Source organism: Mus caroli, unplaced genomic scaffold (assembly GCF_978045245.1).
Source record: "Mus caroli unplaced genomic scaffold, Mus_caroli_1 scaffold_3, whole genome shotgun sequence".
In the NCBI taxonomy this organism is placed as follows: domain Eukaryota; kingdom Metazoa; phylum Chordata; class Mammalia; order Rodentia; family Muridae; genus Mus; species Mus caroli.
Genome location: NW_028227258.1, coordinates 103627090 through 103771268, shown reverse-complemented (window position 1 = coordinate 103771268; position 144179 = coordinate 103627090). Strand labels below are relative to the sequence as shown.

The 144179-nt window shown below is 43.3% G+C and overlaps 3 protein-coding genes, 1 long non-coding RNA gene and 2 pseudogenes across 7 annotated transcripts; 3 read left to right on the top strand and 3 right to left on the bottom strand.

Moving 5' to 3' along the window:
- Nucleotides 1-4985: 4985 nt before the first annotated feature.
- On the top strand, nt 4986-20640 carry Selenot (selenoprotein T). The gene is made up of 6 exons (XM_021158684.3): nt 4986-5222; nt 14259-14369; nt 14790-14916; nt 17541-17628; nt 19271-19424; nt 19807-20640. The coding sequence occupies exons 1-5, from the start codon at nt 5086-5088 to the stop codon at nt 19393-19395; spliced, it is 588 nt and encodes a 195-aa protein (XP_021014343.1). The 5' UTR covers nt 4986-5085; the 3' UTR covers nt 19396-19424; nt 19807-20640.
- Nucleotides 20641-43767: 23127 nt separating this feature from the next.
- Nucleotides 43768-70392, bottom strand: Erich6 (glutamate rich 6). Its single transcript, XM_085835878.1, has 14 exons — nt 69735-70392; nt 69159-69216; nt 63516-63610; nt 62648-62713; nt 62269-62324; nt 62061-62177; nt 59408-59518; nt 57803-57960; nt 57163-57236; nt 55247-55383; nt 51680-51765; nt 48696-48851; nt 46218-46440; nt 43768-44053 (listed from the first exon to the last, which is right to left on the bottom strand). The coding sequence occupies exons 1-14, from the start codon at nt 70255-70257 to the stop codon at nt 43790-43792; spliced, it is 2124 nt and encodes a 707-aa protein (XP_085692004.1). The 5' UTR covers nt 70258-70392; the 3' UTR covers nt 43768-43789.
- On the top strand, nt 69770-116143 carry LOC147005633 (uncharacterized). 3 transcript variants are annotated; one of them, XR_015046739.1, is made up of 8 exons: nt 103944-104072; nt 104511-104712; nt 107490-107685; nt 110586-110763; nt 112130-112286; nt 113146-113239; nt 113967-114207; nt 115867-116143. It is a non-coding gene; the product is annotated as an uncharacterized LOC147005633 (long non-coding RNA). The 3 variants fall into 3 exon arrangements; XR_015046740.1 differs by having other exon boundaries at nt 103957-104064; XR_015046741.1 differs by lacking the exons at nt 103944-104072; nt 104511-104712 and adding an exon at nt 69770-69890.
- LOC110291815 (spermine synthase-like) lies at nt 75836-86425 on the top strand (annotated as a pseudogene). Its single transcript, XR_015046738.1, has 4 exons — nt 75836-76839; nt 78173-78268; nt 83010-83080; nt 85055-86425. The product of XR_015046738.1 is annotated as a spermine synthase-like (transcript).
- Nucleotides 92533-99410, bottom strand: LOC147005634 (armadillo repeat-containing protein 10 pseudogene; annotated as a pseudogene).
- Siah2 (siah E3 ubiquitin protein ligase 2) lies at nt 109100-125772 on the bottom strand. The gene is made up of 2 exons (XM_021158922.3): nt 124748-125772; nt 109100-109734 (listed from the first exon to the last, which is right to left on the bottom strand). The coding sequence occupies exons 1-2, from the start codon at nt 125165-125167 to the stop codon at nt 109177-109179; spliced, it is 978 nt and encodes a 325-aa protein (XP_021014581.1). The 5' UTR covers nt 125168-125772; the 3' UTR covers nt 109100-109176.
- Nucleotides 125773-144179: the final 18407 nt, after the last annotated feature.

The window sequence follows — 144179 nt, the reverse complement described above, 5'->3', positions numbered from 1 at the left end:
GTGTGTCGCTATGCTGAATTCCACACCCCTAAGCCCCTTACCCCATAAAAAACCCTAGCTTTTGAGCCTCGTGGCCAACATCCATTATCTCCTGTGTGGGATGCATGTCGGTCCAGAGCTCCGTAATTTAACATCCTCATGTAATTACATCAAGAGATGGTCCTTCGTGATTTTTTGGGTGCACGCCGAATCGGAAATTGGGTGGGGGTTTCCCCACTAGGTTCTTTCAATTGCAATATTCAGTATCTGCTGTGGTAGGTTTGCTGGGTTCGAGTGGAAACTTATTATCCTGACTGTTGTTGATTATGTTTTTACATTGGTGTCTGGGCATCTGGGATTGGGAAAATTGTAATTTCTAGGTGATATTTGGTCTTATCTTTGTTGGATGGGTATTTTTGTTCCCTCTTTCCTCTTTCAACTCTGGTTCTTGGGCGACTGTGGTGGCTCATGTTGTCTGTAGAAAAATCTTCTGGTGTCTTTATGGGTATGAGCACTGGGGGTTCCAAAGAACCTCAGACTTAGGAATGGGGATGTGCTGGGATGATGGAAGGTCTTCACACCAGTGAGTTAATCAGAATGTTTCCTGCATCATTTGCTTAGTTTCTCATGAGAGTGGAGCGTGGAGTGAGAACAGGTCATAGCAGAAGTCGGCTACAGAGCTGGGATGAAGTTTGGGCTTGGAAGAATGGAGGGAGAGGTGAAAATCTGCAGTTAGTTTGATTTTCTGCCGGAGCTGGGTGCTGGGACAAACAAGGAGTTAAGGGAAGGATGTGTGGAAGAGAAGATAGATGTGATCTACTGGAGATGAGTGCTCAAGAGAAAGGGAGTCTGCAGCAGATGTTCTGCTGCAGAACTGAAAATGAGACTGGGGCAGACTTAAGGGAGCAGAGGGTATGTGAAGATCTGCAATTAGCCTACCTACTTCCGTGCCCATCCTACATATTTTAAAGTTTCTTTTGTAGACATATTCACTGTTTGGAGAATCCTTGACATACTTGAAGTTTTTGGTTTTTTGTTTTGTTTTAACCTTGCAGGCTTTTTTGGGCTTATAAATGGTTATAAATACAGTTTCAACTTACGTTATTTTGGAGTTCGTTTCTTACAGGTATCTAACTTTTTTTGTTTTTAATATTTTACAGAATTTCATATCCTGTTACTATTCTTTGTTTACCCTGGAACCCTTCAGCAGCCCTGTGGTGCATGTGAGGCCCTGTCTTTTCTGCTTTGCGTACACATAATTCCTTCTTCTTTCAGTATTACGTTTATCACTGTCTCCCCTCCCCCCCCATTGTCCAGCTATTTCAATAAATGTAATGAGATGTTAGATGCACAGAATGGTTGGTTCCACACATCTGTGAGTGGGCATGTTGGAAGCAACATCTCTTATTACTTGGCGAGTTCATTTGCACAGAAGAGCATGTAAATTCAAGTTGGTGGAAAACCTTTATGTTGGATGTGTTGTGGGCTCAACGTATTGTCTCAGTATTTGTTGTTGAAACTCAGTCTCTAATGGAATAATAGTATTTGGAGATGGGAAGTTTGGGGGTAATTAGTACTGAATGAATCAGGGATCTCTTTATGGCATTGGGATTCTGACCTGAAACAGTAGAAAGCATACATACCAACATATATTCACATATATTCACATACATTTTTTTAAAGAACCAAACCCTTAATTGAACTTTTTTTTTCCCCTTGCTAAAGAAAAATGGTATTCATAAGTCCCAGAGATGTTTCATAAAAAGTCTGTGATAGGGGTGGGGAAGTATGTATGCTCTGTTCTTTTGTTCAATTTGATACGACACTCAAACTGCTGCAAAAACAATATTAGGTAGGCATGGTGGCCCAGGCATTTTAATCCTACCACTCAGGAGGCAGAGACAGGCAGATCTCTGTTAGTTTGAGACTAGCTTGGTCTACATAGAGGGTCCCAGGATAGCCAGGGCTACATAGAGAGACACTGTCTCAAACAAGCAAGCAAGCAAACAAACAAACAAACAAAACGTAATGTTTAAGCATCAGTGCCAAAATGAGAAAATGGAGGACGGCTTTGCTGATAAATTGCTTGTCACACAAGCATGAGGATCTGCATTTGGACCACCAGCATCTACATAAAAAGCTGAGCTCTCAGTCTCAGGCTGTTCAGGTTTATGCTGGTGAGATGGCTCAGAGGGTCAGACTTGCTGTCCAGAAGTCATTTGGTGGAAGGAGAGAACCAATCCCAATAGGTTTGTTGTCTGACCTCCACACTTGCCCACTGCACATAAATAAACACACACACACACACACACACACACACACACACACACACACACACACCATAAATAGGTTGTATTGGGAATGTTAAAAAAAAAAATCCATGCTATCACCAGCAAGGCACGGGCCTGTTCTCATCTTGTGGAGACTCTCTAGCTCTGGAAATCTCTCCACCCAGCTTGCTAAGTTCCCATTGGCAGGTCATTGCCATGCCAGCCCCACACTTCCAAATTCCCGTGGCTGGCTGGGGGCACCTCACCACTGTACTTTTTCTTTCTGGAACCCAGTTGAGTAACCGAGTGAAGGAAAACACCACACAAACTTAGTTCAAAATCAGCAGGTAACTCAATCACTGGGCGCAACAACTAGCATCCTAATCTTGTAAGCCATATTTAATATGAATCCTCCAGTGGCAAATCCACCAGGATTTGCCATCTAAACCTGGAGGGGAAGGGCACTTGTTAGCTACTTATTGTCCTCCACACTGTCCCTATCCAAAAAGCCCATCTCTCTTTCTCACCTCCCCTCTTCCTGTCCCTGACCTGGAAGTTCTGCATACTCCTCACCCAGTGATTGGTCCCCAGAAATCTTTATTCATAAGGGGAAGGTTCTGCCACAATAGGTATAAAAAATTTAAAGCCAGGCTTAGTGGATATGCCTATAACCATGCATTTAGGAGAAAGAGACAGGTGAATCTCTGTGAATTCAAGGCCAATATGGTTCAGACACCTTGTTCCAGGACACCCAGAGCTCTAATAAAAAAAATAAATAAATAAAAAACAAAAACAAAAAACCCCAGAAAAATAAAACAAAACAAAAAAGCTGGATATGGTTAATTTTATTTTTATTGGAGATTTATTTATCTTAATTTTATGTGTATATGTGTTTTTGCTTGCAGGTATGTCTGTGCCTGAAGAGGAAGTCAGATCCCCTGGAACAGACAATTGTTAGCCACCCTGGGGTGCTGGGAACGGAACCCAGGTCCTCTTCACCACTGAGCACTCGCTCCAGCCCTGGTGTGATTATCTTAGATAACACCAGCTATGGAAAAAGAAAGGCAGATGAATCCTAGAGCTCAAGGACTATTTAGCATAGTTCCTTGTCCAACGTTTCTTCTCATTAATTTTACAATGCACATGTAATCTCAGAACTGGGAATCGAAGTCAAAAAGACCAGCAGTTCAAGGCTATGCTACCTAGATAGCCTGAAAGCAGCCTGGGTTGTACCAGATCTCAACCAGAAAGAAAAAAAAAAAAAAAAAAGGCTGGACACTGAAGCACACACCTATATATCTCATCACTTATTTGGAAGGCAGAAGCAGGACTGTCTCAAGTTTGGGGACAGCCTGGGCTACATAGAGAGATCCAGGACAACTTGTATCTCATACTAAGAATCTGTCTGAAAAAAGATTAAACCATCCAAGCCCAAATCAATAAAATCAAAGAAAAACTAGGGGCAAAGGAGATTCCTGGGGGTGCCTTTGTATCCCCTACCCCATTCTTATTTTAAATAGTTGAGAATATATTTGTGATAATTCAAAATCCATTGTTGGGGGTAGGGAGTGAGATATAGAAAAAAATAAGTAGGAAGATACAAACATTGCCAGTTTTCTTTTTTTTCTTTTTTTTGGTTTTTCGAGTCAGGGTTTCTCTGTGTAGCCCTGGCTGTCCTGAAACTCACTCTGTAGACCAGGCTGGCCTTGAACTCAGAAATCCACCTGCCTCTGCCTCCCAAATGCTGGGATTAAAGGCATGTGCCACCACGCCCGCATTGCCAGCTTTCAAGATGGCCACACTCAAAATGCTAGCCTGTTCGCTGCTGGAGGTTTGGACACAGAAACAGATGAAAGGCATAGGCTACTGTGCTTCGTCAAGATAATGTTCACAATTTTATTAATACTCAGTATCTTATATCCATCAAATTCTTTCCTATAGGATATGCACAATCTGTCAAGTAACACTTTAGGAATGTTCCTTTCTGAGCATTTGTCAGAAAAAGTAACATTCCTAAAGTGTCACTTGGCACAGTACGATTTTATCTAAGGTGTGCTCCTCCAAAGGCCCATGAAGGCCTCCAGAAATGGTCCTAATTTGCAAACACCTTGGATTCCAGGATCGACAAGACTAAGCAGTAAACATCTCTTATCATAAGGAACTGGAATACTTTAGGACTAACCGCCACCATCACCCCAAAATGAGACCAATTACCTATGATCGAGCTGCAATCTGGAGCAGGTATAAACATTTTGCGGGAAACATAAAAAATTGTTTTAATTATTCTTTTAGAAGAGATAAATATTTTAAGAGTAAAGGAATGCCATTAAATACACTTGGGTATTCCCTTGGATGTAAAAGAGCTAGGGAATGTAGCTCAGTAGTGCAGTCCATGTCTAGCATGTATAAATAATGATCAGCTGATATAATGATGATGCTGATTTGGAGGCAGGAGAATCAGGTATTCAAGTCTATAACTGACTTCAGTCTGGGTTATATGAGAATCTCTTTAAAAACAAAAAAAAGGGATGTAGAAATCATACCTGCGAAGAGCAACAATTACGGGCCCCTTTTATATCTCACCAACAAAAATTTGCCCTTTCTCCTTGCTACCCTGTCAGGATGTATGCACACATCCAAGATGGTGGTGGATCAAGTGGAGAAACAGGGTCAGCTCTCCTTCCCAGAATGGGCGCAGGCTTTGGCTGCGCATGCGCATTCCGGCTTCCCTCGCCGACCTTGGCGGAGCGCGCCTGCGCAGTGGGGAGCAGTTCGTGGCTAGGTTCTGGGCTGCAGTCTGGGTCTGAAGGCGGCCGGAGCGGCTGTCTCAATTACGATGAGGCTCCTGCTGCTTCTGCTGGTGGCGGCGTCGGCGGTGGTCCGCAGCGAGGCCTCTGCCAACCTGGGCGGCGTGCCCAGCAAGAGATTAAAGATGCAGTACGCCACGGGGCCGCTGCTCAAGTTCCAGATTTGGTGAGTACGCGCGGCCACCCCCCGCCGCCCTGCCGGGGGTGTGCGCTACCTGAGGTCCCGGCTTCGCGGCCTAGCTGCCTGCTCCTTGGCCGGCTGGAGAGCGCGGCGTCGGCGCCTTCCGTACGGGCGGCCCGGGGTCGGGGCGCTTCGGCGGGCCTCCGCTTCCCTTCCGGGCGCGGCCCCCGGCCCTCGGCTCTCTCTGGAGTGCTGTCGTGGGGCGGCTGGCCTTTCCGAGGCGGCCGCCTGCGAGGCGAGGGCGGCGCGGCTCCGCGGCTCGGCGTCGCTGAGCGCCGGTGACCCGGCCGGGACGCGAGGTGGAACCAGCCGCTCCTAGAAACCGCAGCTCCGCTCGGTCTCCGCGGCACCCGCACGCCTTCCCGGCAGCTTTCCCCGTTTAAAGATCGTGTTCATTCATAGAAAAAGGAACGGAGCCCGTCAGTTTTCGACGTCGGTTAGTTGGACTTTGTTGCTGATTTGTTGAACATTAAAAGCAGGACAGGGATCCATTTTTACTAAGGCAGCAGGGGGTTGAGGAACTCAGCTTTGAAAAGCTCCGATTAAAAAAAAAAAAAAAAGGCCGGAGAAAGTGAAACCTCAAAAGATGTTTTCTCAGGATGGGGTGTCAGATTAATAATTCTTTTCAGAATCTGGATACTTTTCAGTATTGTTATTGGGGAGAATTCCTTTAACGCCGACTTTTTAAAACGTGTATCAGTCTTGTTTAGATATTTACTTAATCATTTTGCTTAATCACTGAAGACGAAGCAAAAATTTAAAGTAAAAAAAAAATTTGTGGCATTTAAACCAGAGAATCAGAAAATAAGACGGGGAGATGTTAATTTTGGAGTGAGAATTAGTGACTTCTTTTTGGTTACAAGCAAGTCACTGGGACCTTTACTACTCAATGGCTGATATTTATTACATCACAGATAGCTTCTGTTCCACTGACCAACACCCACAGCTCCTCATACTTTTTTTTTAAAAGAAGGTGGTAGCTGTTTTACCAGCTGACTACATATAGTTAATGTGTTGGTTAGGATTTAACTAGGTTTAAAAAGACTCTTTTTTTTTTTTTCTTCTATCATGTGAGGGATTGAACTCAGGTCGTATTTCCAAATCTACTGCACCTACTGCGATGCAGTATTTGGACTTTTGTTATAGTTTTACCATGTGCATTTTCCTTAAGGTGACAGCTGAAATCTCAGTGGAGTCTGAAGGATCAAATATTCAAGATTATCTCTGACTACCTAAGTCAAGGCTAACTGGAGCTACCCACGCCCGGTTTAGTTCTTTGTACTTTAGGGACAGATTTGTTTAAAATGTCAAACGTTTGTTTTATCATCATCCCAAGCCCTTTGATGTTTTAGAATATATATACACCAGATATAGCTTTATTATAATACCATACCAAGTTGTTAAATTTAGCTTGTTGTTACTCCCTAGAGATTAATGTTCATAGAAAAGTGAATATTAGGCTTCTGGTTTTGACCTGAAAGTTTGGGAAGGATGAAGAAACTAATATAGTTGAACATAAACACATGAGAAAAGCCGGGCGTGACGGCGCATGCCTTTAATCCCAGCACTCAGGAGGCAGAGGCAGGCGGATTTCTGAGTTCGAGGCCAGCCTGGTCTACAAAGTGAGTTCTAGGACAGCCAGGACTATACAGGGAAACCCTGTCTCGAAAAACTAAAAAAAAAAAAAAAAAACCCAAACAAACAAAAAAAACACATGAGAAAAAACAAATTTGAAATTTCAGTGCCGTAAAACTCAGGGTTTTTTGTTTGTTTTTAATCAGCTTAACAATTCTGAAGTTCAGTTCAGTGAGTCTTGTGTTTTATATTTATTGTAATACGTTTTCTCAGGTAATATTTGCCATAGCTCAGTATACCTACCTTTTGGTGTGTTACCACTTTTGTCGTTGCTAATAGAACAAAATAGCAACACAATGCATAATGGAATTGAGTGTGAAAGAGATGCAGCTTATGACCAAGTTCTGTGTTCTCGGTCCTTCCCAACAACTGTTCATTCAGTATCTGTTGTGTCAGTGGCTGTCTTAGCTAGGGTTTTACTGCTGTGAGCAGACACCATGACCAAGGCAACTCCTCCTCCCCTCCCCCCCTCCCCCCCAGACAGGGTTTCTCTGTATAGCCCTGGCTGTCCTGGAACTCATGTAGACCAGGCTGGCCTTGAACTCAGAAATCTGCCTGCCTCTGCCTCCCAAGTGCTGGGATTAAAGGCCTGCACCAACACCACCCGGCCCCAAAGCAACTCTTATAAGAACAACATTTAATTAGGGCTGGCTTACAAGTTCAGAGAGGTTCAGTCCATTATCATCAAGGCGGGAAAATGGCAGCATCCAGGCAGGTATGGTGCAGGAGGAGCTGAGAGTTTATCTTCATCTGAAGGCTGCTAGCAAAATACTTCTGAGCAGCATGGATGAGGGTCTTAAAGCCCACACCCACAGAGACACACCTTCTGATAGTACCACTCCCTGGACCAAGCGTATACTAAGGAACACAGTAGCTAAAGATTTCACAGTGCAATTCTCTTGGTGTTATTGATTTCATACTGAGTATTTTGATGTTTAAATACTGAATGTTAAAAAGGAAATTCACTGATCATACCTTGGCTTGAATTCCTGTCTCACTTTCCTTCCTCTGGCTTATATGGGTTAGTAGTGTGTTCTGGGAGCTGCCCATAGGCACAATGGGTCTTTATTTTCTCTAAGAACACATGATTTAACAATCTACTCAGATACGCATTTGCTACAGTTTAAAGAGGTTACTATTACTCTTTACAGTTAATACTCCCTTGAGCATTAGACAATTGAATTACTGAGAATAGCAGATTATATGAAGTTAACCCTTCAGAACATTAAAATATGCTGAATTTTTAAATTAGCAATTTAATTATGGCTATAATTCTAGGATAGCTAGCTCCTGCTTGCAATTTTTTGAACTAACTGAAGTTGGCATTAGGAAAATAGATTTTGGGCTAGAGAACTGGCTCAGCGCTTGAGCACTGACTGCTCTTCAAGAGGCCCTGAGTTCAAATCCCAGCAACCACATGGTGACTTACAACCATCTGTAATGGGATCTGATGCTCTCTTATGGTGTGTCTAAAGACAGCTACAGAGTACTCATATACATAAAAATAAATAAATAAATCTTTAAAAAAATAGATTTTTATTTAAATGCATGCTGTCTCAGCCTTTGCTTTCATAGTAGGACAGAAAGAAATTGAGCATGTGCTGAGGGCCTTGAAATGCGCAGCAGTTGGGAGCCCAAGTCCCCAGCCTCCATGTCAGGCAGTTTACAGCCTCCAGGAACTCCACCTCCAGTGATGCTGATGGCTCTGACTTCCACGGCAGATATATATATACACATACACACACACACATATATCACACTCCCTCCTTCTCTATAAATACACATAATTTAAAAATCTTTTTAAAGACTAAAATTGATTTATATAAATCCAAAACTTTTTGATACTGATCAAGACTGAAGTGGAGACATTGTGGATCATATTGGTTAATTGACACTTGGTATTTATATACTTTAATATTTCTGAGCCTACTCTAATATTTGTGTTGCACAGAATTAAATTCTGTGCTCTTGAGTTTTTTTATAGGCAAAACCAAAGTAGCACATAAAATTGCAATTCTGTTAAGAGATATAAGGGAAAGTTTTAATGATTGGAGAGTCCCAGTCTGGGATCAAGGTTTCTTTGAAGAAATGGACTTGGGTCTGAGGAGGAGGGGAGGTAGGGAGGTGGGGGAGGGGAGCTTGTCATTTATCTTCAGGTCTTCAGGAGCCCCTTCTTGTTTATGAGACCAGGACTCAAACTTGAGACCAGGCACACACCATCATTCCTGTCTTTATTGTTGTTAGTGTGAGGGATTGAACTCAGGTCCTTTTGCTTGCTTGGCAGTCATTTTCAAAACTGAGTCATTTTTGCCCTTGAACAGAGATCTAATAATGAGATTTGTTTCCATAGGGCTTTGTAGGCCTTATTGTAGGAAAATATATTTTGCATGAGAAGCCCAGAGCTATATTGGCTTTAAAGTAGGAGTAGAATAGACCTTTGAGTTTTCAGTTAGCATCAGAAAAGCCATCTGGTTTTATTGTAGAAAAGGTATTCCAGAGACAAGAATGAAAGGGAATATATTTATAAGGGAAGGGGCTTTTTAGAGTTGTCCAACTGAAAGGTGATAAAACTTGAAACAAAACATGGTAGTGGATATACAAAGAGGTTAGAGGGATTTTGCAGCTTGAAGTGTTGAATTATAGCTGGCCTTCTGAATCTGTGAGATCCACATCTGTGGATTTAGTCAACCTCTCATTGAAAATATCTTCAAGGTGGCAGCTGATTGATGGTGGGGATGGCAGGGGGTGGTGGTATTGCACTGTAGTATTAGCATTCTCCAAACAGTAGAATACACAGCTAACTATTCCATTGTGTTGAGTATGAAACACAATGTTGAGTATTCGTGTGTACAGGAAGGTAGGTAGGGTGTGCAAGTACTGTGCCATTTTGTATTAGATCTAGGCAAGCACCTGCCACCGAATTCCCCTGGGGACTTCAAAGACTCCCTGATCCTTCCCCTAATCCTTTGCTGGAGTGTAGATGCTGGTTCCAGTCTGGTAGGCTATTACCTTGGCTGGCCTCTGCTCAACTCAGAAGTGCTTCTATGTGGGACATGCTGTGTTCTTGGCCTCTCAGCCTCCAGATTTCACTGGAATGTACCAGCACTATTTTTCCTTTGCCCCTCCATACTCTGATGCACCTGTACTGCTTAAATCTCACCAGTGGTTGGTTTTTGTTTTTTTGGTTTTTCGAGACAGGGTCTCTCTGTGTAGCCCTGGCTGTCCTGGAACTCACTTTGTAGACCAGGCTGGCCTCGAATTCAGAAATCTGCCTGCCTCTGCTGGGATTAACATCTGAGGCTGCAGATAGGGCTCTGGTTAAGAGCTCTGATTACTCTTCCAGGGTTCAGTTCTCAGCAACCACATGGTGGCTCCTAGCCATCTATAATGGCATCTGATGTCCTCTTGCATACAGACAGAACACTCATACATAAATAAATAAATCTTTACGAAACAACCCTCTTTTGGGATATAGAATCCTAGGGATGGGGCGCTTTGCAGAGGTGAGTATAGCTATCCAAGTCTCTCTTAAGCCTTAGCTCTGTGAGGTCTCAAGGAGTTTTCCAGAAGCAAACTTCAGGTACTTTTTCTTAATTTTGGTCTTTCTGTTTGTCTCACAGTTTTTTCTTCCAGATCTTCTATTAGTCACAGTCATTGTTAGTGTTGAGTGTTCTCCATTGATGTGAATTTCTGTGGTTTTAGACTTTGAATTAGAATTTGATAGAGGCTATGTACTAGAGACTGTTTTAAACATTTTTAGGCTAGCTGTGATGGCACATCCATCCATCCCAGTGTATAGGCAAGTGTGAAGACAGCCTAGGCAACTTACTGTGCCACCCTGATCCAAAGGGAGAAAGACTGGGGGACTGTTTTGACTAGTGTTTCCCAGCACAGCAGTAGTTTAATGTTGTAGGTAATCTTGACTGGTAGAGGAACATGAGAAGCGGGGAGTATCCGAGGTTAGACTCCAGTAGTGGTTGTTGTAAGGATGAAAACAAAGTCTGGTGCTTTGCCAGTGTTCTGTGGCCTGGTACCACAGTGTTTGCTTTCAGATGTCACAGAACTTCTGTTAAACTTATTAGCATCTGCTGCTCACAGGCAGGCTCTGCCTTGTGTGTAGGTCTCTTTCTCTTTGACCAGTTCATGCGGAAGGTGGTTGTATATTCTGTGTGGAGTTACCTTCATGTTGTGACTTTACAGCTCAGATCAGCCTTAATGTTCAGTACGGGAGTCCATGTTTATGATTGCCAATTTTGCTGATAAAGAGACAAGGGTAGAGATGATTTTAAAAGGATAGAAGCCAGACAGTTTATGTTCTGAGAAAAGAGTGGTAGGAAGTTACACATAACCGTGAAATTATAGCTATATTTTCACTTCAACACGTGTTTGATTTATGGGCTGCTTCATGGGCTTGCTTGTGTGTTACTTATAATTGTTCTCCAGAGACTGCTGTGTATTTGTCTCTCTCAAATTAGATGGGAAACTCCTTCAGGAGGCTAAGAACTGTACTCATTTAAAGTACTGTTATTTTTCTAGTAATAGGGATAATGATTTCGTACATACTCTGTGTCACTGTTACATGGTTATCTTCAAAATGCAGAGAGAGTTGGCTAGTACAGGTATTATAATTAGCCCAGAGTGAATGCTATGTCAAAGGAAGTTGATGGACTTGCACTGTTGATAGTTGGAGAGCATATTTCCTGCCTTCATTCATCAGCCCACACATGGGGCTACGATCATGTGTGGAGGTCAGAAGAACAGCCTTAGAGAGTTGGTTATCCTTCATCATGGGTTGGAGGGATTGAACACAGATCATCAGGCTTTTGTGAGAATTACTTTTTACCTGTTGAGCCATCTCAGTGGCCCATAACATTTTTTATGTACATCTGTCCTTCCATTGGAAAATCCTTGGCTTCATTGACCTTTGAGTAAATTGGACAGTGGAATTAGATATGTTTGTTAATGGGCTGGCATAACTTGGTCTCCAATCATGCTCTGCCGTGTATTAGTCTGATGACCACCTTTATTGAGTCTGCTCAAGTCTAAAGCAGGGGAGGCAAAACCTCACAGGGTTGCTTTGTTCTAGGGCCTGCTTCTTTGATCAGGGTTGTGGGAAGGCAAAAGAGAATAAGACTTGAAAGTGGTTGCTGTACTTGTGTCCATCTTCTTGTCTTGTCTGTAGTTAAAAGGCCATTTTTACAGTCTGTATTTACCCCAGTGTGCTTTTTAGCTTAATTAAAAAAAATTTTAATTACAGTGCGTGCGTGCCTGCGTGTGCCTGCACATGCACACACATTTCAAATGTTTGCTCTTGCACAGGCACCTGTGTCACGTGGCTCAGGCTTGGCGGCAAGCACCTCTTCCTGCTGAATCATCTTGACCAGATTGATTTCTGATCCAGTTCAGGCCCTGAATTTATTACCCCTTGGAAAGAATCTAATTCAAAAGTCATGTATTTACAAAACAATGAGTTCATGGGAGCTAATGTAATAATTGGTATCAGCAAGACTGCTAACACTCAAAGCAAGCATGTGACGTCAGTGTGATATCAGGGACATACAGGGGTGCTGTGCTAGGGACTCCTGAGCTCTGTGACAACTGAGGGGAGGTTCCATGCTGGCAGTTCTTAAGTTGGTTCAGATTAGACTTTAACCAACCTGTTGGGAGACTTCGAGTGAACCAAATGCAATAACCAGAACACTTAGTTGGCTTAGGGTTGGGGTGCGGTATGGACCAGCATGACTTTTTATGGGCAACGTTTTTGTATTTGCGTGTGACATAGTTGACTTAGGGACAGGTTAAGCAGATCAAAGGTTTCTTACTTGAAAAACAGATGAGATGTGACAAGAAATGGAGCATTTGTTGGCTGTAGTAGAGTGTTTTAGGAAGAGTGTAAATTTAGGGTTAGAAGATTTCATTGGAGAGTAAGCAGACTTGAAAAGTTTCTCTGACATTTTACAGTTTATTTCTGTAGACTAAATACTTCTATCTGAAAAACATGTTAAAACTGACTGTCAAATTCACAGTCCTTTAAATGAATTGAACCTATGTCAGTGCTCATGTTATCAGTATGCAGTAGGCTCTGGGAGCACCGATGAACAGTAATAGATAGTAATAGATGCGCCTAGGCTTCAGAGACAGTATATTTGGGGAGAATTCATGCATACTATGGAACTGGAAACCTATGGAAACTTAGGAAGTTAGAAAGTTTAGATTTAGGAAGTCTAGAAACGTCTCTTGACCATGCTATCCCAAAGACCACATGTTTTTCCAACTCTACAGTTTAGTTGTCTGACTGGGTACCAACTATTTTACTTCTCTCTCTTCTACTATATCGCTAATTGTAGCCAGATACCTACTTACACTAAACTCAAACCTGTTACAAGTCCCTACCTCTCAATGCCTCCAAATTAAAGGGGAAAACTTGGGCAGGCTAAGGGTGTAGCTCCGTGGAGTACTTCCCTATCACAAGGAAGGCTCTAGGCTTGCCCCTAGCACCTAAGGAAGAAAAAAGGAAGGAGAGGAAGGGAGGGAGGGAGGGGTTGGGGAAGGGAAGAGTAGCTAGGGAGGGCGCAAAATCTCAAGCCTTTATAGTTTATAGGAAAAAAATCTGATTTCTCCTTACCATTTTCTTCTGTCCCCTCTGTTCCCATTTTCATAGCCCACATGGCAGAGGGTTAGGTCCTACTTATAGGAGATCCATCCGTGCTCATGTTCCAGAAATGCACGTCTACCAGATGATAGCTTGCAGTTTCTCTAGAAATGAATGTGGATTTTTTTAAAAGTTACTCTCTATTAAGTAATATTTAATACCAGAATCTTTGGAGGATGTACAGTAAAAAGCTTTCAATGGGATCGAGAAGAGAAAAATATATACATTCTATTAGGGAAATACAGACGTAAATCAGAAACCTGTCAGAGAGGCCTCAGATTTTTGGATTCCCTAATTGGTCACTCACAGGTCCTTTTTGTTTGAGTCACTTTTTGAACTCCTTGGATGCATAGCCAGGGCTTTATGTAAGCATTTCTAAACTGTTTCTGCCACTTGTATTTGAGTCAGTATTTTCTGTAGTATTTATTGAGGATCAGTTGATGTGAGGGCTTAATCTGCAGGCATATGTAAATTGGTGTTTGTTGTTGCCTAACACAAAGCTAGAAGTGTACTGTTATAACTGGCTGATTTGTTGGGGCATAAACATACAAAGTTTATAAAATGGGGGGGTTGGGAGGGAGGAGGAAACAAAACCTGCCCTGTATCTGTTGTTCAGTCATTAATTTTAAAGGATTTTGAGAAAACATTTTAATCTGATAATAATTCGTGGACTTTACTTGTCTAAGTCTAGATACATTAAGACTACTGAATGGAAACATTTTATTTCTTGGCAGTGTGTCCTGAGGGTACAGGCGGGTGTTTGAGGAGTACATGCGGGTTATTAGCCAGCGGTATCCAGACATCCGCATTGAAGGCGAGAATTATCTCCCTCAACCAATTTACAGGTGAGTGAGTTTCAGAAATGTGAATATGATCTTTCAACTTGGAAGTTTGATGCTTACATAATGCTTACATGAAATAGGTTTAGTCACCCTTGCTGGGTCTTGTAATTTCTTATTTGCTTATAATAATATACAGAGAATACTACTTTGTAAATAACACATGGGATGAAAACTTTTAAAGATATATTTCTTTATGTAATTTATGTTGGGAAATTAGGCTAAGATTGAACCCAAGTTGTTATCTGAGCATGCATCTTACCACTGAACCATACCCCAAGCCTCCCACATTTCCCAGGATACTTGTATTTAATATAATTAGTAACTTAGATTTTATATGCAGAAAATGTCTTTTCATAAACTTTATTAAATTTCAAAATAGATAAGTTGTAATTTCTGATTAATTTGTTTCTTTTCTTTTGATAGACACATAGCATCTTTCCTGTCAGTCTTCAAACTAGTATTAATAGGCTTAATAATTGTTGGCAAAGATCCTTTTGCTTTTTTCGGCATGCAAGCTCCTAGCATCTGGCAGTGGGGCCAAGAAAATAAGGTATGTGGCTTTGGTGGCTGTGGGCCTTTAAGGTTGTAGTGACTGACTGTGTGTGTGTGTTGGGGGGAGGGCGAGTGCTTGGGAGAGTGAGTGTGTGTGAGGTTGTGTGTGTGTTTGTTGTGATTATTTTGTCACTGTTAGTGGTTGACCTGCCACATGTTCTTGCATTTTTCTGTCTCTGGGGAAGCCCTTAACTGCCTTTGGCTTCAGTTTGCATAGTGAATGCTGAATACCTTGTAAGGCATTCATCATCATAACCCTTTGGTTTCTCAGGTAAAACCTAGGCATACACCTGTTTGTTACTGGATTTTGATTATAACTTATATCAAACCATATCTAGCAGAGCATTTCCATGTAATGCAGCCTTTTGTACCAAGTGATGTATATTAATGGGTATGTGCTCCCATTCATTTGTTATTGAAACTCTTAGGATTTATCCTTTGACTTCTCTGTTTGTGGAGGGCTATTTGACAAATTATTGCAAAGAATATGAATATAGCTGAGAATCGTGTGCTATTTTTTTCATCTGTAGAATTTTGCAGCATTCCCCCCCCCTTTTGTTTTTTGTTTTGTTTTGTTTTGTTTTTGAGACAGGGTTTCTCTATGTAGCCCTACATGGGGACAGTTAGCATTCAATAGAGAAACAAGCTGTAAAACCTCAGCAGCAACTGGTTGGAGGACTGTCGTTTAAGCTGGTATGGAGGTCAGACCCATGATTGCTCAGCAGCCATATTTATGGTAGGGAGGGAAGCTTTAGAGAAAGAGTAAGAAAGCCCAAAATGTTGATGGAAAGTCCAAAGTGTTAAGGAGGTCGTGCTTAGGGTAGAGAAAGGAGAAAAAGGAGGAGTTATGCCTTTCTCAGTGTTGGCTTTTCTTAGTTATTCAGACATGGACAGGCTACCTGCATGGCTACAGCCTGTAATCTTCTGCCTATTAGTCTTCTTATCTTTTTACTTAAAATCTTTTTCCCCTGAGTCACTTGCCATCGTTGGAAATGGGGCTAATTTTATAGCTGCTTCCCTTATAAAGCAAGGTTCTCTGGGGAGTGCTCTAGCTTTGCCCTTTAGTTCAAGTCTCAATATCTTTAACAGATTCCTATATGGTTCTTGAGGATAAGCATTGTTTTTTGTTTTATTTTTTCTATGTTAACTTTTTAAATTATTTTTATTAGATATTTTCTTCATTTACAATTCAAATGGTATCCCAAAAGTCCCTTATACCCTCCCCCTGCCCTGCTTTTCAACCCACTCACTCCCTCTTCCTGGCCCTGGTGTTCCCCCTGTATTGGGGCATATAATCTTTGCAAGACCAAGGGCCTCTCCTCCCAATGATGGCCAATTAGGCCATCTTCTGCTACATATGCAGCTAGAGACATGAGCTCTGGGGGTACTGGTTAGTTCATATTATTACTGTTCCTCCTATAGGGTTACAGACCCCTTTAGCTCCTTGGGTACTTTCTCTAGCTCCTCCATTGGGAGCCATGTGTTCCATCCAATAGATGACTGTGAGCATCCACTTTGTATTTGCCAGGCACTGGCATAGCCTCACAAGAGTCAGCTATATTCAGGGTCCTGTCGGCAAAATCTTGCTGGCGTGTGCAATTGTGTCTGAGTTTGGTGGTTGATTGTGGTATGGATCCCCGGATCGGGCAGGAGGACAAGCATTGTTAACATAAGCATCCTTAGGTGTCTCTAGGAGAAGTGTATTTCTATCCCATTGTTAGCCACATGTGGGTTTGCAGCTGAGTGCTTACTAGTATTCTTGCTGTGCTTATTGCATTGGCTTCCTGGTTGGCCATGGAAGAGCCAAGAGAGTTAAAGATAGAGATTTTATGACAATGTCTTCTGTGTTCCTATAAAAAGCTGTGGCATCAACTACCACCTGGCTCAAAAAGAATAGGCAGGCAGGCTCTTTCTCTTACAGACCTTTCCTTTTACATCTTCCCCATATCTAACTTTTAGTCCAGTGAGTTCACTTAGTTAAAAGCACAGTGCCTCTGCTCTCTTTGAAAAGGGTAATTTTTGACTTTGAAAGGCGAATGAATGTGCTTCTGTATGCTGGGGCACTCTAAACCTACAGATGGTTTTAAAATAATTTTTTTTTTTTTTTTTTTTTTGGTTTTTCGAGACAGGGTTTCTCTGTATAGCCCTGGCTGTCCTGGAACTCACTCTGTAGACCAGGCTGGCCTCGAACTCAGAAATCCACCTGCCTCTGCCTCCCAAGTGCTGGGATTAAAGGCGTGCGCCACCACGCCCGGCTTTAAAATAATTTTTAAAACACCGTGAGTAGGTTGTATGTAATAGACAGAGTTGTTGGAGATTGCATCAGTACTCTCTTGTGCATGTGGACATTTTACATGTAAAATTGGTAAAGCAAACTATTAAGTTGGCATTTTTTACTTCAGTTATTGAGGAGATGTTTTGGAAAATGTTTATATAATGTGAATGCTGTGTGTTTGTTCTTTCACATGTAAAGAGCTGTGAATTTTTCTTGATGTGTAGATGATATCTAAATCTGAGATAGCTTTTTATATGGACATCTAAAGTATATTAAAATAAAGTACTATTAAGGTTGAAACTGAATATCAAAACAAACGAATTTGTATTGTGCTGTTTGACTCGTAGGTTTATGCATGTATGATGGTTTTCTTCCTGAGCAACATGATTGAGAACCAGTGTATGTCAACAGGTGCATTTGAGATAACTTTAAATGGTAAGTTCTGAGGAGTGTGCATTGGGGATGAGTTTTACAAGCTTAACAACAGTAGGCTTTTTATTTTTCATGAGAAAATTCTTTGATATTCATATAAAAGAGTTTATATGATTGAAATTGAAGAATCTTTACTTCCAGTTGAGGTTTTAGGATTCCTGGATTAGTTGGCTTTCAAGTGCTAACTCTGGCTAATAGTCTCTATTCCATGGGTTTAAAGTAAAAGCTGTTTGATTCTTGAATGCTCAGCATTAGTATACTCTACACCTGTTTTGACTGCTTTACCTGGGACTCTTAAACAACCGACTTCAAAATAAGCTCTTAGCTACATTTGCTTCCCCTGTGTGCTTCGGTTCTCCTCTGGGGTTTTTGTTCATTTAATTGTTTCATCATTTGTCTATCTACTTTTGCAGGAACTTATGATAGCCCTCCATTCCACAGTTAAGATGTTCTAAATTCTTTGTCCTAAATTGCTTAGATCTACTTCTGCTATCTTCACTCACTGTGCCCCCTCCCCAGTCCATGTTACATGGCCTCACATGGTCTCTGAAAAGTAGATTGAATAGACCTTTAACCACAACTTGTACCTTTTTTTTTGTTGTTTGTTTTTTGAAACAGGGTTTCTCTGTGTCTTGGAACTTGCTTTGTGGACCAGGCTAGTTTTGAACTCACAGAGATCCACCTGCCTCTGCTTTCTGAGTGCTGGAATTAAGGGCATGCATGCACTACCAAGCCTGACCATTTTTAAAGGGATGAAATTAATACTTGAATTTTAAACTTCTTATGTTTATAACAAAACACTGGAGTTTCGTCAAGGAGAATTTCACAGAAATGTGTTCTCTGGCTATGTAATGAATGAGCCAGGCTGAGGAAAACTCAGGATCCTCCTAGCACTTGTTCTGAGTGCCATCATTGCGGCCACAGTGGCCTTTGTAATGAAGCTTCCCTTGTTAAACTTGAGTGTCTAAACACCTTCCTTAAGCAGGTTCTTCTTCAGGATAATGCCAGTGTATTCAGTGTGAGCAAAGGTCCTGCAAAATCTAATTTGAGGCCATGATCTTGTGTTTCATATCCTGCTGCCTGTCTACTAGTTTTATTTGAACACAGCTATACCCAATTTTAAAATGTGTTCCCATCGCTGCTTGCAGGTTGCTGTGCAAGTTGAATGTTACAGACACTATTCCTTAGGCAAAATGTTTCCTTCTTGGTTGGTTGCAGGTTTTTTTTTTTTTACCCTAATCTAAATTTCTATGCCTCTTCTTCAGTCTCTTGTAAAACTCCCTTGTTCATCCTGTTCAGGCCTGTGCTCTTTCCACTTCCAAACCTTTGCTCTACCTTAGTGACTTATCTTTTTCTTTATTGATCTAGTTTAACTGATGTTCTTTTCTGACCAGTCAGCAAGAGAGGCTGGTATTTATGCTCCTGTAGTGGATGGAGCACTCGGGTTTTAATCCCAAGTATAGTTTTGTGGTGACTTGTAATGCCCTTGGATTTTTTTTGCTGCAGTGAAAACCCCCTAAGCAGTACACTGTTGTATTGCTAATTGTGCATGAAACTCAATATTTGTGGGGTTGATGTCTATTGTGGAAGCATCTTTAATGTGTTTTGGGGGTGGGCTTGGGGGTTTGGTTGTTTATTTTTGTAGATGTGCCAGTGTGGTCTAAGCTGGAATCTGGACATCTTCCATCCATGCAACAACTTGTTCAAATTCTTGACAATGAAATGAAACTCAATGTGCATATGGATTCAATCCCACATCATCGATCATAGCCCTACCTATCAGCACCGAAAACTCTTTTGTAAGTAGTTTAACAATGTAGTAGCTATTTATTGATTCCTGTTAATCTTACCATAAATGCTAGGATATGCCATAGACTAGTTTAATTTCCTATTTAAAATGAAACAGATAAATATGTCTTTCAAGCTCTGACTTCCTAGTAGTCAGAATTAATGTGTTTTTATTACAGTTTGTAGATACATAGCTTCTTCGCACTTTCAAATAATTAGTTCCTAAGCATGTGTACCATTTTTAACCTAGTTAAGGTTTATGAGCAAATGTGTAACTGTAAAGAGGGTCGGTTAGCTTGTCTTAGTAGTGACATTCTCTATTCCGTTCTCATCAGTGGGTTTGAATAAGAGTGACTACTGAAATACGGTATTCTTGTTTTCTATCTGTTTCAGACACTAAGGGATTTTGCAAGAGCAGCGTGACTGACATTATGAAGGCCTGTACTGAAGACAGCAAGCTGTTAGTACAGACCAGATGTTTCTTGGCAGGCTCGTTGTACCTCTTGGAAAACCTCAGTGCAAGACAGTTTTCCATGCTGGCACATGCTGAATTCTGCACATACATGTAGTGCAGTGGTCCTGTGTAGCTTCCCCGAGCCCACTGTTCATAGTTTCTTCTTGACATAGCATTACTACTTGTAATTCTTTTCTTGGTCATGTGTGAGAAAGCACAGCATTCAGTTATAACTTGAGTTTTTTTCAACATGTGTGTTAAGTCGGTTGTGTTTTTATATGAATTTTCATTTTCTTTTTAAATAGTTGAACATCAGTTTTCTTGGGGCAACACCTGAAGTTCCCAAATAATTTTTAAGAGTTTCTCGGATAGCTCTAATTGGCCATGTTTAATACATAGTTTTGAAAACATTGCAGATTGTGAACAGTAAATTATACAGGATTATGGAGAGGCAATCCAATATCCAGAATACTCTATTCTCTGTGTGTGTGTGTGTGTGTGTGTGTGTGTGTGTGAGTGAGGGGGGGGATTATCAAGAACAGCAAAACCAACTACTTTAAAAATCCTATTGTGTAGTTCAAATGTCTTGCCTTGACCAATCTAATGAATTAATTAATGGGCCCTTTATACTAAACTCATTTAAACTGAGCAGATGTTAAGGTAAATGAAAGTTTACTGCTCAGTGCCTCTGTTAGCATTATTTTTAACAACCATCTGCCTAAGTTTTTTGTTTTTGACTTACAGATAATCTCATAAAGAACATACTTTAGATTCACACACAAGTAATGAGCTAATTTACTGTTTTTAGAACGGTTGAAACTCACCTCACTAAAGAAAAATTCAGCGAAACCTCTTTACAAAGTATGTATTATGTAAACAGAGATCATTTGTCTAGTGATTGAATTATCTTAACATCATATATCAGAATTTTATTGTATTTGAAAGACAAAATTAAAAATATTTTTAATGTTTTCATATTGTTCCAGAGTTCTAAAGAGAAATTCAGAGTTGATAAAGACAATAAGAATGATTTCGCAGAAATAGAGCATAATTTTGAATAGCAGTTACATAGCAGCTGTGGCAACAGAAAGGGATTAAGTGGAAGAGCCAAATGTAACCCTGGACTTGTGAGTGGAAGTTATGAGCTGAGGGAAGGAAATGCAATGGGTGACTTGATGTTGATGCCACCTGACTCTTAGATGTTGAGAGCAGCTTGACTACTGGACATACACTGAGTACATTCGGGCAATGCCTCTTACAGCCTAAAGTGGAATCTACTGTGATCTTCAGATAGCAGGAAGATAGTCTAGTGATAGAATGTTACCCTTTTGACTAGGATCGTAGCACTGCTAGCCTAGGTTCTTGGTACTAGACATTGTAATTTAAATGGAAAGTTCCATATATATGTATATATTGACTAGATCTTAAAACCTTGCTAATATGGTTGTCTACCACTTCAGACTTGCAAAGTTTAACATTGGAGGGGCCTTTCTTCAAGTAATAGGCATTCCATTTGTGATGCAGTTAGCTTAATGGCACATAGACATTCATAATTTGAGCCATGGATGTTCATGTGTACTTGACAGGTCAAACTATGAAGGACAATGTCAAATCCAACTTTCTCCGTGTATGCCTTAGGTTGAATTTGTTTCCAAGTTAATAGCTTTTACTGGCTTAGACATTCACACTCATCTCTGTTTTATTTTATGCTTAGTCATATTTAAATCCAGAATTTAATAGTCTACTAGACAGATAAATGAGATGCATGAATATAAAAATATATAAGGGAAAGGAGATGGTAAACTATTTATAACTTTATTATATTACTAACATTTCAAAGTTTATTAGTTGCTTATAAATTGTATAGTTACAAAATGTCTGTGCTCCATTAATCAGAAGATCGCAACGTATCAGCAGGCTGGCTAATTTTACTGGAGTTTTCAACACAGTTGCTATTGTGGAAGGTTTTTTGCATTAATTAAAAAGTTGGTAAAACCTGGCTTTTACCTCAGCGTGTCAGATGTAGAGAACACGTGCTTTCAGTGTATGAGTGGCATTGGCTGTGCACTGGCATTCGTGATAGCTGCTCAGCCTGAACAGCTGTGAAATGGGGTGAGCTCCAGTCATGGTTCATTCTTACTTCAGAGGTTTAGTAGTTTGGAAGTTTGATTGACTGGCACATTCTATCATTGTCATAACTTAAATAATTCAGTTAAAATTTTTTAAAACATGATTTGATATTTAGGGCTTTTCTTTTTTAAAAAATGAGAAGCAAGTAAAGAATTGTAAAGATTTGGGACTTATTTGTGGCATTGTGAAAATAAATAAGCCAATGTGAAAGGAACCTTGCTTTGTGAAAATAATTCTGTCCTAGTGTATTTTATGTAGCAGATGTGTTGAGGGGATTCTGTGTTGTGAAGGCTGTCATCCAGGGCATGGTGTTTGCTTTCTCGGGCATCTTAAGCCAGCCAGTTTATTTAACCCCTAGTTCTGACTCTAAATCTTACCTGTTTTAGAACTTAAAGTTGTTTTCCTGCACTTTATAATTTGCAGGTACAATACTGAGCCATTGACAGTGTTGTGATTTATTCTTGTCTGGAATATAAAAGAATAACATACGTTGTCCCATCTTAAGTTTTCCTGAGAAATTTATGTATTAACACACCCAATTCTAAAGAGAAAACGACCACTTTTCTTGTCTTGACCAGCAAGTAATTAATTTTAGAAGAAAATAAAGATCACTTGGTTTTTAATTAAGCCAATACTTAACTTTCCCAGAAATGGGAAATTCCCTGTCTCTTCCACCTCTTTGAGAAAAGTGGAAATCAGTAAATATTTACTTAACAGAATGAACAACCACATCCAGCTTTGAAACTATCTCAGAGAAAAACACAAATAGTTTCAGATGTAGAATGAAAACTGAAAACCTTGCCTTCTGTACCAAAGCTAGCAGTGGTGGATTCTGCTTTGCTTTTGTTAACCGCGGTGCCTGCGTGTCTTCCCCATACTGCCCTTTCAGTTTCTGCATACACATTACCAGGACAGATGCCAGCTGCTTATCCCTGGAGATTCTGAAACTGAGCCCAATAATTTGCATTTCTTGGTAAGATTCAAGATAACGTTGATTATCTGTCCAAGCTACTCTGAGCAGCATGGTACTCCAAGGTCATAATTCAGCCCAGAAGAAAAACTGGAAAATTTGCTTCTTTTTGTTTTTTTCTTTACCAGAAACCCTTAAGGCATTTGGTAAAATAGTCAAATAAACAATGACTGGAGAGTGATGTTTCTTAAAAGGGTTGCCCCAGTTGATATTTTGTGACTGCAGCATATCCTTTCCTATGGAAATAATATTTGAAACTAATTTTTTTTTTTTTTTTTTTTTTTTTTTGGTTTTTCGAGACAGGGTTTCTCTGAGCCCTGGCTGTCCTGGAACTCACTTTGTAGACCAGGCTGGCCTCGAACTCGGAAATCCGCCTGCCTCTGCCTCCCGAGTGCTGGGATCAAAGGCGTGCGCCACCACGCCCGGCTTGAAACTAATTTTTGAAAGAATATTAAAATTAAAATTAGAAACACTAATATTTGAAAGATTAAAAATAGAAATCTTTTTTGATGGATTCATTTTAAAACTGTATAAACTGTCAACATGACTGCTCCATGGTATAGTCAAGGGGAAGGTTTTTATTGTAGATACAAAAAAGAGAGCAGCGAGAGGCATCTGGAATAGTCTAGAACAGAAAGTGGTAAGTAGACTGAACATAGATAGCCAGGGCTATCTTCCATAGTGGGGAGAATATCAAGGGATAGAGAATAGAGAAAACATGGTGAGAAAAGCAGAGTGGGGTGGGGGAGGGGAGAGCACAGTGAGAAGCACAGGGTATTAGAATGAGTAGTTAGGGGAGCTGGAGAGAGTTTAGGGTGAGAAGGAGGTGAGGAAGGTAGCTCAAACTTCATGCTTTGATATACTGGGTGCTGGGAGGCAGTGGATTTGGATTTGGATTTGGCGGAGCTTTGGGGGGAAGGGGTGGGGTGGGGTAAGCAACTTGGTCTTGTGAGAGTTTAAGTTGCTTAATATACATTGACCTGTCCTCTGTCCTGGCTCTTAAGTTACTCTGAGGCCAGAAGCCAATGACTTCAGGTAAGTTAACACCCTATTGTTAAACAGTGGGGGTATGGGCTGGATCCATGGCTCAGCAGTTAAGAGCACTGACTGCTCTTCCAGAGGTCCTGAGTTCAATTCCCAGCAACCATGTGTTGGCTCGCAATCATTTGTAATGAATCTGATGTCCTCTTCAGGTGTGTCTGAAGGCAGCTACAGTGTACTCATATACTTTAAATAAATTTTTTTAAAAATAGTTTGAAAAAAAATCCACAGATTAAGTAAAGGATTAATTGCAAGTTCTCCTTGCTGACCAGGCAAGAGGGAGGTTTGGAGCAATTAACTTCTATTGAACCAGGAGAAGAGAGTCAAACTCGCATAAAGAAAAACTTTTGTGCCGGGCGTGGTGGCGCACGCCTTTGATCCCAGCACTCGGGAGGCAGAGGCAGGCGGATTTCTGAGTTCGAGGCCAGCCTGGTCTACAAAGTGAGTTCCAGGACAGCCAGGGCTATACAGAGAAACCCTGTCTCGAAAAAAAAAAAAACCAAAAAAAAGAAAAAGAAAAACTTTTGCACAAGCAAATATTGCATAAACATGTACATTCATACACACATACTCATACACCCTCATACATTCCTGTTGGGCCTGTCCACTTGTCTCATCAACTTATATACTTACACACACCTATGCTTAACATGTGTATATATTTTTTTGGTGGATGGAGCAAAAGCCTTCATGAGGAGTTATTGAGCAAGTGCCAATGCAAACAGAACTCTCTCATTCTGGATGAAAAATAAGCTTTAACCTTTATTGCATAGAGAAAAAAAAAGCATCTACTTTTCTATTGAGTATGAAACCACCTTGTCCTTATCAGTGAGAAGAAACCTTCTGTTAAAGAGAAATCCTGTCTCATGGTAAGAAGCAACCTGCGTGCTCTTCTCTGCTTGTATTCTCTCTGTTCTGTGTTCTATCCTGCCCCACGTCTCTCTCCTCAGTCAGCTCTTTTTTTTTTTTTTTTTTTTTTTGCTCTGTTCTGTCTCTGCTTCTGTTTTGCTTCTACTCTCCTCTTCAATTTTCCTGCCTCCTTAATTCTGCTCTCTTTGTCTTTCCTCCTCTGCTCAGCTCCTCATCTCTGATGCCTCTATCCTTACTGTCTTAGGAGAATAGATCACATGGTATTCCAAGCATCCACTTTCTTTTTTAAAAGTTCACAAGAAGTTCAAACAAGTTCAAATCATAAATTGAATAAGGAGTTCTAACATGTTTACATGTGTTTCTGTTAACACTAGTTAACTAGACATTGTCTGTCACTTGCTACACAGGTTGGCTCATTGAGAGTCTAAAACTAAGTTAGCACTTAAGTTTTATATAGATAAACTCAGTCAATATTTCACCTTCTGTCCTTGACACTTAAAAAATCTGTTCATTCCCAGTTGATGGCCTTTAGTTAATGGTTTTACTGTCTAAAGGAATGTATTCTAAATTGTGAATCTGCTTTCTATTTAGTGTAGTTAGCCCATGACACATAAAGACTTGAAGAATCCTAATTGCAGTATTCATACTACAGAGGATCCTAATAGCAGACCTTTTTATAAAGGGCTTAATAATTACTAGTATAAATTTAGGAATTCTTAAAGAACATTAGGAATTTAATCTATTTGTTTATAAATCATTATTGTAAGGCATTACATCTGCATTGATCTGCAGAAAATCTGCCCAATAGGGTGGGCTAATGCCCAGGGATTGTTAATATTAGTTTAATAATGACAGGGAAGGAATACCAACAGGAAGAATCAATCCTGAGGGGCTAGAGAGATGGCTCAGTGGTTAAGAGCACTGACTGCACTTCCAGAGGTCCAGAGTTCAATTCCCAGCAACCACATGGTGGTAGCCTTAGCCTTTCCTAGATGGCTCCTGACAGGTGCTACAGGTCGCAATATGTTTCTTCTGCCAAAGGTAAGGGATTTTTTGGTTGAGGGGAGCTAGCTGCTGCTGCTGCTTTTGGTTTTTGGAGACAGGGTTTCTCTGTGTAGCCTTGGCTTGTCACTTTGTAGACCTGGAACTCACTTTGTAGACCAGGCTGGCCTCGAACGCAGAACTCCTCCTGCCTCTGCCTCCCGAGTGCTGGGATTAGAGGTGTGCACCACCATGCCCGGCTAGGGGAACTAGCTTCTGGAGGTCCCGAGGAATGCTAGCTTTTATCTTCCTGCCAGACATTCTGTTGTCCAGGGTCAGCTCATTCCCGGCCATCGGGATTGTCTATGGAGTTTGGGGAGTCAGGGGCTCCTTTGTACCCAGTAAAAAGGAAATGCTCATTGGTTATAACTGAACCGGTTTGAATTGCTAGATTTTCTTAGAAAAAGCAGGTAGCAGCATGCCTACATTGTGTGATATAGTGATGGCTGACCTTGGTTTTTATATTAAAAATCCTAAAATTCTCACAGTTCTGAGTACAGACGAATGCACACATTTGCTTTCATGTATGTAATTATACATAATAGAACTCTGAATTGCTTGGGAACCCTAATATGAACTATTTTATATTCATCAGAAAGAAAAGGAGTCATATTTCATGTAACTAAACAGTCTTGTAGGACTGACTCAGGGACTCAGCTGGGACTGTCGGAACTCCTTGCTGTGCTGGCCCTGGCCTCCCCATGAACCCCTCAGGCCTGCAGAGTAGATAAGGAGTGCATAGCAGGCCCCTGTGTGGTGTCTTATTTTTGTTGGGTGAGATTGAACCTAGCTCCCTGTATACTGAGCACATATACCAATCAAACTATACCTTTTGCTCCCTATATTTTCTGTTTATTACTGGATATATAGTCCTCTTATCTATCTACTGATCTATCCATCTATGTTGTTGGGTTTTTTTGTGTGTGTGTGTGAAATAGGGCTGTATTTTATATTCAGTGGCAGACCTAGAACTCCGAGAGATCTGCCTGGGTCTGCCTTCCAAGTACTAAACTTGTGTGCCACTAAGCCTAGCCTGTCCTCATTTGACTCTGCCTCCACCTAGCCACATTCTTAGATGGTGTTACGTTTCTTTAATAAAGTCTATGGCTTTCTAGTTATGAGCTGCTCAAGTCAAACACCAGTTTAATCCAGTCGAGGACTACAAAGCACTCGATGGGAGTCAGCAGTTGAGTGCTTGGTTGAGAAAGGATTGGAGCTTTAAGGACTGAGTTGCTACAGACACTGCCTTGGGCCGTTATCTGGTGGACTCTATCTTAGCAACTCCTAAGAGAGAATAGAAAACAATGACAGGTTCTTTGTTTATCATTCTCAAGCTGCTAAGAGCAAGACCTCAGGAAATTGTGCTAGCTTTCAAGGTCTACACAGTATTAGCAAGTGCTGCTCAATTTTATCTTTAGTAGCTCGTAAAATCTAGAGCTAAGAGATTGTTTTAAAGATAACTAAATTGCAAGCTGGGGAGATGGATGACTCATCTGACCTAGGTTCATTTCCCAGGGCCCACATGATGATTCACAGCCATCTGTAACTCCAGTGCCCAGGCATCCAAAGATCTCATAAACTCAAAGTGGTACTCTGACAGGTGTACTGACAACACACACATAACATCTTATGAATATCTGTATATAAACAATATTATGTGACCCCAGCTATTCTAATTCTAGCCTGAACCCACTAGTCCTCATGCCAGACATTAACAGAGACCTAATCTTAAACTTGCCCCACACTTAGCCCTAACCCTAGCCTTAACAACCCAAACCCAGTCTCTAGCACCAACCCCTTAACCCTGACTGTAATCCCAACTCTAGCCCTAACCCTAACTGTAGTAGATTGAGCCCTAAGTTTTGGGCTAGTCTTAACTCTAATTCTAACCATAGGAATAAAGTTAACCCTGACCTAGCCTGTAACCCTGGCCATAACGTTAATAGTAGTAGTTAATAGTGCAGGAATAACCCTATTCCTGCACTAACAGGAACACCACTGTAGTTACGCTCTCACTCTAATATATATATATATATATATATTTTTTTTTTTTTTTTGGTTTTTCGAGACAGGGTTTCTCTGTAGCCCTGGCTGTCCTGGAACTCACTCTGTAGACCAGGCTGGCCTCGAACTCAGAAATCCGCCTGCCTCTGCCTCCCGAGTGCTGGCATTAAAGGCGAGCGCCACCACGCCCGGTTTCTTTTCTTTTCTTTTCTTTTCTTTTCTTTTCTTTTCTTTTCTTTTCTTTTCTTTTCTTTTCTTTTCTTTTCTTTTCTTTTCTTTTCTTTCTTTCTTTTTCTTTTCTTCTTCTTCTTCTTCTTCTTCTTCTTCTTCTTCTTCTTCTTCTTCTTCTTCTTCTTCTTCTTCTTTTTTTTTTTTTTTTCGAGACAGGGTTTTTCTGTGTAGCCCTGGCTGTCCTGGAACTCACACTGTAGACCAGGCTGGCCTCAAACTCAGAAATCCACCTGCCTCTGCCTCCCAAGTGCTGGGATGAAAGGCGGGCGCCACTACTGCCTAGCTAACTTTTCTATTGTAACCCTGATCCACTAGCCCTGGTCTTTACTGTCACCTTAACCTAACTCATGTCCAAACCCCATCTGAATTTTAATATCACATCTAGACCTAGTCCCAACCCTAAAAAACAACTCTAATCCTTTCTCTAGTACTAATCCAAATTCTGTCTGATAGAACCCTATCCTAGGCTATAGTCCCTGATTGATACATAATTTACATCAAAAAGTGTTGTGTCCGGCCAGCAGCTCACTTGTCTGGGTTCTAGCCTGGAAAGGCATTTTGGAAATCTGGAAGAGAAGAGGGGCTAGGCTGAGATAAGGACGGAATCAAGACAAGGCTCTGCTCAAGGTTCAATTTAATGTCGGCAAACACGCTTTATAAAGAGGAGGGGAGGCCCATCTCTAGGCATGTAAAGTTCTTTTGAAGTAGACAGATCAACCTTTTAGTAGGAACTCTCTAACTCTGGTGCTAACTGGAAAATCTTGGAAGAGAACCGTTTTGGCCTCAGGCAGGTAGTGGCACATCAAAGGAACAGCACAGCAGGTGGCTCCGCTTAAGCGGCCCGAGGATGGTCACAGCCAGCCTTGCTAGGCTGAAAGGAGGTAACAAAAAAAGGAATCTACCCAACAGCACAGCAGGTGGCTCCGCTTAAGCGGCCCGAGGATGGTCACAGCCAGCCTTGCTAGGCTGAAAGGAGGTAACAAAAAAAGGAATCTACCCAGTGAAAACATAAATCTTAGTCAGAAAAAATTTAGTTACTCTGTGTTCCTGTGATAAATACTGTGGAAGGCAACTTAAAGGTTTATTTTTGGGCCACAGTTCTGAAGTCTAGTCTGTCATAGTGGGGAAGTCATGGCAGCACCTAGGAAGCCAAGAGTCATGATGCTGTTGCTCATCTCTCTCTCCATGTATCCAGTCCAGGACCCCAGATCATGGAAAGGTGACACCTACAATTAATCTGCATCTTCCCCTTTTCAGTTAATTTAGTCTGGACCAGTGTTCTCAACCCTCCAATGCTGGAACCCTGTAGTATACACTTCCTCATATTGTAGTCACCCCAACTATAACATCATTTCCCTTGCCACTTCATAACTACAATTTTGCTACTGTTATGAATTCTAATATAAATATCTGATATGAAGGATATCTGCTATGGGACGGACCCCTGTGAAAGTGTTGTTTGTCCCACAAAGGGGACATGGCCAAGAGGGTAACTGTTAATCTAGACAATCCTTCATGTGCATGCCTAAGCCTTGTGTCCTAGGTAATTGTAAATCCTGTCAAGTTGACAATATTAATTAACATAACTCCACCTCTTATCAATTCAACATCCTAATATATTTTTAAGCTCCCTCTTTCCCTTTTCCCTTTTCTAGGAGTCACCCATCCATTATTTTGACCAAGCTAGCCTTGAACTCAGAGATCTTGTCTCTGCCTCCAGAGTGCTGGTATTAAAGGTGTGTGTCACCATTGCTCTGGAAAATCCTTTTTTTTTAATTAAAAAAATATGCAATATATTCTGATCACATTTTTTCCCTCCCCTGACTCCCCCTAGATCTTCCCTGCCTCCCCAACTCCATGCCTTTTCTTTCTTACTTTAGAAAACAGCTCCCCACTCCACACCGCAGTTGGGCTGCACAGTGCAGCTGCCTCTGGAAGCAAGTGTGTGGGTGAGCTGGCCCTACACCCCCCGCCCCCATCAATGGCAGCTTTGGGTAGGCTAGCTGGGCCAGTGTTGGAGAGCTCACCCTGGTAGTGTAGTTGATGAGATCCAGTGGGCTGACCAGCTCAGCTACCACCCAGGCCCATATCCTTGGCTTTGAGTTGGCCCACCCCATCTACACCATCTGTGAACTGTTGGAGCATGTGAAAGGGCAGGTCCTGCTGATCCAATGCTGCAGGGATCTCCATGACACAGGAGAACAATAGGATAACTGGGAGGAGTCCCAGTGAGGATCCAATATTGATGGTGTCTCAGAAGCCAGAGCCCTGGAGCTAGACCATTTGTAAGTGAAGATGTGTGGACACACTGTGGGACACATTGTGACACACTGCAGCTTCTACAAGGAGGTGTTTTATATACTTTGTTTATTTTTGTTGTCTTTTATTTTCTTTTGCGGTAGGGGCAAGGGGGAAGGTTGCCAGGGCAGAGGTTAGATATGAGGAGATGGGGGGATGAGTGAGACTGGGGTGCATGATGGGAAATTCACAAAGAATTTTAAAAGTTGAAAAAAAAAAAAAACCAAACAGGCACCTCCCTGGAAAAACAAAAAACACTACCACCACCACCACCAACAACAACACAACCTCCTTAGAAGAAACACACGCAGGCACCCCACTATATTGGAAGCCATAATATCTAAGCAAAATGCCAGTAAGGTGAAAAATGCTTAAAGCAATATGAGACAAAAAGCAATCAAGTGCCAGCTGCAGAAACCTCGGTTACAAGTGAGAGCAAATGTCCACTGCCCCCTCTCAGTTCCGGGACCCCATCTGGCTTGAACCCATGCAGCCTGGTGTGAGGTGCCACAGTCTTTGTGCCACAGTCTGTCGTGTGCTTTGTTCCTGTTGTGTCCAGAGGGCGCTGCTCCCTTCTGCCTCTTTCACATCTTCCCTGAACTCTGAGGAGAGAGGTTTGATGAAGACATTCCCTTTAGGACTGAATTTTCCAGAATCTCTCAATCTCTGCATATTGTTCAGTTGTGGGTCTGTAAGTACCTATCAGAAGAGGAAGCCTCTCTGATGACGACTGAGTAAAGCATTATCTACGGGTGTAACAACAACACTAGGAGTCATTGCTACATTCATCTGGCAGAACAATAGTAGTTGGTTTTCCCCCAAGCCCATGGTCTATCCAGTCTCAGGCTCACCCCCTGAGCAGTGTATGCATGAGTTCCAACTCATGGAATGGGTCTTCAATCCAATCAGAGAGTAGTTGGTGACTTCCACAACTTGTGTGCCACTATTGCACCCACATATTTTTGCAGGCAGGCCACTGTTGTAGATTGCACAGTTGGTAGCCAGTTGATGGCTAAGTTTCTCTTCTGGTGGCATGCAGAGTGCATTTCAGTTCCATGAGACTCGTCATTGGGGGTGAAGGCTCTAGGTAGACACCAGCTTGACTTCTCTGTATTCAGTGAGGCTAAGTGTCGTCTTCAGCAATAGGGTCTTTCTATCAGTTTATGCAGAGTAACTGATAGCCTTGGCTTACTCAGCCTTAGACGTTTGGGGTGGGGACGGGGAGTGGGGGATGGGGTGTTACTTGGGGAGGGGGATGAGTGTGGGTGTGGGGTGGGGTGTTACGTAGAGCTCTTTTGGCTAACAACTCTGTTAGATGTAAAAGCTGCCATTCCTTACTTTGGGGAAAGAGTCTTTCCAGATGAGACCAGTAGTCAACCTGCAGCATGAATTTAGTCATGCGCTCCCCCCTAAATGACCATTTGCCTTTTCATCCTCTGGCACCTCTTTTAGCCATTCACAATTCCTTTTTTGTATAGTTACATTGATTTTTTTTTTAAAATCCCATCCTTAAATGGGCCCTGATAATAGTTTATGCCTGTAATCTCAAGACTCAGGAATTTGAGGCAGCCTGAGCTACATAGAGACTCTGTCCCAACCTGTTTTACCCTCCAGATTCTAGCATGCTTAGGTAAATGTGAACTAAAACACGTTTAAAAACAATAACAACAAACAAAAGGTCGTTTGTGCTGGCCTTAATCATTCGACCTTTCTGTCTGGTCTCCAAAGTACAAGGACTATGGCAAGCATGCACATCTGGCTGAGATGAAATGTTTGACAACGCTTCTTTATTGGTCCCCCCCCCCCCCCCGCAGAGTAGAGTAGGAGTCTCTCTCTCTGTGTTTCTCTCTCGTTCTTTGTGTGTGTGTGTATGTGTACTTTGCTACTTTGTGAGTTCTTTTACTTATCCTTTATCCCCTCCCTTTTTACCCCCTAACACTAGATAAGAGAGAAACAAGGATAGAGGGGAGAGGAGAGAGAGACAGAGAAACAGATATATATATATATATATATATATATATATATATATAATCACCCTGAATCTATCACCCTGAATCTAATTTTTGTCCTTTTGCTTTTTCTTTGATTACAGCTATTAACAAACTGCAACCAACTTCCCAAAATGACCAACAAGCACTCATCTGCCTCTCGGGGCCCTCACATTTATGTACCCTCTGAAAGGTTCCCAGAATTCCAAACATCACATAATCACAGAAATTATCTGTAGCTGGCAAAAGCTTACTTCATTGTAGCACAAAGCAAATTATGGCCAGGTGCTTCAGATACTCCAAAGCAGCCCCGATACCCCTATACCTGAGGTCATAATGAAAGCACATTCTTAAAATATTTCTGTTTTTAAAAGAATTCTCAAAAATGTCACTCTGTGTGTGTGTGTGTGTGTGTGTGTGTGTGTGTGTGTGTGTGTGTGTATGCGTCTCCCCCCACCCTGCCCTCTTCAGTCCTGTTTGTTTGTGTGGAGATTTTGTGAGTGTCACCCTCGGTAGATTCAAGTGTCTTTGATAGGATGAAGTGCCCTTTGAGTATATGCCCAGGAGTAGTATAGTTGTGTGTCTTGAGTTTATTGATTACCAATTTTCTAAGATACCACCAAATTGATTTCCAAAGTGGCTGTACAAGTTTGGGCTCTAGTCGGGCGTGGTGCTACACACCTTTAATCCCAGCACTCGGGAGGCAGAGGCAGGCGGATTTCTGGGTTCGAGGCCAGCCTGGTCTACAAAGTGAGTTCCAGGATAGCCAGGGCTATACAGAGAAACCCTGTCTCGAAAAAACAAAAACAAACAACCAAACAAAACAAAAGTTTGCCCTCTCACCAGCAATGGAGGAGTGTCCCCTTGCTCCACATCCTCGCTTGCTCTTATGGGTAAGGATGCTGACTGTTTCTTTCAGTGCTTCTCAGCCATTTGAGATTCCTCTCGAGAATTCTCTGTTTAAATCTGTACTCCATTTTTAATTGGGTTATTTTGTTGATGTCTAGAAACATGTCTTCTTTCCACATATGTGTTTCTACTCCATAGAGTGATTCACTCCGGAGTATACCAGGGATAGAACCCTCCAGGGTTCCACATAAGGGGCACTTGGTTTTTTGTTTTTTAATTTCAGCTTTTGAAATTCTCATACAATGTATTTTCATCAAACTCTTTCCCTTCCCTCACCTCTTCCCAGGCTCTGCTCCCACTACTTACCCAACTTCATGTTTTGTCTCTTATAAGAAACAATACAAAACAAACAAACTTGTTATAATGGCAGAAGGGCACAACACACACACACACACACACACACACACACACCATGGCGTTTAATTTTTATTGGTCAGCTACTTTGGAGCATGAGGTCTGCTCTGGTGTGTCATACCACTGAAGTGATTTTCCCCTCTCACAGCTCTTACCGATTACTATAATCTTCTTGGTTAAGAGTGGGACTTCGTGACTACTCCTCCTTTTCTGTGCTGGGATTTTGAACTGAGTGAGATTGTGCAGATCTTGTGCATGCTGTCTCCGTCTCTGTAAGTTCTTATGTGCATCAGTCCTGTTCTGTCTGGAAAATGTGCTTCCATCACCTCTGGCTGCTAGGATCTTTCTGCCTTCCCTCATGCAGAGATTCCTGAGCCTTGAGAGACAAGGTGTGATAATAACATCCCAGTTGGGACTGTGCTGCAAAGTCTCTCACTATTTATTTGTCTCGTTGTGGGTCTCTGTGCTCATTAGCACCTACGGCAAGAAGCAGCTTCTCTTAGGTAGACTGGCTGATCCGACCAGCTATAGGCACACTAGTACGTCATTAGAGTCATCCTATCGTTTGCTCATTTAGCAGAACAGCAGGGTCTTTGCTTCATTAACAGTGTCCGGTATGGGTTCCATCCCACGGAGAAGCCTTTAAATTCAAATTTTAAAAGTGGTTTCCTAACTACCACAACAGTTGTACCATTATTGCAGCAGGATATATTTTTTTTTTTTTTAGATATTTTCTTTATTTACGTTTCAAATGCTATCCCGAAAGTTCCCTATACCCTCCCCTTTGCCCTGCTCCCCTACCCACCCACTGCCCCATTTCTTGGCCCTGGCGTTCCCCTGTACTGGGGCATATAAAGTTTGCATGACCAAGGGGTGCAGCAGGATATCTTGCAGACAGATGACTGTTGCGGCTCACGGGATTCACAGCCGGTTTAGAGTAAGGATTACTTTCCTTGTCCAATGGTGTGTGCAGACCTTCCCGACAGTAGGAACATTCTTTATTAGGGCTGAAATTTCTAGGGTTTTTTTTTTTTTTTCTTTTTCAACAGCTAGGTTTGTTTTGTTTTTGTTTTACATTTATTTATTTATTTATTTTATGTAAGTACACTGTAGCTGTCTTCAGACACCCCAGAAGAGGGCATCAGGTCTCATTACAGATGGTTGTAAGCCACCATGTGGTGGCTGGGATTTGAACTCAGGACCTATGAAAGAACAGTCAATGCTCTTAACCACTGAGCCATCTCTCCAGCCCGAAACTTCTAGTGGAGAAGCATGTTCTGTGGGGCTGGTGAGATGGCTCAACGGTTAAGAGCACTGACTGCTCTTTCATAGGTCCTGAGTTCAAATCCCAGCCACCTGGCTCACAACCATCTGTAATGAGATCTGACTCCCTCTTCTGGAGTGTCTGAAGACAACTATAGTGTACTTACATATAATATTGCATCACAGTGACCCTGAGACTGTGTTATTTACTGGAAAAAAAAAAGCTGTTTCTAGTTGTGTGGCTCAGCATTTGGTACACACCTTTAATTCCTTCAGCTGGAATACAGACAAGCCTTTAGTACACATCTTTAATCCCAAACAGTGAAGGGAAAGTTAGTTTGTAGGAGGAAACCCCATCTTTGAAAGTAATATCTAATTGAGTGGCAGATATAAGGTGACGGCTCAGAGAAAGATTTGACAGAATAGGATATGCCCAACTCTCATGAGAAGAGAAAGGAAAGAGAGGCCACATAAGAGGAAGCAGTGCAGAGAAAAAAAAAAGAGGAGCCAGTTTTACTGGGACAGGTGCAGAGAGAGAACAAGCTAGACACAGGTGAAGACATAACCAGAGGATGAGAAGGAGCCAGGAGATTAAAACATACTGCCAAAGTTAGTTTGAGGCCAAGTAGAACAGTTCAGTCAGAGGCTGAGAGAGAAGCTAGATTGAATCAGTCATCTTGGAGAGGAGTTTGAGCCGCACCAACTAGGTTGAACTAGCTAGCCAGAGCTCAGAAAAACACTAAAACAGCACACTCATCAGCAGACCTCAGAGGCTGGAAGCATCCTAGGCCCAGATTAGGTTGTAGGAAGGCTAGAAGCTGGTCCTGAGTTCAATTCCTGCAGCTTGTGTAAAAGTATCTGATGGCACAATGTTGTCTGTGACCTCCATATGCCTGCTATGTATGACACTGGCAGCCATGTACATGCACACAGACTTGCATGCACACACACGCACACATCATGCCACACAATAATAAAGAAATAAAGCACAGTTATATCTATTTTAAGTGGGTACATGTAATGTACTTAATACACCTGTGGATTCACTTTAAAGGCAATGCTTTATTTTAAAGTATAAAGATTCACAGCACATTAGAAATTATACTTTTTATGATTGCTTGGAGTGATGACTCATGGCTCTCAGCTAAAAGCATACACAAATGTTTTTAACGGCAGGGAGACAAAAATTGAAGTTAAAGGTCTAGACAAACTAGTTTTGTTCCTGTCTGGAGGGTAAAGAGTCTTTCACCAGAATGCAATTGGCTTTCAGCTGTGCCTTTGTTCATCTAGGCTATTGTAATAAGGGACAAAGGGCAGAAACTGATCCATACTTCATAAGTTCACGTAAGAGTGACAAGCTCCACAAAAGCTTAACTGTGCTTATGAATATCGCATGGGTGTACCACCAGCAAACATCTGTTGACAAAGGAAGAAGAAATCAATGTTGAGGACTGGAAAGATGGCTCAGCGGTTAAGAGCACTGGCTGCTCTTCTGCAAGCCTTGAGTTCAAATCCCAGCAACCACATGGTGGCTCACAACCATCTGTAATGAGATCTGATGCCCTCTTCTGGTGTGTCTGAAGACAGCTACAGTGTACTTAGATATAATAATAAATAAATCTTTAAAAAAAATCAATGCTGATAGGTTATTTTTACCATTACTAGTACTTATTAATATACTTTCAGTATTAATGTTTAAATATTCTATTTACTTCCTACTAATAGTTTCACCTAATTATTTACCCCAGGTCTATAATTTCCATTCACATGTTTCTTATCCTCAGGAGAGAGGGGAGTTCATTTCCTGTTGTGTGGAGGACTGTGTCTGTCTCCCACCACTGAGCACAGTCTGAAGCCACAGGTGGTCACTGTTGAAGTTATTGCTACATGTCGTATAGTAAAATTCTAACTCTGGGGTTGTTGTAGTGTATCCACTAGAGAAGACTGCTCAGAATGTGGGTGTAAGCCAATAAAAAGTTTTTATTAGCTGACGGGCAACTACACTGGGAATTTGGGATCCCAGTGTAGTCCCAGGCCTTTCTCAGGGTGAGCTTTCAAGCACAACCCCCATCCCCACACATCCTGGGTTGACATACTTGAGTTTGTGAGGAGCTGCCCTTGTAATCGCCATTACAAGATGGCGCTGATATCCGGTGTTCTAACTAGTAAACAAGTATTCTGCGCATGTGCTGGGGTATTTTTTCATGCCTTGTGCCCTGCCTGTCCCGTGGCGTCATCTGGGCTAATGGTGAGCAGCTAATCAGGAGCTGACACGTCTCCAACCGCTCTTTGTGGGTTATAAAAGGACTGAGTTTCCTGTATTCGAGGTCTTCCTGATAAGTAAGCAATAAAGCTTTGCTGTAGAAGGATCCGATTGTCCGAGTATGTTTTGCTGGCGAAATGTTACAAGGACATGAGTTAAAAAGTACAGTTAGTCAGAAGCAGAACTATAGAAGCCAAAACAAGGCTAGTAAATGTATGGACTTTCCCAGAACTATGGACATTAATGGACCGGGTACTTGTCCATTTTGGCCTGTGCGCTGTCTATGAGCTGAATTTTGGCCTGAATGGCATCTCCACCATGGTGTTAGTTGTGCTTCCCGGGGGCCTGTTACAGGGTGGTGGTACTTGAGGATGGGGCCTGTGTGAGGTGATTAGATCATCAGGGGCCTTTAGGAACAGATTTAGTGTCTCTATTTGGGAAGGCCTGATCTCACTATGTTGCCCAGGCTAGTCTTGAACTTGTAGCCATCTTTCGGCTTTATCCTCCTCAGGTCTGGGTCACAGGTGTTTCCCTCTAACTCAGGCATATGCTGCTTTTATAGGAAGTTATCTTTCCACCACAGGAAAACATGACAAAGCCTATAGTCTACATCCCAGAAGAGGGCCCTTTCTAGAGCCTGAGTCCCCTAGAGCTCTGATACCAGGTTCAGAATACAGAAGGGCAAGGCATACTTGCTGTTTTATGCCACTATCTGTGGTAGCTCCTCGATCCTCTAGAAAGTGCCCTTATCTCTTTCCGTTTACAGCTGAGAAAGCTGAGGTTGTTGCTTGCCCCAGGGCACACAGCTAGAGCTAGCGTTGGAGAACTGGAACATGCCCAAGGACAATGGCCAGTGATGTGAACATGCTGTTCTTGTGTTCAGGAGGACCCTGGCGGGGGTGGGGTGGGGTGGGGGAGCGGGCAGGGGAGAGAGAAAGAGAGAGACACACACACACACACAGAGGTCAGAGGACCTGGGCTCACTCTGCCATTTAGTTACTTGGATGCTACAAGATCTCTAAAGCATCTCTCTCTCTTTTTAAATATTATTTATTTAATGTGTATGAGTGAGTACACTGTAGCTATCTTCAGATGCACCAGAAGAGGGCATCAGATCCCATTACAGATGGTTGTAAGCCAACATGTAGTTGCTGGGAATTGAACTTGGGACCCCTGGAAGAGCAGTCAGTGCTCTTAACTGCTGAGCCATCTCTCCAGCCCTCTAAAGCATCTTTTAAATGTAATTTTTCAGTTCATGGGATCAAACCAGAGCCTCACATATACTGGACAGGCTCTCTGCCGTTGAACTGGTATCCCCAGCTCACCATCTTTCCGTCTTAGTGCCATTGTTAGAAGGCAGCAGGATTGCTGTCAGTCTCAAACTTTAAGTGACAGAGGATACTAAGCAGTGAAAAGGAGTGAAAGTACCTTCTGGAGCCAACTGCTTCTTAGGTACCATGTGAGACATATGAATATTAGTTTCTTCTAACAGAAATAGTATGATGGCTGGTAGTATCTCCTAGGAGATAGAGATTTTTTTTTTTTAAATTAAGGCAGATTTTAAGCAATGTAATGGAAAATCTCCAAGCTGCTTGTAGCTTAAATTTAATGGCTTGATTAAAAGTAAACTGAAAGGGCTGGAGAGACGGGTCAGCAGTAGGACACTATGTTCATAGTAGCCTTATTTATAATAGTTAGAAGCTAGAAAGAACCCGGATATCCCTCAACAGAGGAATGGATACAGAAAATGTGATACATTTAGACAATGGAGAGCTACTCAGCTACTAAAAACAATGACTTCATGAAATTCTTAGGCAAATGGATGGAACTAGAAAGTATCATCCTGAGTGAGGTCACCCAGTCACAGAAGAACACGCATGGTATGCACTCACTGATAAGCCCAAAAGCTCGGAATACCTAGGAAACAATTCCCAGACCATATGAAGCTCAAGGAGGAAAACAAAAATGTGGATGCTTCAGTGCTTCTTGGAAGGAGGAACAAAATACTCACAGGAGGCAGAGGGTGGGAGGAACTTGGGAGGAAGAGAGCAGGGGGAAGGGAAAACGGGGAGCAGGATCAGGTATGAGAGGAGACAGGTGGTATACAGAGGCTCAGGAGTTTGAACAGAAGCGTGTAGCAATGGGGGTGGGGTAGGGAACTGGGGGTAGCCACCAGCAAATCCCAGATGCCAGGAAAGCAAGAGGCTCCCAGGATGCACAGGGATGAGATTAGCTGAAATGCCCAACAAAGGGGAGGGAGAACCTGTAGAGACCATATCCAGAGGTTAGGCAAGGCCCTGGTTGGGGGATGGGGCCACCCACTCATCTTCAAAATTTTAACCCAGAATGGCTTCCTGTCTAAAGGAAATAAGGGGACAAGTATGGAGCAGAGACTAAAGGAAAGGCCATCCCAGAGACTGCTTCAGCTGGGGATCCATCCCATATACTGACACCAAACCCAGATACTATTGCTGATGCCAAGAAGTGCTTGCTGACAGGAACCTGATATAGCTGTCTCCTGAGAGGCTCTGCCAGAGCCTGACAAATACAGAGGTGGATGCTCCTAGCCAACCTTTGGACTGAGTATGGGGATCCCAATGGAGAAGTTAGAGAAAGGACTGATGAAGCTTAAGGGGTTTGCAGCCCCATAGGAGAAACAACAATAGAACCAACCAGTAACCCCAGAGCTCCCAGGAACTAAACCAATAACCAAAGAGTACACATGGAGAGACCCATGGCTCCAGCTGCATATGTAGCAGAGGATGGCATTGTCTGGCATCAATAGGAGAGGCCTTTGGTCTTGTGAAGGCTTGATGCCCCAGTGTAGGGGAATGTTAGGGCAATGAGGTGGGAGTGGGTGGGTGGGAGGGGAAGCACCCTCATAGAAGCAGGGGGAGGGTGTGGGATAGGAAACTAGGAAAGGGGATAACATTTGAAATGTAAATACATAAAATATCCAAAAATTATATATGTATGTATGTATATAGCTAGCATTGGCTGTTCACAACTATGTAATCATCTGTAACTCTAGATCTAGGAAAACCAACACTTTGCTTCTGGCCTTCTGAGGCCCCAGGCATGCATTTCATGCACAGACATACATGCAGGCCAAATTACCCATACACATAAAATTATTAAAACCAAAACTGCAGCACTAGCCTTTGAGGGAGTGTGTGGAACTGAATAGTATCCTTGTCTGATTAGGGTACTGGGCAAAGAAGTCCGGTGCTGTGGTGATTTGAGTGGCTATGTTCCCATAAGACTCATGGGTTGAATGACTGGCTCATAAGGTGTTGCACTATTAGGAGGGGTGTGGCCTTCTTAGAGGAAGTATGTCACTGAGGGGATGGGTTTTTGAAGTCTCCTATGCTTAAGCTATGCCCAATGTGGCACACAGTCTCCTTTCTGCAGCCTACCAACCAGTATGTAGAACTCTGAGCTCCTTCTCCAGCACCATGTCTGCCTGGACTCTGCCATGCTTCCTGCCATGATGATAATGGACTAAACCTCTGAACCTGTAAGCCAGCCCCAATTAAATGTCTTGTATAAGTTTTACTGTGGTCATGGTGTCTTTTCACAGCAATAGGAACCAAAACTAAGACACATATTGTGGACATAGGGAAATGTAACATATTTATTCATTTATTTATTTAGGAGGAGTATTTATTTTTGGTACAAGGCCTTGTTATATACCCCTGGCCTGGCTGGCTCATGCTGGACTCAGATTTGTGGGAATTCCCTTGCTTTGGTTTCCCAAGTTCTGGAAGTACAAGAGTGTATTTCTGTGCCTGGGTCTAATCATTAGAGTCTAATGTGTTTTTTGTTTTTTTTTAAAAACTCCATATCACCTATAATTGAATAAGCCCAAGCAGACAATTTATAGGCTACCACATTATTCTAGTTCATTAATTTTGAACCAGTTCTGTTATCTTTGGAAATTTTCATATAAGTATAGTCTTTAAAAAAACCAATGAGTTTATTATATAGTCAAGGAAGCTCATGTGTTCTTAGGATAAGGAAAACAGAAATCCCGAGTTCCATTCTTGGTGGTCTGATTTCCTGATCTAGTCTAAAACCTCTGCTAAACCCTCAGGTGACTCACAGAGCTGCTTGCTTCTCCCAGTCTGTACCTGTTCAGTGTCCTTTCTGTTTCCTTATTTGTTTCTGAATAGTATTTTTTTTAAAGGACAAAATAATTTAAGATATTAAAAAATATATGAAATATTTAATAAGGATGCTTACCACCTTGCTGAAGCTCTCTGTACAAAGCCCCAGTCCACTTGCCTCCACTTACCAGTAGTTCACACTTGGCATGGAGCCTTCCCATCTTACCCTAACTCTGCTTTCCCCTCCCCACCTCCTCCCCTCTGCTCACATCTGAATCTTTTGTTTTAGTTTGAATCTGGCTGAAGCCAAGCCATCCTTTTCTAACACCAACCCCAGATATACCAATACATTCTTTCTTTCCTCACATCTTCCTGGGGACCAGAAGTCGTTGCTCAGATTTTGCATTTGCCTGGCCATCTCTGGCCTTCTTTTGAGTATTTGATGGTATGAGATTGAGTGTAAGTTACTCTGTCTTCGTTTTTGAACAAGAATGGGAAAGAGGAGACAGATAGACAGCTCCTTTCTTTTTAGACTTCTTTATGGATTATCTAATGCTGGATTGAACCATAAGGTTTGCCATGTGCACATTTTAGTAGCCATCACACCTGACTGTGCACATGTAATCTTTTTATTACTGGCTTTTCATTTGCCAGTTGATTCTTTCTGTTGCTAAATTATGAAGTTTTATTTTGGCCCAAATTTCTGGTCTATCGTTGAGGCGCTATGCCTGGTGAGGGCCTTCTTGCTAGTAGCATCCCGAGGCAGCACACACACTATCCCTTGGCAGGAGATAGTCTATGTATCTTTATATCTTTATTTTTGCCAGTCCAACGTTTCTGATCCTAATTCCCTCCTACAGGACCCACCCTCAAATGCCAAGATCAAATTAACATTTGTCTTTCTTCTTCTTCTTCTTCTTCTTCTTCTTCTTCTTCTTCTTCTTCTTCTTCTTCTTCTTCTTCTTCTTCTTCTTCTTCTTCTTCTTCTTCTTCTTCTTCTTCTTCTCCTTCTCCTCCTTCTCCTTCTCCTTCTCCTTCTCCTCCTCCTCCTCCTCTTCCTCCTCCTCCTCCTTCTCTCCTCCTCTTCTTTCTTCTCTCCTCCTCCTCCTCTTCCTCCTCCTCCTCCTCCTCCTTCTTCTCCCTCTTCGACATTATCTAATGAAGCCCAGGCCATCCTCCAGCCTTGAACTCCAGATCCTCTTACCCACATTTCCCGAATGCTGGGAGGTCAGGTCTATATCAACACACACGTCATACCCAGTTTTATGCTATACTGGGGATCAAACCAAGGGCTTTGTGCATACTAGGCAAACACTCCACCCTCTGCCCTTCATTCATAGCCCCATTTCTACATATCCATAACCCCACAAAGTTTAACGTTTACATAAAGTATTTCTTGATATTTCCTAGTCATTTGGTTCACTCTTTTAAACATCATGTGTTACAGGTCTGAGGGGAAAAGTGTCCCGACAATTGAGAGCCAAGGAATACCACAAAGTCACACTGCTTAACAAACTTCACACAAGTGATTTATTGGGAGGAAAGAACCCAGGAAGGTGGCTGCCTGTGTATGGTGAGAAGCAGCAGAGAACTGAGCAGAGGACAGGGTTTATACAGGATTTCTGGGGGGCTGGACCTTTCCAGAGTGGGGATTGTTGAGGTTTTGTCTTTTGCTGTTATTATAATGCTAAGTGTTGGGCCCCCCAAAATCTGGAGTTTGCACATATCTTCTGGGAACCTACCCTTAGTTAATTCTGATTGGTAAATAGAAATGCCAGCAGCCAATAGCTGGGGGGTGGGGGGGGGGGAGGGAGAGGCAGGTTTTTAGGTTTCCAGGGCTAGAGACCTCAAGAAAGGGAAACAAGGAGAGCCGCTGTGCCTTAGAAGAGTGTGCAGGAGAGGTGAGAGCCACCAGGGAAGAACTTCATGCAGGAGGGAGAACCAGAGCCGCCATGTAAAAGGGCTAAGATAACACGGTCCAGAGGGCTGCTTAATTGAGTTAAGAGCAGCCAAGAAGGAACATAGGAATAAGCGGTAACTCGGAGATATCGAGGTAGATTCTAACAGCATGGAGGTTAGGCAACAGGTCTTATGCTGCTTAAGGCATATGAAAATACAAGGGTGTGTGTGTGTGTGTGTGTGTGTGTGTGTGTGTGTGTGTGTGTCTTTCATTTGGGAACATAACATAAACTATTGAGGTGAGCAGTAACCCTGCCCTGGGATTTATTAAGAATTCAAACTACAGGGACTGGTGGGATTTCAAGTCCAGAGCTTAGGCTTTTTACTCTGTATGGTGTGGGCTGCGTCTAGCCATTAGGGAAGTTAGATGTTCTGTGGGTAGAACATGGAAATGCTCACAGAAGGGGCATGGCCACTAGTGTACCTCAAGGGGCTTATATCATGTCCCTTAAAAGACGAAACAAAGCAAAACAACAAAGGCCCTATGACACTTCCTTACTCCTCTTCTTTTATTAGATCTATAATTGTTTCCATTGTCTTTTGCTGTATGCCAGAATTATGGCAGAGGGCAAGTAGTTTTAGAGAGAGTGAGGAAAGGTAGGGAGGTTGCTTTAACTTTTCCCAAGCCTGACTTATGGGGAAATTCATGCATCCTTCCAGCTTATTGAACAGGCGCCGGATCTTTATTAAGTTGGCCAACAGCAGAAGGTCGTCTCCACTCAGGAACCACAGGGCTGGAACCTCCTCTGGATCGTGGAGCTTGTTAGCACAAAGAGAGAGAGAGAGAGAGGGAGAGAGAGAGAGAGAGAGAGAGAGAGAGAGAGAGAGAGAGAGAGAGAGAGAGAGAGAGGTGAGTGTCCATGAGGAGCAGAAGTGGGCTGGTAGGCGGGGCCTGAGCACTGATCGGGGGTGGGGCAGTGGGACAATTTCACTGCTAATGAGGAAAGAGATTGTCATGCCACGGAGACTTGAGAGAGCAAATGGACTTTAGACACTTTCAAAGCCTATAATTTATTCACAAAATGTAACTAGTGTCTCCTGAATCTACCTTAAATAGTCTCTTCCCTAGAAAGTGTCTAGTGGGGCAGAGGTGACGAGGGATGCTCCGAAGGCCCAGGGGAAAAGTGCGGAGAGGGACATCTTCATAGAGAAGATAGCATGGGACCAGCTAACACTCCTTTTATGTGTCTTGACCTCCAGGACTCCATTGCTAATCGCCTCATTTGCCCTGTCTACTTCCTCTGCATTTCCTTTTGCAGCTGCTCCTCGCCTGCAGCTTCAGGGCCACCGAGGAGGGCACTTGTCCTCAGTGGGGCAGGCTAAAGAGCAGCAGAGGCAGCGCCTTCACAGGCAGGTAGGGATGCAGGGGCACCAAGAGCACTGACTTCTCACCCCACCCTCCAGAGAAAGAGCAACTGTGAAAACAGTGGGGAAAATAAAAAACGTTAGCATTGGGGTCTTCTTTTTTGTATCAAAATGCCTTTTCCTTGTTAAAATTCATTTCTAATAGACAAGAAGAGAAGCAATGGGGGGGAGGGGGTTGTGAAGGTGCCCAGGAGGACATTTTTGTGTTTCAGAGAATGTACTCAAAAGGAAGCTATACATTACTGCATGAGCTGGCATTAGCTGATCACACTGTACGTTTCTAACCAAGAAAGAAATTTACTAAGAGCCGAACCCAGGTAGACAGCCAGATTGACTGACAGGGCCTAGAATCATGCTGTATCTACTTCCAGTTGGTGTCTCCCTTTGTTTGCTGCTCCTAAGATATCCTGCCTGTGCTGAATATTGAGATCAGGTTTCCATATGAAATGCATGAATGCATATGTATTACAAATTCCCAAGATGAAGGCACTTGGAAAGTTTGGAGCAATCTCCTCCTTTAAAAGCAGATGAAGTGAAGCTCTTCAGAGTTTAAGAGGTGTGCCCCAAGTCATTTTGCATGTGGAAGCACACCAGCTTCTGTGACTATCTCTCTGCATCTGTATGGCAGCTTTGTTGGCTCAGTGCATAGTCAGTGCTAGGTACCATGTTTAGTATTTTACATTTCCATAGACTCCACACAGCAACTTAGAGAGAGGAATCATTACTTTATAGATAGCTAAATAAAGTTCACTCACATCGCCAAGGGGCAGAGGTGAGATTTTAATTTACAGACTGTAATTTGATGTCTGTGTTCTACAATGCTACATCATGGCCCTCATGGAAAGTGCACTCTGACCAAACACTAGGATAAAGAAAGGAGAGCAAGCCTGTTCTTCCCTTCCAGAGGTCATTGTCAGCGGGAGAGGCAGCCTAGATCAGCCAGTGTAGGGCAGGGCCAAGTCTAGGGGAAGCTCAGAATAGGGTAGGTGATGACTGGATGAAGACCTAGGCAATCAATCTAGCAGTGTCTCCAAAGAGTCAGAGCTTGTGTTTCTAAGCTCTTCCTTAGGTTAGAACCCAGGTTTCCTGGCTCAGCTTATAGGGCTTTCTGCCATAACAGGGAGGAAACAGGAACCTCGCAACATCAATCCTAAAACAGGACTGCGGAGGCTGCCAAACGCAGCCACACAATGAACATGCAAAGATGCTCTGTGGACTTAAATCTGAACTGAAAGGAATTTTAAGATAGAAGAAAATGTAAGGTTGCTTCAGTTTCATAGGAAACTTTCATTGTGAATTCCCAAAATTATCAGTAGATAGATTATACATAAGTATATTTTATCAGTGATAACATTAACAAAACTATTTTACTCTTAAAATCTAAATGATTTAAACTTTTTTTTTTTCAGACAGGGTTTCTCTGTGTAGCCCTGGCTGTCACTTTGTAGACCAGGCTGGCCTCGAACTCAGAAATCTGCCTGCCTCTGCCTCCCAAGTGCTGGGATTAAAGGCGTGAGCCACCACTGCCCAGCTTAAACCACTTTTTAAATGCACATACCATTACTTTGGTTCCAAGGCTGATTGTTGCCTGTTGGCCCATAGCTAGAAAATTAATGGAGACCTTGTCTTGTTCTAGGATGCGAATTCCAATGTAATGGTTCAAAGCCAGAAAGACAGGTTTAAATGAGACAAAGGAAGGCATGGTACTTGACCAGTTCCAAGTTCGTATCCTGTTGCCGGCTTGATCTGAGTACTGGCCTCCCAAGATGTTGATGTATACCCTGGAAGGCAACCAGAATGATCATTAATAGACCTAGGTGTCGTGGCTCACTCCTGCCATCACAGCGTTCAGCCTGATGTGAGGGGGAGGAATGGCAGAGTGGGACTTTGGTTCAAAAACAGAAACAAAAAAGCCTCCCCAATGAAAGCAGCATAATTCAAGGCTGAATTGGCTCTGTCACATCCTAACCAAGGTAGATGAATGGCGGAATCCTTAGATAACTTCAGAGGCGACACTAATCACGTTACCTTATTTGAAATACTAGGTTTAAATTGAACTATACTGAACTAAAGTAGGTCCCAAAATGGCTGGGAGGTAAAGGGAAGTCCTAGAGGTTTCAAATGGGAAGAGAAAGGATGCAGAGGGGAAGTGCTTCCTGACAGAGGAGGGATCAATCGTTAGATTTCCATCAGGCCAAAATGTAGGGCAGCGGATGTAAATTTCGAAGATGCCAAATCAGTCCTTGTTTCAGAGCGCTGACACAGTTACAAATTAAGCACCCCTCCTTTTATGCTGTTTTTGGATGTGTGTGTGAGAGGGTGCTGGTGATTGAAGCCAGGGCCTTGGTTCAGTGCATGAGCTGGGGTGCACAAGTGTCCACCGAGGAGGAGGCTTTGGAGGCTGGGTGTGGAAAGCAGGGGCTCGGGGCACTTTTGAGTTCACTGCAATGGAGAAAAATTCTAGAGCAGAGCAAAGATGTGACTTGAATCAACTGGGCCTCTCCAATCATATGGCGTTGCCAGGGCCATATCTGCTACAGTACACACAGTCATGCTTGTGCAAGGTTCTGTGGCACTAACTGCCATGCTATTCTACTGGGAAATCCCATTCTCATCCTACCTTACCTCAGCAGAGGTAACCATCCCTACCACGAGGAGAGTTCTGTATTCTCAGAAGGGTGGCTTACTTTGGCAATTCATTTCCTTTTTAACTCTGGGAAATGCTCATGAAAGCCCCCATGAGTAAGATAGCGAATACCTTGTTTCTCTAGCACTGACTGACTACTGCTGATACTAACCCGATAGCAAGAGAAATGCAATACCCAGAAGGTATCTTACTGGACTCAGAGATCACCCATGGGGACGACCTCACTGTCTTTCAAGTAACAATAATCTGTTCTTTGTTCTTGGAGTTTATATCGTAGATGTAGCTGTGTAAGAGTCAGGCTGTGCCTTCAAGGAGCTTCAGTGCACAGAGAACACAGCTGTGCTGCACAGAGGCAGAGAGAAGGGGCTTTGAGAATGCCAGGACCAGTCAGAGTACTCAAGAGTTCAGCTCATGTGGTTTAAGATCCCTAAAATCAACTGGTCTCTACAGCTTGTTGAGTTAATATAGGTGACAATTACAACCCTCCACTCAATGTAACACAGACTTACCACTGAATCCTGAAGGATAAATAGAAAGTGACCATTACACACTGTGTTAATGGATTGATTACTACTATGGGAAATAGAGACCTAACTGTGTCCCAGTTTGGTGAGCAATGGCAAGGTTCAAGCTTGTCCAGTTACTGACAGAGTTTTATGAGTGAGATTGTAGCTGCACATGATTTGAAAAGCCAACCATGGTGGCTTATACCTGCAATCTAGCACTTCAGAAGATGAAGGTCACAAATGTGAGGCTGGCCTGCCCTTACAGTCTAACTACAGTCTAACTAGGGCTATAGAGTAAGAGTGTGCCCTTAAAAAAAGTATATACCTTTCCGAAAGGCTTACGTCGTATCTGAAGTTGGAACCCAGATTTTTCTTTCCGATTAAAGGACGTAATATGAAGTCATAGAGTGTATATAGGATCTTTCTATGGAGACTTGGCTCCTTCTCTATTATTATTATTATGTGTGTATTCATGAAGTGTGTATGGTGGGGGTTGCCTGTAAGCCACAACATGTGGGTGGGGGTCCTGGGATGACTTTGTCTACGCAGTTCTCTCCTCCCACTTTCATCTGTGCATTCCAGGGGCAGAACTGGTGTTGCCAGATGTGCATGGAAAATGCCTTTCCAGGCTTTCTGGATCCAGGGATTTTGTTTGTGTATCATTGTCTGACACAGTGACAGGAAGACCTCTACTTAGGAATGTACCTCAAGAGGAAGCAACATGGTATAGTGTGGCTCTGAGTTATATTATTATCTAAAGATCATTAACTTAAATAAACCTCTCAAAAGCCTTTCCTACTGTTGAAGAAAAAAAAATACAATTAAAAACAGTGAAAAAATCATCAAAAATACTAAAATAGCAGCAAGGACCTGAGACACGTACCAGACATTTCCATTGGGGTGATAGCAGGAGCTTCTGCCAGAGGAGTCAAACAGTGCCAGGATGGTAGGGTTGGTGGGCGTGTCTTCTTGGATTATACAAATAAAACCATCTGTCTTGTTGGGCACTCGGATAATGGCTAGGTTTCCAGACGGATAGCTGAGATCAGATAAGGTCCTCCGAGTAAGCTGTGATCCTGCACTATTTGTGGGATAAACCTAACTTGTGAGGATCTCTCTGAAATTATGAAGCATAATCTCGAAGACCTTTCAGAGAAAGGGTCCCTGTTACTTTAATACAAAAGGGTGTATGCCTTTATATGAATCGGAATGAATTTATGAAATGCAAAACTTCCCAGCAAAGTTGTAAGAAATAGAATTTAGAAACATGGAAGAGGTTTGTGCATCATGATAAAATTAAATTCATCCCATGAATGTAAGGTTGCTTCAACATCTGAAAAATCAACTAATATACCACATTAACAGAATAAAAAGCAAAAGAAAGCATGATCATCTCAATAGGTATTCATGTGTGTGTGTGTGGTGTGTGTGTGGTGTGTGTGTGTGTGTGTGTGTGTGGTGTCTGTGTGTGTGTGGTGTGTGTGTGTGTGTGTGTGTGTGGTGTCTGTGTGTGGTGTCTGTGTGTGTGTGTGTTTAAAGGTTAGAGGATAACTTGAAGGACTGAATTCTCTCTCTAACATGCGGATCCTAAGGACTGAATTTAGGTCATCGGGGTACTTGGGGGAAAGTACCCTGCTGGCCCCTTCTAGTCAATTATATATGAAAGTTCTAACCATGGAAAGCTTAGGAAAGGAAAACATCTGATTGGAAGGGAAGGTAAAAACCATATTTGAAATCTGTGTATACAGAAGTGCTTAGGACCACAGAATGAAATGTTAGAACCAATGAATGAGTTCAGGCAGACTGTAACTGTAGGCTGCAAGACCAACATACCAAATCAACTGGCTTGCTTTGTATGGCAGGGAACAATTTGAGAATGACGTTAAGAGAATCATGCCATCCACACTAGCATCAAAACCAAAGGACACTGAACATCTCGGTGTTAATCAGATCCGTACACACAGACTGTTCACAGGTAAAGTTAAACCAAGACTGAGTTTGAATCCTTTTGAAATCAGCCACAGCCTCTATGAGAGTTAGGAGCCACTAGTAGTAAATAGCTAGTAGTAAAAGCTGGGCAAATTATTTAACGAAAGCAGAACTCCCATTCTTTCTCATGAGGTGGGTACAGCCTTATCACTTGAGACCAAGGGCCTCATTTTTCTGGCTTATTGTTGGTTTGAGTAACATTTGGGACATTGACTTAAAATGACTCTATAACACAGGAGGCACTCAGTGAAAAGGGTTGCTTTTTTTCTTTTTTCTTTTTTTTAATTGTGTTTGTTTTTACCTCTTTTTCTAGAGATACTGGACGGCTTTTATGCCCCAACTCCATGGCCTGGCTGTCTGAGTGTCCTATGATGAAGTGGTTACTGACTTTTTGTTCATGGGCGTTAGGGGTCAAAATATATCAGAGCTGGAAAATGTCTGAATTTCTTACCTAGAATGTCTCCTCCTAAATATTTAATTCAAGGAAGTAAGTTGTAATTCTGTAACAGGGAAGGCAGAGAGCTGTCTCGAATGCTGGAACAGGCTCACAGCACTGTGTGGTACAAAAAGTTCTGGATCCCAAGGTCTACTGCCTTTTAAATACTTTTAACGTTACATAAAAAACAGTTGTAAAATTAAATATATGCTTGAGTCGATTTTAAAAAACTGTACAGTTAAACTTGTAGACTGGGAAGGCAGAGCAAGGGAAGGTGTATTCCAAAATGTTACCAGCTTCCATCTGGGTGATGGACTTCTGAGAGTATGTTTTCTGAATTTCCCTCCTCGTTCCCTGGTTTCCTTCCTTCCTTCCTTCCTTCCTTCCTTCCTTCCTTCCTTCCTTCCTTCCTTCCTTCCTTCCTTCCTTCCATCTTTTCCTTCCTTCCTTCCTTCCTTCCTTCCTTCCTTCCTTCCTTCCTTCCTTCCTTCCTTCCATCTTTTCCTTCCTTACCTCTTTTCCTTCCATCCTTCCTTTTCTTCCTTCTTTCCTTCTCTTCCTGTTTCCTTCCTTCATTCTCTTCATTTCTTCTTTTCTTTCCTTTTTTCCTTCCTTTCCTCTTTTCCTTTCCTTTCCTTTTTCCTTTTTCCTTTTTCCTCTTTCCTCTTTCTTTCCTCTTTCCTCTTTTTTTCCTCTTTTTTTCCTCTTTCCTCTTTCCTCTCTTTCCTCTCTTTCTTCTTTCCTCTCTTTCCTCTCTTTCCTCTCTTTCTCTCCTCTCTCTCCTCTCTCTCCTCTCTCCCCCATCTCCTCTCTCCCCTCTCTCCCCCCTCTCTCCCCCCTCTCCCCCCTCTCTCGCCCCTCTCTCTCCCCCTCTCCCCCCTCCCCCCTCTCCCTCCCCCCTCTCTCTCCCCCCTCTCTCTCCCCCCCTCTCTCTCCCCCCCTCTCTCTCCCCCCTCTCTCCCCCCTTCCCCTTTCCCCCTTCCCCCTCCCTCCCCTCCCCTCCCTCCCCTCCCCTCCCTCCCCTCTCCTCCCTCCCCTCCCTTCCCCTCCCCCCTCCCCTCTCCCCCCTCCCCCTCCCCTCCCCCTCCCTCCTCCCCCCTCCCCCTCCCCTTCCCCTCCCCTCCCCTCCCCTCCCCTTCCCCTCCCCTCCCCTCCCCTCCCCTCCCCTCCCCTCCCCTCTCTAACAGGATTGACACTAAGGCCCCTCTATGTGAAGCGTTCTACCAAAGGCCTCCTCCTTAGCTTACTTTTTTCCCTCTAAATTTTGGGATAGGCTCCCTCTCAGTTGGCCAGGCAAGCCATGGACTTGCTATCTTTTTGCTTCAGCCTCCCCCACCTCAGCTCTCAAGTAGCTGAGGCTACAAGCCTATGCCCTCAGGCCCTGCCTGGTTTTCTTTTTGTGAAGTAAAACCAATACAATGACGTATGAAAAGAAAGGATACAAGATTTGTGTCGTCCCATCAGGAAAGGAAGTGAGAAACTTGCTTCCATGCTTGTAGTTCTTCTCCAGGAGCTCATTCCCCATGACCTGCACGCACAACAGAGCAACAGTAACTGCCAGCTGCTGGGCTAACGCGCCAAGCACAGTGATACAAGCCCTTTCTTTTCTTAATGTGGTTGGCTTTGCTTCAGCATGGGACGGTCAGCTGTGACCATTTACAGATCGTTCTTGATCGTGCAGTATAACGTAATAAACCCTTTGGTCATCACTCATCTATTTACAATTTTTATTTTTTGTGTCATATATATTACCAATGAAAAAAGCGAGAAAAAGCCAGTCACATCACAACGATCACATTCCTATCCTGACTGTAAAGGTTTTATTCACCTGTGGGAGTGCTTAGCTGAACAATGAAACAGTAAATATTATTTCATAAACCTGACCTATTCATTTATTCATTTGTTCTTTTGTCTGTTTGTTTCTTGTTTTTCTGAGCTGGGGATTGAATCTCGGGCCCTGCACACAGTAGGCAAGCACTTTCCATGGAACCACATCCCCGGCAGTAAGCCTGCTTGTAGAATAATAATAATAATAAATTCAGGCTAACATACAGCACCTGGTGTCTGTTCAGGGTTGTTCGGTTCATTTGAGCACATGACTGTAGTGGGTATGACACAGTGAAGAAAGACAGACAGGGCACGACTTTTTGACTCCAAGTTCAACCACTTCTATGTGGGAATTCAGTGTGGAGGTGAATTTGTATCTGATAATATTTTAAGATAAACAGAAGATTTGGTTTAATTCTTTGCACTCCTGACCTTCATTTGGACATCTGAAATGGACACAAGATTTCCTAGGGTGAAATGAACTAAGTTTTTGGATAAAACATTGTCATTTACTTTGCAAACCTACTGTCCCATCTGGAGATGATGCCCCATCCCTTCACTTTTGAAGCTATCAAGTAAGGAATATTTCCAGATAAGCACTACAGTGCACTATTTCGGCAGTGGGTAATCTGTGTAACAAACACTCAAGCCATCGCCACACAAGCCAACCAATGGATAAAGGAGATCCTAATAGCCCTGTCCTGGTGTGCTCACCCAAGCGTGCCCAGACCATCATGCCTAACTCAGTGTGCCCACCCCAGTTTGTGAATTCCGCTATCAACACTCTGCCAGGATGCGGCTGAGAGTATGATTTTATGGTAATTTTTTGTGCCTTTTCTTTTTTTATACATTCATCATTTAGCTTCTCCCATTTTTAATGTTCCATACCTGGGCTCATTTGTTGTATATTGTAGTGTCTTCTTTCTGTCAAAGAAAGATGCCCTCCTCCTCTCAGTAAGTAGCTACAGTACAGTGATTTGTGGTTTTCTATTTTCTGTCAATACTCATCGTGGGTGAGGGACCCTGGATGTCCCCGAGTTAAGGAGAGACTTCCTTCCTGTAGGACACTGTTCTGCTTTATGGCTTGTTGTCACATTGCATGCCACAGGCAGATGCTGGTCAGCTACTGTTTGCCCCTCTCCCCAAAGCTCAGCACGCTCACAGTTCGTCTTTTTGCCAGCATGGTTACCACGGAATGCATCTTCAATTCTCAGAGACTAAGGTGGTGGAGCAAGCTTTCATATGTTTTTGGGTATCAGCATTTTCTCTCGTGAAAAGTTTCTGTTTACGTTTTGAGAAAGGGATCACTTTTCTGTAAGATTGGCTTTGTTGTTCGTTTTCTGAGAAAGGGTCTCATTATGTAGTCCTGGCTAACCTGGACCATGTAGACAAGGCTGATCTTGAACTCAGGCAATCTGTTTACCTCTGCCTCCAGATACTAGGATTAAAGGCATGCACTAACTACCACGCCTAGAAAAATGAACTTTCTTATGTTGATTTATAAAAATTCTTCATAAATGTAGGATATAAGATATATAAAGATATATCATATGTAATTTAAATGATTCTTCAGTTTTGGCTTGTTTTAAAATTTTACAATTAATCAGATCCTTAGCAAATACTGGTTTTAGGTCTAAATCCATTCTATGATGTTAAAAAAAAAATACCCCGGCAGCACAAATTGGACTGAGTGGGGAGGGATTGAGGATGAGGGATGAGAACTGGATCCAGGAGGAGTTAGGGAGAGGAGCCCGAGGTATGATCAAAACACACTGCATGCATGTATGAGATCCCCCAATAGTACACATTTTAAAAATGAAGTCTTTCTAGTTTTCTGTATTGTATTTATGTACTTGATCTCCTTAAAATTTGTTAATACATATGGTATGATGGTACGAGGTAGTCATTTCAATTATATTAATAAAACATATAGCTGTCTAGTCAAGGTTGGTCCAGAACTGCACATTAAAGACACTTTCTTCCCTCACTACTGTGAAGCTGCACAGCTGCCATCAATCAGGGCCACATGCTTGCCCAAGTCTGAGTATAGACTGTTCTGTGTCTCTGCCTCTTCCTCCCCCACTTTAATCCCTCCTCTGGCTTAATCACCATATTCTGTGGAGGTCTGCATCTCCTTTTGGCTTTCTTCCAGAGTGTCTTAAAAATGATAGGTTCTTTATATGTCTACGTAAAATTGAAAGGCAACTTATGAAGACTTCCCTCAATATACATAAAATACACTCTTCTCGGAACCTTGTGGAGATTGCATTGGCTCATTTAAGGGGAGCACGTTCCCTTTAAAGTTCTTTAACTCCAGAAGCATAGCGGTCCAATGCAAACATAAAACACTTCAAATGCTGACACTGTTCTGAGGAAGTAGTTAGAACTTTGGTGATTCTTTTTCTTCTTTTTAATTTTCTAAGAGTTTGAGATGGTCTTTAGTGTGGAGCTGTCAAATTCTATGGTCAAAAGGCTTTAACTAAGAATATTAGCAAGATGTAAAGTGTAGAAGCAGTTGCAGTCTCGAGTACTTTTTGAAAAAATAGAAAAACCAATTCTGTTTGAAAGATAGCTATGAGATCCCCCAATAGCACACATTTTAAAAATGAAGTCATCATGATGATGAACCATCAGTGAGGTTCTATGAGAACATCTATATGTTTTAATCAAAACTGATTTTTAAATAAAAAGATCACAAACAAAAAACCTGTAGGAGAGACCCAGATATAGCTGTCTCTTGTGAGACTGTGCCGGGGCCTAGCAAACACAGAAGTGGATGCTCACAGTCAGCTATTGGATGGATCACACGGCCCCCAATGGAGGAGCTAGAGAAATTACCCAAGGAGCTAAAGGGAACTGCAACCCTATAGGTGGAACAACAACATGAACTAACCAGTACCCCGGAGCTCTTGTCTCTAGCTGCATATGTATCAAAAGATGACCTAGTCGGCCATCACTGCAAAGAGAGGCCCATTGGACTTGCAAACTTTATATGCCCCAGTACAGGGGAATCCCAGGGCCAAAAAGGGGGAGTGGGTGGGTAGGGGATGGGGGGGTGGGTATGGGGGACTTTTGGGATAGCATTGAAAATGTAAATGAGGAAAATACCTAATAAAAAAAATAAATAAGTAAATTAAAAAAAAAACAAAAAACAAAACCCAAAAAACCTGTAGGAGAATTACCTTGCCACATGTTTTCCAGGAATCATAGCAAGTGATGGAGACGTTGGTGATCTGAAGATCAACTGTCTCTTCAGGGGGCACAATCTGTGGCATGTCTACAGAGAGCTGGTAAGAGATCGTCTTCAAATGCTTGGGATCTGGCGAGAGAAGAACAGCCGGAAGGTATATTTGTGCTTTGAATTATTTAAAAAAAATCTTTATCATAAGATAAAAATTCAAACCTTTGTTGCAAATCCATCGATTTATCAATCTTTTGTTTTAAAGGAAGAAAAATAAGGACCTTTATTAAATTAAAATTAGAGAGGAGTTTCTTTGATCATAAATGATTGAAATTTTCTATTAAATAAAAAAGTAACAGCCGGGCGTGGTGGCGCACGCCTTTCATGCCAGCACTTGGGAGGCAGAGGCAGGTGGATTTCTGAGTTCGAGGCCAGCCTGGTCTACAGAGTGAGTTCCAGGACAGCCAGGGCTACACAGAGAAACCCTGTCTTAAAAAACCAACCCCCCCCAAAAAAAAACCCCAAAATTAAAAAAAAAATAAAAAAAGAAAAAAAGAAAGATTCCTCTAAGAGATTTTTCATTATGTGGAATTCTTAGGCCCTTGTTTCCTTCCTCCCTCTCTCCTTCCCTCCCTTCCTCCCTGCCTCTTTCTATCCTTCCTTCCCCCATCTCTCTCTGCCCCTCCCTCTTTTTTCTTTTTTTTCTCTTCTTCTCTTCTCTTCTCTTCTCTTCTCTTCTCTTCTCTTCTCTTCTCTTCTCTTCTCTTCTCTTCTCTTCTCTTCCTCTCCCTCTTCTTTTCTCTTCTCTTCTCTTCTCTTCTCTTCTCTTCTCTTCTCTTCTCTTCTCTTCTCTTCTCTTCTCTTCTCTTCCTCTCCCTCTCTCCCCCTCTCCCTCTCCTCCCTCTTCTTCCTCTCCCTCACCTTCCTTCTCTCTCTCCTTCCTTCCTTCCTTCCTTCCTTCCTTCCTTCCTTCCTTCCTTCCTTCCTTCCTTCCTTCCTTTCTTCCTTTTTGGTTTTTCGAGACAGGGTTTCTCTGTATAGCCCCGGATGTCCTGGAACTCACTTTGTAGACCAGGCTGGCCTTGAACTCAGAGATCCACCTGCCTCTGCCTCCCAAGTGCTGGGATTAAAGGTGTGCTCCACCACTGCCTGGCTCCTTTTTTTTTTTTTTTTTTCATAGTCAGGGGCTCAACTATATAGCCCCAACTGGCTTAGAACTCTATGTGGACCAAGCTGGTCTCAAGAACCCAGAGACCTGTCTGGCTGGAATTGAGATGTGTGTGCTGCCATCACTGTGGATTTTAGTTTCTGTACAAAACAGTGGATGTCAAGCAACCCCCTATAAGATTACACGATTACTTACAAAACTACAAACGGAACTGACTGCCTTAAGTATCTTTTCCACAGCTGAAGAAATTTGACACTGACTGGAAAATGAGGTTATTTCTTCCAAATTAGATGAGGAGGCCATCAACTGTATAAAGCTAGGATTTCTGATGCTAAATTCAATTCTTCAAATGCCCCAGTTCTGACCTCTACTGACCAGCCCTGGTGCCCGAGTACAGGAAGGAAGTATTCAGGTGTCTTTCGATAGATTTTCCACAAACACGTTTGGGAACAGAGCTCAAGGGATGCTCTCTAACACAAGAGACACACACTTGGTAGCACCCGGCCACTGTCTGGGGACATCCTGAGGTGCTGCTATTTACTTCAGCCAAAAAACGATGGGACAGAGACCGAGACCTCTAAAAGCCAGAGGGCCTGAACCTCACATCCCTTGACCCGTTTTATCAGATACAAGCTTCATGATCCTTACAAATGGACATTTTCAGCATTATTTTAAAACATGCCAGTATGATGCCACGGCCAGCATGTGAGCTTTCTGATGATAGAGGGCATCCGTGACAAAAGTCTTACCATCATCAGTTGTTGTGGGGCTCTGATCATGTGATATTATCGCAAAATGTCTGGCCATCTGACGCTCTTGTTTTCTACAGAATCAAAACAACCGAGCATAAATCGGAGTGATGGTTGAAAGTGGAAACAGTGCCCTACACATCTCACCTGCTCATCCTTTGCTGTTTTAACCTTTTATCACTCATGGATCAATTTTATGTAGTCAGAGCCTGCAAGTGTTCCTATGGGTAAATTTCTCCAGCCTAGGAATTCTGAATTGCCCTGATAATTTATGTTTGACAATCTCTACTTTAAGTCAGTGAGCTCATTAGGTTTTGTCTCCAATATCATCATTATTGGTATTACTATTATTATTTAGTATCTCTCTCTCTCTCTCTCTCTCTGTTGCAAGGGACTTAATTTGGGGCCTTGTATACACAAGGGAGGTATTCTACTACTAAGCTGTATCCCTGGCTTTTATGGGAACTTTTGAATCTCACAACATCGACCAGGAATTATAATGAGCTTGCTTTAGCTCATTTCTACTTCCTTATAAGGATCGTATTCTCATAATTCTATATTTTGAGAAACCAAGGTTCATCTTATGAGGTACTCTTCGGTCAGTGTATCCTGTCTGGCTCAGCACCAGGGCCTGCATTACTTCTGCAGAGCCTTCTCCTTTGCCTTGAGCCTGTCGATGTCACTGCCATGCGCTGCATGAGGTGAGATGCTGATTAACTCCAGCGCAGGGGTTTTGATGGTTAGCAATTCCTCGTTGATATAATCAAGAAGATTTTGAAACTGAAGACAGCAGCACCTCTGAAAAACAAAGAAGCTCTGATCCTGTCATGGATAGTAGATAAAGAGGTCACAGAGGGTGAACCCCCCCAAACCACAATGAGGTGTGGGTAACAAGAGGCTATAGCTCTTCTTTCCTCTATTAGCTTTGGTGAGGTGATGTTCACACTCTATGCAATCCACATGCCTCCTAGCCTCATTTCAGCTGTTTCTTTCAGAACTTCAGAGTACCCATCACCAGTCAGTTCAGATGAAATCTGTACCCACAAACAGTGGTCCCCACCCTCCTCAGAACTGCCACAAATCAGATATCTGCTTCTTTCTTTGTTTTTGAGACAGCAGCTCATTTATCCAAGTCTACTCTCTGTGTAGCCAAGGATGACCTTGAACTTGTGAGTTTTTTGCTCTCCACCTCCCAAGCACTGGAAATACAGCATATGCTACCATGCAAGGAACCAGCCGGCCTCCATCTTAGGCTTAAAAACCATCTTCTAGTAAAGACAAACTAGGTTCATTTCTGTTTATGGTTAAACCTGTGTCTGTGCCCTACCTTAACTACACATGTACTGCTTGCTCCAGGCATGGCAATCATGTCTTTGTATCAAAAAGTTCATTTTCAGACACAACAAAATTGAAATAATCCCCTGCATCCCATTAGATCTTTTGGGAACCTTTCCTCCTACTAGGTTGTCTAGCCCTGATATGATGATATATATATATATATATATATATATATATATATATATATATATATGCCTAGTCTTATTGTAACTTGTTATACCATGTTTAGTTGATATCCCTGGGAGGCCTGCCCTTTTCTGAAGTGAAATGGAGGAGGAGTGGATCTAGGGTAGAGGAGAAGTTGGGGGTGAAGGACTGGGATGAGAAGGGGGAGGGAAAACTGCAGTCAGGATATAATATATAAAAGAAGAATAAATAATTTAAAAAATCCATGCTTAACAAACACTTAGGAATTATGTTGACTGTGGAAGTGTTTTTTCCTGAAAAAGTTGTCAAAGTGTTTAAAGAAGTGGAAGTCAGGGGCCTGGAGAGATGGCTCAGTGGTTAAGTGCTCTTCCAGAGGTCCTGAGTTCAATTCCCAGCAACCACATAGTGGCTCACAACCATCTGTAATGAGATCTGATGTGCTCTTCTGGTGTGTCTGAAGATAGTGACAGTGTACTCATATATATATATATATATATATATATATATATATATATATATATTTAAAAAGAAGTGGTAGCACCAGGCTAAACATACTGTTAGTTCCTACAGAGCGTTGTCAACATGTTATTATCAGTCTTTTAAATTATAGCTTCCTAGTAGATGTGATTGGCATTTTCTTGACAACTAACACCTAACCCTTAAGAATGATAATGTAAGAGAAAGAAGCAGGAGAAAATGCTACATATGTTTAAAAATAACACACATTCCTCAGTCAAAATCTTGTTTAGAACTAACTTACATATGATTTTGGTTTGGTTTGAATGTTGTCAGAGGAAGTGTCCATCTTAAAAAACAATGACTGTAGATCACTTCCACAAAATTCACACGTGGGTTCCAGCTCTTGTTCATCCTTCAGAGAAAGAGAGAGAAAGTGAAGATGTGTCCTAAGGCCCAGTAAGCTTAGGAGTAAGAGGAGCGGGGTTGTGGGCAGTGAACAGTCAGCAGGACCACAAAGGCAATGGGGGATGTGCCAATTTGTTTGAACAATCATCACAGAAATACTTGATGGAGACCTTTTAAGGGTCTGAGATTTTGTAGCTGAAGGGACCAAGCTGGCAAGATCTGCCATGTTACATTTCCACTCCAGTGTTAGAAGGGACTAAGGAGCCCTGCCGTGCATTTCCACGGCTGCTCTCTGGCAAAGTCAAGTGCTTCGGCGCTATGGAAATGGGGGCGCTATAGAAAGGATGACCTCAGAGTCCTCTGGAATGGGCAGAGGTAGAGACTATGTAACCTGCAAATGCTAGTAAGAAAAAGCCTTGGCATTACTGTATACCTGGTTGCTACTTTCTATGTCTCTGTGATAGAATTCCTGTCAGAACTGACTTTAATGAAGAAGCATTTCTTCTGGCTTGTGACTTAGAGGAGACAGTCTATCACGGCAGTGAAGGTGTGGCAGTGGTAGTACCTTGTGGCTTTGGTAACAGGAATGTGAAGTGGCTGGTTACATTGCCTTAGCAGTCAGGAAGCAGAGCACGAGGGCCTGAATGGGACAGTCTATGTGACCCATAAGACCCACTCCTAGGGACCCATGTCCTCCAGCAAGACTCCACCTCCTAAAGATTCCACAGCCTTCTGAAACAGCATCATTAGCTAGGGACCACGAGGGAAAACAAGCAAAACAGAAGTCAGGATGGGTCAGGTAACTGTGAGAGATTACTACACTAAGGCCATGTTGGTATTTGTTACAGCTATGATTTCAGAGGGTTCTGGGCAGGTGAGTAGCTGAGCCTTAGAAAAATACCTTAGGAAAAGATCCAGATGTGCCTTTCAGGGTATGAACAGCGCTAGCACATCTATATTTTCCATGAAAATTATCCTACAAGACAGGGTATCCAGTTCTAAAGGTGACCAAGTTAGCTAGTGTAGATAGGAACTGGCCACTCAAGCAAAGAACCTCTATAGAATGTCAAAACCGTCCCACAATAAGCTTAATGCCAGCCAACCAGAGTGCTTAGTGGGCAAAGCCTTGCAGTACAGAGATGATAAAAAATGAAATGGTAATGATGATGACGTGATGACCACTTCTATACAAGAGACTTGGTAGTACAGTTTTTGGCTCATGAGTCTTTTTGTTCCTGTACCTGACAATGAAGCCAAATGGCAGGTCTTTGAAAGACCATGAGTGCCACTGGACTCTTCATGTGAAGAGAGTATAAAGAGGAGTGCAAGATAGGTCAGCTGCTAACATTCCTGAACTCAACAAATGTTAATGCTACTGGCAATGTTTGCTTCTAGAGCCAGAGGAGCCAGGCTTGTCCAGGTTAGGACATATCTCTGGAAAAGAGTCCACAAGGAGTTTCTTATGGCCAAGCCCATCTGTGGGAGTCAGAGGAAGGGTATAACCCACTAGTTCAAGAGAAGTCTCTGGATATCAGCCCTTCTGGCTTAGAGGAAGGGTATTCTGGTCAGGTAAAAAATTCCAGAGTCTGCGGAGTGACTATCAGGTTTCCAAACTGGGATAAACAGCTTATCAAATGGTTGTTGGTGCTATGTTATGTGGTTCTGTTGTGCATAACAGCAATGAGCTGACATCAGTGCATTGCCAGAGTCTACTCATATGTGCTGTGATACTGGGGCAAAACTCTTTACTTACTCTTCCTATGCACAAAGCATCCCCTGCACACCTCGGAAGACATCATCAAGGGGATTTGGATCCAGGAGTGTGCACTCTCTTCACATGGTCACATGCTGTCCCAGATTGGGCAACGGCTGTGCTTCCAGTCATGTCTTTACCACTCTGGCCCATGGAATTACTAAGGAAACCTTTATCTAGCTTATCAAATACTGGCATTAACTGGTTCCTTAATATCAGTAAATATGGCAAAGGTCCACCTGTATTTGTAGACTTTGTGACTACTACTGTTGGTTGAACTGTGTCTTCCCAGAAGAGACATTGGACATTTAATCTCTGGTACCTGGAAATGTGACTGTACTTGGTCTTAAGAAGGTCACCAAGTTAGAATGGGGTTATTGGGATAGGTTTAATCTAGTATTATTGGTGGTGTCAGTAGAGAAGGACCTTTGGATATAGGGACCCAACAGGAAGCCAGTGAATACTGAGGCAGACACTTGCAGGATACAAATGCCAGCCGAGAATGGCTACACTGTCCACCAGTCTGTAAAGCCAGGAAAATGAAGAGAGTCTCCCTACAGTGGTGACCCTGTTGAAAGCCAGATCCAGACTCGTAGCCTCCTCAACCAAAGGGTAGAGGCTCTTTTGTTTTATGGTACTCGGATGGGAGGAGTTAGAAAGCCACCCCATGTGCTGTTCTAAGTAAAGGAACCCTTTGCATTGATTCTTTTAAAGTATATTCACATCTACTGTACAAATCACTGTGTGGCCCCATATGGCCCTTTACAGAAATAGTAAAGCATATGAACTGAAGTACCTTAAAGCTCACATCCATATATGAGTACTCTTTCCTAAAGGACAGAATGGCCGGTGGCCCAACGCTGGGTAACGTCCTTAGAGAAGTTTCAAACAAATTTACAAAGTCTTCATTAAACTAAATAAGAAGAGAGAGAGAAAACAATTAAAGATTGAATAAGTCACTCTACAAGAACAATGCCTTAGTTATTATGACAAATAGTTCTTACCTCCATCTCACATAAAATGCTTAGCTTGGGCTCTTCAGGATTAATTACCCAATTTTCTGAAGAGAAAGGATGGATTCAAATGAAAAATGGCAAACCATTTTGCAGTGTGTTCTGTTTTCCTCTATTTTAGAGATTCCCTCCAATCCTAACCTACTAGGATGTCACACTTAAGCAGGAATAGGTATGTATGTACACACATATGTGCACACACATGCACATCCACGTGCACGTTCATACACATGCACCCTCCTCCCCCACCCAAGCCTTTCGCTTGCACTGCTTGACAGGGTACATTCTCAGCACTGTACAAGTCAGGTGTGTTCCATACTGACAGCTTGTCTTTTCCAGCAAAAGATGATGAAAACAAGCAACTGTTTACCTCTTAACATAGAAGCTGGAGTTTGTGGTGGCGGTGCTTCCGTTATCTCAATAGATGGTATTCTTTCTAACAACAACAACAACAACAACAACAACAACAACAACAAAACAACATATGAATGTATTCATCATCAATCTTGAAAAAGGAGAAACAAAGTTGAGTGTGAAAAAAATCATAGAGAAATAAGTGCCAGTGTTTGTCACTCTGCATAGATTCCTAGGTTTAATCTATGCAGAGTGACAATTCCTATTCTATTCCTAGGTTTAAAACAGCTAGAGTTGGAATGACAGATGAATTCAGACACAAAGAAGATGGCTGCCGACATATAACAGCCCTCTCTGTCCCAGAGCAACCAGGGACAATGAGAGTCATTAGAGACAGGATTAGAAGGTGACCTGTCAGGGGGAATGTCTGTTATCTGAAGAAAACATTAAACCTATTTTAAGGCATTGTGTCAACAGAAGTGGTAGTTCAAGCATAACAATTAATGCACAAAGATTATCATTAAGGCCTTCTCTGAGCTTAATAAAAACAACTAACCTTTGAGCATCCCATGACCCTATAATGGACTACCAAGCAGTCATTTCAGAGAAACAGCCACTCCTGATGTGAAAAGCTGACCATGCTGTCTTAGTCCACTTATTAGGATGCTGGAACAACATGCTGGGAAGTGCCAGGAGGTTTGGTGTCACACGAGGGCTTGTTTCTTGGCTAACAGATGCTGTTGAGGTTAACAAAGTTGCCCGGTATCTCAATGTTTATGTGCACTGCCCAGATTCAGCAGCAGCTCTAATGACCTTCCATAGCAGCTGAACTTCCAGTTTGCAAGCCAACCTCCCAATAAAACCTAAACAATCAAAGGACTCACTTATCTGCTTTTTAGCAGAAATTCGTTGAAGCCAACTTTCATCTTCTGTTTGTACTGACATCTGAACTCTTTGATACAAACTTGGGTACATGTCTCTGAAATTTAAATCAAAATGTTAGAGTGTAATTATATGATTGTTAGCAAGTCTACTCTACATAGTATATTTTTAGTTGAATAACATATGCCCATCGAAAGTTCTGATGTTTTCTTTTAAAATATTTTCTTCCATTCCTATATTTTCAGTAAAGTTAAATATGATATGTTTGATCAAATAAGTTCTTTGGAAAGTCTTCCTGAAAGTCCTCAGAGTAGAGGTCCATGAGGGACAATGAGGAGAACTGGCCTTTTGGGTCAGAGTTTTATTAGGAATTATGTAATGCTATAGACAGACAGGAATGATGGGAGTCCTAAAGAGATTCAGGAGCATGAGGTTAAGTGGTATACAAAGTGTTCATTTTCTTTACTTTAGAATGATATAGGGCTGGGCTTTCTGGCCAGGCAGCCTTGCCACAATGGTGAGCTCCAGGTTCAGTGAAAGACCATCTCGGATAAGAAGACAAGGTGGAGAGCAATAAACGGCAGTACTTCTCACCTCTACACACAGGCATGACTATTATACCAGCACAGAAACGTGCACACAGACACACTGCACACACATACGTGAGCACACATGAGAAATAATGGAATCCTCCGTTTGCTTTGTTTTTCAAGACAGGGTTTCTCTGTGTAGCCTGGCTATCCTGGAACTTGCTCTGCAGACCAGGCTGGCCTTGAGCTTGGCTGCCTATATTTCCTGAATGCTAAGAAATTATATGGACTTTTTAAAAAGCACTGAGGTTATGGCAAACACATTGTAATGAAGAGACCTCCATTCCTTCTCTGAGTAGTTTAATCAGCTATTTGATTAATGCAGGGAAGTAAGAATTCGTAACCCTACTGTTAACAAGTAAATGTCGTTTTCCAAGATCCCTTATTTCTTGGCATTTTAATTAAAGAATTGTATTTTCTAAAATGATCAAACAACATTATTTCAATCCTTCAATTTAGCATTGTTACTTTCCCACCAGAGTTCAACTGCATCTTCCCCTGCCATTTTGACACTTAGTTTCCTGGCACATTGCATCAGTGAAGTGCTTTTGTTTTTCAGTTCTGAAGCAACTGGGTCCTGGAATAGGCAAAGAGCTCCTCTGCAGAGGCCACTTATGCAAGTCTCTGAGGGAGTCTTGTTTATCCAACCTTCCTGAGAGACAAGCTGTGGGTACTACCAGTAAAGCAACAGGAGAGGGAAATCTCAAGACATTTGCTGTGTATTCTCTCCCATCCCCACCCACAATGCAAGAGCTAACAAAAATGAACACATTACTCATGCAAGTGTCCTTGACTTCCTTAGTCTTCCACCAAAGTTTTTGCATGGAATTTTTAGGTGAAAGATAAATGAGGATGGGCAAAGAATTCACTTTGTGGCGAGCATACTAGGTGGGAATGAATATTGTTTTACCCGCGATATTTTGATTACCTTCACAAAAGCTAACCAAGACCATAGTATTTCCTTTTCACTGGCAAGGAAATAGAGGTCCATGGAGACAAAGGGATGTCTGAAAGAGTCAGAGAGGCTTCTGCCTTGGTCCAAAACTTATTTTGTCACTTTCATCTGTGTCTTGGTTATTGTTTCATTGCTGTGAAGAGACACCACAGCCAAGGCAACTCCTACAAATCATTTAATTGGGGGGCTTGTCTACAGTTTTAATCCATGATCAACATGGTGGGAAGCTGACAGGTATAGTGCTGGAGCAGTAGTTTAGAGCTTTACATCCTGATCCTTAGGCAGAAGAGGGGGGTGAGGGGGAGAATGGAGAGGGGAGAGATTGGGCTTTTGAAACTTTAGAGACCTCCCCTCCCCGTGAGAGACCCCCCCATCCCTCCCGCACTGACTCACTTCCTCAACAAGGCCACACCTTCTAATCCTTCTAATCTTTCTCAAATAGCTCCACTCCCTGATGGCTAAGCATTCAAATACGTTAACCTATGGAGACAGTCTCACTCAAACCACCACAATCTGCCCTTTCAAGTGTCCCATTTCAGTGAGAATAGCAGTAAGGCAAATGAAAATAGAGTTGAACTGATGTCGGCTGCATTTTTAGGACATTAAAACACACACACACACACACACACACAGACACACACACACACACACCCATGATCTCACCAAAGTCAATAAAGAATACTTTGAAATTTGTGTGTGTGTGTTTAGCTTCTAAAATATCTTCTTAGAAAGATTTATGAGACACAAGAGTCTTGTCTGGAAGAGGGAGCTCCCCATGGACGTGTAATAACATAGCTGAAAAACACAGTAACATGGCCACTCAGCATGTAATCCTCTTTCTTTTCCTTGTGATGATTTTAACTGAAACAAACAAGCAAACACCAGACTCTTAAATGCCCAGCCTTAAAAACATGATCTAACTGGTATGTGAGTAATATATAGCTCTTTGAAAGGAGGAAAGTCAGAGCAGAGAATACACAAGCTTAAAACAAGAGGAGGTTTTTCCAAAAGGGAATTTCTGAGAAACTTCTATCTTCATGCAATCAAACATAGACAGAATGGTGGCTACCATCATAGTAAGTCAAGAGATGACCTTGAATCATCCAGCCCCCAAAACTCCCTGCTCTCCCATTATATGAGGCAACAGGCATCAGTTTTCTTTAAATACAATTTGTTATTATTATTATTATTTTTGTATATGATTGATTTGCCTGCATGTATGCATGTGCACCACATGTGGGCCTGGTGCCCCTAGAGACGAATAGAGGGCATCTGGAACTGGATAGAGTGATGGATGCTTGTTAGGGACTATGTGGATGCTAGAAACTGAACTTGAATCCTGTGCAGGAGCAGCAAGTACTTTTAACCACCAACTCCAGTGGTCTTATTTCTAAAGGAAGGGAAAGAACAGCTTGTTGTTATTGTGGTTGTTGAAAAATGGTCATATACCTGGGCAGTTTTCCCCTTGAATGAGAAACAGAGAATATAGTTACTGATTCAACAAACTCAAGGAAAGAAAGAAAGGCAGGAAAGAGGAAAGTTAGGATGGAAGGAAGGAAGGAAGGAAGGGAGAAAGGAAGGAAGAAAGGAAGAAGGGAGAGAGAGTAGATAGACAGGTCCACCACAAAGAACTTTAACCATAAAATATAGCATCCTTCTCTTTACTAATGCTGGGGTCACAGACCAATGAGAATGCTAGCTTTGATATTCTCCCCTCACCTGCCCACCCAGGGTTCCTGTAAGCCGTCCCACCTTAGAGAAGTGAAGTACTCCCTGTAGGAAGGGCTCGTTCTAGCTGCCTGCCAGTCATTCACTTATGAATGCAAGTGGATGACTAAGGACTGTTGTTACTTAAAAATAAGTAATAATAGAAAAGAAAGAGGTCAAGGAAAACGGAATAAAGATGCATTAGCATGGCATATTAATATATTATTGGGCCTTCAAAGACAGTAAAGAACAGTCAGAAAGTATTCTGAACAGCAATTGTAACAGGTTCTCCGAATTACAGCCATGAGTCACAGAATAAAAATGTCTGTACACAGGCTGTATACCAACATCCGAACATCAAAAATCTGGAAGATGCTGAAAATATAAAAGAGAAGAATGATGGAGAATCCTACCCAACAGACATAGTGTGCATTCTGAAGGGAGGAAGAGAGACAATGGGGAGGAAATAAAAACCAGAAGGGTTTGGGAAATAGACTGATCACTGAGACCGGATCCTGGGAAGCAAAGAGGCAATGTTTTCAGAGCTCTGAAGGACAACACTTTAAAACATAGTCTGTGATGCTAGGTTATATTAGTAATATAATATAATAATATAAGTAAAAGCTTAGTGGTAAAATGGAGACATTCCAGGCCTACAAGAGTTTAGAGATCTGAGCACTCATGAGAACTACATGAAAAACATTTTATGGAAAGAATTTCTTCAGCAAACAGAAAGGAGCAGAAGCTGCTAAGTTGGGATCAATGGCCTGCAGCTACTGGCTCGGCCCAGAGAAAGTGAAGGCAATTGCACTCACTGAATGGAAAAATCTTATTTATTTATTTATTTATTTTTAGACAATAGGATTTACTAACATCAGATTTCATGCTCTTGGCCATGGATTTAATATACTGGCTTCTTAGCATGCAACTGAGGCATGTTTATTACTTTTCAATTTTAAAATGCAAACTGTACCCAAAGTACTTAACAAAACAACACACATATTATAAAAGTAATATAATATAAAACTGCCAAATAATATAATTTCCTATGAACATGGAGCAAATATGATTTGCTTCTCTCCCACCCTTTCTCTCTATATGTAATTTGTTGTTAATTAGAAAAAAAATAAATGAGAAGAGATAGAAGAAAGCAGTAGTGGATTTAGTGTTAATATTTTATAAACCGTCACTAATGCTGACAAACCAAAAAGTAGAGGTTTAAATTCTTTACAATTCGGAATCCTAGGAAATTAAAAGTAACATAAATACCAAAAATAAAAAATAATAAAAAGGAAAGGAAGCCCAGATTTAAATCAGATTTTGATAAAGCAAGTGAAAATGTTTTTTAAAGTTATAGTTGAAGGGGTGGAGAGGTGGAGAGGTAGCTTAGCTGGTAATATGCTTGCCTTGCAAACACAAGGCTGTGAGTTCCATCCTCCACCCCCATCCCCATCCCCATCCCCAGAATACATTAAAAAAAAAAAAAAAAGCTGTGCATGGGAGTTAAGCTTTGTAATCCTGGCAATGGGAAGATAAAGACAGATGGATCCCTGAGTCTTGCTAGCCAGCTAGTCCAACATAGTGGCTGGCCTCCAGGTCAACAAAACAGCACCTAAAGAGATATTAGGGCTGGTGAGATGGCTCAGTGAGTAAGAGCACCCGACTGCTCCTCCAAAGGTCCAGAGTTCAAATCCCAGCAACCACATGGTGGCTCACAACCATCCGCAACGAGACCTGGCGCCCTCTTCTGGAGTGTCTGAAGACAGCTACAGTGTGTACTTACATATAATAAATAAATAAATCTTAAAAAAAAAGAGATATTAGCTCCATGTTCATATGAAATTATATTACTTGGCAGTTTTTATATTATATTACTTTTATAATATGTGTGTTGTTTTGTTAAGTACTTTGGGTACAGTTTGCATTTTAAAATTGAAAAGTAATAAACATGCCTCAGTTGCATACTAAGAAGCCAGTATATTAAATCCAAGGCCAAGAGCATGAAATCTGATGTTAGTAAATCCTGTTGTCTTAAAAAAAAAAAAAAAAAAAAAAAAAGATTTTCCATTCAGTGAGTGCAATTGCTTTCACTTTCTCTGGGCCGAGCCAGTAGCTGCAGGCCATTGATCCCAATTTAGCAGCTTCTGCTCCTTTCTGTTTGCTGAGGAAAAGATTTTTCGGGCTGGAGAGATAGCTCAGCAGTTAAGAGCACTGTCTGCTCTTGCGGAGGTTCTGAGTTCAATTCCCCGCAACCACATGGTAGCTCACAACCATCCATAATGAGATCAGATGCCCTCTTCTGGAGTGTCTGAAGACAGCAACAGTGGTTTCACATACATTAAATAACTAACTAAATATTTAAAAAGTACTAATAATTGAAAACATTTTCTTACCTATCTACAGTCACTTCAGACAAGTCTTTCTTAAATGTTTGAAATATTTTGGGATAGCCTGTCAGACGAAACATTAAACAGTTTAGCCACTCCATGCCTCGGGTTCTCCAAGAGAAATTTTGTTCCCAGGGAACATTTGGTGAGGGGCAGAAACAGTGTGGTTGTCACAGGTGTGTGTGTGTATGATTTGTGTATGCTGATAAAAAATATATCCTAGAATGCACAAAGACACCACCACCCTTTCCCCCCCAACAGTTAAGATACACCCACAGTAAAATGTGAACTCTTGACTCCAAGAAGCTCGGTCTAAATGCTCTGCTTCCTTTTAAAGGAAGACAGTAACGCTGTTAAGGTTTTAGACAGAACTGCTTCAGTAAGTAGTTGAGCACCCCACAGGCACTAGTGCCCCAGGAGTGACCTGTTACTTTTACTAACCGATTTCCCTTAGATCCCACACTAGGGGCCATCACGGCAGTCAGCCAAGACTTGCTAGTGTTAAGGGCAGCAGAGGGGGGAGGGGGAAGCACCGGCGCCCTTCAGGCCAGGATCCCGAGGGAGGGAGAAGCCCAACGCTACTTTTGTGGGACGAGCCGCTGCTGGAAGCAGAAGGAGAGCCCTCCCTGTGTGGCAGCTGCTCCTCTTCGCCCCACGAGGGGCTGGACACCTTGCTGAGCAGGGATATAGTGCTCAGGCTGGGGCTGACCACGCTAATTAGGCGGGGACGAAATTCCGGTACGTCTTCGTCAAAGCCTTCACTGGGGCCTATGGCTTTCCAGATGTCTTCTTCGTTCAACGACTCAGGGAACAGGTTTTGGCTTTCCTGCGGCTTGCCCTCCCTATCATCCCACCCTTGCACCCCCTGAGCTCCCTGCTCCTCTTGCTCCCCCTGAGCTCCCTGCTCCTCCTTGTCCTCCTCCTCCTCTTCCTCTTCCTCCACCACCTCCTCCTGTCCCTCCTGCTCCCACTCCTCCCTCTGCTCTCTCTGCATCTTCTGCGCTTTCTCTGCCTCTACCATCTCTTTTCCCTTCGAGGCTTTATCTGGCTTCTTTGACTTTGTGTTCCTCTTTCCAGGCTTCCGCACTCCCTGACGCGGGCGCATGTTTGTGGGCAGTCCCGGAGCGCTCGACCCCGGAGCACAGGCAGCTGTTGAGCGTCTGTATCCCAGGGCAACCTCGGAACCTTTCAGGGTTTAAAGCCTCAGGACCCTGCGCCAAGCTTCTTTCTGCTTTTTTTTTTTTTTGCTCTCTAGGTCTCTGAGCCCCTCTTAACCAGCAGAGAAGCAACCTCCCTTTCCTTGGAGCCGGGCCTTCTGGCTTTTTAAGGAGGATACCCATAATGTCATTTGGCACTGAGGGAGTTGTGGAATTTGATTTTTATTAGAAATATGATTATTGGAAATTCCTGTAAAACTCTGCTTACTATATTAGACACCAGCCTTTGCTGTCTTATGATTACATTGCCTTACATGTGTTGTTTAGTAAGACTTTTTGGATATATATATATATATATATATATATATATGTATGTATATATATGTATGTATATATTGCTGCTGAGATAATTTGGGTTACTCTAGCCCTAGTTTGGTTGATTCTTTGATCCATCCTTTTGTTTTGGAAATAGAAAATTCCTGCGATATCTGTCTACCATATGCCACTTTTTGTTTTGGAGGCCTTGTTTCAACTCATGGTACTTTAAATTATTATTTTCTTTTGTGAGATGATTTGCACATACTAAAAATAGTATCCAGGAAAATATGGTGGACATTAGATGCCCAGGGTCAGGCCTATGAGTCATTATGTGTGATTTCTGCTGTCACTTGACTTCTGTTAGCCTATTTGGGGGGGGGGGCTGGGAACAACCATCCCTTTAAGATATTTGTGGATATTGATGAATATGGAATAGTGGCCTGTAATTTTAGACATATATCATCCAAAGACCACTGGGAACACCGCAGTAGGGACATGGAGGCTCTGGGTTTAGCTGCAGTGTGATGCCTTTGGAAGGTCCCATCGAGGACATACTTCCCCTAAAGTGGTTTGGGAGAGGACCTAAGGTTTAGGTCAAATGTAAGGCAGGACAACTCTGTGATGGGGACTATGTGGTGGCACAGTGGCCTTAACTTTTGTTTTCATTTAGACAAACCCACATGATCCTGTTTTGTGGTTGGTGCACTGAGCAATTATTTTGATGGCTGTTAATCGGACACTATATTTATTGGGCACTACTGTGAGCCAGGTCTCTGTTGGGTATAGAGTCAGGCTACTACCTAGAAGCCTGCTTAAGTAGCTGGCCAGAGTACCTAACTACTTGGCAGGGTTCATCAAGGTCACTGGCATTAGAATATAGACCAGGGAGTGAGTGGCAGAAATTGTCCAACACTCCCGTAGGTGGGGCAGAGAGAAACTGCTCAGAGTGTTTTTAAAAGAATGGAAGATCTTGAAGGGCAATGGAATGCTTGCCACAGGCTAGTGAGGCAGTCCAGATGTTTGAGTGGCTTTGGAAAAAAAGGTCAGATGTGTGTGGACAGGGACATAATGAGTAGTGGATCAGGCCCAGGGCAGGAAGGTGCTCCAGAGACCTGGGGAAGTGTGGGAGTGAGGACAGTGAATGGGACTTATGAAGTCCTATGCAGACAATCTTTGACTGCTGGGAATGGGTGCTAGCGATGAGCCCAGGGCCTGCGGTATGCTCCTTACAACTGAGCTTATATTCTAATAAGAACACTCTGGTGTTGTAAGCACTTTCCTAGGTCCTGAAATTCAACTGACCCTCTATGGAGGGAAGTGACATGTGTAAAGGTAGAAAGCTGTGTTTCTGCTTCCAGGGATTGTGGAGGGCAGTCAAGCTGTAGGGAGAGATGGGGTGGGGTGGGCTGGGGGGAGGGAGGTGTCATGGTGGGTATGCTTAGTCAAGACCACCTGCCTCCAGATGGCTTCTGTGATGGCTACATTTTTCCACTTACACTGTACGCTACATTTAAAGAGTATTCCTTTTTAGATCTGCCCAGCTTCTTTTAAAATGTTTTAGGGACTCTCCTTCCACATAGAGCAGGGCCTTGTTTCTCTTAGATGTTACTCTCTTGTCCTTCTGACTAGGGGTCACCTAGTGCTCTCCCAATCCCCTTTCCCAGTGTCTCCTCAGGATCTGGGACTTGAGATTGGCTAAACTACATGACTGAGGTGATCTAGCCTTCATCCCTTGATGGGTGAATTGAAAAATCAATCAGTACCTTTCTACTTAGCTGATTTTTTTGGTTGGTTGGCTGGTTGGTTAGTTAGTTAGTTAGTTTTGGGAAATCGATACTGTGCTTTATTTATTTCACTTTTAGATCAGTATAAGTCAGTTTAGAAAACACTGATAATTTCAAAAATCTATAAAATGGTGCCTTGAGAGCTTCAGATGAACACTCATATGTTTAAGAAACAGCCGCATTTCCCCAGACAGAAATATATCCTATTCTGTGGTTGTTCTCTCTGTTCTCTGTTGTTGTGTGCTGTTGGTCTCCTTTTCATTTACCGCCATGCCATGATAGCAGTACTTTGAGAAAGGCCGGACCTTACTTTCTGTACAATTCAAATTTGCTGTTGGTGTGCAGAATCTTGTGGCCATTTACCCATTGTTGCACTTCCTTGTCATTTTTATGAGACACAGACACATTCTTGCAGCGATTTCCTGGTCCTTTGGCTTTTATAGTCTTTTGCCCTTTTCCTTGAGCTGAAGGTAGAGGAGCTGTGTTATGGTTGTATCCTTTGGGGGTTGGACACCCATAATCACCGTTCTCTTTTTGGACAGTTGTGGTTTTCTCCAATGTCTGTCTGTTGCCAAGAGAAGTTTCTTTAGCGAGGGGTGAAGATGACACTTATTTGTGGGTGCAACCATGAGTATTTAGAATGCAGCGTATTTCATTCTGCTGGCTTAGTAAAGTGGCAGTAGTAAATGCTTCTCTAGGACCCATGGCCTCACTGACTCCAGGTAGTTAGCTCATTTTCCAGTAGCTGGGATGATTCCCTCCCCCCACCCCCCCACCCCCGTTGATCAGGTCTTGAGTCCAGCTAGAGAAACATTGATTACTGCCGAGATATGTGTGCCACTATTGCACGCTTAAGGCTATCGTGTCGTGCTCATCTCTGAAGCAGGTCATAGGCACCACAGCTGGGTAGGACTGTTGGCTGCTTTTTTCCTTGGAAGCTTAGCACCATCCAGTATTATGAAAGCTAGTTCTCAGGGAGGAGGCTTTCCAGTCAGATCCAGCTGGGGTCCTCCAATCTGGTGTCTGAAGTAGATGGTGTCTCTAGACATACTTATTTCCAATCTCTGAGAGGCAACTACAGGTAACATGGCCTAAATGTTTTGGTGGTCATTAGGACTCCTCTGACTAACAACTAGAAAGGGGGTGTTCTTATGGCTGATATTTGGGGCTCTTTCTTAGATACTTTCAATTGTCTTTGGACTGTCTCTGGAGTAATAAAGAAATGTGTACTCTTTACCCTAGCTGATGCCAGTAGCTGCAGGGTTACTTAGTCCATGGCCTTACTCGTGGACTAAGCACACTGAATGTAATTTGTTCACATGAAAGTAGTTGTTGGGTGTAACACCACTGACATCGTCCCACACAAGTTCTTTCACAGGAAAGGGACCTCATGACAATTACTATGTTGGAATGGCATAAGTTCTATGGATAATAATAAAGTCTGTTTAGGAGACGGTGTAGAGTCATGAGCAAGGATTCTTTTTTTTGTGTAGAGTCATGAGCAAGGATTCTTTTTTTTCCCCGCACAGGTGGCTGATAGCAGAGGCTATCAGGTTTACTGGGCACCTCTGGAAGGCTTACAAGCTGCTTCGGTCAGGGAACAAGGAACTGGATAATGTCGTAGGAATAGTAGCAGAAACAGGGAGAGTTTATTAGAAAATGATACATTTCCAAAGGAGGAAGTGGGTCTGAACAGGGAGAAAGAATTTATCAGATGGATCCATGTGCACAAAAAGTAAGGGCTCTGAAGGCCGGCCCAGGCTCGGCGTGGCACTGTGTGGCACGGCGTGGCACAGCACATCACAGCACCATTCAGCATTGCACTGTCCGGCACAGCACAGTGTAGGAGTATCTCCTTAACATCTTAAATCCTCACTAAGGTGTCTCACAGCTATAATGAACCATTCATCACCTTCAGACACTGAAGTGCCAACTGGTGTTTTTCATATGACAGTTTTGTAGCTTTTGAACAAGGCTCTCTGGGTCTCACTGTCTTTTTTTGTTTTGTTTTGTTTTTGTTTTTTTTCGAGACAGGGTTTCTCTGTGTAGCCCTGGCTGTCCTGGAACTCACTCTGTAGACCAGGCTGGCCTCGAACTCAGAAATCCGCCTGCCTCTGCCTCCCGAGTGCTGGGATTAAAGGCGTGCGCCACCACATCCGGCCTGGGTCTCACTCTCTTGGTGACCATATAAGACCTTACTAGGTTACTTGAACAAGCCTTGAAGGAAGGGAAGAGACTGACTCTGGGCCTCACCTGCAAAGATGCAGGAGCAAACATAATTGATGTTTGCTGAGGAGGGCTTTGATTTTTTACAAGCCAGGGTCCCTCTGAGAAAGGTGTGGCTTATACTTAACAATACCATCCACTAATCCATTTAAATGGTCTCACTGCATTTTGTGGGGCGCAAAGACTCAATTAATGGGGAGACCTGACAGAAGGATGTTGTACTAACGCACAAACAAATCTGAAGTGCAGATCCAGGGCACTAAGGAAAGACTATTGGGGACTACAGACCCTAACTGAAATTATAATTCGCTTGTGATACAAAGAGCATCTATTTCTTTGTTACTGCAAAGTCAGCCTAAAGATGACAAACAGAGTTAATTAGGCTTTCAGATCCAAAGAGTTGAGGCCACAGGGGCAATGCACCTGGGCTTGATGTCAGAACTAAAGACAAGACGTAGACGCAAGAACAGAAAGCAAATGAGTTGAGAGGCAAGTAATTGATCAACTCCAGAACTGTGCTTGCTAGACATGGAGAACTGGCAACATGAGAAGATGGTGGATTGCTATCCTGAAGATCTTTCTTGTAGCTGTTAGGCTTCACAGGGAGGAGGGAGGAAGGAAGAGGGAGGAGGGAGGAGGGAATAAAGTCAGTTATTCTGGAGCTTGTCCTCTGGTCAGATGATTAGCCTCATTTCTGAGACTTGGATTATTTCTTCCCTCTCTGGATGCCTGGGATCAGGCACTCGCACTTCTCAAAATGCAGAGTTTAGTTTCTGCTGATTTCCAAGGGCATATGGGCATATGGGCTGGGGGAGAGGGAAGGTAACTCAGAACAAACATTCCATCAACAGTGTGGGCGTGCTATTAATGACATGCAACGGAGACTTCTTTTTATAATATAGAGTTTCAATATAACTTTCCTGTCATAAGAAGGGAGGCCCCCCCGGGCTGGCGAGATGGCTCAGTGGGTAAGAGCACCCGACTGCTCTTCCGAAGGTCCAGAGTTCAAATCCCAGCAACCACATGGTGGCTCACAACCATCCGTAATGAGATCTGGCGCCCTCTTCTGGAGTGTCTGAAGACAGCTACAGTGTACTTACATATAATAAATAAATAAATCTTAAAAAAAAAAAAAAGGACCTTTCGCTCCTGATCGGTTTAAAAAAAAAAAAAAAAAAAGAAGGGAGGCCCCAGGGAGGGGAGAGGGTCAGAAGACTTGAGTGATGGCTATCCGAACAGAAACAATTTTGGAGCTTGGTGATACTCCTGAGGGGGGATCCATACTCAGCTGGGGGTTAGCCATCACCTGATATCATCTGCTTAGACTATGTGCAATCCAGAGCTTTGGCTATTATAAAGGGACGAGATGCTCATTACAGAAAAAATTGGTAATGCATTAAAGGGGGTGGAAACCAAAAAAAGAAACCCACCCACAGCTGTCTTGAAGCCAATACTAACATATGCAGATATTTTCTCCCTGTCATCTTTCTCCTTATATGTAGTGTGTATATCTTGTCCCTTCTTGCTTAGTGTGACCTTATAAATACAGTCATATTAATCTTTATGTCATGTACAAGTGCCACAATTTATTTCATCACGCTTTGCATTTGGTTAGAGAATTAGTCAACAAGTATTCAGTTCTGTGCTTCAGACTTTGAGGATACAAGAGGGAGCTAGATGGACGAAGCCCTTCACTTCTTGAATCCTATATTCTGGAATGGGGTGAAGCAGGAGACACATCATTAGCTCTATCTGTGAGATAACTGCTGTGTGCTACTGTAAGACACTAGGCTTGCCCTTAATGTTTTACGTGTGGCAACTTGTTAAAAGCAGTCACAGGAAGCCAGTGTACCAAGCTCATGTCCATTGCAGGGGTTCCTATGCTGGCCCATCATCCCTCAGTACTTTGAACAGCTGGAACATCCTCACTTAGACCTAAACTCAAACATCACCTCATGGGAGCCCCCTGAGGCTTCACCGTATCATGCTCTTTTATTTTGTTTTTTTTTTAATGTCTCCTCTAGAGTACCCGTATCCTGTCCTGCTGACCCCTGACCTTAGCCACTTTAAGATTCATTGCAGACTTGTAAGGATAGAATGAGAAGAACCACCCAGTGGGTGGGGACACTTTGAATACCAAGCTGACTCACTGTTGTCTTCCCACAGAGCATTGTGAGACAGTGGACTATGCCAGAAAACTTGGTAGGTTGGGTGGCTTTAGAGTCCCTGGCACCCAGGCACCCACCTGCGACAGTAGGTGGCTCCCGTTCCCTACCAGATTCCTGGCCTGGAACATGTGCCACACTTCCCACATAGGAAACATGACCTGTGTGTGTGTGTGTACATGTAAGCACATGCATGTATAATCATTATATATCATTAGAACTTGCCTTAACATGTATAAAATTTGTCAAGTTATGGACCCATACATTGTATACATCTCTACATATGTAAGTTACAGTTTAAAAAAATCTTCTGGATTAATCATAAATAGTCCAAGGACACACAGAATCTTTGTGGTTTTGTGAAGGTAGTGTGAGTGGAAACCAAGGGACTTAAACCAGGAAGGTAGCGTGACCAAGAAACCAAGTTCCTATGCTGCAACTAGTTCACGGGCTTTGGCTGTGAAATATGGGGTCATGCTAAGTTTGACCTATAAACACCATTTAATCTTGCTGATCTATCTGATTTGATGACATACCTACCACCAGGGTCATTAACATAGGCAAGAGAGTGAGATATATTCACTTCCTGTCTTTGTGGCTCTCACAACATAGCAACAACACAGCAAGCACAAACATACAAACACTCAAGCAGACACTACAGATGATCTGTGCTCTCTGACAGGAAGAACAGCAAAAATTGGTATTGGGAACGCATCCTGGAAATCATAAAAGATAAATAGGTGTTAGGTGGGCAAGGCAGAGATGGAGAAGCACACATCAGGAGGATTTTCAGGCTATTTAAGATTGAATGCCTGACTTTAAGAAGACAAGACCTCCATAGGAGCTAAACACAGAACTAGATAAAAGACTTGAGGAACATGGCCCGTTCATGCATGCACATCAATAATGGGGCAGTGAGGATGTGAGCACCTCCATACTTCTGAAACACACTCGCTGTGCTGCTGGCTTTAGCCTCCTCATTATGCTCACCCTGAGAAATAACACAAGACTGTATAAGACTTCAGCATACTACCCTTGGAAGCCAGGACCTGCACTATCAACAGTTAGAACAAAGAATGGAATTAAGCTGCGGTGGCATACATATCTGTAATCCCAGCACTCAGAAGAATGAGGGGGGAGGGTTGCGAGTTCAATACCAGCTTCACTTACAAAGTGAGGCTCTGTCTCTGGAAAGTAAATCTGAATCATTTACATAAAAAGAATGAAAATAAGAGGTATACCCAGGAAACAATAAAAACCCGTTCATATTATACTCTCCATAGGTGCTGTGCCCTAAAGTCTTCTCATAACATAACATTCCCCTGACACATAAAGAGTCTTCAGTCCTTCACTAAATTGTTCATTCTCAGGACACTTGGGACCATAGATGGACAACATGACAGAGTTCACTGGGAAAGAGCTTGCAACCACATCGCTACTTTCTTCTCGTCTATGAATACTCGCAGGTACTCATCACCTACAGCTATTAAGCCTCTTACCTCTACCCTATTACTTATGTTTCTTATTACAGGGAGGTTATTTAACAAGACACCTGCATGTACAGTCGCCATCCTGTTGTCTGCTCACTGTGAGTCTGGAGACAACCAAAACTATAAATTGAAGACCTCATGTTTACTGTACTAGGGGGTTGTTCTAGGTTTTCACACACAGTTCTAACTCCTAATGTGGCTTTATTACTTCTGAGGAAATGGTTGGTATTAAATGATATCTTAATTATAGGGCTCTGATCTGATAGGATTGTCTCTTATTTGAAACCCCTCAGTCATGGATTCTTAGCTTCTAGCACTGGAAGAAAAAAAATTCTTGAAGCCCTTATTTTATGGTGCTCTGTTGGGTTCACGTTCTGCCCCACCGATGGGGTGTGGGAAACACCGGTGTGCTTGGACTGCTTTCACCCTGTGCTGATGCTGTTGGGTGCTGGGCTCCAGCGAAGCGCCGATACACCACTCAGTGGATAGAAAAGCACAGCCTAGAATGTGGGAGGCCAAACCTGGGGTTCTCTGACTCCCAGACATCCAGGCGTCACTGGGTCCAGAGAGCTGGGAACAGAGTTGGGAGCAGGGGTTATTGGAGGGTTGCTGAGAACGACAAGGAGTCTGCGCGCGCACACACACACACATGCATACACCTATATGCTTATAGTGTAACAGGCGCCCTGGCCTCAAAGGTAGCATGTTGTAATGTTACAATCTTGTGTTATTTCTTTTTTCTTTATTTTTTTAGTTTTTTGAGACAGGGTTTCTCTGTATAGCCCTGGCTGTCCTGGAACTCACTTTGTAGACTAGGCTGGCCTCGAACTCAGAAATCCTCCTGCCTCTGCCTTCCGAGTGCTGGGATTAAAGGCGTGCGCCACCACGCCCGGCTTCTTGTGCTATTTCTTAAGGTGAGTTGAATGATGAAGCTAAAGCCTGCAGCACAATAACTGTGTTTCAGAAGTATGGAAGGTGGTGTTCACATTTTCACTGCCCCATTATATATATATACATACACACACACACACACATATATATAGATATATACACACACATATATATACACACACACACACACACACATACACATATATATACATACACACACACACACACACACACACATATATATGCCTCGCCAGTGCAAAGCTATCCACATAGGCTGCCATTCTGAGACTTCCACATAGATGACTCCCATTCCCCTGGTTGGTAAGTGAGCACTGTGCTCACCAGGTTATAGCAGTTAACCTTTTCTTTTCTCATTGCAGCTGCCTTGGTTGACTAGACTAGGCCAGGCTGAGTCAGTTCGCTGTCTCACAGTTCTGGAATCCCAGTCATCTTCCCTCCATGGTTTGATACTGGTGGGAGCAGCTCTCCCTTTTAAATAGGGTGTGCTGTGTCTGGAGCTACCTGGCATTCTAACCAGATAGAATTTCTAGGAGAGACACCCCTAGAGGTTTCCAGGTGCTCTGTGCAAGCCCTTGGGAAGTCTGTTGCATGGAATGGATGGTCACAAAAGTTCCTCCTCCCTTTGGCACACTCCTTTGTGATAGAACTTTGTCTCCCCTGCCCCCACTTCTCTGCTGGTGAAAGTCCATTAGCAAATCACAAACAGAAGCTGCTCAGCACCTGTGCAAAAGGGAGGCTTATCCATAAAATACCAGGTGCCAGAGCAGGGACTGATCCCTGGGGGATGAATTCATGTGGAGCAGAGACAAACTATTGCAACTGAGGGTCCTTCAACTGAACAGTGTGCCACCCAGTTGAATGTAAAGGAGACAGATGCTCAGTGCTCACCAGCTAGCCACAGGGATGAGCCAGCTGATCATCAGAACCGCTGAGCTTAACGACGGAAGAGTTGTATACCAGTTAATCAGTTGTCTTGTTTAGATCAATTAATGTCTTGTTTGAAAACAAAAATTTGGGAAAGTTGGTTATGTAGCAATAGACCTTAAGTCTGTGTCTGGTAGCTCCAATGTCTAGAATCATCTAGGTCTCTTTCTGTTGTCTGTTTTTTGCTTGTTTTTGTTCACGTAGCTGTACTTCTTTGCACACTTGATTATTTGTCTTATACAACAGATGTTATTGAAAAAAAAATACGACCATTTCAGGGCAGCATAGTTAAGAGACAGAAGGGACACCTGAAAGGAAATGGTCCTCTCCCTCTCCTTGTCTGATTTCCGCCACTTCCTGGTTGGTGCCCAGGAATTTTGACATAACTGACAAAGTTGTCTTCAAAAGAACTGTATGCCCCATTCAGACAAACTTCCCAAGTGAGGCTGTTAATGATTCGTAAACTATAACTTTTGTCTAACCTACTGGTTACCTATTTATGACTAAACCCCTTTGAGTGATATATGTCCACTAGGACTCTCTTCTCCACCCAGAGACCTGCACAATGCGCATAATAGTCTTTCTTCAAGGCTTAAACTTTTCCTAATATCTCAATTTGGTTCAGATACCATTAAAGCCCCAAAGCGTGCAGCTTGCTCCCACTGGGACACTCAATTCATCGTCTTCTAACATCCAGACATGGCTTTCTTCATGTAGGTTTTGTCTTTCTGCTTAATCAATAAGTTTTCTAAGTTTGATCCACTCCAAACTATCTTCAACTTTCGTTTCTGGGCAGACTAACTGCACCCAAGTAGCAGCCTTGCCTGTCTCCAGACTTGTCAGGCCACACTGCAGGCAACCTTTAGCTGCTTTTCCTGCTTCTGGTAGCAATTTGAGGTTGGGAATTTCATAATCTTCCTTTGGAGAGAATTATGCCTGCTTAGGAAGGCATGTGGGTATACTTATAATGAGAAATAATATACAACCACCCAGCTCTGTTTTGGTGATAGCTGTGATTTGAAGCTAAAGCAAAGCTTCAACTATTTCTATATAATCCTATGGGCTTAAAGCCCAGAGGGCTCTCCATTGGAGTGATAGTGGGGCCACCAGCCCTCTTACCCACTCTTGATTGGAATTCACTCTCGTTTTCTCTTCTAAGCCCATTCAAAACTATAAGAGATTTTGAATAGATCCTCAGTTGCCATTAATATATATATATATATATATATATATATATATATATATATATATATATATCAGATAAAAATAGATCCTCAGTTGCCATTAAAAAAAAAATATATATATATCAGATAAAAAGCACAGGTGCACCTCTCTGGATCTAGATTTCCCTTCTGTGGTAGTTTGAATGAAAATAGTCTCATAGGGACTGTCACTTTTGGGAGGTAATGGTCTTGTTGAAGTAGGTGTGGTCTTGTTGGAGGCGGGCTTTGAGGCTTCAGAAGCACAAAGAAAGCCTCCTGTTTTAGTCTCTTCCTGTTGCCTGTAGTTCCGAATATAGAACTCTCAGCCCTCTCTCCAGCACCATGTCTGCCTGTATTCTGTCATGCTTCCTGCCATGACAATAATGGACTCTGAGTTGTAAGACAGCCCTAATTAAATGTGTTTCTTTATAAGGGTTGCCATGGTCATGGTGTCTCTTTACAGCAATAGAAACCCCAATTAAGACAACTTCTTTCTATAAGCTGCCTTGGTCATGTTGTTTTCATCACAGCAGCAGAAAAGTAAGTAATGAAAAGGGCATCACTTTTGGTTTGCTAAATGCCCAGGTTCACCCCTTTGCAGATTCCATTGGTATATTCTGCAAAGCTACACAGAGCTCCACACTTAAACATCCCTTGCAACAAATCTCACTGCTTTTCAGTACACAAATCTATATGCCGCATGTTATTTTATAGCTTTTAAAATATTTTCATTGGGATTTTATTTATCAATTAGTAAGATTTAAGTTATTTTTTATTTTATGTGTATGAGGTTTTTGTCTGCATGTAGGTATGCACATCATGTGTCCCTGGTGCCATGGAGGCTGGGAGAGGGCTTCTGATTCCCTAGAACTGGAGCTACAGGAAGTTATGAACATCCTGGGTGGGTTCTGGGAATCAAACCCAGGTCCTCTGGAAAAACAACCAGTGCTCTTAAACACTGAGCCATCTCTCTAGCCTCTGATGAGCATAATGAATGTAGAGTTTTCTTCTTAGGACAAGAATAAATAGCTCATCTCATTGTTTCCCTTTAAAATAATATCTCTATCTCTATCTCTATCTATCTATCTATTTATCTATCTATCTATCTATCTATCTATCTATCTATCTATCTTGCTCCTGTAATGTTTGTTTGTTTGTTTGTTGAATTTTATGCTTGCATGCATGTCTGTGTGTGGAGAAGGCCAGAAGTGGAATTCCAGCAGGTTTGGGGGGTGGGAGCAAGGGATCAATCGCATGCCCTGTATAAGAGCAGCAAGTGTTCTTAACCACCAAGCCACCTCTCCAGCCCCGCATATTCTTTATGTGACTATATATCAGTATTTACCAGTTCTTCTGATAATGAGTATTTGGGTCATTTCCAGTTCAAGGGCTATTATAAACTGGGCTGGGAACTTTCCCATACTTTACGTTGGTATGTATAGACTTCCTACTGTTGCTACTTTAGTTTTAGTTACAGAAAGAGTCCACAATCACTAACAGTTCTGTCTCAGTTCTTCTGGGATGCTATAACAAAGAGAAATACACCAGGCAGCTTATATGACACGAACATTACTTTCTTTCTACTCTGTAAAGTGATTCTGCCCAAAATTCAGCCTTTCTATGCACTCCCTTATCTAGCCTTCTAACTTCATTTCTCTTCATTTTTCTTCATCTTACAGATGGGGGCAGCTGAGGCACAGAGAGCTCAAGCATTACACTCAAAACTACCTGAGCTTAGGTGGTTTAGTAGGTAAGGAGTTTGTTCCAAGTTTGATGGCCTGAATTGGGTCTCTGGAGCCCACATACTGGAAGGAGGGAACTGGCTCCCACAAGTTGTCTCTGATATATATTCAGCTATACACATATAGAATAAATAGATAAATAAAATAATAATAAGAAAACCCCTACACAGGTACAGCGGGGGGTGGGGGGGGGAGCTACAGTGGAGCCCAAAGGATCTGGGTGCAGAGACTGAGCTCTGTGGTTTAAGCTACTCTGTCTCTCTGTATCATCCTCCTCTCCATACCAGGAGCGTGGATCTTTCTTACATATCAAATGGCTCTCACCTCACCATCTTAAATTTAAGCCTCTCTTTCTTTTTTTTCAAATATTTTTTTATTAGGTATTTTCCTTAATTACATAAGCCTCTCTTTCTTTTTAAAAAATATTTATTTTATGTGAATGAGTGTTTGGCCAGCATGTATATATGTGTTGTACATGTATGCAGTACTTGCAAAGGCCACAAGAGGACGCTTGAATGCCCTAGACCTGGAGTTACAGAAGGGTATGAGTCACCAAGTGGGTACTGGGAACTGAACTCTGGTTCCCTGCAAAAGCAGGGAGTGTTCTTAACTTGGAATCATCTCTCCAGCTCTCAGTTTAACCCTCTACTGACTGCACATCACCCTGCAGCTACGGAGCCTCTTCCTTTACTGCCACAGTGTCTGAGGAGTTGCCTTATCACAGCGCCTCTGTTTTCTCACCTCCTGTGAGAAGCCTTGGCTTATCTGACATTATCCACCCACACTGAGGTCATCATGGCATCTCTGCTGCTAAACTCACCAGATGCCTTTGGTTTTCATGTGAGATATGTCTGTCTCCTCTGAGCAGGTCCAGCATTGTAGATCACTCCTTCCCTGTATCTTCTCATCTTCTGCTTGAATATCTTCTCATAGTTCTCATCTTATCTTTAATCCTTCTGCTTAGCTCTTCTGCTCTCTGACTCCTTGTCTATGACCTATTTAAATACTGAAGTGACAAAAAAAAAAAAAAAAAAAAAAAAAAAAAAAGCCGGGTGGTGGTGGCGCACACCTTTAATCCCAGCACTTGGGAGGCAGAGGCAGGCGGATTTCTGAGTTCGAGCCCAGCCTGGTCTACAAAGTGAGTTCCAGGATAGCCAGGGCTATACAGAGAAACCCTGTCTTGAAAAAACAAAACAAAACAAAAAACCAAACCAACCAACCAACCAAACAAACAAACAAACAAAACCCCCCACCAAAACCAAAACCAAAAAAACCAAACAAACAAAATACTGAAGTGACTCTCACCTCATCCCTGGGATCCTGTCTATTCCATCCCATGCCTTTGCCCTAAGTTCATCTTAAGCAATGGCACACTTGATATCTGGACTTGGAGATCCATATTTGGCATTTGCCTCTGACTTGTGGGGTACAGACTCGAACTCACCCTGCCCCCTCTACTTCTCCACTTGGTGTTTTTTGAGAATATAACTTTTTTTTTCCTGAAATAAACTCATAATTTCTCCCACTCCCAACTTACTTCTTCCCTGGTGCTGGACAAGAGAACCTAGGAGTTGTCTAAGTGAAAAAGTCATCTCCGACACCGACTGACTTCTAACCGCAAGTCTAATCATTCACTAAGGTTCTATAATACATCTTCTAAATTTCCCTCAAATGCCTTCATGTTTCCGAGTCTAAATTATTTATGTCCATCCTGGATGTGTTGTCACTTCCTGAAGGATGTATTATATCCCTCTGCATCCTTCAGATCGCAGCTGGAATGGTAATTCAGTTGCAAAGACTATCTTAATTCTTTTTTCTTTTTTGAAACCAAGTCTCACTATGCAGTCCTAGCTAACCTGTAACTGGTGGTGTAGAACAGGCTGGACTTAAATTCACAGAGATCTCCCCCATCTTTCCAGAGATGGGATTAGATATGTGATTACCATTCCTGGTTCCAATCTCAGTTTGCTAATATGTGCAAGGCAAACAAGAAACTGACAGCCTTTTGAACAAAATAGAAGAAAAAAATGAAACAATTGAGTCAAGACAGTACTGGGCGGGTGAAGCGATTACCACCCATAGTTCAAGGAGGGGCCGTTGACAGATACTGGCCTACTGCTGATGGGCGCCTGGCTGAGTATGACATAGATGAAGTGGTGTATGATGAAGATTCACCCTATCAGAACATTAAAATTCTACACTCAGAGCAGTTTGGGAATACTCTCATCCTCAGCGGGGATGTTAATTTGGCAGAGAGTGACTTGGCATATACTCGGGCCATCATGGGCAATGGTAAATAAGACTACACTGGCAAAGATACACGGATTCTGGGAGGTGGCGATGGAGGCATATTGTGTGAAATTGTCAAACTGAAACCAAAGATAGTCACTATGGTAGAGATTGACCAAATGGCCACTGATGGATGTAAGAAATACATGCGGAGAAATACATGTGGAGATGTCTTAGACAATCTTAAAGGAGACTGCTATCAGGTTCTTATAGAAGACTGTATCCCAGTTCTGAAGAGGTACGCCAAAGAAGGGAGAGAGTTTGATTATGTGATTAATGATTTGACAGCGGTCCCTAACTCTACATCTCCAGAAGAAGATTGCACATGGGAGTTCCTCGGACTGATTCTCGACCAGTCAGTGAAGGTTCTGAAACAGGATGGAAAATACTTTACCCAGGGGAACTGTGTCAACTTGACTGAAGCCCTGTCACTCTATGACGAACAGCTGGGGTGTCTGTATTGTCCTGTGGAATTCTCAAAAGAGATTGTCTGCATCCCTTCATACTTGGAATTGTGGGTATTTTACACTGTTTGGAAGAAAGCTAAGCCTTAAAGATGAGCATCCCCTGAATGACGTGTGCTGCGAGCCTCCTTCCTGACCTCCATATGCTGTATGTGCCATCAAATGAGTCAGGCAACTGCTCATGAATTCCTTCAAGTGGTTTTCACTTTTAATTATTATTTTCAATTTAAAAAGGCCCCCTGTACTGGCTAGTTTTATGTCAACTTGACACAGCTGGAGTTATACAGAGAAAGGAGCTTCAGTTGGGGAAATGCCTCCATGAGATCCAACTGTAAGGCATTTTCTCAATTAGTGATCAAGGGGGAAAGGCCCCTTGTGGGTGGGACCATCTCTGGGCTGCTAGTCTTGGGTTCTATAAGAGAGTAGGCTGAGCAAGCCAGGGGAGGCAAGCCAGTAAAGAACATCCCTTCATGGCCTCTGCATCAACTCCTGCTTTCTGACCTGCTTGAGTTCCAGTTCTGACTTCTTTTGGTGATGAACAGCAGTATGGAATTGTAAGCTGAATAAACCCTTTCCTCCCCAACTTGCTTCTTGGTCATGATGTTTTGTCCAGGAATAGAAACCCTGACTAAGACACCCCCCAAAAGGCAATGGGAAAAATGTATATTTTGATGAGTTAGGGTGTTAATTTTTAAAAGTCAACCGAAGGACAATTAGACAGTCCAGCAAAGACTGCGGAATGCACTCACCCCCTAGAATGTAATTTTAGTATCTTTTTTTTTTTTCCTCTGTGTGGGGTTTGGATTTTCATTTTGGTTTCAGTAGACCTTTAATTTGGACATGTGGAGGAATGAACAACATTGTTTTATTCTGGAGAGAAGTTCCTGATAGTGTTTCTCCCCTCTCACTCTCAAATTGACTTAGATATTAAAATTTGGTGCTTTTAAAGGTTTAAAAAGAGTGATTAGCAGTGCTTCCATTGAAATGCCAAAGGAGAAAGCAGATTATTCAGTAGTGTGGCCAGCTGCTTAGATACCCTCCCTGACAGGAAAAGAGGCCCCCTTGTGGTTGTCTGATCTTGTTCCCAGGATTTGGCACAGTCTTTTCGTTACAAACTAGGAAGACCTAGTTGTCTTGATCTTGGTGTTTTATCACAGCAATAGAAAAGTAACTAAGAGCCGGGCGTGGTGGCGCACGCCTTTAAACCCAGCACTCAGGAGGCAGAGGCAGGCGGATTTCTGAGTTTGAGGCCAGCCTGGTCTACAAAGTGAGTTCCAGGACAGCCAGGGCTATACAAGAAACCCTGTCTTGAAAAACCAAAAAAAGAAAAGAAAAGTAACTAAGGCACCGTACTTAAACCTCTAACCACCCAGTACCCCGGCCTCAGGGTGCTTTACTACTCCCTCCACCCTCAAGGCCTAGCCTGCTCCCACCCCCATGGCGTTTCTAATTTCCTGATTACTGCTGACACATCCAATCTAACACATAATTTAAAAACCTTGAAACTAGGATCTAAAAATGAAAGCGAACAGGCAGCACTTATCTGTGGGGACAGTTCCATCCGTTTACCCGCAGATTTCATGTTTTCTTCATAGCTGAGCAAATTCTATTGTGTGCTCGCACTACGCGTCCATTCATCAGTTCAGAAGCATCTGAGTGGCTTCCACTCCCTGGCTCTGGTGAGCAGGGCAGGAGTGAGTATGTTTATGCAAACATTTCTGTTGGAGGACATAGAGTCCTTTGCGTGTGTGGCCAGAAGTGAACGGGCTGGATCATGTAACATGGATCACCAACATCTGCTGTCATTTGTTTTCTTTTTTTTTTTAAGTAATTGTTTTTGTTTTTGTTTTTTTTTAGATTTATTTATTTATTATTATATGTAAGTACACTGTAGCTGTCTTCAGACACACCAGAAGAGGGCGTCAGATCTCATTACGGATGGTTGTGAGCCACCATGTGGTTGCTGGGATTTGAACTCTGGACCTTCGGAAGAGCATTCGGGTGCTCTTACCCACTGAGCCATCTCACCAGCCCGTCATTTGTTTTCTTGATGAGAGCCATGCTAACTGGGGCGAAATGAATCTCTCAGTCACTTTAAGTTGCATTTCCCACGCCCAGCCAGACATTATCAACAACAGCTAATATAACATCAAAAAAGTGCTGACCATCTCCATGCCATCCTATGTCCCAGAATCCTTTGTACATATCACATGTCATCGGCCTGTGTTCTGATGTGATATTTTCTGTCTTCATCCTTCAAATTATATCCAAGCTTAGAGAAACTAGTTGTTCTCCCTTTCTAGGACATTGAGAGGATTAAATGAGGATATGTAATGAACCTTACCTCTTATCCTAACCACAATTTACCATTTTTATTCTTAAAAGATAAAAAGAATAATGGATTACATCTTAGAGTTTATTATGGCTGCTATCTGTATGCTTTTGGCAGTTTCATCACCTGTTAGTTTAGTTTTTTTCTCCCTTCTGTGAAGTAGAGAGGGTGTTAGACCCTCTGTTCTGCCTCAACCCACTACGCCAGGATGCAGTAATACAGATGAACAGAAGGGGGCAGCATGCTGTTGCACTAAAACTTCAACACATAGGACTAGACGGTAAGGATAGTACAAAAGAAAAGTGAAATTTCGCCCTTTAATACAATGTGATAGTCTATGGGAGGGAAGTGCTGTAGGAAGTTACTCTGGAGGTCAGCTGCAGCACTGTCTTCACACGTCTGCCTTAAGGACGGCGGAAGACCATCTCTGTGGCCCAGTTCCCACAGGCGCACTTGGCACACCTTGTGAGCAGTTTTCCTCTGGAGAGAGGCTCAGATCTGGTAGCCTTCACTTGGAGGTGCTGTCTTAGAGGGTGCTTCAACATTGCGCCTTGGCTCTGGAGCACTCAGGAGACTTCCAAACCTAGGGCTTCCCTGCGATATCTGCCGAGCTTCCATTGGAAAGTGTCTGTGATCCCCTCCCCCAAACTTCAAGTCCCTCGAGGCCAGGGACTATGCTGTCACCTTTATGCACCAGTAGTTTGCAATGGTGTATCCTAGTGAGGCTGGACTACACTGCGCCAAGACCAGAAGCTGGGAAAAGAGGGGCAAGTATGACCATACTGTTCTGGAACAGTGGGACTCTCCTGCTATGACCTAGAGAATGGTCTTTAGCGACCTTTTCTCTTTTCAATGTAAAATGTTCACGTTTTTGAGCATTTCACACACCCGTACTATATTTACATTATTTCCTTGTTCCTCCCACTCCCTCTCAAATTCATGACCCTTTCTCCTATAATTACTATTGTTATATAAACACAAATATTCGCGCACACACGTACACACACATACTGGCACACACACAGATCCTGCTGAATCTATTTAGTTGCTTATATGTACATGTGTTTAGGGCCGACCACTTGAGAATGGATAACATATCAGGGTCCCTGGAGAAAACTGGTCCCTCCCCTCACATTGGCTGCCTGTAGTTCTTCCTCTAAGGATGGGGCCTTGTGGGATTTCCCCCATCCATGTTGACTGCTGTTGTCGTCATGCAGGTCTTGGTCTAACAGCTATCTTGGTGAGATTTCTAACATAACGTCTCTGTTATGTCTAGAAAGCAGCATTCTGGGCCTCTGGATCGTACACTTTCTGTCTGCTTTTCCACGATGAGGTTGTGCTTTGGCTATACCAACTGGGGCTGGGCACCCCAAACCCACTTGCTCTCTGCATTTGACCAGTTGCTGATCTCGGTAGTGGCTTCCATATTTTGCAAAAAGAAGTCCCTTTGCTGAGGGTGAGAGCCACACTTCCCCGTGGATTTTAAGCTTTAATGCACTGTGGTCACATAAGATACATGATGTTATACATTTTTTCTGTGTTGAGATTTGTTTTTTGTCCCAGTATGTAGTATATTTTAGAAACATTTCCACAGGCTGCTGATTTAAGTGTGTATTCTGGGTGTTTGGGTGGAATGCTCTGTACTTATGTTAGATCTGTATAACTATGTATGTATGATATTTAGTTCTGATGCTTCTCTATTTAATTTTTGCCCAGAGGACCTGTCTGAAGAGAGAGTGGAGTCCTGAAATCACCTAATATCACTGATCTGGGGTTGATCTGTGTCCTGAAGTCTGGCCGTGTGCTTTGCATTAATTTGGAGGTGCCAGAGTTTACAGCATTGATGCTTAGGATTATAACGTCTTCTTGGTTAACTGTTCCTTGATCAGAGCGAGAAGTCTATTTCTTCCGAGACACTTTTGGTTTAAAGCCTATGTCCTCAGATTCTATGATAGCAATGCATACTTTTTATAGGTACGTACTTGTCCTTTCATTCTACAGCGGCCCTTATCCTTGAAGGTCAGATGTATTTCTCGTAGACAAGAAAAAGATGGATTTTTATTTCTCAGTCCCAATCAGTGGACTTTTTTTCTTTTTGACTGGGGAATGGAGACCACTGCTATTTAAAGTTATCTTTGAGTTGTGGTTGCAGTCATTTTGCCAGGTATTTTTATTTTGTTGCACTTTGTGTCCTTAGATCTGTTTTGTGTTTCAGTGAGTTTCTTTTCTCTTTCTGTAGCTTCTTGGATGTATTTGGTCATCTCTTTGACGCCCAGTGGGTGGCGCTGTTTGGAGAGGTTACGGAACCTTAGAGGGTGGAGCCTGCCTTGCTGAAGGAAGTACATCACTGGCGTGGGTTTTGCTTTGTGGGATTATAGCCTTGTCTTGCTTCAGCTTGCTCTCTTTGCTTCATGTTTATGGTTCTCTCTGCCTCTTGCTCTGGCCCCCTGGGGCCACGCCTCCTCAGCCATTACAGACTCTCACTTTATCCTCCAGAACCGTAAACTGCAGACCTTTCATTGTATGAGTTGCTTTGGTTATGGTATCTTATCATAGCAACTGAACAGTAACTCATACAGACCCCATCATTTATTTCATTCAACGGTATGCTTGTATTTTCTTGGGCTTTTATCAGGAATTTATCCCTCTCCTCTTTAAGGTCATCTAAGTTGTTCATGCCCTCTGTAAAATTCTTGAATTATTTTACCACGTTTATAATTTTTCTTTTAAACTCTCTGTCTTGGAGTTCATCTAGGCAATACTAATTGAAGAACAATTCTACAGGACTTTTTTTTGGGTGTGTGTGTGTGTGATAGTGGTGAGGGGACATATTGTCATAGTCATTCATATTGTGTTTTGTGTGATGTGACCTGAGCATATAGCTTACTTTATTGGCTAATACTTAATAAATGGAATACCAGGTTCTTTTCACACAATGCCAGTACATGTATGGCAATGTGGACCATAGTGGTGACCCATTATGATGATGCTATCTTTAACTACTTCTCTTTTGGAGGAATTTGTTTCTGAATGTTTGCACTGTTAAAGAGCTATCTGGAGACTATCTCTGTAGCTAAGTCTTAGCCTACATATTTCAGAGTGCTTAAGGATAAATTCCCAGAGGAAGAATTTTGGGGTGATGGGTAATTTGCACTGTCACCAATAGTGACAGTGCCCTTAATCAGATGAAAAGTTGTAATTAAACATCACAGCAGAAAGCTGTAATTTTGTCTCAGTACTGTCATCACTGCTCAAAACATTTGATGAACTCTGTGTTTGGTGATCCCAGCTATGACTCATACAAGAAAACAAATTGTCATCTCTCATCCTGCCTTTGATCTTTGACTCTTCTGGAAAATCTAATTTAGCATGAAAGCTACCATGGAGGGTTTTCATGCCAACGTGTCACTAGCTCCAGGAGGGAAACTAAAGCCTCACACTGCCCTGGGTAGTGGCACATCAGAGAAATGTTCAGTGTCCCCAGAGGGCAGCTCTTGTTGTGTGTGTGTCCTGATGAAATTCTCAAAACGGTGATGTCTCTGTTTTCTCACACTGTCCGGGGTGCCACTCACAATTGTTTAGACTGAGAATATTCTTTACTCTTTCAGCAACCATTTCTTCAGGTCATTTTAGAGCTAAGAGTATACCAGTATGCTCCCTCATGTCAACTGTCCACATATGCACTGCACTCCAGTGGCCGTCATCTCCTGAAGCCTCTCTTCCTTTGGGTCTTAAAGAGGTACATAAACAAACAATGAACATTTACGAATTTATAAAGTGGGCTGCAGGGAAGAGTGAGACAACGGCTTCTCTCTGGGCTTAATTTCTGCTCAGAGGGAGGGTCAAGAGTGGCTCCTGATCCGTAGGGTCAGAGCCAGAGACTGCACTGTTTTTGCCTGTCATTCTATGCTAGCCTGGGGAGTCCTGTGAAAGAGCTGATTTGGTTTAATGAGGGAAGAGGCTAATACCAACACATCCCACTCTCTTGGTGCTGCCGTTTATCTTTCTGCATCATGTAGACATCCTCTGTAGCTCCTAGGAATTGTCCAAACAAAAGCTTCAGGTTGTTAGTCAAGGCCCTTTACCACATGACCTTGACCCTAAGTTTCCAGCCTCACTAGAAGCAGGGAGAATGTAGCTGTACCACAGAGAGAAGGCAGCACTAAGGGCAGGGAGACAGTGTGGCTCTGGGGTCTCCATAGGGTTGCAGGATCTTCCTTTTCACACTCCTTGCAACCTGCTGGCATGTCTAGTTCCACGCTGCCAGAGAGGGTGGGGATTGTTCTGACTTCCCTGCATACCCAAATTCATCAGTGTTGGGTCTCAGGCTCCTCTCTTGTAAGCCAGGCTGATGCTGATGTTCCTTTGCAGGGCTACTGGAATGACTGAATGGGATAATGAGCCTACAAGATGGAAAGGAGCCCCGTATGTCAGGCACACTGTCAACAGGTAGCAGGACAGTCAAAAATGGTGACTGAAGAGAGTTTAAAGGTCTACAAAAGTGTGAGCAAATGAAGGGTTCTGACAAAGGGGTCTTTCAAAGCTGGGTTCACAGGCCTGGTGGTATGGTGAGGCATACTGCAGTATCCATAGAAAGTGCAACATAGGGACTATATGCTCTGGGAACTGCAGTTAGGCCATCTGGTCTACCAGGCAGACATGGATGTGAGAAGCTCCTTAAGCTTTCTGACCTCCCTCTAATCTCCAGCTCTCATGGCCCTCTCCAAAGGTCAGTCCAAGCAAAGACCAAAGTGGAAGGAGGTGAGATATGAAATCATAGTGCAGCCTGCCAGTTAACAATGCCCGGGGCAGAGTGTGGAGGTGCAATTTGGAGGCAAGTGAGCACGCTCAGCACAAATGCTGATCAATGGTGTTGTAGCTGTCCTTGTAACAGCAAATAGCTGTCAACTGAAAATTGAAAGAATCTCCTTCTTGGCAAACACAACAGCCCAGCATAGAGAAGAACAATGAGAGACCAAGCAGATGATGTCACTAAGTCATGTCCACCTGTGGTAATCTTGATATATTCCTCTGTTTACCAATTCATCTTCCAAACAAGCTGGTAAAATCTCTCTTTATATCCTGAGTGCCATGCAGTGCATGACAGGTCGTTGAGGGCTCTGCTGGGGTCTTTCTTGGCTGTTGCAGGACTTGAGAAGCATCAGGAACCCTAAGTATCAGCTCTCTTCCAGCAGCAGGAAAACGGTGTGAGAGCTCAGACAACTCTGAGTCATAGAGAGGAGCTTGCTGATGATTTGAGGAGAGAGAGAGAGAGAGAGAGAGAGAGAGAGAGAGAGAGAGAGAGAGAGAGAGAGAGAGGAAGCAGAGAGACAGAAAGAGATAACTCATAACCGTGTGAGGAAGTTAGAACCAGAATCATTCACCTACTACAAATAGAAGTTATCATCACTATATGTAAAAGGAAATTCTTGGTCTGTAGTCTAGATGACTCCAATTCCGTTAAAATTTTTTTATTTTATTAGATTTTGATGTATTTATTTGTGTTCATGTAATTTATGTGTATGTGTCTGTATGTGGGCATGTGAGTGCCATGACATGTATGCATGTGTGGAGGTAAAAGGACAACCTGTGGGAACTTGTTTTCACCTTTGACCATGTGGGTTGGGTCCTGGGGATTGGAGAGGTTGTCATGCTTGTTACCGAGCACCGTTACCTGTGGATCCTTTGCACAAGTGTTATAGTCCATATTTTAGAACAGAATGCTTCTGAAACAAACCCATCTCTTAATTGCTTGCCTGTCCCTGCAGGCCTCTCTCCCCACAGTCTGCCTGGTTTCTGAGATCTGTAAAATTGGATTTGAAATTGGATTGTGACTGTGCTGGCAAATGCTTAACAACAGGTCCTTCAAAAACACGTGTATATATTTTTTCCATCTGTACACACATATAATTTTCAGGTAACTCATACTGACATAAAAGAACTGTAGCACAAAATTTAAAAAATATATAAAATTATATGCTATTATTTATTGTAAATTCCAAAAATGAGCTGTAAATTCCAGTCATGTCTGTTAACTGGTTTCTTCAGAGTCTGTTAATTGCTTTTTTCTAGTCTGTTTAATCTGTGGCCAACCTGTGGTTAAAACTGACAAACAAATGTAGTTAATTCATAAATGCTGGTTGGCACCAGTGAGATTAAAAGTAAAGCACCTTGAACTTGAAGACGTTTGCAGAATTTGATTAATGCGTAAAGGCCATTGAGGATCACTGTGTCCTCTGCTAAACTGGGTGCCATTATTTGAATAATGGGAAAGTTTTCCTCATTTTTTTCTATACCATGAATGAGTTCTAAATCTGACATAGCTAAAAAAAAATCAACCAAATTATTTTAGAAATTGAAAAAAAAATATAATGATGTCATTGTCCTCTTTTGTCTCTCCCTACAGTCCTTCCCATATCCCACATCATTTCCTTTCAAATCCATGGCCTCTTTAATTAATTTATTTATTATTTAAATAATTATTTATTAATTACTGCTGTTCACATATATGTGCATAAAGACATAAGCACAGCCTGGTGAGTCTACTATTGGCTATATGGATGTGATTCTGGATTGACTGCTTTTCCTGTGAGACTTCCTCCTTCCATGTTAGCATGTCCATTGGTGTTGCCATCCAGGGGTTATTGAGACAGTCGTATTGTTGAAGTATCATGAGTGTAGTTTCCTTGACATTTTTAGGAAACCCAATCTCACAGCAGACTTCCTGTCCTTTTGCTCTTATACTCTTTCTGCCCTTTCTTCAGCTATGCTTTCTGAGTCTTAGATTCGAGGGTTGTGTTGTAGACATATCAGCTGGATCCGGGGCTGTTCTGCATCTTGATGAACTAGGAATTTCTGTAATGGTCTCCATCACTTGCAAGGAAAAGCTTCTTTGATGAGAGATGGGTAGGCAAAAGAATGCCTATTTTGAATGCAGTTAGGAATTACACAGGTTTGGTAAATGGCAGTAGTAGGTTCTCCTCTGTAATCCATCTCATTAGCCTCAATAGTTGGGTAGGTGTCCTTTACTGGGCATCAGTTCTATACTGTTAATCATGCCTTAAGACTAATTAGATAGCCATTGGCTATAGCCAAGATATAGGTGTCCCCATTGTGCCGTTAGGGACACTTTGTCATGGTGGTCATCGTGGTTCATAGGCATGACAGCTTGGGATGCCTACTGATTGCTGCTCTCCTTTGACAGCTTGCATAGGACCTCCTGGTCCTGTGAATGCGGCTCCTCAGAAGGAGGCTTTCAGAGAAATCTGACATACTTTTAAGTCAGTGCTGCATTATTAACATTTTTTCCATCAATTTTTTGAAACATAGATAATACACCAAAATAATCAGTCTAGAAATCAAGTCCCTTTTGTGACATAAAATTATAAATCAGGTCCTAATTTGTAGCTTTTGCCATGCTTTTCAGGCAGATAAAGCTTGGGAGGACCCAGTCCTGTTTTTAAATATCATTTTTGGTGCTTGCATGCTGTCTGACTTTGGTCTAGTCACCTAGTCTTGCTGAGAGTCACTTTCTTCATTAATTACTGGCAAATTATAAAGGTCACTTCAAATAAGTTTGTTAGGCCAACGTATATCAGAGATAAGGAAGCACAGAAGCTAGGCCGAGGGTTCTGACTGGTGTGTGTTGAGCTGGAGAGAGGCAAGTTGGGAAAATAAGGGAAGGAAGGAGCACGCCCAGCCAGAGCTCCGTGTTTTGGTTCTTTGGGTGAGCTGACAAAGCAGAACTCCTCTCTTGCCACATGGTCAACAGAAGCTACCATAACCCAAGGGTGTGTGTGCATAGCCATACCTTGTTCAGGGTAATGGAAACTCTCCCTTTTGAGATACAATCTGATGCCAGTGCACCAGGGAGTGGAATCAGTAGGATAGATTTAGCTCTCTCATCAGGAATTGGCCAGTCCTCAAGAATTATTTCTTCCTGGCTTTAAGGGAGACTGGGAATCATCAATTTTCTGTGAAGTAAACACCTTTCACCAAAGCATTTCTAATTGTCTAGTGTCCCGTTTCACCTTGGTGGATATTGAGAGGGAACTTTAGCTCTTGCAGGGAAGGATACAGTCCGTGTTTCCCATCCTGATACCCCTCTGTTCCATTACCTTCTTATCTCCCATACAGGGTTGTTATACAGTGTGAAAGCACCTGGCACACCATTGCTACTGAGTGCTCTTCTAAGAGAAAAGGCATGTGTCCCCGAGACCCTTTACAGTTCATTTTTTATCTTTTTCTTTTTTTCCTCATTTTTTTATTAGTTCTTTAAAAATGTCAATGTGTTCTGCTCATATTCACATTCTCGTCCAACTCCTTCTGGATTTTTTTCTTTTATGTTCAACTCTATGCTCTCATTTTTTTAAAATAAAAAACCTACTGACTCCCATTTGTGTTGTCTGGATGCTCTTGGGTATGGGGCCATCTACCTAGCAAGAACTACCCCTTAAAGAAAACTGACTCTGCTCTCAGCACTTACCAGTTCTTAGCCGATGGAGGAACTTTAGGCCCTCCTCACCTCTCTATGCTGGCATTTTTGCTTGGCTCAACTTTGTGCAGATATCATATTCTGTCACAATCATTTTGATTTATATGTAGCTGCCCTGTTGTGTCCATAATTCCTGTAGTCATCTGCCACCTCTTAAGAGTCTTTTGTCCTCTCTTCACAATGATTTCAGCCTACTGGGTGAGCGAAGTAATAGAGATGCCCATTTTAGAGCTGAGTACTCTATGGTCTCTTATTCTCTGTCCCTTGATCAATTTTGAGCCTCTGTGCTAACCATCATCTATTTCAAAAGGAAACTTATCTGATGAGAGTCCAGAGATCCACCAATCTATGGGCATATCAAGAAGTCATTAGGGGCTAGTTTAATACTATGCCCCTTTCTTTCCCTAGGGCCTATGACCTGTCTCGTTACAGGCCTTGGCCCTGATAATGGTGCCAACTATGATATTTATCTAGTGGAGTAGGACTTAAGTTCAACCAGAAAGCTGTTGGATACTCCCACGACATTGGTGCCAGTATTGCGTCAATAGGCATGTCTTGCCAGGATGGCTGTTCTTGTAGCTCGAATGATTTGTGGGTGGATACGACTAATAATGCCTGCCATAGTCACTGCTCTATTGCTGTGAAGAGAGACCATGACCAAGGCAACTTCTTATAAAAGGGAAACATTTACTTGGAGGTTGTATACAGTTTTAGAGGGTTAGCTCACGATTGTCATTTTGGGAAGCAGACAGGCAAGTAGAGCAGTAGCTGAGAGTCTTCTTCTTCTTCTTCTTCTTCTTTTTTCATTTTCCTTTTTATTAAAAAATTATACAATTTATGCTCAGTACAAATCCAAATGGTAGAAACAGGAACAGAAAGAAATCCATGTACCCAGTCCCAGTCCCAGTCCCAGAAGTTTTTTGGTATTGTTCTAGAAATGTTCTGTCCATGTATAAGTGTATTTATCATTACTAAGAGAAAAACAAAGACACAGGACCCTAATACATTGCTTCCCAGCATGCTTTCAAAGCAACCATCTCATGGGTGTGTTTCTCCACGCATCCATCGACTTATCAGGACACTCTTTTTTAAAGGGCTGCCTGCCTGTGGGTGGAAGCTTGGAGTGCTCTCTAGTATCTTACACAAGGGGTTAAGCAGTAAGAAAATGTTTTCCATGTAAATGGAAGTACAGTCCTATTGATCAGAAATGCTGCAGGCAGAGTCTCATGATGGACTCAGATTTGCAAGCAGTATGGCAGGGTTGGCGGTGGACTCGAGCTTGCAGTATTCACTGATTTGAGGCACAAGGCCCTTGCTGTGGCAGTCACAGTCTTCAACTCAGCACCTAACGCTGTCTCATGAGCAACTGCAAATCACTCCCAGGAGTTAGGATTGTACAGAGACAGGCCACTCAGCTCATGTCAGGAAACCATTAAATACCTCAGTAAGTGTCTTCAGTGCAACCCCTCATATTCATTTAATAGCACTAGAATCCTTCAAAATAATCCTGAAGAGCATGGCCAGTCTGTCCACGATCATAAGTAGACATTTGCCCCATAAGTGATCCACATCCTCTGAAGGTTCTAGACTCTACTCCTTCCCCAAACCCCAAATCCAAACTACTCCAAAATCAAAAATCTGAACATCGAGTTGGATTAGAGCTGCTCACTCACTTTTACTGTTTAACTCCATCGGCTGAAAGAACCCCTTTCAAGGAAGGTAAACGTTCCTGTGTGCTGACTTAAGACTGCATTCCTGTTTGAGTCTTTGATAAAAATAGGAACAACCGATCAGAATTTCTGCTTTATTGCTAAAGCCTTCTCTTTCACATTCACATCATGATGACAGGCTAAAGCTCTCATTTTCTGGGCACATTCTTCTCCTATAACAGAAAAAACAATGACCCTTTTAGCAAAAGGAATGTGATTAGCAAACCGGCCTTCCACTTTGAGGCAATTGTTTCTATTCTGAAACAGTGTAAGAGCCCGAAGAAGAATCTCATTTGCTACTTGGCCCTCATAAAGGGAAAGGAATGAAGAATCCACTTGGACGCTCAGTAGTCCTTCTATCATGGCTGGATTCTCAGACAAATTCAAAAGCAGCTTCAAAACCTGAACCTTGGTGCTTCCATTTCCCAGAAGCAGCAGGTGGAACAGGCCAGCGACGGAGCCGCTGAGCAGGTGCTGGTAGTTGTTGGTGACCGTCATGTTTGTCAGCAGCCTCAGTCCAGCCAGCTGCACCGCAGAGTTCAGGGGATCAGCAAAGACGTCCCCACAGACTTGAGGGACGTATATCTTTATCTTAGTTTGATTTTCAACATTCACACTCAGGTTATTCAGTGCATTTAAAGCATTCTCTTTAATACTTTGGTTCAGGGAGTTGATTTTGTTTCCAACAATTGGGATACCACCCAACTCACGAATAATAGCCTGGTTAGTAGAAAAGGTTGCATTATTTCCTAAGGTGACCAAGGCTTTTTTAGTAATTATAGGATCGTCGGTTGACTCCAGCAATTTCAGAAGTTTCTCAAGCTGTCTTCTGCAGACCGCGAAGGGCGCAGTCGGGCAACTGCCTAGCCGTGGTCCCCGAGTCAGCCGGTAGATACAGTAGCAGGCGCAGTGCCCAGGACCAGCCCTGCTGCCACCCATGCTGCTGCCTCGGAGCTGCAGGGAGTCCGGGAGCCTGGGCCACACGCAGGTGCAACTGGGCCAGAACCAGCCCAGAGCAGTAGCCAAGAGTCTTATATCTTAATATGCAAAGAGGAGGGAGGGAGGGAGGGAGGGAGAGAGAGAGACAGAGAGACAGAGACAGAGAGAGACAGAGACAGAGAAAGAGAGAGACAGATAGACAGACAGACACAGAGACAGAGAGAGACAGAGAGACAGAGAGAGAGAGAGACAGAGAGACAGAGAGAGACAGAGAGAGCACCTAGCATGGACTTTTGAAACCACAAACCCACCCCTGATGAAATACCTTCTCTAACAAAGACATACCTTCTCCAACAAGGCCACACCTCCTAATACTTTCAAATAGTGTCACTCCTTGGTGACCAAGCATTCAAATATATGAGCCTATGAGTGTCATTCTCATTCAAGCCACCACAGTGACTGCTGTCCTTTGGTAGTGTGTAGAGCACCTGTCAGTACTATGAAAGTTGGGCAGTAGGGATGAAGTTTCCAGGTCAGTAGCAGCTTGGTTTCCCATGTTCTGTAACTTGGTCATGTGGTGTCTTAGCAATAGGGGATTAACCATTAAGTTACAGCAGGAAATGAAAGAAAGCATTGACCGTAGCCTGTGGCCAACAACTCCAACTCCGAAAAAGATAACCCATTCTTAGCATTGTGCTTTTTCTTAGTCTGTGGTGTCTAGTAGAGGCAATGCCAACTGCCCATTGTATATGTACCTGTATATGCACATGTAAGTCTATATATATGTATACACACACACACACACTCACACACACACACGTATGTATGCTTCTACAGTAATACAGAAGACTTTTTCAGATTTTAATGCTTGTTATCCTTGCCTATATTGCAGCTCATTTCTATATTTAAATGAGCATTTCAGAGCAGTAAAGATCATGAAAATGCTTCATATGCTTGTATATGCAAGAAGAAAGCTGCTAAGAAATACTGCACAGCTGTGTGCATGCAGTTGAGATGACTAAGTTGGACAGGTGAAATGACTAGAATGGTAAACTTCTTTATAAACAACAGTAGTAAAAGTACGAATTCACCCTTGTGTTTTCTCTCAGAACTTCGGAGTTAGTTAGTAAGTGTCCTCAGGGACTATTTCTACATGTATTAATAATGAAATATAGGAAGAGTTGATTTGGGGCAGTAACCTTTCAACAGGGAGCCACCTCAGCCTCCTTACTGTTGTCCATGAATCCCTGCCTCTCATCTTTGTCATCATTGTCTCTGCAAATGATTACCTCCAAAGAGACTCTGTGGGGGACTTGGTGATGCCTCTACCTCACCTTTTGCTCTTCCAGCAGTCATTGGCTACCGCTCAGGTGACCTGAGAAGGGCGTTTATTGTCATTTGTTTTCTTTCCTTCTTTGTTTCCATGATGATAACCGTTCTGACTGAAGTGAGATGTAATCTCAAAGCAGGTTTTAAACGTTGTGTGTGCCTAAGTGCCCACTCTGACAGCTCGCAGGAGCTGGTCTTCTCATTTTGCCCTTGGGTCCCAAGGCTTGAATTCCAGTGGTCTGACTTACCAGTAAGCACCTTCACCCCCAGGGCCATCTTACCAGCCCTCAAAGCAGTTTTATTTCCACGTCTCTGGTATTTACAGATATTGAACAATGTTTTCAAGCATGTGTTAGTTCTTTGTATTTCTTCTTTTGAAAACTGTTGAGTCCATTGGTTCATTTGCTGACTGGATGACGATTTGGGTTTGGAGCGTTCAAGTTTTGTAGCTCTTCATACATTTTATGAAACTTTAATGCTCTGTTTATTACAAAGACTATTTTCCACGGGGTAGGCGTTCTTTCTCTCCACTCTTGTGATTATTTTGTTTGGCATGAAGAAGCCTTTTAATATCATGTAATTACATCATCAATTTTTGGGGATCATTGTCTGCGTTATTGGAGTCCTTTGAGGAAGTGCTTGCCTGTGCCTGAATACTGAAGGTAACTTTGTTTTCTTCTACCAGTTTCAAAGTTTAAGATCTTACATTATGGCCTTTCATTCAGCTCCAGATGTAGTGGTGCAGGCCACTAATCCTAGCATTTGTAAAATAATGACAGGAGAATCAAAAGTTGAGTCCAATTTCTAAGCTACAGAACAAGTGTGAAACCAGCGCAGACTATAAAACACATTGTTTAAAAAAGCAAACAAAAGCCCCCCCCCACCCCCCGAAAAAAATCCTTGATTCATTTCGAATTGGGTTTTGTGTGGGGTGAGAACTGTGGTTTTCATTTGTGGAAATCTAGTTTTCCCAGAACCAATTGTTAAAGAGGCTGTGTTTTTTTTTTCAATGTGTTTTTGGAAGCCTTGTCAAAAATGGGGTGGATGTACTTATGGTTTTCCTTCTTGGGTCTTCTGTTGTGTTGAATTGTGCTGTGTGTGTGTGTGTGTGTGTGTGTGTGCGCGTGCGCGTGTGTACGAATACTGTGCTGTCCTGGTTACTATTGTTCTGTAATATAATTTGAAGTTCGTATTGTGATACCTCCAGCAATGCTTTCTGCTACAGATGCTTTGGCTGATCAGTGTCTTTTGTGCTTCCATATTGTCTTATTTACTGTCCTATTGTTGGAAAGAGACACTATAGCCAACACAACTTATAGAAGGAGACATTTAATTGGTGGCTTGCTTAAATCTTTAGGGGGTTAGTCCATTAGCATCATGATGGAGATCATTGTGGCAGGCAAGCATGCATGGTACTGGAGAAGTAGCTGAGCACTATACTCTGATCCAGAGAGAGAAAGAGAGAGAGAGAGAGAGAGAGAGAGAGAGAGAGAGAGAGAGAGAGAGAGAGACTGGATTTGGCATGGGCTTTTGAAACCTCATAGCCTACACACTTCAGTTACATACTTCCTCTAACAAGACCACAACTCCTCATTCTTTTCAAACAGTTCCTTTAATTGGAGACCAAGTATTCAAACCTATGAGCCTTTGGGAGCTACTCTCATTCAACACACCACAGTCTATGCCCTGGCCATCATAGGCTTATAGCCATATCACAATGCAAAATGCATTCAGCCCAACTTCAAAAATCTCCATAGTCGTTCACAGCCTCAACACTATTTAAAAGTCCAAATGTATCAGAGTCTTAAGACAATCTCTCTACTTGTAACCCCCTATAAAATAAAAAAGTAAGTTACATACTTCCAACACACAATGGTATGGAAGATACATTAAAAAAGAAAGGGGCACAGTGAGGAATCACTGGGATAAAGCAAGACTGAAGCCCAGCACGTCAGCCCCCAAATTCTACATCTCTGTGTCTGATGACAAAGGATGCAAAGGGTGTTTCCATTCCAGGTTTGCTGCCTGCACCACACTCCTTGGCAGGTATCCCCATGGCTCTGGAATCTCCAACATCTTGGAGTCCCCTATGCAAATGAGGCTTCACTTTCACAGCTTCTCACAGAGACCTCTCTCCCAGTCTTGTTTTCAAAGTTATTGTGAACAGGATTTTTTTTTTTCATGGGTTTCTTTCTTGGCATGCTCTTATTGGTACACAGAACTATTTATCTTTGTATGTTGACTTTGTTGCAACTCTGTATGCTACTTTCTTACAAGTGTATATGAGGTCTAAAAATTTCCAGGAGGAGGACTAAACCACCAACCAAAGAGTACACATGGAGCGATCCAAGGCTCCAGCTGCATATGTAGTAGAGGATGGCCTTGTTGGGTATCAGTGGGAGGAGAGGCCCTTAGCCCTCTGAAGGCTTGATGCCCGAATATAAGGGAATGCCAGGGCAGGGAGGCAGAATTGGGTGGATGGGTGGAGGAGCATTCTCATAGAAGCAGGGGAGGGGGGATGGGATAGGGGTTTTCCTAAGGGGAAGCCAGAAAAGGGGATAACATTTGAGCTCTTTTAAGTGTAGCTTTAAGCCATCTATATGTTGGGATAATTTGACTTCTTTCTTTCCTATTTGGATTCTTACACTTTCTTTCATGTGCTTTGTTTTAAGCTCACCAAGTCTACTTAGTGCTTGCCTGTAATGAGCATGTAGGACCATCTACTGGCGTACAAGCCGCATGTCCAGGAACACATCCCAAAAGGCTCTCAGTCACCGGCACCCATGAACTGCTCCTTCCTTCCTTCCTTCCCTCCTTCCTTCCTTCCTTCCCTCCTTCCTTCCTTCCTTCCTCCCTCCCTCCTTCTCTTCCTTCCTTCCTTCCTTCCTTCCTTCCTTCCTTCCTTCCTTCCTTCCTTCCTTCCTTCCTCCCTCCCTCCCTCCCTCCCTCCCTCCTTCCTTCCTTCCTTCCTTCCTTCCTTCCTTCCTTCCTCCCTCCCTCCTTCTCTTCCTTCCTTCCTTCCTTCCTTCCTTCCTTCCTTCCTTCCTTCCTTCCTTCCTCCCTCCCTCCCTCCCTCCCTCCTTCCTTCCTTCCTTCCTTCCTTCCTTCCTCCCTCCCTCCTTCTCTTCCTTCCTTCCTTCCTTCCTTCCTTCCTTCCTTCCTCCCTCCCTCCCTCCCTCCCTCCCTCCCTCCCTCCCTCCCTCCCTCCCTCCCTCCCTCCCTCCTTCCTTCCTTCCTTCCTTCCTCCCTCCCTCCTTCTCTTCCTTCCTTCCTTCCTTCCTTCCTTCCTTCCTTCCTTCCTCCCTCCCTCCCTCCCTCCCTCCCTCCTTCTCTTCCTTTCTTTCTTTCTTTCTTTCTTTCTTTCTTTCTTTCTTTCTTTCTTTCTTTCTTTCAGTTTTAATTTTGTGCAGGTCTTGAGTATGGAGTCCTAGCCAACGTGAGTTTGTGAGTATACCAGCCCTGCCATGCCTAGAAGTCACTGCAAATCGCTATGACCCATGCTCTTAAAAAATTTCCCACCTGCTCCAACACAACGATCCCAGAGCCTTGGAGGGGAGGTGGCTATAGATGCCCCATTTAGAGCTGAGCAATCCACAGTCTTTTATTCTCTGCATACAGACCAATGGTGGGCCTCTGTACTCATTGCCATCTACTTCAAAAGCAGCTTTTCTGACGGGGGCTGAAGGATGCCCTACTCTATGGGAATAAGATCGAGAATTTAGTTGGAAATTGATTTCTATGTCCACTCAGGAGAATAGCCAACTTAGGTAGCCATGACTTAGTTGGCCTAGTTATTGGTTCCAGGTAGATCTTGTGGAACAGGACATACATCCAATCAGAAAGTGACTGATTACTTTGCTCTTCCTGCCCTCTTCTCCTCAGTCTTGGGATTAAAGGCATGTGCCTCCTCCCAGCCTACTTTGGAAGGCTCAGTCTCGAGTGGTACTACTCATCAAGGATGGAAACAAACTGACCTAGTGGCGTGAAACCACAAAAGCTGTACAGGCGCTTTTAACACTGATCACAGCCCAGTAGCTCGTCACCAATGACCATGCCATGGAAAGTGACTGAACTGCAGCACAAGGTGCCTTGAAGTTGAACACTGTTGATGCCAGTGTGAAGATCTTGAGCACAGGATAAGGGAAGGAGACGGGGTGGAGCGAAGAACAAAGCAGGGTCCCTGTAAGCGAAAGGAGGAGAGTGGAAAGTAATATGGAGGGGAAGAAAAAGGAGCAAGAGATTAAAAATATGAAGTTTTGTTTTTGTTTTTGCTTTTTTTTTTTTTTAAAGAGGGGCTGGAGAGACAGCTCCTGGGGTAGAAGCACTGGTCACCAAAGCTTAGTGACCTTAATTCAATCCCCAAGATCCAGAGTTTGAATTCCCAGCTGGCATCAGGTTCAAAGCCCTCAAGTTCAAGGGTTATTCTCAGTTGAGATCTGTTCCCAGATGGCCAGCTTTCCCCCACCCCTTCCCAGTGTAAGGCAGTCTCAGGCTGCTTGCACCTTGCATGTCAGGGTCTGGCCCCCCTGCCTTCCCCAGCTGCCTCAGTCAGGGGCTGTCCCAGGACAAACAGAAGCTCTTCAACTTTTTGGCCCCCTGGGTAGCTCGGTTCTCAATAACAGCTTTTCTCAAGACTCCCACACCCATCGCACAGCATGAGATCTCTCTTTCCCTGACCAGTTGAGAATCAGTCCTTCCAAAACTTGCAATTGGCTTCTAGAATGGCGAGGGGCACGGGCACGGGCACGGGCGTGGACCTGTCTGGAGTGTTGTACTCACAGGCCAACTTTCATCGGCTTAGCTCTTGGAAGTGGCTCCTGCCTACTTCCACTCCCCACCCCTACCCCAGACCCAAGGGGAATTACAGCTGTTTCACTTCCTTCTCAGTGTCATGGTCCCCCTCCCCACCCCTACACATTTCTGGTATCCTTTACTTCCTTTTTGAATTTTGGAAGCCCTTTCTCTATTTCTCTCTCTGCGGTTGTCTGTTTGTATTCTGTCTCCTTCCATGGCTCACTCGGCCTCCACTCTGCCTTACTTGGAAGCTCTAATCTTTGACGTTGCAGGAAGCCCTGCACGTTTATATTCATTCATTCATTCTTAAATTGGTTAACAGCAATGGCGTTGGTGTCCACAGACTCCATGTTCTTTTTGTCATTTGGAGACTTTAAGGCAAATGAACAGTATTCATTGAAAGTACATTTTAAGCCTCAAGTGAGTACCAGGTGGCTTGCTTTAAAGATTGTGACAATGGGTGGCTTCATGGTTCAAGCAGGGGTCAAGGCCAGACTCTATGAGTGGAGGACTACAAAGCAAAGCTGGTCTCTGTGCCCAGGTCACACCTACAGCTCTGACTCAGCTGAAATGTGATCCACCTGTCACAGACATCCCGGGCATCCCAGAGTCACTTCCGGCAGAGGCTGCCTGCATGGTCTGTCTGCTTTAGCTCAAGTTGAATGTCCTCTCACAGAAGTTAGTACTAGATACAACATTCAGAAACAGTCCTTCTAATGTTGCTAGTGAGGAATTGTAGGCCTGGGGCTGATTTAGGGTCACAGTGCTGGCCCCATGGCAAGTTCCAAGAACCTTAATGGCATTAGTACAGAGATTATTCCCTCCAGTGATTTTCTGGGCATGCTGCTGTAAGGGAGTTGTGTGGTACTCATATAACCCTGGCTGCTTTTAGTAGGGACATACTGCTGGAACCTGAGGTTGTATCTGAGAATCCAAGATGGCTGTTGCCCTCAGGAACCTCTCTCAAGTTTTCTGTTATTCCTACTGGGCACCTAGCTTCTAAAACCATGTTTTAGAGACACAGACCAAATCCTCCCCAGCAATGATGATGGTGGTGTCGGTGGGGAGCTCCCGATCTCAGATTTCGTTTATTTAAAAAAAGACTGAAATGTTTTCTTCTCTCGTCCTTTTGAGAACCATTGCATAAATGTATCAGAGCGCCACAGAACACAGGCTGAATCCACCACTGCCCAATCAGCCATGTTTTAATCAGTGGCAAAGGACAAAGGAGAAGAAATCTTACATTTTTAAAAAATATGGCAAATGGATCACATGCTGACTTCCTGACAATTATTGGTTATTCTGTTTGTTAAGAGCCAGTTCTGACTTATATCTTTCTCACTTCCTCTTGCATTCCGATTATAATCTGTGGATTCTCAGCCAGCCTTTTTTTCTTTCATTTTCTGTTAGAAAATATAATTTCTGGAACGCCAGAGAGTAGACAGGTCATGGTTGGTGATCTCATCAGATTGTGGGGCCTTCTACCTGGAAGAGCTCAGTTTTGCTGTCTACAGGTTTATTAACCTTCATTAAATCCTATCCTGAGGGGAAATGGGGAATTAGCACGCCTGAACTCCAGGACCCAGTCGCTGGCCACTATGGTGGCTACCCCTCCTCATCCCTTTTGCATTAACATGCTGTTTCTCTATCTCCTTCTTTCAGGCCTTGCTCATAGCTTTCTCTTTCCTGCACTATTGGCCACAGAGTCCCGATTTCAGTAGTAACATGAAGGGTTATATAGGAAGCAACTGCTGACAGGCTCAGCTTGTTTATACTCAAGCTGCCTGGGTATCATGGGAGCAGATGGGCCCCTACCTGCTCCTGGAAGCTGGCTCACCTCCACCAGTGGGAAATGTGATGTACTTAGTACCAACAGCGGTTTTTCTTCACTTCCAAAATATATCATTATCTACTTTTGTACAGATCTTTTTACTCTTCATTTGAAGAATAGCCTATAATTTACCTTAGCAACGGTTTTAGTTAAGGTTTCTATTACTTTGATAAAACACCATCTAAACAAGCACCTTGAGGAGTAAAGGGCTTATTTTTCTTATGCTTCCATATCAGAGTCCATAACTGATGGATTTCAGGGCAGGAATTGAAGCATGGCAGAAACCTGAAGAAGACACAGAGGGGCTGGCGAAGAGGCCATGGAGGAGTGCTGCTTATTGGCTTGTTCAGCCCTCAGGACCACCAGCCCAGGGGTGGAACTGTCCATAGTGAGCTGGACACTCCCACATCAACCTTAATAAATTATCCACAGGCAAATTTGGTGGGTGTCAAGTTGGCATAAAACTAGCCAACTTCCTTACCTGCCAGAACTGTGACATGAAAGCTTAACACGTGTCTCTCTTAGAGAACATGGACAGCCCCGGAGCCATCACTTCCAACTGCTCTTCTGTTAGCTTAATCACCTCACTGAGGAGACGCTGAATTCTGGAGCGAAGTTCAGGGCTAATGTGAATTCTTTTGGGACATGGGGCTTGGAAGGGGAGAGCGTGCACCATGGTTGGGCCTCATCATTTCTGGCCCCAACACTAACCATGCCTCCTCTTTGTAATTTTGGAAAATGGGAGTTGCGTGTTTTCTCACTGGCAGTCAGACAGCAAACAATACTGGAGATGAGACCCACATCACTAGTGACAACGCATAGCACTGACTGGGTTTAGACATACGGGCTGCTGCCCCCAACCTTGGACAGGGGCTTTGCTCACAGGGGTATGCTGGACGTACCAGCTCTAGAGGTAGTGGTGGAGACTTCTGCATCTGTCCACAGTAGATGTGCAATAGATACATACGATTCAAGCAGGAAAATGAAGCATGACATTTTTTGAAAAAATTTTATTAAAAAATTAAAGTGTGTGTATGTGTGTGCCTGTGTGTAAAGATAAAAACAAAAACAAAAACTAAACCTCACAACTGACACACGCTTTTTAAATGGCAAGCATGTGACACTGGTTATCAAGTTCTCCCAAGCACTGATCTAGTCTCTCACACCAGTTACAGTCAAGGAGGGCTTCCAAGGGAAGCCATATGTAAACAGGTCATCCGTACTATGGTGAGCAACTACTAACTGTGAGAACTCTCAACTCACTGAGCGCCTGAAAGCAGGCCAACCCCAGGGGTTGCGTCCCCATGGATTTAGAGTTCTGGTCTCCATGTGGTGTGTGCAGAGGCTGAGGAAGGACAGTAGAGACCAACAGTGTCAGCAGAGGATGGCCTTAAAGCACCTTTAGATTCTGGACCCTTTCCCACAATTCAAGCCAGTAATCCTCAAACTCTGAGATGAGGAGGTTGTTCAACTCTGTTGATTCTCTAGCTCTTTGTTGGAGATGAGTACTACAGGTGATTCTGTGTAAATACCCAGCCTGAAAGGTATTAAAGCAACTGCTACCTCCTAGAAATAAAGGGACTCTCAGGAAAGTCACTGTGCTTTTGTTGGCTCAGGATGAGGCAGGGGGAGGCAGCCCTGAGCGATCTGTCAAGAGCTGTTCAGGAAGGAAATAGAATAGAGTTGATTTGAGATCCCCGAACCACCTCCGAATTACTAACAGGCCAACTCCGATTATCACAGTTCGGTGAACTTAGATTCATCAGTGCCAGACGAGAAGCTGTCGTTTAAATAAAACATAGGACAGTTGTGGGTCCCGCCTCGGGAAGACGTACTGAATAAAACATCTATTAAAAAACCTTTATTAAACATAGAGCGCTATGCCCAAATAACTTCCCAGGGTTAGGAAAGCCTCCTGGAGCCTCACTGACAGCATGTAGATATCGTGACATTGATTCCAAGGTTCCCATTATCTGCAAAGAGATGTGCTATGGCTGTGTCAAAAACAAGACAGTCACTGTTCATGATGGCTGCAGCCACGCCATCATGAATGGACCGAGGTGTGGCCTCCCAGGTCAGTCTCCTCCGGTTCCCATTCAACTCCAGTCTGTAGGCAAAGTTCTCAGCTTGCTTTCGGGTGCCAATGAGGAGGACGATGGCAAAGAACTGCTGGTGACCTTCGTACTTCTCTTGCTTTTCAAGTACCAGCATGAAGTGGTGGCCAAAACAGGACTGCATCATCACCCAGTCCACAGCCCCTGGCAGGTTAATGTCTGTAGCTAGAAAGACTATGTCCTCTCCCTGAAGGGTAGTGATACTCTTGTGGGCATGCATGAGATGGGACATCACGGCTTCCAGGGATCCCTGCCACTTGCAGGAGGCACCAGGACAAGGACAGGAATAAGGACGGTATTCACAGATGTCTTCATGCTCTGGTTTCTCTGTATGGTGTAGAGTCAGGGAACAGCCCGTGGTAGCATACTGCAGAGACAGAAAGCAACATACTGCATCATGGCGTCTTCCCCAAACCTCCTCAGTACCAGCATCCATGCAGACCACCCACACCGGCCTTCCTGGGCTCCAGTTCTATCTTTATCTAAACTACTTCTGTTCAAGGAAAGGCAAGTCTCAGTTTCTATTCACTGTCAATAGCATCACGTGTAAAGTCAGGGCACTGCTTTCTAGACCCACACCCCAACAATGGTAAACAATGAGGCTTAATTGTTCTTTTCCCTATACCAGACAAGCAAAACTACTGAGATAACATGGCCCCTTTCTCACTTTTCATAAGCCCTGATTGCTTTTAAGAAGTCAAGTACTTGGATGTGGGGTGGGGCAATGGAACACGGGATCATCTCTAGGCTTTTCCTGCGAACAGATGATTTTGAAGACAGCACACAGTTTCACTTACTCCTTCCTAAGACTGATGGCAGATCATCTAATCAGTGGGCAGGGCTCCCTTGTGGTTCCCTGGTCTTGACTGCCAGTGGCTAAGCCTGGGTGGAGGAGGCTGGGACCCACTTTTGTTGCCATGCTGTCACCTCTGTCCTCACCTTTGTCCCCAAGAGGGCTGTGCCTACAGATTTTTGTTTTGCTTCTAAAGAATCACATTCAAGACTGGCGACTTATCAGAGTTTAAAGTCCTTAAAGCCCAATAAGTTTTCCTGAAATTTCTTCCTAGTGGTCAAGCACACACCTCTTGCTGAGGAGGCCTGTGTGGTCCTCATTCCAGGTTGGGAAAGTGGGAGCTAGGTGAACTAAACACAGGCTGCCCTTCACATGCTGCCTTGCTGGGATAGGAATAAAATCGTTTTTTTCCTTCCCATTTGCAGGACAGTCTCAGTAGATATATCATGTCCATCATGGCAGAAGGCCACACTAAAGGAACGGAAAAGTGTTTCTGCTCTCAACCTTCATAAGAATGACGATTGTAATTCTAGTGACCAGAGGGAAGATCAAGCCACAAGCAGATACCTACCCAGTGCTCTGCACTGTGATCACAGAAAAAAAGTAAGAAACGGCAACCACTCTTTAGGTAAAAGGAGGAGTGAGCCTCCTCTGACTGGAGCACAGGATGACAGACAGTCAGTCTAGCTTCCTGCACCGACTCTCAGGTCCTCCATTCAAGCCTGCAGGCACCAAAGAAGAAACAGCACCAGGCCACCTTTATATGATCCTAAGATTAAAAAGCTCATAGCTGTTTTTGCTTGCCCCTGCTCTGACTTATAATCCCCTTATAAACTTAACACAGGTCAAGTTCCAATCCTTACAGAATGTCTTTCTAGCCACCAGGAGGGCCAGAGTATCTTCTCCACACAGGATACCAAGCTGATGTCTCTGAGAGGATAGAGAAGCAAAGACAACAGCAGCTGCTCCCCACAGGGAACTCAAAGACACTACGGGCAACACAGAGCACAGGGTGGGGGTGGGAGTGAAGTGGAGGGTAGGATGGGGGGGGGTGAGGGGTGGGTAAGAGGGTGTGTGTGTGTATGCTATTGCTCTGGAGACTAAGACAGAGGGGTTGCATGCTTCAGGCTTTTCCTGAACCTCATAGAATTCCTTTTCAAAAACAAAACAAAATAAAACCACCAAACAAACTAAGCAAACAAGCAAAATAAATAAATAAATAAGTAAATAAAATAGCTCATGTCCTTCCTCATCACCTTGGCTGAAGCATGTCTGTATTGCCTGACAGAACTGCTCGCTCGTATTGCAGAGCTGTAGACTAATTGTTAAAGTCCAGGTTAAAAAAAAAAAAAAGTCTTGGTTAGAAGGAGAAATAGATTTATCCATTTCTATTTACACTCTATGTTCTCAACTTTTCAAAGCCTCTCAAAGAAGTCCCTATGAACTGTTTTAAATCTGGGGTGTGGGCAGGACATAGAGCCTCCTGTGGACGGTGGGTGAGGCATTTCAGTCCAGAGTTTTTAAAGCACACATAAACACAACAAAAATAGCAAGGCTGTCTCAGAGCCTGGCTCAGTGTTTGGATCTGAAGATGGCTTAGAATGGGCTGTTGACCTGATCTGCCAGGGTGAAGCCCAAGAATGAGGCAAAGTCTGGCCCAGCGCATCCAGGAGAGCACCCTTTGAGCCTGTCCCCACAGCCCCAGCCCACTGTGCCTCCCAGAGCCAACACCCATAGCAAGCGTTTCTATCGGCAGCAGAGCTTGATAACCTGTCCCGCTTGGGCAGGGCCGTTTATGTGATGTGACTGGCTCTCACACATGCCACTCTTCCTCAGGGGAACCCCCTCAGGTCACACGGACAGACAGACATTTCCTTGCACCCGTGTGGACAGTGGCATTCTGGAAAGATCTTGCTACAGGCTCTACTAACTTAACCATGTTTTTGTTTTTGTTTTTTTTTTTTTAAAGCCTTGAGTGTTTTACTGATTCTTTTAAACCAGCTGAATTTCAACACCAATCAATTGTGGTAATTCAGGACCACTGAGAACATTTTATGGTAACTGGATTAAAGATGATCTCCAAAAGGAAAACATTCCAACTTTGTTTGTTTTGTGGTGCCTGCGTCGTAAGTCAACTCACCCATCTGTCTGGCTTATCCATGTTACATATGCTATCCACTTGACACAGTCATGGCTCAATGATCTAGACCATTTGAAGCAAACGATTATCTTCCTGACATCTGGGCTGAGAGGGCTTTCCATTCACAGGCCTGGTTCTTTGCTGTACCCAAGTGCTGCTGAGAGGAGCCCCTGGGCTCCTTTGCAGAGAGGCTTGTGTGTCCTGGGACACACCCACAGCTATAAACGACATTTTTCCTTTGGGAAAGATGTGCTCATTTTCCCCAAAGGGTGGAGGCTATTTCTAAGCCATCCACTCTAAAGAAGAAAAAGGAAAAAAGAAGAGAGAGAGAGAGAGAGAGAGAGAGAGAGAGAGAGAGAGAGAGATGGGAGGACTAACAATGTGGGGAGGACCAGAAGGAGAAAGAAATGTAGAATGTCTCACCTAGGATACTGTTTTAGCAGCCTGCCAGGGGCTAGCACAGTGGTCCTGAGCAAACACATTCTGCCTCTGAAAGGCTATGTGTAACCTGCGGCTTCAGCTTCGTGTTTAAGTCTTTGCAGAAAGCAGTAAATAGTTGCCATTCTTTCCCTGGCAGGAGGTTTAAAGGCTGTATTTAAGGTGGAATTTAGGCAGGGTTTCCCTCTTTGAGCCACAGAAACCCTTTCATGTACAAATACAAAACTTTCATACACAAATGTGCATAATGAGATATTTATTTACCTAATAAACAGTAACACTGTTTGTTTATGAAATGAGGCTATAAGCTAAATACTCTTCTCTCTGCAGTCAGCTAGTGTACGTATAGAAGGCTTAGACCAAGTCATTTAATCTGTTTCATTAAACTCTATTCTGTGTAATTTCAGAATGACACACTGAACACCACCAGTCAGTCACCCACTACAATGGAGGTAACCAGGAGCTCCATGGCATAAGCTGGTTCCTCTGGGGCATTGTGAGGTAAACGCCCTGCCTCCATCTGCTTACCTCCAAGGAAATAGCTCGAACTCATTAGCAGGATAGCTGTCAGTGTCTCAAATGAGACTCTCTCCAAATAAAATAAAATAAAACCCATATTCTGTTGTTGGATGTGAATCAATTCCAAGAAATGACCTTTTCCAGAGTAAGCACAAGCAAACAGCACTTGGCTCCGAGCTAAATAAGCTGTAATGACCATAAAACACACAGTGATGCCTAAATGCAACTCGTGGCTGGCCGGGAAGCCTCCACTCTGAAAAGGGCATTTCTAGGACAAGCCCTGAGCTATCCATGCGCACTGCAGAGGAGAGTACAGTGTCTGGGCTGTGTCTTATTTCCTGGTTACAGCAGATGTCCTATTTTTAAAGAGACACACAAGGAGAGATGTAGGGCTCAGGCAGGGCGCCTGCAGCTTACATCCAAATGTTTAACAATATAAGTAAAAGCAAAGTGAGAACACCCCCACACAAGAGAGTCTGGATAAAGGCTGTTTGGGAATTTTCTTTTTTTACACTAATATTGCAACTATTATCTATGCTTAAATCACATCCAAACTAAAAATGTACAAAGGAACCCAGGAGAAATGTTAGCATATTTACATTTTAAAGGATAAACGTTTCTCAGAAAGAGTTGGTTGAATGAGCTGAGCTGTCTCCTAGTGTTTTCCTAGCATACAGCATCTACACGGTTCATTTCTCTTTTTCTCAAGGTTTTGTGGGACTCATTTTAGTGAAGCAACATAGTTTTGCAATGAAGACAGAACTGTTACAAAAGCCACTGCTTCCTCACAGAAGTCAGAGTTTCTATGACAGTGTTGCTATCGCCCTACTGATCCTTCCACGGCTGGAAGTCACTGCTGGTGTGTGGCCAGCTTTGCCATTTCTGACCACTTCAGCTGCATTGTCCACTGAGTAAACAGGCCCACTGCATTCCAAGACACCATCTAACAGGTGAGTGCCAGGTGGGAAATTAGCCCAATCCACCTTTTCTTAAATGGCTGCTAGAAATAGAGTGAAGGGTTCAAAAGGGGGGGATGTGTCAGCCGACAACCAGTGAACTACCTAGCTGCTGTCTCTCTTCTCACAACTCTTCAGGCTTGCTCAAATGGGAATTCAGGGGAACCTATTATAGCATGATGAACGCAGTATGGCAAGCCTTAGGTTTATCAAAATTAACCATTAACTAGTACTGGGGACTGGACCTAGGACCTTGTGCATACAAGGGAAACGACATACTACATGTTCAACCTCAAAATAGCCTTAAACAAACAAAACAGGCCTCTAGGGCATGGAGGGATGGTTCAGTGGCTAAGAGCATTGGTCACTCTTCCAGAAGACCCAGGTTCAATTCCCAGCACCTGTAGGGCAGCTCACAACTGTCTGCAACTTCAGTTTCAGGGGCTCCTGCGCCTCACACAGACATATGTGCAGGCAAAACACCAATATACATAAAACAAAAATAAGTCATTAAAATTTTACAAAGACAGCCTCCTAGCAGTTCAAACTAGCTTTTGTGTGTATGTGATTAAAGTGTGTATCTGCTCCTCAGACACCGACTGGCACGTGATCATAGATTACTGCCCATCTCTTACAGTCCTAATAATTTTAAGCTCTGATTTACTGGTTCTATTACCTGCTCCTTGCCTACCTGGTACTTACAGACAAACGAACAAATATTAGGTTTATTTGCAGATGACAGACAGTCTCACACCATGCTATTTTACTTTAACTGGAAATCTTACTGTAGATTTTAATACTAAAGAGGGACTCAGTTTCAGACCATGTAAGAAAAATGTTCATATTTTTAAATATCGGAATTATAGGTTTCTTTTTATCATTTCTTTAGTAAAGATGTGTCACATATTTCATTTATATAAACGACTAGAGTCGGGTGTTTACAACTTCTGAAATGTCCCACAAACTCGGCTGTCCTTTTGATGGCTATATGCCCCTCTAGAAACACATTTACAACTACTGGTGAAATACTGTGTTTAGAATGCCAGTACTAGCTCCGATCTGACCTTGAGCCTGTTAGTGTGATTAATAATGAAAGAGTGTGTATTTTTCAAGTTAACCCTTGAACAGCAGGATAAAGTTAAGTTGCTCACTCTGTATCTGGGTAAATCTTCCTCTAAACATCCTTGCATATTTTAACTCCAATGGCAAATTCCTCACCTCAGCTCTCAAGGCAGAGGGGTGAAGGCCTGATTATTGACCCGTAGGGCAGTAACAGTCTTACAGATAATAAATGAGAAGACACTATTACTCAGGCCCAGAACTGCCACATACTGTCAACAAACACTGCTGAGACTAATATGCTGGTAACATGACAGTTTGTTTAGAGAAGGTTGCTCTAATTAAAATCTTGGGTTCATAGATCCATCTTTTGCTCCTAAGACAAAATAGATCATATACTACAGATAATTTTCTTACTAAATGGAGTGTTGATGGAAAACTTTGGGGGTAATTACTCTCTTAGATATCGGAGAACATTCTGTAATGGACAGAGGGAACATGTGGCCTTGTAAAACTCTATGCGCTAGCAATAGTGCATTCTTAATCTTAGAGCAAAAGTTGATTTCTGATGATGTGTTTCTCATCTGTCCACAGGCAGAGCTGGCAAGCAAGTGTACTCTGTCACTGGTAACGAAATACCAGAGTCAAAGGCTTTCTGTCATGCTACTAGCAAAAGGGGGAAGCCCTTTTCAATATGTGCTCTCTCTTCAATGCCCAGGTTCCCACCTGCACGATCATATCCACAACACGGACAAGCCTTAAATAGTGATTCTACCTTACTGGTCTTTTCAGTCATATTCATCAAAAGAATTGGTGGGGTTGTCAAATAAACAAATAATATACAAGGTGCCTAGTATATCTTTCAGATAGTTTTTAAAAAATATATACTTATAGCTTCTTGCAAAATTATCTGTAGCTCAGTTGAAGCTCAAATGTAGCTAGGCATTGTGAATTCCATCTGGCAGTCTTAGAAGAGGATGCCTCTAATCTGTCATTCCTTACAGACCCAGTGCTTGAGTCTTCAGTGGGAAGGGGAGCCCAGTCTCTCAGCCAAGCAGAGAGAATGAAAGAAAAGTCACTGCTTCAGACTGAAGCCTGTGTGGTCCAAACTGACAAGTTCAAGAGTATGTATACTAATGAGGTATGTTAATTGCATATTATCACTTTCACAATGAGGTTAGGAAGATAATGGGAGACCTGTCAGGCATCTAAAAGGAAGGAAGGAAGGAAGGAAGGAAGGAAGCAAGCAAGCAAGCAAGCAAGCAGTTTTCTCTAGCTGGCTTCCCTGGGGTCCATGTGATGGCCTTCCACCGGTTCTTTCTTCAGGAGCAAAAGTGCAGTCCCCATGCTGTGACTCCCCTGTGTTCCTGGTTCAGGAAGGCACTGCTTTTCTGCTAAGCTATCTATCTCTGCCACTGGAGTCAAGGAAGGTGAGGGGGGGCGGGCAAGGGCAGGTGAGGCAGATCAGTGGGGCCATAGGGGAATGTCAGACAAGATTCAGGTGGTCAAAATTATGTGGATCACGAGCAGCAAGCAGCTTCAGGGAAGACTGAATCATCAGCAACACTAAGGCCATAAAGGACAACACCCAGTGATGGATGCAGAGTAGAAATGGAACTGCAAATACGGCTGAAGGACTGACCTACTTACTGTGGCTTTACCAAGCAAGACCTGTTTCTTCCTCATGTACTACAGAAACCCCAGAAACCGCATCCTTAGGAAATGGTCATCGTAGACTCAAGGATTCAGGTTAGTAGTAATCAAAAGAAAATCACGTCAAGAAAACACAATTAAAAATGACTACTAGCAGGAACCTGATTGACTAGTTCTGGTGCTGTTGGTGAACTGCAGTCTGGTGCAGCCCTTGACCATGACCTCAAAGATCATTTATCAGTATAGAAAAGCAGCCACCATGTGCATGACCTGAAAAGCCAAGAAACAGCATGAAAATTTGTACTTCCCATTTTCCTTGCTTTTTTTCTTGGTAGGGGAGGTGTGGGTGAATGAAACCATTATGTTACAGGTATGTTTGCAAGGAAATTTACAAAATGGAATCATGGTTATTTTTAGGGCTTATGGGGCATTTTGATTTTACATTATTTTCTGTTCCTTCATACTTTAAAAAGGAATGAGCATCGTGCTTCCTCTGATTAAAAATGTAAAAGTTATAACTTATATTACTGTTAATTCTAGTCCTTTAAGTATAAAATAAAAATTGTGATATTCAACCTTAAAAATGTCACAAATAAGAAATAAAAACAGTTGTAACTTAAAATGTGTAAAGTAAGATATATAAAATGTATATACTTAAAAGTGATGCCTAACCAAATGAGGCTTTACGAGAATACAGACCCTCCGAACAGTGGCACATGCCCACCACCTCAGGAGACTGAGGCAAGAGGAGCATGGGTTTGAGACAGCCTGGACTACATAACAAGGCCTTATTTTTCTCAATTAAAAAAGGAAGGGAAGGAAGGAAGGAAGGAAGAAGGAAGGAAATGAGAGTAAGATAGATTACAGAAATGGGAAGAATGAAAAAAGGCCTTATCCCTGAAACACTAATGAACTAATGTCAGGGCCACATCACCTGGCTCTAGGAAACTCAAGATGGGCTTATACCACCAGACATTCGGGAGAGAAGCCCATTGAGAGAACGAACCTGCAGGAGGAAGAAAGAAAAGATTCTCATGTTTACACCTGCCTGCAGTGACACCACCCTCATCATTTGCTTCCTGTGAATTTCTAACTAACTGTCATGTATTTAGTGCCAGAGCAGTGCGAGGCAGTTTGCATGAATTATTACTACCAAACCCATCATCACCCTATGTGGCTTAGAGGAGCCAGCCACGGTGGGAATAGAGTGAAGATGTAGACCAGAAGGTTGGATTTGGGCTTGCTCTTAAAACTATCACAGCCAGGGAGCCTACCAGCAGGAGGGAACAAAGACAGCACCTTTATTCACTCGAAGTTTTAAAAAAGGGCACAAGCCCACATGTTTACCAAGGGAATCCTGTCTATTTTATCTCTATGGTAACTTCTTACCCCATAGATGCTACATAGTCTAAAAGGCCATTCCATAAAAAGTCTACCAAATTGGAAGTGAGAGGTGAAACTGATAGCTGGGAACGACCCAGGAACTAAAGGAAAAGGGCAGGTGATGGATGTAAAGGCAGTAGAGCACCCCGGGTAAATTTCAGGAGCTCCAATAAGACCTGAAGGATGAACACACACACACATTTAACCAGGAAAACAGCTCTAGTTTCCTTTTCTGGATGTGCAAAATGGAAAGTCATTCTAATACCCCAGGTATAATCATGTATCTTCAGCAGTACTGACTGGTGGTAGGCGCTGGCATTCAGGTGATCAAATGTATAACTGTCTCACGCCTCTCCTGAATGAAGGCTTTACATGTCTGAGTAAGAAGTGCTGCTTAGCCTGGCCTTTATACAATCACACCAATGGGATACAATGGAGCTTACAAGAAAGAGCTGTAAGGAACAGAGAGACTCCAGTTGAATCTCAGGCTGGTACTTTCAAGGCCAGATTTACCATACTTTTTAGCTGGCTTCTAGTCTGGCTGTAGGAAGGATAACTTTAGTGGCAGCTGACTTTAGTTCCAGGTTGTGCTAACCAGGTGAAACCTTTGGTCAATTACATCAGAATCAACCTTCAATTTTAGCACGGCTTTGCCATTTTGTAGCCTTCAATTCCGCTTGACATTCAAAAGCTGTACTGTCAATCTTGTTCTCTAAAGTACTGACCCTTGGAGTAATGGATCAGAGTTCTGGTTCTTCGTGTACGACTCTAAGTCTCTGGGCTAACACCGTCAATTTCAGGCAACTGTAAAGACTGCAGAGACAGCTTCTGAAGACAGTGACTCGTGGGAGAAGTTTTGAGACTAAGAAGAAATCTTTAAACATATTTTTGTGAGTGGGCTTCCCTGTCCCAGCACAGTACAACCAGCTGGCCTCCATTTGCACTGGTGAGGAAGGACCTTCTATGGCCTTTTTAATCTGATCTCAAGATATCCACCATGTAGGAAGTCTCTCTATTTATTGTCGTAGATGAGCTAATTGGCTCAGGGAAGTTCACACCTAGACCATAGCTAGGCCTTCTGAGAACCTGGCTCTTCTGCCTTCTCTCTAGTGATTTTGTTCCCATGACCACTTGGCAGATTCTAGAATTTTAGGGCAAGAAAAATCTCCATTGTAATCATTTAGCCCTAGCCCTGCTTCTAAAGACCCCCAGAGGCTAAAAAGGAACCACTTTGTACAAAGTCAAGGAGCTCCTGGGACAATGGTTACATCCTATCACTGAGCAGGATGAATGCCTCTTAAAATATAAAGACCTAAACAAAGTATGTTACAGAAACTGTCTGTTGAGTTAGCTCCAGGTGCTTCCTTCCAGTCCCATGCTCCCAGAAATATGACTCAGACTCAAATACCTTGGCCATATAGCTAGGCTCTACTCTGACTAGATCATGACTTACACAACCCAATTATTTTAACCTATACTCTGCCCCATGGCGGGTTCCCTGTGCTCATGAACCATGTGTCCATCCCCTCATATCTTCCCAGGCACCTAGATCTTCTACCTTGCTCTTCTCCAGAATTCGTTTTCTGCCGGCATGGCCTGCCTCCAATTTCTTGCCTAAGCCATAGGCCAAAGGCTTTTTAACTGACACGTCAGATACATCCATACAATACACAAGATAATTTTTCTATAGCTGTCAGATTCCCACATCAGGTACGCAGAGATCTAGCTCAGTAAACACTGCCTAAAACAGAGCCAACCAATGGCTGTCCCTAAGCAGAAGGAATTTGGCATGTAGATACAGACAGTTTGCCCTGTTAGTACTGGCTTTATGTTTGAATTTGGCCAAAGGTGAGCGCCGAATCAGGGAGGGATCAGGGGTTGAGATTTGACATCAAAGTCCAGTTTCTAGCTTTTCTCTTTTTTCCCCTCTATGAATGCCTGGCATAGCTGTCTCCACATTCCCAGCTCCTATGCAGGAGTAAAAGGTTGCCCTTTGGTGGTGTTGTGATAAGGAGTCTGCCTATGCTGTCCAACGTACTGTAGGAAATACTAAACCTCTCTAGTCTTCTCATATCATTCTACGACATGTTTTCCATTTGTATTTATCTTCTTTCAAAGTTCCTGAAATGTGACTGCATATCACTACTGAATTTGAAAGCCTCAGCAAGTCTTTTCTGAGGTTAGAGTATAACAAGGTTGCTTTGTTAAAAAAGAAAGAAAAAAAAAAAAAAGAGAGAAAAGGTCAGACAACCTAGCTGACACTTTAAAGGAGTGGCCCTGTGTAATGCAGTTGAGACAGACTATCTCAATACTCCCAGGGACCAGTGCAAGGAAGAAAGGTAACAGACACATAGAGCCTCAGGGGCTGGGGAAGCCTCTTGTCTTTCAACAGCCTTCCTAAAGCTGTGACCCTTTAATGACCCTTTAAACTTTTACTCACGTTGTGACCACCCCTCACCCTCATCCCCCCAAGCCCCCCAATAAAATTATTTAGTTGCTACTTTATGACTGTAATTTTGCTACGGTTATGAATCATAATGTAAATACTTGTGTTTTCCAGTGACCTTAGGTGATGCTCGTGAAAAGGTCGTTTGCCCCTTCTCACTGAGAATCACTGTTCTAAAGTAGAGAGGCTGAGGAGCCCAGGCTCCTAAAACAAGAGAGCAGCCCTACACTGAGCTGGATCACCTGAGCTAAGTACACAGACCTGCCTTGTTTTCAATCTGACACAGACCTTATTCCTTAATGGTTTTCATCTCCAGTGAAGAGTTTTGGTTGCTGCAGTTAAGTACACATCCAAATTTGGCTTTTCCAAACCAAATGGTTGAGCTGCCCTGCTCGAATAGTTTGGATTACTACTTAATCAAATGTAAGGGATGCACACTCCAGTTTTATAAACATTATAAATACACACACACAAAAGTAACCCTAAGACTTATTATAAGCTTGGCTCCTGATCTGCATGATGGCTTGGCCCAACTGCACTCTCATAAACTAGATTGAGAAAAGTACTCTACATGTACTCTTAATTTGCAGATAGTATATATTAAGTGACCCAAAAAACTCCACCAGAATACTCCTAGAGCTAATAAACCATTTCAGCAAAGTAGCTGGATACAAAATTAACTCACAGAAATCTATATATGAATGACAGAGAAAGAAATCAGGGAAATGATATCTTTCACAATAGCATGGAATAATATAAAAAATCTTGCATAACTCTAACCAAGCAAGTGAAAGAATTGTTTGATAAAAACTTTAAGGCACCAAAGAAAGAAATTGAAGAAGATATCAGAAGATGGAAAGATTCCCCCATGCTCATGGATTGGTAGTATAAATAAATATAGTAAAAATGGCCATCTTACCAAAAGCAATCTACAGATTTAATGCAATCCCCATAAATATTCCAAATCTTCACAGATTTTAAAAGGATAATTCTCAGCTTCGTATTGAAACACAAATAAACCCAAGATAGCTAAAACAATCCTGAACAATAAAAGAACTGCTGGAGGTTTCATCATTCCCAATTTCAAGTTGTACTACAGAGCTATCTAATACAAACCACATGGCACTGGCACAAAACCAGAGACTGATCAATGGATGAAACTGAAAACCCAGATGTAAACACAGACCTATGGACATTTAATTTTTGATAAAGAAAGGAGAAGTACACACTTGAAAAAAAAAAGACGCATCTTCAACAAATGGTGCTGGTCCAACTGAATATCGGCGTGTATAAGACTCCAAATAGATCAATACTCACCACCCCACAAAACCTCAACATGAAACCAGATATACTGAATCTGACAGAAGAGAAAGTGGGGAATAGCCTCGAACTCATTGCACAGGAAAGGAATTTCCAAACAGAACACTGTTAGCATGGGTACTAAGATCAACCCATGGATCTGAAAAGCTTCTGTAAGGCAAAGGACACCGTCATTCAGACAAAATGCAGACTATAGAACTGGAAAATATTTTTACCAACTCCACGCCTGACAGAGGGCTAATACCCAAAATATATAAAGAATTCAACAAACTAGGTATCAACAAACCAAATAATCCTATTTTTCAAAATGGGATACAGCTCTAAACAGAGAATTCTCAACAGAGGAAACATAAAATGGCAGAGAAACACCTGAAGAAATGTTTGGCATCCTTAGCCATCAGGGAAATATAAATCAAAATGACTTTGAGATTCTATTTTCTGCCTGTCAGAATGGCTGAGTTCAGTAACACAAGAGACAGCCTCAGGCTGGCGAGGATGTGGAGTAAGAGGAGCACCCATGCACTGTTGGGAGGAGTGCGAATTCACACAGCCGCAATGGAAATCAGTGTGGTGGTGCCTCAGGAAGATGGGGATCTACCTCAAGACTCAGCTCTACCACTCTCGGGCACATATCCAAAGGATGCTTCCTCCTACCGCAGTGATACTCATTCAGACAGACATGTTCATAATTCCTAGATGTCTCCCTAAAGAAGAATGGATAGAGAACGTGTGGAACAGTTAGTTACACAGTGAGTATTACTCACTCATTAAGAAGAATGCCGTTTGCAGGTAAATAGAATTAGAAAGAGTTCATCCTGAGCGAGGCACAGTGATGGAGGACAGACGCTGACATACAGCATGCACAGGGTCCTCTGGGTGTATATTATGGCTTCCAGAATGGGAGAACAAGTGGGTCTCTAACTGTGCCTTCTCTGGTTCCTTTCCTTATTGTTGCCATTCGTTGGAAGCTTATTCTTTTCTAATGAGAGACAGAAAGGGGGTGGATCAGAATGGAAGGGGAGGTGGGAAGGAACTGGGAGGAGCAGAAGGAGGGGAAACTATAATCAGGTTGTATTATAGGAGGGGGAAAATCTGCTTCCAATAAAAGGGGGCGGCATGAAACTATTTTATCCGAATTGCACAGATGCAGCACCTGAGTTGAGTGAATTAGTAAGCAGGACCGGGGGTGGGGCTAAAGGCAAGCAAGTTAATAAGCTGACCCTATAGCCTAAACCCGCATTCAAACCCTTATTTGAATAAGCTATTTTAATTGGGTTTGTAGCTGGGCAGAAGACCAAAGTAACTCACTCATTTTACTGACTTGACTATGAAGCCTAAAACGAAAATTTCCAGTGAGCTATTTTTAATTTAAAACAGCTCTTGCCCTAAAAATTAATCACTAAGGAGATATGCAAGACAAAACAGTCTCAGGTAGAACAATTACTTTCATTAAAAAAATCTCAGAAATATTAACATTATTCCCACCTATAAGTTCAGAAAATAAACTCCTTGACAGAGGTCTAGGTTAGAAAGAGGCATATAAATGAGATTGTGAGGAGTTTTGTAAGGGTTTCAGTGCTGGCAACAGGATCTTATAGTAGAACCACACAATGTAATGCTATCAGTCATTTAAAATACAGGAGATCAAGTCAAGTTTCAGGTGAGGATATTATTAATAAAGCTGGTTGGCAGAGAAAAAAAACCACTATCTCTGTGAGTATTTAAAAAAAAAGCTTTCAGAGATAGACATGCATGATTCCATTAATTTAGCTGTGAGGATGTAAACACAGGCCCTGAACAAACCGTTGGAGCCATGGGAATGAGAGCTCGGACTTTGGCTTGTGGTTTGCCCCCCCCCCCCCCCCAGACAGGTAACTAAATAAAATGCTGGCACTGGAGAGAGAACTAAGAAAGCTCTCGAGTGGCCGCGTTGAGTCCTTATGGACTCGAGTTCATCGCACTTAGTCAAACAAACAAACAAAAAAACCAAAACAAAAACCAAACAGCAGCTACAACTTCTGAGTCCTCCGCAAGCCTGGGAAGCTGAGAGAAGGCGTGGCTTGCTGGGTTTTCTGGGTTCCCCAGCGAAGCAGGCAGTATCCGCTTCCCCTTTGTAAGCACTCTCTCAAGCGCTCCCAGATCTTGGGTACTGGGTCCAGGAGGAATCCAGGACCGTTCTCGCCAAGCTTAGCGCTGGAAACCGTCCGTTTCCTTTCTCCACAATCTCCACCGCCAGCTTCCCTGTTCACGTTAAGCTGCCCAGCCTTTACAGAGCACACCCCTGCCTGCGGTGGACGCGGCGGCACTTGGCTGGGAGAGCTGGGATGCTTCTAAACCGTCAGGAAATGCCAACTTATCTACAGTCAATGCTCCGGCAAACGTCAACCCTAGTTGCTAGTTCCCAAAATGGACAGGTTGGCCTGGAAACAATAGACAAGGTACACACACGAGACAGAGAGAGCGCGCCAGAGAGAGAGAGAGAAAGAGAGAGAGAGAGAGAGAGAGAGAGAGAGAGAGAGAGAGAGAGAGAGAGACAGAGAGAGAGACAGAGAGAGAGACAGAGAGATGGAAACAGTGAAATGCCATTCGCCTCTTAGGGCCTTCAAGTGCGCTGGAGGGCACCGGAACTCTGGAAGGTTCCTTGGCAGATCTGCGGATGGTGGCTGGACTTACCTTACAGGGAAACAGAACTGCCGAGGCGACCTTCTCCATAGCCAGGTTCCTGATGCTGGGCGTTAGGGCGCCCCTGCACGTCGGGCAGCAGCTTAACTTCTGGCGGCATTGGTTACACACCAGGTGCCCGGCCTGGCACTGCAGAATAGGGGGCAGGACATAGTCAAAGCAGACCGGGCACTCGAAGAGCGAGGTCAGCTCGTGGTGCTGCGGGGACACCGGGCCGGCCCCGCCGCCGGCTCCGGGGCCTGAGATCACCGCTGCCGCGGCGGGCACCGCGGACGAGCCGGGGCCCGCAGCCGAGATGGTGGCGGCGGCCGGGGGCGCAGCCGGGGACGGGGCGTGCGGGGTCTGAGGCGGCGGCGGCTGCTTGCTGCAGGGTTTGTTAGCGCTGGGGCCGGTGGAGGACGGGCGGCTCATCGCGCTCCGAGCCCACCATGGACCTGCGGGCGTCTGCCTGCCGCGGGGCCGCCCGGGTTAAGGCGGTGCGCGCCCCGCGGGTGGCGGGCTCCGGGGCAACGCCACGGCGCCCAGCCCGGGGAACCCAGCGCGGACCCGACCGGCACCGGGAGGGCGGGGACCGGACCGCGCCGATCCTCTCGGCGGCACCCGGAGTGGTCGTCGCTCTCGGGGCTCGCGGCCGTGCGGTGCCCTCCTCCGGCGGCGTTCTGGTGCGCAGAGCCCTGGCCCACTCACTTCAGGAGCGGCAGCTGACGCAAGCCCCGGGGGCGCGCGCGGACGTGACGCTAAGACACGTGTGCGGCGGACCCGGCACTCAGGGACTGGCAGAGCCACCCTGCGGCCGGCGCAGCTCCGCCCGGCCCAGCTGGCAGCGCCCGAGCGGTTTCCTCGCTGGGAGCCCTTGATGAGTCGATCGCCGCCGCGTGGGGTCGCTTCTCTGCGACAGTGGAAGCTGGCAGCCCAGGGAGAGGACGTAGCCCAAGTCTCCCGACCCTTCCCAAGGGACCTACGCCGATGCGCACCGGACTCCAGCTAGAAGGGCAACTGCTGGCACGGCGTGGGCGTGGAGGGCGCGCGAGTGCGCCGGGGGCGGGGCGGGGCTGGGCGTGGGCGGGGCTGGGGGCGGGGCTCGGAATCCCACGTTTCTTTTAGCCATTGACGCGCTGGAGAAGCTAGCGATCAGGCTGCTCGGCCGGTAGCTTGACATGCGGGGGCGGGACCCGGAGTCGGGCGGGAGCCGCGCGAAGTCCTCGGGTGTGGCCCGGCAGTTAGGTACGAGGGTGGACTCTTCAGTGGTCGGGGCCTTAACGCTAGGTTTTCCTTCGAAAGCCCTCTGGCGAAAGCTTCTTGGAATTGGCTGCCTCCGATTGAGAGAACCTGAACCTCTTTGACGTCTCTGACTCAATGGAAAATTAAAACCTCCAAGGAATATCATACACGTGTGTTGGGTTTGTGAGGCTCCAAATGACAGGAGACCCTCTGGTGCCTGAGTCCTTAACGTCTAGTCCTGGTCCAAACCTTAGGCTTTTAGCTTACCTGGGGCTTTGGGAGGAAGGAAATGGGTGAGGTCAACCTACCCCTTACCAACCCTCAGCTTGACAGGATTGGTGCTGGATTCCTCCTGAGTCGTCTTTGTACACCCCATCTTAGAGGTGTAGAATAAAGGGCACCCACGGGAGCTGGAGGGGCGCCTCAACATACTGCCCTTAGAGGACCAGACTTTGGTCCCCAGCAACTACAACTGCCTGAAACCCCGGCTCCAGGGGATGTGATAGCATTTGGTACCAGTACACATCATATACACACATGCCCATAAATAAAAATAAACCTTAAGCGTGGTGGGGGTGGGACAGGGAACATCTACAGCCTACCTTCCGGTCTAGCAATAAGACAACTCTCCAAGGGTTCCCGTATTCTCAGTAAAACTTGTTTCCAGGTACTCTTCACCATTCAGAACCCCAGAAGTTAGCGCCTGAGAGTTTGGAGTGAACCATATAATGGGCATACCCTGCACACAATTGCTTGGGCAAAAGTTTTATGCCTGAACTGATGACACTGGAATTGGAAAAAGCTAGTATGATACTCTTTGTAGGAAAACAGATTAGTCAGGACAGGGTAAAATACTGCCCTGTGACTTTGAGCGAAATTCTTTTTAATATCCTGACTTAGTTTGTATGTGGCTGTCTTGTGTGCACACGTGGAGGTCAGAGGACAGGTTTATGGGAGTCGACTTTCTCAAGTTGGCAGGCTTGATGCAGGCATCACTACCCTCCTGAGCCACCTTCCTGGCTCCAGTCTCCTACTCTGTAAAAGTGAATTTAAACAATTTAATTGAGTCTCTCGTGTGCCATTCTTGTAGAACCTCATCCATCATAGCCACCTTGTAAATGATAGCCGTAGTTTAAAAATGCAGTGAATATTTATTATTAGAGTCAATGAATAGAATCTGCTCAAAGAAAAAACAAAGTTAAATTTTGTAATCTAGAAAGACTTCATGAGTAACTGGGTTATCTAAAGTTGTAGAGAAAAACTTATTAGTGATACATGCCACCTAATCACCCTGCAAATATTCCCTTTGTGTATGCCAGCCACTGTCCTGAGAAGGGTTCTTACTCATTTAAATTCTAGGACAGAAGCAGGAGTGGTAAACCACTCAGCCATGGCAAAGGATCTCCGAGGTTTGGGAAATGTCCAGACTGCAGGCCTATAAACTTAGCTCCTTAGGGGTGCTGAGTGAGAAGGATGCCAAACTCAAAGGCTACCTGAGTTACAGAGTGACTTCAAGGCCGGCATGAGCAACTTAGTGATACTGTCTACAGTTGAAAAGAAAGGCTAGGGGTGTAGCTTAGTGGCATGGTGTTTGTCTGGCTTATGCAAGGTCTTAGGTTCAATTCCTAGTAATTTGAAAGGGAAAAGAATGCAGTGGAGGCTTGGGTGGAAAGACTGTGAAAAGTGAATGCACACAGAGGATGTATTACAGATGGACTGGCACTTGGTGTGTGTAGTGGGAGTGTATGAATGTATGTATGTATGAAATTAGTATATGGACAGCTAATAAATGAATAAGGCATCTGCCTCCGATTCACCTTGGGTTTTGTTTTTGTTTTTGTTTTTTGGAGACAGGGTTAGAAACCCTGTGTAGCCCTGGCTGTCCAAGAATTCACTCTGTAGACCAGGCTGGCCTCGAACTCAGAAATCTGCCTGCCTCTGCCTCCCAAGTGCTGGGATGAAAGGGGTGTGCCACCACTGCCCAGCTCACTGTGGATTTTTTTTTTAAGCCCTGTAATATATTGAACTTGAACTTCTGGATTGGTGCTATGGGGACTATAAAATAGTATTTATTGAGCACCCACTATATGGGTAAAATGGGTTTTTAGATTTCCAGGCACCTCATAGGGTGGATACTATGGTTATAGTCGAGGAAACAGGGACATAGGGAGTTTGGTTTGCTCAGACTCACAGAGCCAAGATGGCTGGAACCTGCTCCAGAGCATCCAGAGTATCTTATCTGACTCCTACTTTGCTAAGATGAGGTGATTAGCTCACTCACCATAAAAAGAAAGCAGCTCCAGAGACCATAATGAAGCGCTGCCCTGTGTAGGCAGTCGTCATTCATTCTTAGCTGGTCTGAAAAGGAAAGGTAGATAGTATTCTGTTTATTCAATGTTCACCTTTGTTGGGCACACACAAAAAATGGTAGGAAATAAAAGCACCCATGGTCTCACCTTTATTGGAGAATATATATATATACACACATTCTTTATGGAGAATGAATATATATATATATTCCACTCAAGTTAGAACCCTAGCAGTTGGAATTTATGACAGACTGCATTCCCTTGTCTCTCTGACCTCTGTCCTCTGTCAGAGACTCCCCATTTCCAGAGTTTGAGAATGTTTGCTGCAGAAGTGGGGTCTTTGCCTTGGCCATATTGACAAGTTCTAGCAGGTTCTGATATTTCAAAATGAAGTATGGTTTCAGAGGCTGCTGAAAAAGAAAAGAAAAGAAAAAGAAAAAGAAAGAAAAGACCCTAAAACAAAAGCAAACAAAAAACCCAGGAAAAACAATTCTTCACTAAGCGAATTCGGTTACTAAAGCTACAACTCTTACCCTGGCAGATGACTCACCTGGTGTAGAGAATCGCTTCCTTCTAAAGCATGGTACTCCTGATTAAATCGGCCAGGGCAGTTAAAAACAAAGCAAATGAGAGGTATCGGGGCAGTTGCTGACAGTGGAGAAGAGGACAGGCCTGGTGGCACGTCACTAACCTCCCATGCTGTTAGACTGGACTTTCCAGCCTCACCTCTCCTCCCTAAGGGGCTTGGATGAGAGAGGGAGCCTTTCTGCTCCGTGACCCTGAACTCCTCTCTTACGTGGAGAACATTTAGCTTCGAGCTGCTGCTCAGTGAGTGTGCAGATGGGTGCTGTGTGCAGAACTGACTTGTTTGAGATTTATTTGCCCTGGGGAACGTGGTCGTTCCTGGGCCTAGGCTTAATGGGTGACTTCTGGGCTTCAGGGAGAGGGGGTGAGCCCTTTTGTAATCTCTTGATTCATGACTCATTTTCCTCATCTGGATGAGAGGTTAACCTCCTCTCGCCCACTGAATTTTCGATGGCCTGTCAAGCAGATGGTTCTCTCTACCCATCTCCTGCTCTGTGCTTTTATTTATGATTACAAACAAATGCACTTGTTTTATTTGTATAGGTGTTTTCCCTGCATATACGTCTGTGTATGCCTGATGCCAGAAGAGGAGGGTACAGAGGCCCTGCAACTGGGGTTACAGAGGTTTGTGAGTAGCCAACGTGGGTGCTGGAAACAAAACCCAGCCCCCCTCCCCCCCGAAGAGCAGCCAGTACTCTTAAATCACTGAGCCAACTCAGCGGTCCTCGTGACTCCCTGTACTCTTAAAGCTGGGGATGTTCTGAGTGATTCTTGCCTTAAATTCTCAGCGCAAGTCTGTAACTGGCCTGACAGGAATAGGGATATTTGAGTTTGTGTCTCTCCTGTTGGCTATGAGACCATGGCCTCCAAGAAATTAGAATTTTCCCGGGAATCTCATACTGTAAAAAGAAGGCTGAAACCCGAAATTTCACACAACTGGGACAACTTGTCAGATCACCTTTCAGGAGAGGCTGAAGCTGAGACACTCATGAGTCAGGGACAGGCAGGGTCACACCTAAGCAGCAACTATTTGGTTAAGCATTCTTTTGATCCTTTACTTAAACCTAAACGTCTGGTAGGGACCCAGGGTGGGCTTGGAGGTAGTGGGGTTACTGGATCTCTTTGATGTTACTGGAGACTAAGTAAAACTTTTCCCCTCTGTTTTTCACTGTTTATCATTTTAATTGGCTTATTGAAGATGAGTGATCAAGTGTCTGGCTGGTTAGGAATGCCAGGCTTTGATACTAGTAACCTTGGCATCAAATCTTATTTGAAAACAGCAATAACAACAACAACAACAAAAACCCCATCAACTTTCCCGAGTGATCCCCTCCCTAAGCTTCCTTACCTCGGCTGGTCTGTCGAGCACAGTGAGAAATGCCACAGCAGGCAGACAAGTGGGCCCTTATTTCTGTGACTTACAAAAAACCCACCAGGTCTGGTTTTGCAAATTGGGCTCCTTCTTCAGGCCAATAATTTGCATTTGCAGAACAGAACTTGGGAGGTCTTTCCTGTTCAGGTCTAGAAATGACTACGGTTTGGTTTAGAGCTTGAAATTTTCTGCTCAGGGGAAAGTTTATGGGAAATTTGGTGATGGCTATGAGGCCTCCTGGTCACAACGTTGGCTTCTTAAAGTACTTCTGTTTCTGTGGGTAATTTCTACATGCTCAAAATACTCCAACTTTGTCTGAATGACCATCTAGAATGTATCGTGAATAATCAGTGTGGACTGACTTCTTTGAACTAGACGGTAATTTTTGTTTGTTCGCTTGCTAGTTTGCTTGGGTGGGCCTAGCTGGTTAGCACATGCTGCTCTGGAATTGGCAGTCCTGACTGTGCCTCAAGAATTGGGGTTACAGGTGTGAGCATTGTAAGTGTAAGACCTCTGAGGGGAAAGTTTCCCAAATGGAAGCTCTGAGGTCTCCTGGCAGTCAGAAGCCAAGGAATACCACAAAGTCACATCACAGAACAAGCCTCACACAGAGAATTATTGGGAAAGACACAAGAGAGTGGCTACCTCTGCCCGGGGGAGAAGCAGCAAAGAACTGAGCTGGAAGCAGGCTTTATTTAGGGTTTCTTGGTGGTGGAGTTTTCAAGATTTCAAGTTCTGAGCTTGGCACAAGCCCAGGGATTGTTGGGGTTTCAAGCTCGGGGACTGGTGGGGTTCCAACCCTGAAAGTGAGCTGGGACCTTTTACCCTGCAGGCACTAAGTCTGGCTCTATTTGCGTTGTGTCATCCCCATGCCTTGCTTATTTCTTCAGTGCTGCTCCAAGGACGACATGTTTTGATTCTCTGACTCCTCATGCCTTCTTCTATGAGTTAGAGGTTTATAATGAGGCACAGAGATGCCAGTTTACTTATAGGAAGTAGCCTTGGAGATGATTGCCATTGGTTCCCAGGAGCCGTTTCTCCATTGGTTCCCAGGAGCCGTTTCTCCATTGGTTCCCAGGAGCCGTTTCTCCTGGGATCCTCCCTGTGTAGTATCTTCCTTAGTGAAGACCAGCTTTGCTGTAAATGACTAGAGTAGCAATACAATGTCACTTCTGTGACGATGTCGCAAAAAGGACCCAGTCTCTCAAAGGCAGCTCCACTGCTGTACTCAAAATACTATAAATCAGTTGTGCAGGACTGGGAAGGCCAAGATCGAGGCCGGAAGGTTAAGGTTTCGGTGAGGGCTGGCAGTTCTTCCTCCTGTCTTTATGCTGTGAGATAGGAAGCATGTTCTTTTGGCATTCTTCATTAATTAATCTCTGCTATGACCTCATTAATACTAATGTGCCATCATATTAGGGGCAGTTTCAGTATGCTTTGGGGAGTATGCAACAATTAGGTCCCCACTGTTCTCTGAGCCTTCTTTGTAGGTGCAACCAGCTACTATCAACGTGTACATAAACTACCCAAAGAGCCTCAGGGCCAGGAGCTGATGTCTGTGATCACCAGCCATTGAGTACCCCTGCCAACAGTGAGTGAGTTTGTAGTGGACTCACAAGCTGAGCCTTGTGGTTACTATAGCTCTGGCTGACAATTGATTGCACTTGTGAGACCAGGAGCCAAGAACACAGCTGGAACTGAATGTCAGATACTGATGAAAAGCCTATTCACCATTTTCTACCACTGTTCTCAGATAAACTGTTACACAAGCAGGCATAATGCACCTGCTCAAATTCACAGAATGTGTATGTAAAAATAAATCCCAAATAGAAAACTTCTACTTTGTCCCGATTAATAATTTTTATTATGTAATTATTTACGAGTAAATCTATTATAATTTGATGAATATTGTAATATAGTTATGAACTCAGAAACTGACTACCAACCACACTAGAATTCTTTTATTAAAATATAATTTTAGAGTTTTATTTTTCTTTTAGGTGTATGAATGCTTTAAATAATATGTACTACTTGTGTGCCTACTGCCTGAGTCTTGAAAAGGATAACAGACTTTTCTGGAACTGTAGGTAGGGTATTGTAAGTCACCATGTGGGTGCTAGGAACTGAACCCAGGTCCTCTGTAAAAGCAGCAAGTATTCACAATTACTAGAGCCATCTCTCTAGTAATTATATGGTAATTAAATGTTCTAAAAGTTGTGAGTTAATGTAGTCATTATTTAGATTGCATAAAGCTTCAGTGTCTATCAATAGAAAAGTGAACTATAGAAAGGAAGAGAGAGCCATCCTACAAAATCGTGTACAATTTGTTAAAAGTTTCTAAAACTAATTGTTACATGAAGATAAGTTCCCAAACCCCAAATGTTCCCAGTTATGTAAAAGGAACCACACAAAGTGAAACTACTGTCTCAACATAAAAACGTGGAGAGGCCTGGAAGACAGTGAAGGACGACACAGAGGGTTGGATGAACAGGGGCATTTTAACCTTCTGTTTCTATGGTTCTGTATTTTCTGTTTTGTGCAATGAGAATTTATGCATGTGGTTTTTATGGTCCTACAAAAAGATGGTCTTGCTTTTCTGGAATCATCTAGCATAGGGTTTATTTAGCTAAGATTTATATTTATTTAGCTATTTAGGATTTATTTGCCTACCACAATGGGCACCATAATGGTGATGCAAGGAAGATCAGCCAGTGAGAAGAGGTAGAACCTGTGCTGCCGTAGCCTTTGAGTGTGGGAGGAGACATGCTGAAATTTTTAGATTTGGTGTGTGTGTGTGTGTGTGTGTGTGTAGGTACTCACAGAGGTCAGGAATGAACATCAGATTCCCTGGAACTAGAGTTCCATTTGACTGTGTGTTGTCTAATGTGGATGCTAGGAGGTGAACTAGGGCCCTCTGGGAGAGGAGAGGGGAGGGGAGGAGAGGTAGAGGAGGGGAGGGGAGGAGAGGAGAGGAGAGGAGGGGAGGGGAGGGGAGGGGAGGGGGAGAGAAGAGGAGGGGAGGAGAGAAGAGGAGGAGAGAAGAGGAGGGGAGGGGAGGAGAGAAGAGGACGGGAGGGGAGGGGAGAGGGGAGAGGGGAGGGGGGAGAGGGGGAGGGGAGGGGAGAGGGGAGAGGGGAGGGGGGAGAGGGGGAGGGGAGGGGAGAGAGGAGAGGGGAGGGGGGAGAGGAGAGGGAGAGGAGAGGAGGGGAGAGGAGAGGGAGAGGGATAGGGAGAGGAAGAGAGGGGGAGGGGAAGGGGGAAGGGGAGACAGGGGGAGAGGGGAAAGGGGGAGGGGGAGACAGGGGGGAGAGGGGAGGGGGAGAGGGGAGAGAGGAGAGGAGGAGGGGAGAGAGGAGAGGGGGAGGGGAGGGGAGAGGGAGAGGGGAGAGGGAGGGGAAGGAGGGAGAGGGAGGGGAAGGAGGAAGGGGGAGGGAGGGGGAGGGGAAGAGGGAGGAGAAGGGGGAGGGGAGAGGGGAGAAAGAGAGAGAGGGAGAGGGAGAGTGGGAGAGAGGGAGGGAGGGAGAGAGGGAGGGAGGGAGGGAGAGAGAGAGAGAGGGAGGAAGGGAGGGAGGGAGAGAGAGAGAACGAGAACAAATTATATAAGATTTAAGATAGAGGGCTTGAGGCCCAAGAAAGGCTTCCTGGGTCAAGCAAAAATTGAGCCCCAGGCAGAGGTGAGAACAGAGCTATGAGTCAAATTGTGGCCATTGGTCAGACGAAAAACTGCAGATTCTTAAGGAGATAATTGCTTAGGGAGGCAATATTAAGGATGGCTAACTCTTACACAGCTCACTCACCAGTGCACATTTAATCCTTCCAAGAAAGGTGTATGCTATTGTTTCATTTTATGGTTAAATGAGGCATGGATCTGCGTTTAGTACTTAGTAGCAGGTCACACAGCTGAGAAAGGGAGTCCTGATCTGGATGGGGCTGTTCTAGTGCCAGTCTGTACTTTAAGAACTCGGCTCTCTTGCTAGGAATGCTTTTGAAAATCTGATACAGTGTAACAAATGCCCTCTTTTTTGTTTGTTTGTTTGAGACAGGATTTCTCTGTATAGCCCTGGCTGTCCTGGAATCCACTCTGTAGACCAGGCTGGCCTCTGCCTCCCAAGTGCTGGGATTAAAGGCGTGGGCCACCACTGCCTGCCTTAACAAATGCCCTCTTGAGAGATGAGGCAGAAACAGCACTTCCTGGACAAGCATGACAAATAGAGCAGGGTTAGGAATGGGAAGAGCAAAGAAGGGAGTAGAGATGCCGTGCCAAGAAGGTACAGTCCCTCGAGCATGGGGTACGGTGCATCCCCAGGGCCATTTTGTGTGTGCACTCGCATGGGGGCACATGCCATGTGTGCACATATGTAGGCCATAGGAGGACACAGATATCTTCTTCCATTGCTCTCAGTCTTGCACTGAACTGTTTTGGCTAGGCTAAGAGGTCAGTGAGCTCCGGAGACCTGCCTGTCTTTGTGTCTCCTACTGTAGAGGCTTGAATAGGTATGCCCTACCCCCCACCCCCACCCCAGCTTCCCATAGATTCATGTGCTTGAATCTTGAATGCTTGCCCTTGGGGAGTGGCACTATTTGGAGGTGTGGCCTTGTTGGAGTAGGTATGGCCTTGAAGAAAATGTGTTACCTTGACTGCGGGCTTTGAAGTCTCCTGTTGTCAAGCTCTGCCCAGTGTGAACGCAGTCTCCTCCTGGCTGCCTGTGGAAGACAATATTGTCTTGAATGCCTTCAGATAAAGATGTAGAACTCTTGGCTTCTTCAGTACCATGTCTGTCTGCATACTGCCATGCTTCCTGCTATGATGATAATGGACTAAACCTCTGAAACTGTAAGCCAGCTTCAATTAGATGTTAGCCTTTAAAGAGTTGCCTTGTCTCGATGCCCCAGTGTAGGGGAATTCGAGGGTGGGGAGGTGGGAGTGGGTGTGTGTGGGGATCTTAACATCTCTAGTAATACATTTGTTTCCTTTGTTATCAGTTTGAACACATTACAAACCCAATTACAGGCTGTCTTAACTGTTAGGGTTTAACTGTTGTGAAGAGACACCATGACCAAGGCAACTCTTATAAAGGACAACATTTAATTGGGGTTGGCTTACAGGTTCAAAGTTCAGTTCATTATGATCAAGATGGGGGTATGGCAGTGTCCAGGCAGACATGGGGCTGGAGGAGCTGAGAATTCCACCTCTTGTTCTGAAGGCAGCTAGGAGAAGACTGACTTCCAGGCAGCTAGGATGAGGTCTTTTTTGTTTGTTTTTTTGTTTGTTTTTTGAGACAGGATTTCTCTGCATAGCCCTGGCTGTCCTGGAACTCACTTTGTAGACCAGGCTGGCCTCGAACTCAGAAATCCGCCTGCCTCTGCCTCCCGAGTGCTGCAGATCCCATTACAGATGGTTGTGAGCCACCATGTCGTTGCTGGGAATTGAACTCATGACCTCTGGTAGAGCAGCTAGTGCTTTTAACCTCTGAGCCATCTTTCCAGCCCCAGTACAAGGGTCTTAAAGCCCACACCCACAATGTCATACTTCCTCCAACAAGGCTGCACCTACTCCAGGGAGGCCACACTTCCAAATAGTGCCACTCTCTGGGACAAGCATATACAAACCATCACACAGGCTATCATTGAGTCATAAGGAAAGACAGTACTAAAAGCGAGCCTCTGACTCCATACTAGATAGTAGGCGATTTTTCAAGTTTGTTCTTCAGGTGTCCTTATTGGAGAAATTCATAAAAGGTAGAGGAACTTCTGCATGTATCTTTTCTCCCAGAGTTTTCAGGTCCCCACAAACATATTGTTTCTCTCCATATTCTTGGATTTAGTGGATGGCCCAGCTATGGCCCCATATTCCTGCTGGGACTCTAGAACTGTCCTCTCTCCCTCCAGCCCAGCTTAACCGTGCCTTTGTATCATGCTGAACAAGTGGCACCACACACCATCTGTCTTGACTCACCTGCCTTTACCACACAAGTAACCTGGATCATCGGCTTCGCAGTGCCTTCACCAGCTTCTCTGCCGACTCCGGAGAACACACATAAACATGTGTTAGAAACTGGAATTCAGTTTGTCCCATCTGACACTCTGATTGAAGACTGATTGTCACTACAACAGTGTTAATGATGGTGGGGCTTTGGGTCATTGATTGATAGTCTTCTCAGGGGGCTAGAGGCAGTTTCTGTAAAGTCTGCCCCTTGTGCATTTCCTCGTCACCAGAGTCTGCTGCCTTTCTACTTTTCTATGTGTGAAGTCTGCAGACACTAAGCAAATTCTCATACCAGGCTCTTAGATCCCCTAGTTTCCAGACCTATGCGCCAAAATAAACTCTCGTTCTTTGTAACTCACCTAGTCTCAGGAGCAGTCAACCTTTGGCATCTCTAGAACATTGGTTTCAAGATACCCCCACCCCAACCCCATACCTAAATCTATGCTCAAGTCTCACATAAAATCTTGAGCAGTGTTTTCATATAACCCACACACCTCCATGATATCAAGTCCATGGATTACTTAAAATGCCTAATACAATGCAAATGCTGTGCTGTTCTGACAGGGTGGTTGATAGATGTACTGTACTGCACGGGGAATAATGACCACGAGTGAAAAGGTCTATGTATATTCAGCAAACATTCTTTTCTGTTCACAGTTAGTTGAATCCATAGATCTAGAATCTGTAGTGCAGAGGGCTGACTGTATTCTGTTTTAGTAATATGTAATGAACTCTGCAGCCCAAAGCAGTGAGCGAGACACAAACATTTGCCATATTGGAGTATTCGTGTGTAAAACTGAATGTTTTGTTTGCGCTGCTCTAGGGTCACGTCTGCCGCATCTTCTTTTGTTTGAACAATATGAAGCTTGTATCAGACAGATTTTGGATGCCTTGCTTGGGAAACTAGGGAAGGTGGTGCCTGCAGGCCTGTGAACCTGGACTCAGGTGCTTGGAAGTGTCAGTAAGCAGGCAGCTAATGCGTTCCATTCTTTCTCGTGAATAATTTACTAGATTCTTTCTCTTTCTGCAAACTTGTTCTCGCTGCTTCCCAGAATACAAGGTCAAAAGCCAGCAGCCTCCAGATTTCAATTTACAGCTTTCTACAGCTCTTGACAGGATAAGGCGTCTTAGATCTTAGATTCCAGTTCAAATCTCAGGAAGAGATCATTGATTTGGCCAGCCTAGGCCAGATGACTATTCCCAGTATAGTCAGCCAAGGCTGGGAAGAGAGGCTGTCTGTGCAAATATGGCTACTGGTAGATTAAAAACAAAATTCTAATGAGGGAAAGTGAAGGTTGGTCTGATGCTCCAAAGGTTGTCCTACGTATTTTAAGAAAAGTTCCTTGTCCCTGTGGAAAGTAAGTGGTGAGTTGTCCTTAGCACAAATAAATATAAAATGTTGTTTTTTTTCCCCTGAATGTAATTTTGTAATTTAACATAGAAATATTGACCCTGGCTTTAATGAAACATTCAGTTTTGAGTTTTGTATGGCATACGTACTTCAAATGAGAATAGAGAGGTTTTTAAAAAGGAGTGAAGGCAGTCAGGACTACTCAGGGTGCATATCATTCTGAGATTAGGTAGTTATATTGGTTAGTTACCATGCTGCTATGGCAAATGTCTGACAAAAGATGATGAAGGAAGGAGAGGCCTATTCTGGCTCAGGATTCTAAGAGAGCCCATTGAAGTGGGGATGGTATGGCAGCAGGAGCTGGGGATGGGTGGGCCACCTTGTGTCCTCAGTCAGGAAGTACACTGCAGCCAGATCTTGCATTTGGCTCTTTTTTATTGTCCTGGACCCCATGAAAGACTACTGCTCACATTTAGAGTAAGTCTTATTACCCCATGGATTCTAATCTAGATAATTCTTCACCCATTTGCCTGGAGATTTATTTCCGAGGTGATTCAAAAGCTCATCTAGTTGACAATCAAGTGTAACCATAACACGATAAAGGATGAACTTTCAATTGAAGGAAAGTAAACACAAAAACAAGTTTAGATTTGATTCAGTAAGGGCAGGAAATTAAAGTAAAAACTGGGTGTTTTCTGGGGTCATATGGCTTTGGGTTTGGATCCTGTGGCTTATAGACTGAAAATTGACAGCAATAGAATTAGTGTTAGTGTACATGCGCACTCACTCCTGTATAACATTCACCTCTAAGACTGATAAATGCTTTCAAGTGTCACTTTAGGGAACCACTCTGATTTCAGTAAGACTGACTTCATAGCTGGAGATTAGACACATCACCCAAACCAGAACCTCCCATATAACACCTGCATAAAGACATTTCTATCTGTTGGACATTGTTGAAGTTAATATACATATCTATGGCACATATGGTGTGAATGGGGGCTTCTTAGAGTGTGGTGGTTTGTGTACCACCCAAACTGCCCAATCAGATAGAGTAATTACCTGGCCACAGATCAGGGAAGTTCTCCTACCAGGTAAATGGGAGGTAATCACACCACACACAAGGTTTGTCTCCAAGTAGTGGTGACACAGATGGAAAAAAAGCTAAGCGGAGAGAACCAACCAATGAAGTTTGTGGGGCTCCTGATGCAGCCAGGCCTGAAGCCATAGAGTTTCCCTCAGGTTTGTATTAATCATGCTAACAAACATTGTTGAGAAAGATAGTTTCCATGGCTGTGGTTGCTCTTGTTCATGCTGTTGGTAAGACAAGAACATAGGCCCTCACCACTCTTTACTTGGGCGATTTCACATACCTGGCAAGCAGTTGTAGGGAATAAAATGATGTCTTTCTCTAGAACAAAAAGCAAACTTACTATTTTGTTACAAAACACACTGATTTGTACATTTATTTTTTTTAATTTAATGTTTTTAATTGAAAATTAAGTTTGATACAATATGTTTTGGTCATGTTTTCATCTCCCTCATCTCCTCCCAGATCCTTCTCACCTAAACATATTTCCTTATTGCTTGCTAAACAGGTGAAATGAGATGGATTTTATAGGCTAAGTGTGCTGCTGCTCCCATGAAGACCTACTGGGTGAAAATATCCACCTGGACCACGTCATTTCACCTTGCAGGACTCAGGATGGCCCGAGGTGCAAGAGTGCTCATGCCAGGTTGCTTGTGCCCTGAGTAGCACTACTAAAATAGCTACAGACTCACTTTTTAACTTGTAATTATGGTGTAACTAAATACCACATCTGGCAAACCTCTTCTCAGTTTTTTTAAAGATTTACTTTGTGTGTATGAGTGTTTCTGCCTGCATGTATGTATGTGCACCAAGTGTATGCTTGCTGTCTTTGAAAATTAGAACTAGGTGTCAGATACCTTGAACTGGAGTTATGGTTGGTTGTGAGACACCTGTGGGTGCTGGAAACATGTGCTCTTAATTGCTGACCCAACCTTTTAGCGCTTATTTTTGGTTCCTAGGCAGTGAGGAATTGAGGTCTTCTTGCTTACAACAGAGACATTCTAACAAATATTTCCCTTATCCACGGAGATAGTGCATGTGAGAACATCCATGTTAAGTTCTCGAGTGCATTTGATCCCATAATGAATTCTTTTATTGAATAGTTGCATTGAGGTTTAATTGACATATAATTCCCCAGTCATGTTTAGAGTGTACAATTGGGTCAGTTTGACACCAGTGACGCAATCAAGATGATAAAGTAATTGAATCCTAATTTCAGTTATTTTAACTTTTTTTTGGGACAGGGTCTCATTAGACCAGGCTAGCCCCAAATTGAGACACCTACTCCTGTTTTCTGAGTGTTGGGATTAGAGGTGTGTACCCATGCACCTGACATCTTTAACTTTTTATAATGGCCAACAGAGAAGCAGAGGAAACTAAGTGCCCACCCACCCTCAACCTTCAGCCATTTTTCTTTCATTTACCACTTTCCTACATTTTAATTTTGCTGGAATATTTTAAAGTAAATTCTGTGTATGACACTGTTTTACATGTAAGTATTGCAGCCTATGTCTTTAATAGATAAGAATTAATTTTTATTTCAATATAACCACAGTAGTATTACCATCTCCAAAAAATTTCCCTTACTATTTTATTTTTTTTTTTTTTTGAGACAGGGTTTCTCTGTGTAGCCCTGGCTGTCCTGGAACTCACTCTGTAGACCAGGCTGGCCTCGAACTCAGAAATCCGCCTGCCTCTGCCTCCCGAGTGCTGGGGTTAAAAGCGTGCGCCACCATGCCCGGCTGACCCTTACTATTTATCGGCTAAAGATACTGAATCCTTTTTGTAGAATTTCAAAAATTCTACATGATGGAGAGAGGCAGTTCTTTATTTCTAATATTTCCACTAAATTGGGGATCACGTCATTAATGGTACAGTTTGCATGGCTGCTGCTATCCGCGTGAGCCCATCAGCGTTTTAAATACGGCTAGTCTGAACTGAAATGTGCTGAATGAAGGCTAAAAAAAAGGATGCTGGATACGGAAGATGTACTATGAAAAAGAATGTAGACTATTTTGTTACTATTTTAAGTGTTGATTATATATGAAATGATAACTCAGATATACTAGTCAGAAATATATTTTTGCTCTTACGGAGTGGTCGCTGATAAATCCATAAGTGACTTGTGTTGCAGTCCCTTCCTCTGTCCCCGCGTTCACTGGGTTTCTTCTTGTCAAGGTTTCTTCTGAGGTAATGTGGACATCTTGCATCATATCTGGAGGAGGTGGCTAGTACCTTGTTGCCCTCTGATTATGATGATAAGATTGCTCATCCGTGCAGATGACAAACGCAGGGATTTCTGGGGTCTGGTGTGGCACTCCAACCAAAATATCGATGTTTCTCTATGGAGTAGCAGCCTCTTTGAAGAACATCCACCATCGCGCGCAAGGTTACTTTGTGTGTTTGATGGAGCAAGACACAAAGCAACACTGAATAGGCAGGGGGAAAAGCTGTTCCAATTTTAAATCCCTATCATGGTTTCAGTGAGTGGCTGATGATTACGAACAGTCTTATCTCCATCTCCTCCCTTTTCCTCCCAGACGACAGCTAATAATCCCACCGATCTGCACGCATTTAATCCCAGCACGTGGGAGGCAGGGGCAGGCGGATCTCTGAGTTCAAGGGCAGCCTGCTCTGCATATAGCAAGTTCGAGGACAGACAGGACTACACAGAGAGACCCTGTTTCAAACACACACACACACACACACACACAAACCCAACCATCTCAAAAACCCAACAGAAATAATAACAATAAAAACAAACAAACAAGCTACCCCCACAAAAACCCTCTCTGAATAAATAGATAAAAGTTCTGACGACAGAATCCTTCATTTTCTGATGGTGTCCACTTAAGCACAGCTCCCATGCCTTGAACTCTAGCCCAAGTCTTAAAAGAGTGTTTTCTAGTGCCCACAGAGACTCCAAAGCTCCTTTGTTGAATGTTGTCCATTTTCCAGTGCAATGGGACACCACTCTGATTACAGGTATCTCTCTGGAGGAACAGCAGTGTCTCCAATGCATCCTGGTCTCAACTTCCATTATACAATCTATTACATAGATTTTAACGTAGTCATACAACTCCATGTGATTAGGTAGAGGGATGATTGCATAGTTGGTTGCCATTTCTGACTCCTATCAGAGTGAATATATAGTCCAAACAGTTACTGAAGCCTCTTTACAACAGACCTAAGCCCATGAGTTATATCAGTTTTCTAAGTGTGCTCTGAAGGAAAAAAATGCTACAAGGTGGGAGGTTTAAACAGTAGTCTCTTAGTGTCCCATAGTTGTAGATCTCAGAAGCCCAGATTAGAGGACATGAGTCCTGCTCAGGACTGTGAAGCACGCTCGCCACCAGTTTCTGATAGTTAGCTTGAAGTCTGCCTCTTGGTTTGCAGTAATTAATCCTTTTTCCACCTTAAGTCCACATGGCGTTCTCCTTGTATTATCTGCTTTAGGTTTCCCCTTTTATAAGAACCTTTGACATACTGGATTGAAACCCTCCCTCATCAGAACTAGATTAGCTCTGCAAAGATCCTATATTCAAATCCTATATTCTGAAGTACTTCCTGTTAGCATGTCAACAAATGCCTTTAATGGGGGAACATAATGCAACCCCTAATTGATAACGATGAGAATCTTTATAGTTGACATCAGTAGCCACCACTCTCAGAGAAAAGTGATATTCCCTCTCTGTGTATAGACATTATATCTTTAAAATGAATCTTCAGTCAAATTTCTACACACATTAAAAACACTTGTAGTGTGCGACGTTCTCCTAGGGAGATGTGAACAAGTGTCTTTTCCCATTGTGGGATAATAACGACATTCCGAGTAATGATTCTACTCAAGTGTGGCTTGGTGAGTCAGTGGGCTTATTGGGATCACTTACAGAAACATGGGGGAGGGGTTGTCCACAGGAACAGGACAGGTGGATCACTAGAGTCCCACCCAACACTAAAAGACACCTTCCTTACAGCTGCAGAGATGGAGTCTCCTCTTCAGGTTTACCCAGTGCCCCTTATATACTCTTAGCACCTACCTCTCAAGACCATATACAGCTGGGGTAGGATACACCTGAAAGAGACAGACGGAAAGCAACAGCTGGGATCTTGGGCAAGGATCTAATGAACCCTCTCAATACCTCCTTTTGGGAGCGGATGTCACCTGGCACCTCTTGGGGGCTTCTTGCAGGCTACTACAGCTGCTCTTTAAGACGACAGTGGTTGTTTTGCTTGGGGAAGGACAGAATTCCACAGCTTCTTAAATAAATGTGTAGTAACAAATAGGCTAAGTTCGTAAGGATAGTTCCTACTTCCGAGAAGACGTAACAGATTTCTTCTCTGCAGAGGGTCTCACTCTACCTGGAGTAAAGGCTTCCTCTGAGTTTGATGTAGTCTCAGCTAGACTAGAGGATTCAATCACCTCTGCCTTAATACCAACCTGCCCACCAACCAGAGTCCTTGGAAACGAGGCTGGACTGAGAATCTTTTCCAGCCAAACCCTGTGTGCCACCTCTACGGGGGGGGGGGGGGGGAGAGGGTTCATAAGTCTTCATAGGAACCTGCAGGTTTAAGGACCCCGAACAGTGAGGTGTCAGGGGGAAGGACCAGGGGTGAGAAATAATGAAGGCATAGCTGGGGTCAGGATGCCTTGCATAAGCTGATGACTTACACCCAGCAAGTTTATTAAGCAGCACAGGTTCTTATAAACCAGACCTTGCCAAGTCTGCCCCTGGGCAAAGACATGGAACAAGTATTCCCTTTGTCCTTTCACGAGGGCTTCTGAGAAAGCCTAGGATCAAGCTGACTCTTAATCGTGCAACATGATGGTGAGGGGGTGGGATATCTGTAAAACCAAATAGTCCTAGCTCCAATAGCAGTCCATTTATAGTACCCATTATAGGAAGTAACTACTCATTCATTTCTTAAATCATTTTAAAGTAATTGCCAGTGAAGGCCTATTAATAATGCTTATTATGATTAGCGTTGCTTCTTGTATTGGTGGAGAGTAGCTGAAGTCTGTGGTAGTCTTCTGTGCTGTGTGGTGTTGTGATTAGATGTTAGCTTTGAATTCTTGATTAGGGTGACTTATTATCCTCAGAGTATAGATTAAGACTTAACAAGCTCACATATTTATATCACACTGTCAGAGCCGAAGTGTTTAAAAGTAAATTACAGAAGTTGCAACCAAGTCACACATCTTCAGACAGTACTTGGAAGAATATATATATATTGGCTGAAGGCTCAGGGCTCTAGATCCTTCAATAGAGTGGAGAACTCCAGATGTTATACTACTAGATGGATGTCAGAATGGGAGGGGTGAATGGGAAGGGTGTTTGGTCTTTATCTGCCATTTTGTGACCTTGAACAAATCATTTACATTTTCTGGCTTTCAGCTTTGCTCTCTAAAAAATAAAAGTCCTTGGTTAAATGCTCCTTTAAGCCCTTTCCATCACTTATAGAACTCAATCTCAAGAACCAGTATATTCCAACCAATATATGATTGCAT

What these genes read in the sequence shown, in the direction of transcription:
- Erich6 (XM_085835878.1), bottom strand. Translation starts at nt 70,257, where the DNA reads ATGCGCCCGCGTCAGGGAGTGCGGAAGCCTGGAAAGAGGAACACAAAG. An exon ending in GATGGGACGACACAAATCTT is followed by an intron (nt 48,852 to 51,679) that starts GTATCCTTTCTT and finishes ATCTGATCTCAG; the next exon opens with CTATCCGTCTGGAAACCTAG. An exon ending in CACCCCAATGGAAATGTCTG is followed by an intron (nt 46,441 to 48,695) that starts GTACGTGTCTCA and finishes GTTGCCTTCCAG; the next exon opens with GGTATACATCAACATCTTGG.
- Siah2 (XM_021158922.3), bottom strand. Translation starts at nt 125,167, where the DNA reads ATGAGCCGCCCGTCCTCCACCGGCCCCAGCGCTAACAAACCCTGCAGC. An exon ending in CAGTTCTGTTTCCCTGTAAG is followed by an intron (nt 109,735 to 124,747) that starts GTAAGTCCAGCC and finishes CTGTCTCTGCAG; the next exon opens with TATGCTACCACGGGCTGTTC.